Consider the following 144179-nt stretch of genomic DNA (forward strand, 5'->3'; position numbering starts at 1 on the left):
GAGGGTAGTAGTTTTAGTGTACATTATGTCTTTTCTCTTCCCTGCACTGACATTTATGTCATTTATTTTGAGTTTATGTGACATGTCTCAGAGTAATTGCAGTAGAACTATATATGTGATCTGATTTAGTGTCTGTGAAACCTCTTTTAGATTCAGTGCACAAGCACCTAAATAACTCGATTTACAGATCCTCTGACTTAATTGAGAGTACATGCACTAGAAATTTGATGCTTATTTGTGCGTTTTCACTAGAAATAGCACCTTGAATGTTTAACTTTTCTATGCTACTGCAGTATGAAAATACATAAAATTGTAAAGGAATGTTTTAAACCACATTTTATTGAAAAAAGTGCCAAAACGTTGTGTACTTTACAATCATCACATGAGATATTTTTCTGAATTTGTGTCTGTATTGTTTTACATTGCGCAATACAAACTTAACCCAAGCGTAAATGTTTTAGTAAATATGTTTAATATTTCATTTGATGGAATTCCCCGCTGTACAATAGTCTTCTATATTTTGCCTGTAGCCCTTGTTTTTCCCTTTTCTTGTATACATTAATCATAATCAATCCTCCTAAATGTCTCTTTCTCTACATGTTCATATCTTCTATTTTTACCATTCCTTTAAAGATTTTCATTTCATCTTCCTATCTGTCCAGTTGCCCCTTTGCTGGATTAATCATTTCTCTTGGTATCCTGTATAGAACTTTCCTTGTTTTCTTGTGCATTTAAAATAATGATTATTTCCACTATACATACTGTACCTGTACTGTGTAGTAGGATACCCCTTCCTGTACCACTGACCAGAAGTGCAGCAGCCACCTGGTTTATGCACTGTAGCAGTGCCTCTGCACAGCAGATCAAGGGAGAAGGGAGAAACTCCTTTGCAAATTGAATTAAAGGGGAACTTTACAGGGCGACCAGATTGTGCAAGCCTGGAGTGGAGTTTAGACCAGGACCTCAGTTAAACATCTCATCCAACAGATAGGACCTACCAACAGATACTGTAGGACCAAAATCAGCAGGTTTGCCAAAAGGCATTGATTTGGATTTGTTTTATCTAAAGGGCAGTGCATCACTTACAGTACAAACTGTATCAACATTCAATGACAGCAGAGCCTGCTTTCCTTAGAGGTCACTAATACCAGTACTGACCAGGCCAGGCCATGCTTGGCTGCTGAGATGCTGAGACAAGACAAGAGGGCTGCATCTGTCTGATGGTGATAAAGCTACTGATCCATTCTTTTTACCCTGTATTCATTACCTTTTTCACTTCTTTATTTTTCTTGTGATGTCCCACGTTTCTCTTTTATCTTTGAATTCTTCATTGCTGTACGATCATAAAACTGTACAGTATGCAGTATATAAATAAAGCACAAATTACATTCAATTTAGAAAAAAGACAGAGTTTGCAACTTTGCCTGAAGTGCTTTCTAATTTTAAGCATTGTTCCATCATCAGTGTTTCTTTAACTCAAGGTATGAAAGGACATATCATGTCAATCCTAATATTCCTTTAACTTGTCTCTTTGTTGATACTGTACGTACAGTAGACTCAGTAAAAATCCAATAGACAGTACGTTTGCCAAGTATCACCCTCTCCTTTATATAATGGAATTACGTCACAGATAAATATCATTATCAGTATAGACGCATGTCTGGGCTGAATTAGGAGCTGTCAGTATCCTGTGTTAAAAATAACCACAGGAAGAATCCCCTCTAACTACATTCAGTGTTCTTGTCCAGTGTGCTGCTCAAACGAAATGGTCTTTGAATGGATGTAATCTACAGCAATGCAACTTGGAAAGTAAATAAGAAATGAAAACTTTGGTGCAGTGAATGCAATTTTAATTTTGTTATAAAATCACACATTATGGCTTTAGCTGGCTTCTTGCACATATTTACATTCATTTCATTTGTAAAGGAGGCTCTGAGGAATAGCAAATCATGTCAGTTACAAACAATCCTTTAAATGAATTACACTGCAATAATTCGGCATGTCCTGCAGCTCCCAAGGCAGATGAGGGGATTAAAGAATTAATATAAATTAGAGGGTGCATGACTTGGTTTTCCTGAATGGCTCAATGTATTCATTTGATGATTAGACTTCATGCAGCCTGAAAATGAAGAATAAATCTGTTTAATTATATGGTATTGAAAAGTTATCATCACTTAAAGACAAAGAGTTTCAACAGTTATGGAAAGCACCCAGTACATTCCCAGTAAACATCTATATTGCTTGCTTTGCGCCAACTGATAACTGCTGTGAGTAAATATTAGTTACTTACTTTTGTGGTATTATTAATATTGATAACAGTACAATTATTATACAGTTGCAATTCAAAAAGAAGGGCATCACTGGAAATAGCCTAATGAATAATGAATGTTGTTTCATGTAAAAATCTATTTAAAAGCGTCATCCACAGACTTACTTCACACCTTCAGGACATTTGACTACAATATCAGTATCGAATTTTTTCCTTGATGAGGGCCATACCATGAAGAAAATTAAATTTTATACTTGTTCATTTTTCCCACTGTTGCTCTGCACTGTTTGTTAACAGATAGAAATAAAATCCTATGTATTTTGAAGAAGGTAAACTTTTGGAGAGTTGAAAAGTTAATTTTTAGTTCTGTTCTGTTTCAGCTCCTTTTACAGTTTTGACAATGATTTTTTAAGTTTCGAACTTCTTTGTTATTAGACTTTTCTTCTGCAGACCTGTGTAACTTCACTTGGATGAGTACTGTGGAGCTATTTTTAGAAAAAATAAAACCAGACACTGTGATCAAGCTCAAGAAACTCTTAAATGGTATCACTGGCATTCCTAAGGTATGAAGCTTTGTCATTTACTTCAATTATGTACAGTGTCTGCTAAATATAGCCCACTAATGCAGAGTAAATCACTTTAACTTAGACAGTTTAATGGAACAGAATTTACAGTATGCAAGGTGGTCTGTTTTAAAGTTTAATGTTTTAATAACAGTAATCACAGCTACTGGGTGGCACAGTCACATAGTGGTTGGTATTGACTTGCAGCTTCTTGGTTCCTACAGTAGGTTAGATTCCAGACTTCGTGCACCTTCTGTGCAGAGCTGGCACATTTTCCTGATATTCATGTGAGAGCTTCCTCCGGGTGCACTACTTTCTTCCGGGCTTCCAGTCACATACTGGCTAGGTTAATCAACATCTTTAAATTATCCGTGTATGTGTGTGACCTGCAATAAAATTGGTGTCCTGTCAGGGGTGATCTTCTGCCTTGTGCTGTATGTTTCCCGGATTGGCTCAGTATTACCATGATCCCTGCCAGGAATAAGTGCCATTTTCTCATAAAGGATGAATGGATCATGCAGTAGGTACAGTACCATTTCTTCTGTTGCAAACATTTTTACATTACAGATTACCTTCCCTTCTAACCAAGTATAACATATTTCAAGGATGTTGTTATACTGCATGTGAATGCGTATTTTATCCAGATACTAAATTAATCAAGATATGTTACATTAAAATTGAACCGTACACCACTAAGACCTCACCTACAGTAAAATATGGTGCATACGTTGGGTCACCACGCTACAAAAATATATTGCTGCTTTGAAATTCATTTCCAAACATACTGTGGGAAGAGCAGCTACATTCTTCTTGTTTGTAACCTTTCGTATTGTCTCATGTATTTGAGATTGAATTTTGTGTCAGTGCCAAGGCGATGGGATGTGCAATATTATTCTTTAAAAGTAGTGTGAAAATTATATTTGTAATTATTCATCAATAAAAAAGAAATCAGTACAGCAGTGCTGGTTTCACTAAAAGCTGTGCCTCAGGTGTTGTCAGTTGACCATATTTGAATGCATTCTTTGTGATGTATTCCCAGTCAGTTTACCTGAAAGGGGCACATAAACAAATCCTTCTTATACTTAAATGGTTCTGTATCTGCATAATAAAATTTGGATTTAAAGTACACATAACAACCTACAGGTTTCCCTCAAGACCAATAACATACACATGTACAGTAAATGGTCAAAAGTAGAAAGAAAGTGGAAATTAAATGAAAATGCCCTTAAAATATATTTAGAAAATAGAGAAATGCATGATTACTGTGCAGTTCATATAAAGTTCCATTTTTAGATTCATATTCAGTAGATTTGAATATCTATACAGTGACTGATCTGAGAGGAGTTAAAGACCTGTACCAGCACATGAGCAAATGATAACTATCATTTCAGCAAAGAACTGACCAGATATACTGTAAATCCTCTGGATAACAGTTTTAACAACATTGTAACCTGATCCCTTGCTGGATCTCAGATGTTAGTGTAAATAGTATGTTTGACCAGTACTGTAGGTGGTTTCCAAACCAACATCACAGAGACACTGTGCTATAGCTGGTGCCACACCTTGAATGAGACATCAAAGATTAAATATAATTTAAGACATAGATATTTAAAGGCACTGCAATGTTTATAAGAGTAGGGGTGTCAACAGTGCCCTGCATAATTTTCACTTCTGGCTTGCTCAGTCTGGCCTTCCATAACCTCACCCTTCATTCCTTTGTTCAACTCACTTCTCATTTCCTCACCTGGAAAGCATAAAGTGCTTTAGGGATCCTCTGGGCTGAAATGAGCTATACAGATGCAAGGAATTAAGTGTTATTGTTTGTAAAGATTAAGCTGGTTTAACAAAGATCTAGTTTCAGGTCATGTGGTCATCTACCTTGTTCCCAAAAGTCTGTTACTCCAGGGTTTCAAAACCCTGGTCCTGGGAATCCACACACCTGCTGGCTGTAGTTATTTCTGAGCTCTCAAATAATCAAACCCTTATCAGACTGACAGTAATAGTAGCTCCTGTTTGGACTCCTTAACTATGTTCACTTACTAAACCTGCTGGAGGTTGTTTTTTTTAATAACCTCAGTTATTTAAATCAATCTCCAACATTTAAGTACAAAAAAATAATCTAACCAAGCAACTTGTTGTTTCAATAAAGAATGTTAAGAGAAGAGCTTAGGTGCAAGGAAAATCAGCAGGTACATGGGTCCTCAGGGCCAGAGTTGAGAATCCTTGCATCACACCCAGACAAAGGTGTACATACAGTATACACGCAGGTGTAAAGCATTCACTAGACTCAAGGACAAATCAGGTGCTGTCAATCAATTATCTAACTCATGTAAGAAGAACTAACTTGCAGAAACATTAGAAAATGAAGCAGTGAAAAGTAAAGTTAAAATCAATACATAAGAAAAATTGCAAGGCAAAATAAAGAAGTGAATGAATTTCAGACTTAATTTTAATCTTTATATATTTAAATTCAGAGTAAGTATATAAATATGAAAATATTAAACAAACAGTAGTCAAATTCAGCAATATAGCAAAGAAAAATTCCCCTCTCTTTAAATCAGAGCTATTCTGTCACTCCACTGCAGGATTTCAGAACAACAAGAGCTTTTAGTGTTATAATGAACCTGCTAATTATATGTTTTTAGACAAAATATTTATTTCAAATTGGAGTTTACACGCAGGATTCCAAAAGATTTACATATATGACTGACACTGAAAGTGGTTTCAAATGAGAAGTGGCTGTGATTGAATGGGAGCTGCTGTAACTTATTCTGTATGCAGGAAAGTGTACAATACAGAAAAAAGAATGGTTCATCTTACCTAAAATAAACACCCTGGTCTAATTACTTTTTGGAGATTTAAGACAAAAAAATCAAACATGCCTGATGTTTCAAAAATCACAGAGAGAACTATACTGTACAGTATGTACCACTGACAATATATTGGAAAACAGCAATATACTGTAACTGTGTATTCATTATATTTAAGTAAAGAAAATAGCAGCAACAGTAACAATAAGCTGGTGTACCAGTATCCACATAATTCGCTTTCCACATGGCTGACTTGCCTGCTGTGATACCTTCATTAAACTAAAATAGAACAATAGTTCAAAAGGAGGGCATGAACTTGGCAGGTGACCATTCTGACTCTCTAGTCACAGTGCAGCTTCTCCAAAGTACTGTATGGAAAGACTCAAACATATACGGCATTAGTGTTAACCCTAGTGTATCTATCAAGTTGAAAGACTTCTTCAGGAGTCATATCTGCCACTATAATTTGAAATGCCTTTACTTGTTTGTCAGGATTCTCAAATAATTTAATATGATCCCAAAATTTTGAAAACATTTTGAAAAAACATTCTGAGGGACAATTATGAATGACTAATAAGCATTCCCTTGTTATTTCAAAGTTGAAACACACCGTATTTGCTCAAATAACCAAAAAGCTTCAGGATGTGACCTTGACATGATTGTTGTTTCAGCAATTTGAGCAAACATTGAAGAATTCAGAAATCACTTTATTACAGAACCACTACTTACAATATGTACACAGATCAATACTCTATTGTTGGTGTTTATTTATTGAAAACATTCATTTTACTTAATGACTGTATCATTAGAATGGCTAAATTTGTGCCAGGAGTCACAAGGTCACATAACATGATTTAGTTTGATCCTTTTAAAAATGTATTTTCAGAAATGACATTTTAATTGGTTGAAATTGTCCTTCAGAGTGTACATTTTTGGGGAAGTATCTAATCATGAGATCCTAACAAGTAAAAAATATTGTAACACATACGACCAACATTATAGGTTGTGCGAGCCAGCTTGCCGGCGCGGTGATGTCACTGCCCTTCCATGTGAATAGCAGGGACCTCAGCCGCCGGGCTGGGGGAAAATCTCCCTTTAGCTCAGCTGGCTGGTTCCCTGTTGAGTGATGCTGGAGACCACGGTTTGAGTCCCCAGTGGTTGGGGGCCAACCTGAGGCAGCAGAGGCGAGGGCGCATACCCACGTGAACCCGAAAGCTCTACAATATATAGCAAACAGAACAACAAACAAAATATCTATATGTTTTACTAATTCAGTGCCTATTTACTGTATGATCTGACACATACAGTACATTTATCAACAACCCAAACAATATTGAATTAGCCTCTTGAAACATTTATTGTGCAAATATGATTTTTAATGCAATACTGAATGAGATACTAATGAAAAAGAAGAAATCATAAAATATTGAGCAAATTAATCTGAAATATTTTGAAATAAGTTGGAGAATTTTGTTAAAACAAAATTAAACTGCAATCTAGTTTCTAAATATTTAACATGACTTTTGTTAAAACAAAATTAAACTGCAATGAAGTTTCAAAATATTTAAGATGACTTCTTAATTTTAAGAAATGCCAGTACTTGACAATGCTTTCTTTACTTTGAGATATCTCTAGTTTACTTCCATTTTTATTTGATGGGGCATCAAAATTACTAATGCATATTATTCTAAATGAATTGGATGCTGTTTAGAGATCTCTTAGAGAGTCTTACACATGTTTTACAAGGAGTGATGACAGCCAAGACTTAGTTGCATTTGTGGAGGTACAGTATATTGAGGATTCAAGTACAGTGAGATTGGCTTAACTCTGAAGCTAGGGGTTGGGACCCTCATGCAGAGTGAGAAGTTAACCAATAGGGAGCTGCAAAGGTAGACATGAGATGAAGGAGGGTTGCATGAGATGAAAAGAGAGGAATTTGCATATGATACTATATAACCTTTGTAATATGAGATTGGGAATTTTTATTATTTAGAACAAATGGGGCAAAAGTAACCTACAGTAGTTGTCATCACTCCCAAACTTCAGTTAAGAACTCCATTAAAGTAGCTGCTTTGAGAAGCATTTAGGGCTCTTGAATGGAGGATCATAGGTTTAAGCCCAATGTACAGTATGCTGTTGTTGTACACTTGAGCAAGGTACTTAATTCAGATTGTTCCAGCAAATGTCCTGTTATATAAATGGGTCTCCAGGTCATCATTGTACATGAGAATTTCTTCTGAATTGCCCTACCTGATAAAGTAATATAAATGAATAAAGAGTTCTGGAAATGAACAGAACGTCCGTCACAACAACATTTACTTTAAGGACAGTAAGGTACTTTAAATTTCAAAGTTAAAAGTACCAATTTAGTACATTAATTATCTTTCGGAATTCATACTCCACTTCAAAACATGTACGGACCAGCAACAGCAAATTCAGCAACAGATTGAAGGGTGTTACTCAAAGTCCAACATAATTGTTCAATTGCTGTTACTTACAAACTTGCTCTTCCAGTCCTCTATTATGTTGTCTTTTGTCAAAAGGTTTGTGGTGCAAGATACTGTGGAATCATGATCTTGTATAGCAGATTACTACACTTTTACATTCATGATGACATTATTATCACCTTATGGTGTCATATTTAATAACACTAGTTGTGCTTCCATAATTTCAAACAACTTCCCATCTCTTTTAAAATTCATGAAAGAAAGTTGCTCCTACATTCATTTATCTTTAAAAAAAACACCTTTCGGTAGTAGTTGACAATATTTCTTTTATTTTTTTCTAGATTTTTAAAGATTTATTATTTAGAAACCAAAAAAAAAGAAAAAAAAGAGACAAACACTGTCAGCATGTAGTTTAAGAAAGAATACATTAATCTTTCCTTCTGTTGTACCAGGTTTCCAACTACCAATTCATTAACCAAACCTTGTTTTACAAGAACGATTGTAAGTATAATATGACAGTGGAATTAATAAGCATATGTAGCTTTAAAATGACTGTGTCCTTTCCAATACATACATATTACTAAACATTAATTATTTTTAGTTTCTGGTAATTTGTACCTGTATTGTAAAAGTCTTAAACCAAAGTTTTGCTTTGTTGTGTAAGCGTTGCCTTTGTTCTTTCTATATACATTTGAAAATTAAAAAAATATATAAATACAATGTGCTGGTTTATTGAATGTTTTCATACTATTCCTTTCCCTCAATTATATTCACTTAATGCCCATATCAGAATGCTTGTTATGTGGTCATAATAGTGAGAAAAACAAAGCAGTGGGAAACTTTCTTCTGAAAAGGCAAATATCAAAAAGAGCATATGGATGTCACTGCCATATGGATATACAGTAGGTTGCACAGTACAGTATACTGTTTCTAATACACTACAACATAAAACCAGAAAGAGCTTTCTGTTGCACATTTGATCTACGGAGGGTCAGAAACATTTTATACTATAAGATACAGCGTTCTTAATAGCATACTGTAACAACCTTGAAAATCCAGATAATAGATCTGCTTCATATCAGAAAGTGCATTTTTAAATAAATAAAATTATTCTGAATAGTTTGCTTTGGCCAGTTTCATTCCACACAACAATATATTCAATCAAACATAAGTGGCTAATTTTATTTAGAAAAGGTGCTCTAAATTACTAAGATGTCTCATCTTCCTGATAATATCACCATTCTAAGGAAATCTTCTTACACTGCCTAATAATTTCCTATGCAATATCAGAAGTAAGAAAGTCTTTTACAGATAGAGCCACACTCTGCATCCAAAGATTCAACCATAGAAATCCGTTTTAACATCATAGTTCATTTGGCTTTCTTCAACACAGTCATGATCTTCTCTTCCAAACATTGAACAAAACTTACATCCGTATTATATATGCATATATATATATATGCATACATACATATACATATAGCAACAAAGAATGAAACATGGCTATAGTTTAGGCACAAATACTTAAGAATGTCCTTTATGAAAATTAGATGCTGCAGACACACATATGTAAAGTCTAGGCAGACAATGAACAAAATGTAATCTCACAATACACTTAATATTAATAGTATTTTAAATAGTATTTTCATTTAAGTATTTAAAACAAATAACATTTACGGGCTGCTTGTGACAATGCATGCTTTAGGTAGGACTGTCTGACATAATATGTAGATGAAATCTGAAGTTTCAATAATAGATAACCAGAAAAAAGAGACAGAAACCTTAATGCAAACCAGCTTAATTTGTTCCTGAGACTATGATTTGAGTAGCAGTTTCAGTTAGTGTGCATAATGCATTTTTAAAAAAAGAGCGACAGTATTGCCAGGCATCTGAAATATACAGATAGATCTATAATTCCCAATTGGTCCCTTTCTTACATTCTCTATATGTCAAAATTTAGCATCTCAACTTTTGTACTGTACATCCAAACCGTGGAATACAAATTTGGTGCATCATGTTTTGACATCCCAGTTTAGAAGGCTTTTGTAAATCCTTTCAAACAACAAAAATATAGCATACAAGATAAACTTTTACATGCATTATTGAAAACATAACTACTATTGCTATTGTTTTTACAACTGCTAACAGCAATATTATTAACAGTAAATGCTGAATTGATATAGTGAACTGAATTAATGCCCTTTTAATGCCTGAATATTCAGGATGACAAGTATTGAGCAGAACACACTGTGCTATACCTGATAAACCAAAAACCAACCTAAAGAAAAAAATAACTTGTATCTTATTATCTCGCATAATGTAGGATTTCTTGACAGTGGTAGAGACACAATTACTTTCTCTTACTGTTTTTGTTATTGTTGTTCTTCCATTGAATTGTCTTAGTCTTTCAGATAACATTATCATACTACCTTTCTGAAGCTGAGTGAAAACAAATATGAACTTGAAATATAACCTCTTTGTCTTCCAAGAAAAGTATCCATTACAAAGCATTTTACATTAAAAGCTGTTATACATAATTTTATTTCAAATGAAATAATATATTTTAACAGTGTATTAAATACCATACCTGTATAACAAGAAAACAGCTTAAAAAATTTAATACTGGTTCAAAATGTCTAGGCTGCACTACATCAAAGAAAACCATGCCAGGACATCCATGTGTTTGTATATCTCTGAATACTGCAAGACACATGATCAATATGCATGGCTTTTTGGCAGCCTGAGGGCACAGAAGGCAACATATTTACTGGCTCAATAAGTGGCTAATTCCACTTCACATTCCTTTTTATTGTAGAGCTCCTATTTATTGCAGACTTTTCTTTGCAGTATATGCATTTATTGTAGTTGCAATGCATTTTTTTTTGTTTTATTTTAAACTAAGGGACAGATGCCCAGTTCTATGGAAGCAACAGAACTTTAAAGACAGTAATTCTGATGGAAGTACTGTATGAATGAATGTTTCTGGTGTTTTAGCTTCCCTTAATGTTGCCTAGTAATATTATCTGTTTCCGTTTGTATGCAGCCTCTTTTTCCAATGGGACAATAGTAACCTACTGCTCTCACAACAATTTAAACAAGATAAAAACACATAAAGTGCTCTATACTTTAAACTAATGCTCTTGAGCCTTTACTTGCTGGGAAATTGATTTTTTCCTTTGAACTATTATGTATCACCCATTGCCAAATACAAAAAATAGAAGTAGCCAGATTTTCTCAGTATAATTATTTTTTTCTTGACCTGTGTCGTCTCTTTAAGGATGCCAACAATTGCATTAAGGTTTACTAATCCCTGATTATGTCTGAGTGTTTTGCTGTTAATCCTCTACCCATATTTTTAATATCCTATTTATTTAAAACTTTACATATATACATATATGTGTCTTTTATAGATGATACCATGTTCTTGATTAAAATAAGACATTGCCATGACTGAGAATGCACCACACAGTATCAGGAAGTACTACACCTACAAAATTATTTACAACACACATATAGTTCATTTTTATATCACAGTCTATTGCATAATGGTGATATTTTTCAGTTTATAAATATTATAAATGTACACATATTTATTAAGCAACATTAATGTCCATCTTTTTCTGAAATTCATATTAGAAAAAGAGTATCATCCATCTTACTCTCAGACGAACGTCATCCTTTTCTAAAAAAAAGCAGCAAATATATCCTTTATTCCCTTTGGACCCATAACACTGCCATGGTCTTAATTAACCAGTATTCAAGGACTGTACTTCTATAGAAGTATTGCAGAAAGTCATTGAACATCTAACAATTTAATCTACTTTAATAGTTTCAACAAAATTTTTCAGATTTGAAAAGTAAGCTACTTTAGTAGGTATACACAGTTTTCATTTTCATTTTTTTTTATTTTCCACAGTGATGGCATTGATGCTGCACTTGAGGAATTGTCTTTTTTTGTTTTCTGATCCATGAAAAAGAAAGATAATTTCCAGTCAAGGGCTAGGGTTCATGTTGCATTCCGGTTATAAAACAAAAAGACAACCAAAACAGAAAATATTCTTCATATACTTCAGAAAACATAATAAAGGAAGACTAGTGTTTACAATGAAGTTTAATAGTAGTCAGCTCCAAGTATTCTAGCTGGATGTACCCATATGTACTGTAGTTGTATCATATACATTCTTGAGTTGAACGTGACTAAAATATAATACAAGGGCAGTCTGTACAGGCGATCTATCAGTTGTTTTTTTTTTCAAATAACTTTGAGAAAACAAAAATACTCTCCATTTTTTTCTTTTACTTAAAGTGTCCTGTTTCAATAAAAATAAATTAAAGTTTAAAAAAAAAGTCAGAGGGAATCATAAATTTGATGCAAAACGTAACTTGTCTTGGTCTGTCTCTGTACTACTTAAGACTGTTGATTCTCTTCTGGAGCCCAGAGAATCCCTGTGCTGGGATGCAGGGGGGGCACGGACAGGAGGCAAAGCCCCCGAAGACATCTGTCGAAAGAGAGTCACTCTCTGTGGGACAGTGGTTCGGATGCCACTCTGCAGGCCTGTCCCTTGCACTGCTGACACTGGCGGGGGGATGGAGGCCAAGGACTCTCCTGAAGTCGGGTGCGGTCTGGAGAGCAAGGAGGTCTCATGGGGCAGTGAAGGCTGGGAGGCAGAGAGAGGCCTCACTTCTCGGCTCAGACTGCCGGAGTGCAGCGCCTGGGTGCTCTTGTGTATGTCGCTTCTCTGCGGTGAAGGTACTTGTTGCTGTTGCTGCTGCTGCTGCGTTGGAGGCGGAGGCAGCGACTGCTGGATGAGAGACAGCTGCGACGCTGTTGGGGAACCATATTGGAAAGTTCGGCCTGCCAGAGGACTTTGAACTGGTGGGCTGCATACGGCAGTAGTGAAGGAGCAAGGTGACATGACGGCACATTGCTGCTGCTGCAGGGGTGTTTGGGGGCTGGGGGAGGACGAATTCAGGTTGCCATGTGACATACTTGGCACAGCATAGGCAGGTTGTGGAGGACCCGACAGGACCCTTGGTACCATTGTGGAAGGTGTACTGTAGGTTAATGGTGCAGACTGCTGGAATTGGGAGTTGCTGAGGGCAGCGGTATATGGCAGCTGACCGGGAGAGTTAATGATGGAGTTTCCAGAGATCGGGGTGGAATTCATCCCTGTGACTGATGGCTTGCGATCCACCATCATCACCATCTCCCTGTCCTGCCTGATAATCTGCTTCAGGATCTCGTTCTCCTGTGTGTTGAAGACGCCAGCATTCAGGTCTTTCTGGAACTTCTGAAGCAGAAGGGAGTTCTTCTTCCCTGTTGAAAATTGAAACAGGAAAAGACTGTTTTAGGTGAAAGCTACCGGAAAGAAAATCAGTCAAGTGATTTGAAATGTGGGAAAAGGGAATGCAAAGGGGAAAGGATGGGAATACCCATGTAAAAACTAGAAACGGTAATTATCAAAGCCTTAGATACTGTATATACATATGTACAGTATACGTATATACAGTATTTGGAAATATACCTACCATTGGAAGCATCTAAAATGTATTAAATAGTATCCTGAAAACTAATAAGCAACAATCAAATGTATTTTCAATTGCAGAAATAAAATCTCTGTTTCTATAATGAGACATATGCACATAGAAATATACATAGACTTAAGATGCCTTAACATTTTAAAATGGAGAAGGCTTTAAGTGGTCCCCTAATAACTCTGAGACAGGATAGAGTTTTAAACAATGCCTTAGAATTGAATGAACTGAATGAATACAATGTGAAACTACTTTAAATCCTTGCTAATTTGTCTAAACAGGATGATAACGCAATGCACTAATCTTCTATGACATGCAAAACTTTAAATGCATCTTGAGTATCTTTTAATTAATATAATTAGTGCCACTATAATTTGCACTTATACGAGCTAAACCAGGGGTGGGCAGACGTTTTTCTACTTATACTTTCCAAGTCCCAACTCAGTGATACCTACAAAATAACAGCGGTCAAACTCCTTATAAATGAAACTAGAGGACTTGCAGCCCACAAAAAAGAGATGGCAATATACAGGAACTATACTGTGTTAATCCTCCAAAAATCAGAAAAGACACATCAAGTCATCCATAGGACAAAAAAGCCTTACAGTATATAGCTACAGTTAATTATTTTTTCTCTATTGTGTAACCAGCAGAAGTTGAAAGGATAAACATCTGCTGTCTTAGCCAATGTAAAAACAATTGATCTGCTGGTGTTACTGTATGTCACAGTAGATAGAAGATGAAAGTAACATGAAGTCACTCAGCCTATAAAGAGGGCTTTAATCCTAACCTCCTAATAGTCTTTTTAGGATTAGGTTTAAGGAGTATCACCATTACCCAGGATGTGCACAGCAGGTCCTAATAAAAAAGTGAGTCAGCATAAACTATAGTCCTTTTTTATAGAAAGACAGTAATGTTTGTTATGCAGCAGTTTGAAGTAGTGGTTAGAAAAAGCAGTGTAAAAGTTCTCTCTACAGTAGGCACATTAATCATTTCTATAAATCAAACTTCAAATATGGATGTGATGGTTAATTTAAGAGTCAAAAACTCTAAACAGCATACACAAAGGGTGTTGAAGTAACATTAAATATTCGGACCCTCCTACTTTCATGTTGAATACATGGGTGTTTAATATGGATCCCACATCATTTAACTGCAAACAAGAAAATATCTTTATGTTACTACTCTGATCTGTTAGGCAAAGTTGGGTAATTTAATTGTTAGCTTAGCACCTTTCTAAGAAGGAATTAGATGTTCTGAGAACACAACAGCTGTCATTGTGCCAGGGATAATCTATTGAAATTCGATCCACAAACAGGAAACTAGTATATACAGTACAAAAATTCAAGTTAGGAAAATGCTGGAGTAAAAACCAATTACTATGGCACAATGGCAACAGTCAAGTGGGCAAAATGTACTGAATGACATCTTATGTCCTCCTAAGAAGACTAGTTAATCTGTGTTATTGCCAACACTGTCCTGAAGTATGCTTACATTAAACATGTACAGTAAATCTGATATAGCTTGGTTTAGCCCTTTTTCTAATGAGTTTGAGTCTGGATTTATGTACAATAAAGGAAAACAAGTTAGCCCAAATTGCGTCTTATCTAACTACGCCATGTTATGTCACATTTTTAGAGGACTGACCTATTTTACTAACTTGACCTTTTTAACTAACATTACATTGCAGGGTTATGGCTGTACTGTATATGTTACTTAAGTGACTGATTTTGTACATGGGAAATATTTCTAGCAGACCTCTTAATACAATTAGACAAACATACTACATAAAGGAAAATCCTTGGGATAAGGACTGTTAAAAATGCTTTTGCCTTTGCCTGTTTCAATGAGGAATCTTGCAGTTTTCTAGGTCTTCTCCTGCAGTGTCCTGCAATACTACATGCAGACATGACAGATGGCTAATTCAAACTCTTGCAACTGTTATGCTCCATGTCACAGGGATTGAAGAACAGCAATGTAATAAAAATAAATAAAAATGAGGTCTTAATAATATGCAGCATGATAACACCTTAACAGAGGCAATGTTTAGTGGTATAATGGTACTGTACAGCAACATTTTCATGACTGTTGTTCCAAAAGAAAGAACAGATACATACTGTACAGTACATTTTCATAATGATACATATAATTTGTAACAGACAAATTCATAGCATGTCTTTGTGTAATATTTGGGCTAGGGCCATCATAAATACTTTATGTACCTTCTGGTAAAGTGGTAATAAAGGATAACAAATGCTATTAAGACTATTATGTACAGTTGTTTTTATAAATTGGTTATATGATTACTTAAGACTGCTTATAAATTAAGTGGTATACATGTATACACATTGGTGATTTGATTGGTTCTAGTTATGTGGCAAACTTAATTATAGTTTTAATTGTTATTATTGTGAAACTTTAAAATTTTGGTTCAATAATGTTTGAATGTCATTCCATAGTAACAACACAGAGCATTACAAGGGACCAAAAATGTTCTTTACTCACAAACTGAGTGAGACTTGGGGTTTAGCTGGATAGTACTAAACAGCTGCTGTGACTTGCAACATTCATTTAAATTATTCAGCTTTCATCTTACAAGTAATGCTTGTTAAGAACATTACAAAAGAAAATAATTTTACCCTTAACCGCTTTGTTGTCACCTATGTAATGGAAATTCAGTTTAAGGCCTACAGTACATATACAGTAGCATTTGGTTAATCAGAAAATCACTTGTTCATACAATGCAAATCATGGTGTAATTATGTGCTTATTCATAATTATTTTATTTATTAATATAATTCGGATCCTTTTATGATCCTTTTGCATTAAATGCAGTTTAAACTTGCATAGGGATTAGAATTATCAAGAAAAAGTATCAAGCAAATTAGAAAATAAAATAAAATTGCCATTGATGTGGGCACTTTCATGTTTAAGCATACTTTTTATATAATGTGCATTGCAGAATTTGGAGTTCTTTGAACTTTTTCATACATCTGTTACACATTACAGTGGTCTGGAGGTAGATGACACTTTCTTATTTAAGGAGACTTGTTAGCTGATTGAGTGTGCAAATGCAACAACCTACTGTATGGAGTGAAGTCCTATAGTACTTGCAGTATAGTTTACTGGAGGTTATGACACATAGCAGAAAAAAATTGAAAAAAAACTTTGAAAACACAGGAGCTATGAAGCACATTACTTTTACCTTGATCTTATTGTTAATGTGATTTGTCACAGCAAAGTACTGCAATCCAACACATTTCAGCATGAAGGCAATTTCTCACAGAGCATCTTTATTCCCCCCTGAGCTGAATCTCATGTTGCATGACTCTTATGGTGCCATATAATGGTACCAGGTAGGACGAATAATTGACTCTAGGGTCTTTGAAGTTTTAATCCTATAATCTCAAAAACAATTTAGTTTACTAACCTTTAGTTTCTAACTTAATCAGAGTAAAATAAAATCTAATTTCGCCCAAACACAGTTTCATAAAACAAATACTCTTCCTGTAATACTGTTAGTGGACTTTATTTCATGACATATGTATGTGACATACAGTATTAAACACTGATGTGAAGGGGCAACAGGTGATATGATTTGATATTCAAGGTGCTGCTGTCCCACAAAATCAAGAAAAGTCTGGGGATTTCGTATTGTTCTTATTGTTCAGTTCCAGCCAATGATCTTGAGCTACAGTGCCCTCTATACTGTATGTATTGGGGCAGTGAAGTCAAAATAAAAATTGTTGCTGAATACTCAAGCAATTTGGATTTGAGATGACAAGATGAGTGAGGCAAAAGTACAGAACGTCACCTTTTATTTCTGGGTATTTCTGTGCATATACTGTATGCTTTAATGTTTTAGAAAAATACTATTTTTGTATTCCAGACCCCCATTTTAGGAGAGAGCAAAGGCAAATTAAAGTAAATTAAAGTAGTTTAAAACTTACTAATTGGTTGCAAATGCTTTGTACCCAATAACTGCATTAAGTCTGTAACCCATTCACTTCATCAAACACTTGATTTGTTCTTTAGAAATACTTTGCCAAGCCTTTACTGTAGCCATTTTCAGTTGTTTGTTTTGGAAGGGTTTCTGACTGAATTCTCCTTTTCAGCAAATGCAATGCATACTCAATTGGATATAAGTCCAAGCCTTGTCTTGCTGCATGATAAAGTGACAGAACATGAGTCTGCAGACATTTTCTTGTACATAGGCAGACAAGATGTTTCAGAACACTTCAGAAATCATTCTGCTGCTGCAATAATTAGTTACATCATTAATAAAGATGAGTGAGGCAGTTTCAGTGCACAAGCCATGACACTACAGTACCTCCACCACGTTTCACAGATATGGTATGCCTAGGATCACCTGCGGTTCACTCCCTCCCACACACTTTCACCTTGCCATCACTTTGGTAGAGGTTTATATTTTATCTCATCTGTCCATAACACTTTGTTCTAGAACCCTACTGGCTCATCTCTCTACTTTTTAGAAAAGTGTAATCTGGCCTTTCTATTTTTGGTGCCAATTAGAGGTTTACATCTCACAGTGTCACCTTTATATTTCTACTGTCAAAAGCTTTGGAGAACAGTAGATTGTGATACCTTCACCCCTGCACAGAGGAGGTTGTTGGTAACTTAAGCAACAGTTGTTTTACAGTTTTTCTTCACAGCTCTGATCATTTTTCTGTCATCAACTACAGATGTTGTCCTCAACCTAACCGGTTGTTGCTGTTGCTCATTTCTGTGTTATGGTTCTGTTTTAATTATTTTCTTTCAGAATCCAAATTGCTTGCTTCTCTATCATAGATGGTTCTCTAGTCATCAGGTTGGTTTAAGCCTACTGACTCCAAAGGTAGACACCAAAGGGAAGAGCAAAGGCTAAATCCACACTACACATTCACAACTCTTTTATGTCTGCATAATCAATGCAACAGGAAACTCCTGACTAATAAGAAACATCTGGCAGCCAATTGTCCTATTACTTATGCTCACCTGAAATGAGGAGATTGAACATAAAAGTGCTATTATTCTACAATGGTACAACATGTAAGCACAGAGATACCCAAAAATAAAAGGTAACACCCTGTAGTTTTGTCTCTTATTCATCTTTTCATCTCAAATCTAATTTGCTTGTATACACAACCAAAATAGTATTTTTGACTTCACTGCCCGAATACTTACTATATGGAGAACACTACATGCTATTGTAGTGTGGCATTGAGTAATGTGCATTTTGAAGTGTACTGGGCAGCCCCTAGTATTTTGTCTTGTGTTAAAAAGAATTGCAATTAAAAGATCAGTCTGTAAGGAGTCACGAGTGAAAGAACATTGACACCCAGACCACAAAAATCAAGCCATTAAAATTACACAGCGCTTTTACAGCAATTTTAACGATATCTCCATAAAGTTCAACTTTTAATCTTGCTTTTAAAACAACTCAGTGCCCACTAGAATAGCTGTTAAAAAACTGAAGGGCACCTTGCAATGCAAATTTAATTCCCCACTGCTCACTCAGCCTTTGTCCCATTCTCTTGATCATATATCCTTGCTTGTCTTTGTACTTTGAAAAAAGCTTGTTGTGCTATATGTCAGGTTATGACTTATTAATTAATATTTGTCTTAGCTGCCTCTTGTTGCTCTCTCAGCAAGGAGAACACTGACTTATTTCACAACATCTCCGCCTTGAAAGCAACAAGTGAACAGTATCCTACAGCAGTGCTTACTGTACTTGTTCTGTCACAGGCTATATTTATTATTTTGTATATAATCATATTTGAACTGAGCCACAATCCCTGCTTTGTGTTGACCAGCAGTTCTTTTTTCTTAAATTTCAAACTGTATTTCCTTACTTACATAAAAACATTTTCTGTTCAGTTTAAGTAACACATTGCTAATCTGTTAAAAGGCTTATTACCTAACAGTTTATTTCTAATCACTACCAACATAAAAAAGGTGAAAACATGAAAAATAATGAAGTATTCTGTCAGAGACAGTGAAATACAAAAACGTATAATCTATTTCTATGTCAATATGCTGTACCACACTGTACCACTGTACCACACTGAAATTTTCAATATATATTTAACTATTGAGTTAAATGCAGACATACAGTATTTCTCATAAAGGTAGAAAAGAAAAAAATGTAGAAAGACTTTTAATGTACTTATTCTCCTTACTTCCTATAAATCTGAAGAGTATGAAGCTCAAGAAATTTGTGGATGCATTTACTTGCATTTTCTGGGATCTCAGGCACCTACATGGTCTACAAGTGAACCATTTGGATTGGTTCTAAAGTAACTAAATGAATAAAAAAGTGTTAATTCGTGGAAAACCTCCTATTCCATATTCCACAAACCTTCTATTAAATACAGTATGTCCCAAATAATTCATAAAAAACTATTTTAATTAATGTGATGTTTGTATTAGACACTTACAATTACATTTTTACCCTTTCAATGGTAATACAAATATTGGTGAATACAGTTGTAATGCTGTGTTTTTTTCTACATGGAATACAAATTAGCAAATGCAAACATAGCTGTTTTTTTAGTTTCAGTTGTAATATACTATAATGTAATAACACCTGCAAGCTCTAATTTAAATTCCAAAATTCTAATTCAATTTCATTCGCTTACTGTTTGAGCACCTATCCAAGGTTTCGCTAAAAAGTCAACATTTTCTGCCAAGTGTACAGTATGTCCAACCCTTGCAGCAATGACCAAGTTACACACACCTCCAGTTTAAGCTTAAGCTCTTCTAGGTTTTGAGTTGTTGTGTAGAGCAAGACCCCAATGATGAATAACAGCAGTGTTACTAATTTTTAGTTTGACCTTGTCAGATTTCAGAAACTACTGTACTGCCCATAAAGGCTGGGTGGCACTGGCCAGTAGTGGGATGGGACACCAAGTTGCTGCTGTACAGTAAGTAATGGTTCTGCACCTGTAGTGGCACTCTTCCCTCTGTGCTAATAATTTTACACTAATGTCCCAGTAAGGTGAAAGACGACACAGTGCTGTAGGAGATACAGTACTGTCCTTTGAATGCAAGGTTCTGACTACTTTGCCATTAAAGTTCCTATGGCACCATTTGTAATAGTGGGAATAGAACCCCAATGGCCTGCTTACGTTCTGCTCTAGTCTTGTACATTTCAGCCTATATTAATTTGCCATTAGTTCAATTAACAAAGCAGTTTCTCATTTCTTCACCTAACCTGCTGTGTAGTGGTGTTGTTGACGAATAATGGCCACTACATATCAAATGTCATCTGGGTGGGAGCTGTACCTCAGTAGTGGATGAAGTCTGTCCCATCCCATCCATACCTAGGATTGCACTCCTTAAGGAAGACATTTTCTATATATATATACAATTATTATTTTTCTAAAGGTGCATTTTGTGATTAACAGTATATCAGTGGAGACAACAGTTTTCTGAGATATTGATGTTTTAATTACTGTATAAAGTTCATAATTTAATGGTTCTTTAAACTTGATTAAATATTACAGTATGATTCAGAGCGCCATGATGCTAAACTAAAGATATCACAATTTGTTGCTCATTTGTCCTCAGTGCTGGCACTAATCCTAAAAAAAGGGATTGTTCTTGTAATTCACTGAAATCTTCAAAACATAATGCAAAGAGGTGTCATCCTGATTAAATCACACACTTTGTGGAGGTCATACATGATTGAGGTTGCTTGCCGGCTTCTTGTAAGATTCTGAAATATCTTGCAAAAGTCCGTCTACCAAAGTCTAGGACTTGATCCCAAATCAATCCTTGATTTCAGTTTCTGGTAATTGTAGCATAGGAAGGATAGCTTTTCACATTTAAAACCTTATACATCTCTAATCACAGTGCAAAGTTTAGTTCAACAATAGTGTGTTCAAAACTTTATTTTAGCTGTGTGGTGTCTTTTACTAAAAGGTAAGAGAAGAGAAACAGAGGCAGACTACATTTGAGTAACAAAAGAGTAAAAGGCCTTAACCTCTTGCCTCCATTGAAGTAAAATAAGTCTAAATCTGATAGTTTCTTTTTAAATTGTACAGTAGATACTTATTCATCAAAAGTGGAGGACGTACACAGTAGACTGAGTGTGTTTTTCTGAAACATATTATATATTTTTTTCATTTTATCCATAAATATGAATAAAATACAACTGAGAGATTAAAACCTGCAATTGACTTTCTAGGCTTCACTTTTCCATCTGTTTAAACAAGTATGATGTACACCTGAGGTTAAGGTGAGTTTTGAACCAATGAGAAAGCAAGATTTTGTTTAGACAGTTCTACTTTGCATAAATGTGTGAACACTTCATCTTAAATGCTTGTGATGATTTTTTAAATATTAAACTAATTTAAAAACCTCATTGCTTAACACGGCAAAAAACAAACAAAATGGAAGTGACATTTGCCTGTTCTTACAAATAGATGTAAGTGTTAAATCTCCCATCCTGGAGTAAGAAATTTGGAATTTAAATTTAGATGTCTAAGAAGTAAAAGATTAGCAGTGGATTATGTAAAAAATAATTTTATTTTCTTCCTAATCTAGGTTTAGTCAGAAATTAAGATAAAACTACAAAAAGCAGTAAATATAAAAACTTCCTTTCTAAAGTAAATGCAAATAAGATAAAATGTAGAATAAAATCATCAATAACTCATTGTATTCAGAAAAGACGTTACTGGGGGAAGCCAATGTTAAAGTTGTATCCACTCATCAACCTACATTGCCATTTACTAAGATTTGCCTTCCAGATGTTCCCCGTTAAAGGGCATTGCTATTGGTGATTATCCTGATGGTTGGTATCCCTCCCACTAATAGGTATAAACTGTGACTATGATCAATAAAAAGGAGGGCAGGAGAACGTTAAAAGCTTTTAATAATATATGAGTCTGTGCCTTTGATTTCTTATTCATCACTTCCTTCTAAAGGTGACACTTCATTGCCATCATATCATATGGTCACATCAGATCACTTAAAACAAGACTCCTCCAATCAATGATTTTGTGACTTTCTGAATGAGCAAAACTGTATGGTCATGCACCATTTTATTAGCACAATTGCTATCAAATCTTGCATTTCAGAATCCCCTGTCAGAGAAAACACATACTTGGAATAATATCATGGAGCATTTCTGATGGCATAAGCTACTTTCAGGATCATTTTGAATATCTTTTTCAATATTATTATTTTATATCACATGGTTATTTTGTTTTTGCTTAACTGTTTCAAGAAAATTGGTAAATTCAGAGAAGGTCAAAAATGATGGAGGCATTTAAAGCGTTTATCTTCATTGACATGCTTCTTTCATGTGGCAATCATTCATAAATACAGTATAAGCAAATGCATAAGAGATGGGGTGACTCTACTTCAGAGAGCTGGTCAACATTCAACAAATGATGTGTTGATAGTTTTAGAAATTGCTTCAGTTAAAGCAGTTGTTTTTTGGGGGAAGAATCACTTCTCAAAATGTTTTAGACATTATGCTCCTCTGTGAATATTGTAATTTGAATAAGATGTTTACCTGCTGCCTACTGTCCTCCCAGGACACCCTTGAAAACGAGATGTGCTCATCTCAAGAGGCATTCCTGGTCAAATAATTTTTAAATAGAGATAAATAAATTGTGCAACATATTATTTGTATCAATACATGGTACGTTCTTCACATTTTTAACCAGACAAGCACTAAACCAAATGCAGTCAATATACAGTACAACTGGCACTGACCATGGCATATATTTATTTCTCCCTTGTATGAGACAAACCAAACCCCTTTATTTATTTTTTTCCATTGATGAAGAAAATGAATTAATTTATCCATAACACTTTTTTGAAAAGTGTTATTTCCAAGTTATTTTCTGTTAAAATGATTGTATGTGGAATATCGTAATAGCAACAGGTATGTGTAAATGAGTATGTTAATTTCTAAAAAGGGCAAATGTAAACCATGAACTTGCTTGTCAAAGGGCATAGGTGATGGAACCTTATTCTATTACGCCATAGTTTTATCTTCCTGGAGATTTACAAGGCATGTGAAAAAAAATGATGTCCTACTCACAGATCTGACTTTTTAAATAATTTAATAGAGCGTATTAGATAGCTCGTACATGTCCATGAACACATTTGACTGTGCTGTTTTATTTTCTTATAATTGTACTTTTAAACTGCATCATATTCTTGCCTGTCCATGCAAACATGAGGTTGTTGGCTAAATATAGTTGCAATAGAGAAAAATCGATTAGATACCACCATTTTCCTAAAATAAAAACAAAGACTATCACGAAGAAAAAACAAACCTCATATTTACAAAATTGCAGCAACAAATAAAAATACTTTTCAAGTTTAGAGTTGCACTGTTCACTGCAGGAAGAACGTCGTTCATAATGTTCCAATGCCACATCCTTCTCAGGTTCTTACCTAGTTTAAGGTAAAAAAGGCTTACCTAACGACTGCTGAATCATTTGAAGTATCATGTGCTTTCCAAGGCAGCAGGTGACAGAAAGTGTGGTGATCACTCTTCAGATCAAACAGGGAAAGCTAAGGGATTCTACTGTATGGGTTCATAGGCTGAAGCAAAGATTGAGAAACAAGAGCCTTCTCTTCAGTGTAAAGAAATAAGCCTTTGTTTCTAAAAGTAGGAAAATATAACTGCTGATGTCAGAGTGCTGTAATGAATACTACTGCTCATGTTACTACATATACTTCCTCAAAAAAAGGACTCAATCCAGAAACATCACACAATTTTATGACTACAAAATTAAGGAGCCCATATATGGTGTGATTCCAATTTTCCATCCATTTACTGTAATCTAAAAAAAAACAATATTAGAACGATGACTATATTGTTATTTTAGTCCTTTGTTTGGAGTGAAGTGAGGCTAATAATATAGATACTGTCATGCTGTATTAAAGAATTATGCCTTTCTATATCTAGGAAACTACAAGCATAAAGAATATTAAAAGCATTTTACACTAGGTTTTTACACCTGTGGCCTTGCTATTCCAGGGTGGATTGAAAAAGGACAGCTTTTAAAAGTTGCTCCTAATGTAACTGAAAAGTAAATCAAGTATTTAATCTTAGTTAAACTGATATTGTTGCAATTAATTTAGAATGCATAATGTACCATCACAAAGTCTTTACTTAAAATTCAATAACAACGTTATACTGTATATAATGTCTATAAATCTGTACTGCACTTTTTTCCTTAACCCTCACTTTTACTATTCATCTTATTTTATTAAAAATGTTAATAGTTAAAAACTCCCATTAATTAAGCATTAAAAATCACTAATCCAAATCAGAAAGAGTGACCAAATCAAATAATTAGTATTAAAGTTATGTCTAATTATGATAACTGATAAAAGTTATGTCTAAATATGAGGTGGGTTCCAAATGTCTGAACAAGAGACTTTTTGTGCCAAATCTTCATGCTTTTGAGTCCTTTGCCTATCAACTGTGAAGGTGGTGTCATTGAGTGAATTGTTTTTTTTTGTAGCTGATGCCAAACTTTCTGAGTGTTATTTTTCACGGTGGCAGAAACAATTAACTTTTACTTGTGAAAAGCAAGGAACTCTCAAAGAACTTGAGGGAATTGTAATATAGATTTTGACAGAAAATAGTACTGAAACCTTGGTTCATCTTCAATATTCAGTAGGCCTAGCCTGTTCAACAGTCTCAGAAATTCACTTTTTTCACCTCAAGAGTGAAAGTAAATATCAAATTTAGAAGTGCAATTTACAGTACCACTGGCTTAAATGTACTGTACATGTAAAAATTAGTTTGCTCAATGTTATAATGACAAGATAAAACATTTACTTCTATGTCTCGAATAGGATAACATTTTTGTTGAAAAGTAAAACACAGGGCAATGCTGTCCTACATACAATGCTTATCCATTCATTCTAAAACAGTCTAGACTTTGGGGGCAAAATATGCATATGCATTAAAATATGATTTTTAAGTGCAACAGGAAATGTAAAATCGGGGTTAGTAAAGAAAAGTAAATTAAATCAACATTTAAAATGCTAAAGTATTTGCCTGTGTCTAATATACTGTCATGACTGTTAGTGATGGTGTAGAAACATTTCAGCCAGGGTTTAAAAATCAATTCACACATCCATGACTTCCAGTTTAGGAGAAACTTTGAAAACAGTTTCTTGGAATTACAGTATATGGCCAGGTGGAAACCCTATAGCACATCTTAGAGCTACTGTATATGCCATTACAGCGAAAGTTTACAGCAGGTAATCAGTCTTCTTGTCAAACTGGTGTTGTGTTTATTCAGACATACTAAGATCAGCTTCAGTTCTATGCAGCTGGTGGACAAAACAGAATTAACATTTAAAACTGAAAAGAACTGTGTAGTTAAATCTCGACAGCTACACCTTGCCACTCCTTTGCTTTGAAAACACATTAAGGGATGTGATTAACAGCAAGGCCTGAATATTTAATCTTGATGTTCTCTGTTTAATATATGAAAGTCCATTTAAAAAAACACTGTGGTATGAACTGTAATAGCTGAAATATCCTTAGTAGGTTTCCTTTAGGACCAAATGCCCTGGTTGTTTATATACATGTGCCCCTTTTGTCTCCAAAATCCTAATAATGGTTTTTCATGCTCTTAGGTTATCATTTACAGATGGGAGACTACAGATTTCTAAAGAGACATCAAACAAAATCCTGAAAAGCACTTGGTGTCAGGGAGAACCACAAATTACAATGGGAGAGATCCTCACTGCAAGAATTAAGTGAAATGAGGCATTGTTCCCTTTATCTCATTACTTTGTCATGAGATCCAAGATATTGTCTCAAATGGGGTTGCTGCTCATACCCAGGTGTGCAGGTGAATGAAGCTGAGGCACATGCAAATGAGTTACACTTTGATGAACTCCATGAAGTCAGTCAGGATGAACATGAAACCAAAGTCAACCTGATTTCCTCTTTGGAGAGCAGCATGCACTGTATTTTTTATTTTATCTTTTTTTATTGCTCCAGATGAAGCAGAATGCATAGAGCATGCAGCACAGTTCAGGACAGGTGCCATAAAACAAAGCAATAATAAATACCTTTAAAGGCAAATAAATAACACAAGATTACTTACCAATACGGTCAAGCCTATCAATGGCCACAGTTTCAAAAGCCCTTCTCATCATTGGGTATTCCTCAAGAACCTCATTAAAGTGGTCCACAGATAAAGAATATAAGCGGCAGTAGGTGTCTGCTTTCACACTGGCTGTACGGCGCCCCTTGGTAAGCAGGCAGATCTCTGTTCAGGAAAACATAAAAAAGGAGGATGGTGAGGAGAAGGAAGAACTGAAAGCCTTATGAATATAGAGGGCACAGCCCCAAACCTATTTGGGATACTGGTGTTTCTCTAGATGCCCACCGATTAAAGTATACCTAATACAGTTTTTTATGAAAACCTTACCGCTGTAAACAAGGGTGGATTGGTAACGTCTCAATTTATTTTGCTTCATACAGTATGTCATACTTCATACTGAACCTTCCAAGAACTGGAACTTACAGGGCTACAGGAGCCTGGGATAGGGCTACAGGAGCCTGGGATAGTGAATTAAATCCTAAAATGTTGAAAGACCCTTGAATACAATTTCATTTCAATTATACATAGACATAGGCTGTTTCTTGCTCTAGTGATTTTCCTTTTAAACTGTAAATTACTAAAACTATTAAGAGTAAAAACAACCGAAAGGACTGACTTTACCCTTTGTTTATACAGTACAGTATGTATACTGTATGTATTAGATATACAGTAGGGAGATATGGCCAACCTAAATCTGATGCATTATTGAATCAGAAGCTCAATATACTGGAAACTGAGCTTAAATGAAATGGCTAAACATCAGTTTAAGGAATAATATCTGGATTTAAAAAAAAAATGAGCCAGAGCTGATTACATTCTCTAGACAAGATATAGAGGACAGAGCATGTCATTCAACTGCACTTAGAGGTTGCAGATACACTTAAATGATGGATCCCTTTACAAAAATAACCTGCATATGACCTGTACATTATGTTCATAAGGGCTGTGACTGCTTCTAGATAGAACCATGTCAAGACCTAAGGCAACCTGCTGCTAATGGAAAATGAGTTTCTGAGTTTCCTTTATGACCAGAACGTGATCTATCCATTTCATTTTTTCTAATAAACATAGAAAATGTTTTAGGAAAACATTTTGTTTTCTTGACTGCTGTCTAATCAAATATTCTGAGGTTTCGGTTAACTTGTATAGCTAATATAACAAAAGAGCTCTTCACAGCTCATGCATTATGAGAACAAGGAAAAAAACTGTTCACTGTATAGTATTTTACAGTGTAAATGTCTGTACAGTAAAACGTAACAATTTTATTGTCATCACTGTTATTACTGCAGCACAAATGCTTTTCAAAGTTCTTAGTACCAACATGTTAAACAAAAAAACAATTCGATCATTGTAGCTTTTTATGGTGCACTTGTTTTTATGATATTTTTACCATAGTTTTCCACCTCATTTTACATGCCCTAACTTTCATTTGCTGTCCTATGCTTTTACCATGGACTTACTAAGCATTACTAGACTATACTATGATATACAATGACTTACTTAAACACTCAGCTTGTTCCAAAATGTTTATGATCTCAAATAGATACAGTAAGTTGATTTTGTTCTGATTGGCATATTGCAATTCCAAAATGGTTGCGCATTTAAATTGCATACTGATGCTGCTGTGTCCCTCAACTCTTTGCCACATTCAATTCAAATTAGAAACTACAAAGTACAATAAATTCTGTAGTACCCAATGATAACCAAGTCAATCCAGTTTCATGCAAAGCTTTGAAGTTCTAGCACATATTAACAGATCATAATAGCACAAAGAGGTGTCTGAGGGAACACTGTGTTAATTAAATATTGAGTAATGGGAGAAACTGAAAGAGTGAAGTATGCAGCAAAATGTCTTTAAAATGTCAGTATAATGCCTTTAAGAAACTAATGTACTGTAATATAATAATGACATCTCGAACAATACGCAAATGTCAAATTAGTGAAGCTCTTCTCCCACTAGATGTAAACATCTACTGTAGGCTATTATGATCAGTGTTTTTGTGCTACAATTTAAAAGCTGTGACTGTACCTGGAGCAAGATGAAACACACCTGCTTATCATTGCAAAATATAAAATAATTTAACTTTGAATCAAACGTAGCTGGCAGATGATAGACACACCAGTGCCTAATTATGCAGTTATAAAGTGTTATTCCCTTTGAAATCAAATATGCCAGTCTATAAAACATTTAAAAGGACACAATCTTAAATGCTGTACATACTGTAATTGGCATAGCCCTAATACATCCATGAACCAAGAATGTTTTCAGCAAACACTAGTATTATACTGTACCAATGAGAACATTTGAAAAACATGGAAAGGCATAATAAAATCAAGGCATATTACTGTGATATTTTGGAAAAATACACCTACTGTATAAATAAACAAGCCTTAAAAACATGTGAAAAGTTTTCTTATGTGTCATGCTTGCTGCACTGTTTGTACTTGCTCATCTTCCTGTGGGTCCTTGCCGTGTTTCTGTGTGTGAGAGAAAGGGCACTGGCGGGCGTAGCCGCTGTGGCGTGATGGCAGCATGTGAAGCGGTTGGTACACAGCTGCTCACTCAGCACCCATGGGGGAGAGAGGTGGGGTGAGTGCAGGCTCCCCTAGGTGAGCTCATAGATCTTTAGCGAATGGGTCTCTCCTTTGCAAGGGAAGCTCTTTCACCCCAGATTCATGCCTCCGGTACAGTACGTGACATACTGTAAATAGGAGACTCCTCCCACTCTTGGGAAGTCCAGCTGCTGCAGGGTTGGAGTTTGTGCAGGTGTGACTCTGTAAGCTGTGGTATCCCCAAAGAGGTGGCCTTCTCTGACCTGGTTTTATCTCAGGTTTGTGTCTTAAGTGCTTTTGTCCTAAGAGCTTCCTGAAAATATAGGTTTTATTACAGTGTAATAAATGTTCATAAGGGTATGGCGGAGTTATTGCTACTCTTGTCTCTTGTTATTCTGAACCTGAACAGAGTAGACTGCCCTTGGAATTCACTGAATGTGGGTGGGTGAAAAGTCTCATTAAACTCAAGGGCATATAATATAACGTAACACCAGAGGATATAGAATACCACTGTAAAACTCAAAGATGATTAAGAACAAAAACAGTCATAGGCTTTTGAAGGACATCTGCAATAAACGATGGAAGTGTCATGCAAAATGAAAAATATGCTGTACAATATTGACAAGGAAGAGCTATTATGTCATTAACTTAATAGAATTCATGATTTCTTGTTTCATGGCTACTCATTACATTTCTGCTTATAAATGCACATCATAATGTGACTGTCTTACGTTAAAATATGAAATAATCAATGAATAAGACTTCTGAGAATATATTTTTACATACATGAAATCTTTAATCAACCCCTCTCTTGAATACAGCCATTATCATGCATCTATGTTTTAATCAAAATCAAAGATATAAAAAATTAATCATCTGAACATTTAATTGTCATTTGGCAAATTCTGTTCCCATTTCTGTTCTGGTTTTTTCTCTGTTAAGTACTCTGGGATAGGATCTACTTACAGACTGAGACAGCAGCTTGCAGATTTGTGTCTGGGAGTGACTTGGTGTAAAAGGAGAGTGCAGCTTTATTCACTACCAGCTGCTACCAAGTCAAAGCTGATCTCCTAATGCCTTACTCATGCGAAGGGTAAAAATATCACAGACCATATGGGGAGCTGATTGCAGCAGGTTGGTTGGCATCATTATATAGCAGTGCAGCTACCCTGTTCATGCCTCAAATAGGCTTTGTTTAATTTCAATTCAATTTCCTTTTGGTGTCACTGAGGACAGAGACATAAAATGAGAAACAAAAATGCTAAACACATTGCAGAACAAAATAGTGATTGTGTTTCATGGGGAAAGATTTCCTTTTTGAAAGCATCAGATTGGGGATTTCATAATACGACAGGCTACTTGCTTTTGAAGGTCTGTTCACCATCTTTTTACATGACTAATTTCAAAAGGTCATGTATGCTTCAGAGTGCAATTATTTTCAGGTGGTCTTGGCCTAGCCGTTGGTCTACATACAGTATAATCACTAGTGTATCCACCAGTATCTAATTTGACTGCTTCAGTTAGTGAGCTTTAAGAGTGCCGCTGAAGGCATTGAAACCAAGATTCTCTACGAAACCTAATTAAGTTCTGAATAGGTTTTCCAATGTAACTCTGCAGGAAATATTCAGTAGAAGTCAAAAGGCAGGCTTTCATGATTTAAAACTAGGTTTGTAGTCATTTATGTTAACCCACATCAATAAGTGAATACTTTTTAATTATTGTCACTAATACACTACAGTATGTAAGTACAGTATAATGAACTAAAATGTATGAATGAATGGCAAGTAACTGTAGAATGTAGAAGCCCTTTTTTACAATGGTGGCTGTTGATTTGTTCCTAGCTTTCTAAAGGGAGGTCAACACACGAAGGCTTACATTTCTGAGAGACATTATTAGGGTTAAAAAAGAATCTCCAGCAAAGGTTGTGCTGTGTTTTATTTGGTATCTACAAAGGAGGAGCAAATTTAACACTGAAGGAAAAATACTCTCAACATACTCCTTAAAGATAACATGGTGTTATCCTGTTCTACTTTATGTCCTCAATCAGTAGCTCATATGAAGTGTAGGAGGTGTCGCAACAGAGCAAATGCAATGCATTTTTTAGAAAACAGAATTGTGACAACCACAGGTATACAAAGTCTACATCAAATTATTTTCTTAATGTTGATGCTATCCCCCTGATATTTCTTCAGAAGGGTATAGAAGTGGATTATGTATGCAACTCAAAACAAGAATATTCCATATTGTTTCAAGCTAAAAGGCTTGTTTCTTCCAATATATTTTTTTCTAACTATTCAGCTTAATCTACATTCTGACTTCAAGACTTGACCTTTATCATGTTACTGACAACAGAGTGCAACATTTTCAATTATGTGTATAAAATAATTAAAATAAAGTGAAAGCTTCAAACAAATATGACTTTCTAATCATGACCAAAAGGGTGACCAAAATAATTGAAACACCATTTTCAAATTATTTTTTTCATGACCTGATTCATTTACATTTTTTGATGAAGCACAAATATTTCACAAACCTCCAAAATAAGAGCCATCTGTGAGCTTCATCTCTTTGTTCAATTTTGTGATCACACTGGCCACTCCATGTTGAATGAAATACATCTTTTTTCCAACAGTGCCTTCTCGTATGATGTAATCATTGGGCTGGAACACCTCGAACTTCAGCTTACTGAGCATGCCCGTCACAAAGTTGGGATCTGCATTCGCAAACAAGGGCATAGTTGCCACTAGTTTCCGGCAGTTAAAGTTAACTATTTCCTGGAATGATAAAAGAAAACAGGTTAGAGTATTCCACTTTCATATGAATGTCTGCTTTAATCCTTCTTGTTGCACAAGCCTTAATAAACAGATTAAGAGATGGCCTTTACAATCCCTAGTATAATCTTGAATGTGGATTTTAAATTAATGTGAACCAGGTCTAAAACCAATTCTCTAAAAAAGATATTTACCAATGCCAGCTTCCTTAAATATTCAACTGTACACAAACATTGCAGTGGTTGACTATTAATGCAGTGTGAAGAGTATAAAGAAATATGGTTTTGGACCTACCAGAAAATACCCTGCCATCCTAAAGTAAGTACTGGATTGAATTAATAAAGTATGTTGAAAAGGTTGATGTGTTTTGTAATTCACAGATTTGAAATGACACATGGGAGTGCTAATCCATTTATTTGTGAAATATGACACATATTATCTGGAGCTCTTGCCATTAGAATTGAAATAAGTATATTTGTTATATTAGTAAGCAAAGGAAAAGAAAAAAATAGAATCAAAATGCAAAGAAAATTTAGGTTCTTTCCTAACATGTCTATAGATTTTTTATGAGGAAGAGACAATAAGGCAAAACATGGTACAGTAAGTGTCAATTAAAATCAGAAACTGATGTCACTCATTACCTTACTTTCTATTCCTCATTCCTCAAACAAAATTCATTCTAATTTCAAGTTGTTTTTTTAATTTGTATGTTAGATAATTCTCCTGAGAACAGATACAATCAAGGCAAAGATTTTTTGCTTGATCTACAATACAAATAATCGGACTTGATGAAACACCTCAGATCTCAAGAAGTGGTAATTTTTTAATACTGTGAGAACCACCAACAGCCACATAGGGTATCACAAGCAGGAGAAAATTATTCATTTGTTAGTAATGCTTTTGACATATTGACTTAGTGAGAAACGATAAATAAACTCCTTACAGTTACTTTAATAATATTTCATTTTGAATATTTTCTTCCAAAATCACAGGGAAAAATCAGCACAAAATAACCAGGAGACATTTTGAACAAGGTAAGTAAGTCCAATGCTTTGATGCAGACCATGCACTTCAAGAATAACTGTGATAAAGTACCATTTATGATTTCATCATTAATTTAATTTTACTAAAGCATTCAGAATTTAAGTGCAGTGCACTTTTAGAATACATTTTTTTGTTCAAAACCACTTCTATCAAGATTTGCTTGCATTATGCAACTAGTCTGGTGTAAAGTATCTTGTGAATAAAGTGGGGGGAATGAGAAGAGACAAGCAATGCAAGACTTATTTCTTTTGATTAAAAAGAAAGAGAAGTTCATTCATTGGTGTGCACCTGTTTATGGCTAAATATTGCACTGGAATGACAGCTGGTTCTTCTGCTTTTTAGTGATGGTAATTTATTTTCAATTTTTACAGAGCTGCATTCAGAAATCACAGAATACTGACATAATTTGCACTGTAGTATTGTGGTTAGCACAGCTGCCTTTCAGGGCTGGAGACCTGGGTTCCTGCTGCCTTCCTTGAGTAAAGTTTGCATGTTCTCCGCCTGTGCAGTTTATGTCTGACTACTCTAATTTGGCTCCTTTCCAAGAAGGTGGCACTTGTTCCCATTAATAAGACCATTACTGCTTCTGTGATTAAACCAGAACAAAATAAATAAAGGAAATAAATAACCTTCTTACATTTGTAGCCATTCTGGTGTTCTTAAATACTATCACGACCTTGATAAGAAATGTATATTGTAAACTAGAGTAAGGGGATTATTCATAAACCTGCCATCTGTTTTCCATTGTGGAAAATTGTGTTGTTTTAGTCTTTTTGTGTTTTGTAACACAAAGTCTCACCTGTATATGCAAAAAACAAAATGTTAAAGTTGTAAATTCTGTGGTACATACGTATAATCATGCAGCCTTGAAATAAATTTTACTTATCTTTTTTATCAAATGTGACAGATGTGACAAGTGATCTTATCAACTGTTATTTTTTTACATTATACTGTATATAATAACCACTTCAAATAATTTGCCTTTTCTTTAATTTCAATTCTTTAGAATAATATGTTTTTGAATAGAAACATTTTTCCTTTCTCACATCTTAATGAGAATCATCACCAAATTCCACAAGCCAATAAGTATAGCACAAACTTTGCATAACAAATTTTAGTCATTAGTTTTATATTTTGGGTTTGCTCAAAATTCTAGAGATGTAGTTTCTTCTAATTACATGAGTGTAGTGTAAAGTTTACTAAATGGTGGGAAATTTCTTCATTAAAGGAATAAGAGTGCTTCCAGGATTCCAGGTTGTTAGCATGGGCAAAGGCAACTGTAGCAACAGTAGCAGGGGTTTTGACCCCAATCATATGCTACGAATAATAAATTAGATACCAGCATTCAGCTCAGAACTCCTCAGGGGAACAATCTTTGGGCTTTATCTATTTAAAGCCTTCCGTTTATCACATGACCATTTTAAAAATAGACTGTGTGCTGCAAAATTTCAGGGGTGATAAGATGAAATACTGTATTAACTGTTTTCTCACCTTGCCAGCATCATCAATGCATCAGTAACCACACAGAATGCTTACTGTTCTCACATGGTAATGATGATCTGAATTGACTTAATGGGGCTACAGGCAAAGCGATGGCAATTAATGTCATTTTTTTCAGCAAAGACTTTCTTTTGTACTGTATATGATGATATATTGAGAGCACTGTGTTTTTTGAGAAAGTTAGTAAACCAAAATACAAATGTTTATAATATTAATGAAATCAAAGGATATTATACATTTTTGCTATTCTATGCTCATGATAGAATAAGGTCCCAATGGAAATAAGCACATTTTACCTTGCTTGTTCTACAGAGTAACTTTCAAATGGCTTTAATTAAACACATGAAACAAATGAATATCTTTTTGTGGTTTCACATAAGAAATGAAATCTGACTTCATTTATTTTTATTTAATCCCCTCAAAAAACAAATTTTCATGCAAATTTCATTTAGTGTTGGTGCTTGAGAACAATGTGGTACAGCATGTTTTTTATAAATAAGCAATGACATTGAACATTATCTAAGGCTAATGAATTACAGTCTGCATTCTTTGCTTTATTACAAATGTTGCTGAGCTTTAGACTTTTTAGATTATTTTGTGGAATCACAAACTGGCAGTCATGCATCGATGGCAACTTTCTTATTATCTAAGTCCAAGCACCTTGTCAGTTATTAAGGTACTAACCTTTGATTTGCTTTTCATAAGTTTAAGCAGAAATTGTGAAAATATCTTCTAGGTTTGTGGAATATATATACTCTACTACACTAAATAATAAGACATCTGGGTCTCTTCCCTGCCAGTAGAGTGTAGTCCTGTTCCCGGAGGCTGCCATCTGAAGGGAGCCTAGTCTCCTCTAGGGCATTAATATCAGTATTCAGCCTCTTGAGTTCTAGGTTGATGATGGCTGTCTTCCAAGAGTCATCGATTTGACCTGGGTCATTGGAGAGGCCTGGACACATGGTCCTGATGTTCTAGCTTGCTAAGCGCAGGACTGGTGATCTTTTAGTTCTTCTGTGTTTGCTTGGTGCAGTGTTTTCAGTCTGCTTGTCAAGTTGATTCTCTAAGCTCCATGCACCCAATGAAGCAGGCAGACTGTGGCAGGTAAGCACCTTACTAGCTTGGGGCTGCCCAGCTTGAGGTGGGCAGTAGCTGACTAGTGGGATACATTGATCCCTCCCACTGTCAAAGGCAACCTGTAGTGCACTGAACTACAGGTATGCCAATCGCTGTGGGCTTATTACTTGTAACTGCTGACTCCTGTGTTGTTCTGTCGCTGTACTCAGTGGGACTGGAGTGACCTCACCAGGGTGCAAGCCTTGTCAAAGTGTATGGAGACCCTGGGCTGCCCAATTGTCAGAGTCCCCCTCTCGGCCACGTCAGTGGAGTCCAAAGGAGTGCAAAGCGTGACGTTTGGCACTAACGTGGCTGCAGGAGCTGCCAGAAAGATGAGTAGTAGTTGAACTGACCGCCTTCGGGGCTCCACTCCGGATTCTCTGTCAGGGTTCACTCCCTTAGGCTTTACCTTTCCCAAGACCCTCACAAGGCTGTGAGGCTATTTACCCATAGCTGGGGGTTTGGATAATGGACAACAGGGCATAACCACAGGCCGGTGGGCCATGCACGCCACACGTCTGGGGGCAAAACCACCGCCAAGTCCCTGCAGAATAGCCCTGGGCCTTGCGGTACCCAGTTACCATCTGTCGCCATGAGGAGGCACTGCACAGGGCTTGATGTGGAGAGGCTATGTACTGCCAGGAGAGACTTATGCACTCGGCTCTCTTTTCGCGATTCTGTGAGCAGCATTGTTAGCCAGTGGTGTGGCTGAAAGCGAGAGGTGACAAGCACACAGACACTTCGCCAACACACTAGACGCATCACACAACCATTGACAAACTAAGACATACAGTACTGATGTGTTTTATCAGAGATTTTTTGTCAGAGATTTGAATATATCTATGAGAAGACATATAGTAATTGCTTATACAACATATTGATTTTTTTACACTTTAACAGTTTTACACTTTAATTCATTAACTAACAAGGATCTCAAGTGTTCTTAAATGGAAGTCTGAAATGCCTTCTCACCTCTTTGAGTGGATCGTTCAACTCACTGAGAATATTTTCCTCATCAAAGATCTTGCCCTGATAGCGGTGCTCATAGTAATCATGGATCTTCTGTCGCATGTCCGCAGGCAGCTTATGAAAGGACATGTATTGCTCCACTTGCTTATACTTCAAGGATACAAAATAAGAAGAAATTAATAAGATTGAAATGTACATTCTGTAGCTTAGTTGCAGACAGCAGAATCAGCAGCAACAATGTTATTAATCAGATATAAACTGCCATTTTGCCACATGTATCTTTAAAAAGGAATCCTTCATTAAACAGACATACATTTCATTTTTTGATTTTTTCTAACACAACTGCAATCATCAAACAATACAAAAGTGTAGTATTACAATACAGTTAGCTACAAAAAGGACACAACGTGTCTTGCAGTTTAACAAAACAGAGTTACAGTACAACAGCGAGTCGAACCTGACTAATGATATTTCAACAGAAATTTCTGTCATCACTCCTGAAAATGGCATATGTGAAAACATAAACAACAACAGTTTGTAGCAAAAACTACCGGCAATTTTAGCAAAATGAATAAAGCAAGCAAATAACATGTATGCTAACATTGATGGGAAGTGTGTTAACTCATTCAATTCTTCCACTACTAAGTATGCCGTGTTCTGGTTTCAAATGCACTCCCAGATAGTTTCCACTGGTGTCCCCAGTTTGTGTTTTGCTGTTCAATCTGAAGACATCTGCAGCAATATATTTTCTATATAATTTCTATGCATTATAAAGAGTAGAGTTCCTAGGACTGATCCATGTGGTACCCTATTAATTATATAACCTCCATTTGAATATTCTCCCCTTATCAAGACCCTCTATTTTCATTTCAGTTGAACTTTAGTTTAAAACTATAGCCAGGGTAATTGGTTATAACTGGGTAATAAGTTATGATTGTATCTATTGTTTTCATTAAACATCTGTCATGCAGATATGATGGCCTGCACAATATGGAAACCTTATATAAAACTACATTCATATACTGTATAAATACTTAATGAAAATTCCAAGAAAAGTGTACCAAGAAATTGTAGAAGACTTTGGCATAGTATAAACAGTTCTCAAAAGAATGGATGCATTTATTTATAAGACTCTATAGGATTTATTTTCAGCATTCAAATATTATTTGAAAAACAGCCAGTTGAAATTAGAGGATGATTTATAATGGCATATAATTTTGCATTCACTCATCCATTTCGAATGATTGCTTAGTCCGAAACAGGGGCACAGTGACCTGGATCCTAGCCCAGCAGACAATAGGTGTAAGGCAGGAGACACCCTGGAAAGCACACCAGTCGGGTACGGTATATGAGTGAAACAATGTTAAATATCTGTATTGTGTAAGATTCATATGAATGCAGCAATTAATTAACAGGAATGTAGAATTTACTTATTTGTTGGAAAGTGATTGCTCACACAGTACAGTATGTTCTTTCAGGGAATCAGTTGGTCTTGCACAGGAAGCAGTATGACAGCATGCTGCTGTGAGGAATGAGCAGGTGGCAGGTGAGGATGTAGGTAAATCTAGATGTCCCATGGGAAGCATTGCTCTGCCTTCATAATGTTACAAAGTGCAGATTCAGCAGACTTTTCAGTGGAGTTCGTTCCTGTATAATTAAGGACTTACTAACACTAACAATGGCATGGAAATGAAATAATACATCACTAGAATGAGAAATCCAGCCTTAAGTCAGCCATTTGAAATTATGTAAGTTAAATGTGATGGAGCTATAATTTAGTTCAAGGTGCTGGGTAATTAATGTAATGTTCCAGAAAATAGGGTGTCTCAGAGTATTAGTCAATTTGGCATGGATTAAATAACTGCCTTTTAAAGCCATAGTATAAGATGAGCTGCTCCGGAAGAAAACCTGCTGATGGAGAACAGAACATTATATCATTTAGGGGTGTTAGGAAGCCATCTATTTATTTAGCAAAAATATGTAATCAAAATAAAACTAAATAATTAAGTATGAGACCAGCAAAATGAAGTACTCAAACATGTCCCTCAAACTAACTGCTAGCAGAAGTTAATTCCATCATAAAAGCAAAAAGAAAAGATAAAAAAACACAACATTTTGCTCTCTGCAACTAAAGAAGGCTCTGCAGCCAAAGACTTATGCTTTTTTTTATTCATTGCATTGCAACTTGTATGTTTACACAGTTCACCGCTCCAACATCATCAAATTAAGATACGTAACTATTTTGTATATTACATTGAATATAAAGAATGTATTTCATTATTAAGAAAATAAAGAAAGGGGAACTATCCCTCAAACTACCTGTTGGGCTTTTGTGTTTATTTATTTATGAGTCTCATTTCAGACTGTAGAGCATTGAACCACACATTTTATGAAAGTGAGCTACTAGAACAAAAGGCATTTCCAAAGCATTCAAGAAAGGAAGTGGTCCAAAAAGCAACTCATCTATCAAAGCCAGAGAGTGAGACTACGTTTACAAATTGGCACAGTTATATAACACTTGTATGAATGGCAGTTGGCAGAACTTTACCCAAGTAAATAAATACCACCTCTTCAGACTACAGCCTGTAATCAGAAACTCAAAGATAGACCACTATCTTAAGTAACCTACAGATGACACAGAAAGCAACATGAAAATCAAATTGATCAAACAAGAGCCGTAGCAAATATTGTTTCTCGTGGATTTCTAGTTGCTGCTGCAAAGTGATAAGACAAGGGTTTTTTGAGAAAAATCGAATAAACATCGGGCGCAAAATGGTGTTTAAATAATTTTTTTACAACGTTTCAACTTTCAAATGGAGATCAGTCACAGTAGTGGCATTTTGCCCTGATCCCCCAGATGGGTTTGGCATCAGATTTATAAACACGTTGATCAAATATTAAAACAGCCTTGCTAATCCTTTTTCATCTACTGTGGCAGTTTTATAAAACATGCATGTGCTGTACTCCAGATGCCTTCTGTCATAGCATGTTTCACAAAGTGATAAGTCTGTACGGCATATATATGTCTGCACTTACTCTATGTTGAACACACCCAAGTATCAGACTAAATACATACCATACAGTACATACCGTGTGTATGATACTGATGCTATACTGTATATATAAAATTACGGAGTACAGTTGTATTTTAGTTCCAGGAATTATAGAATATATTGTTCAATGTCTTTAAGGTAAAAACATTTCTATAAAGGTTATGTGCCTCCCACAAAAGTGTAAAACTACTTTAAATAAATTAGACAGCTTGTGAAATTCTCAACATACAGTACGACACCTTTCAAAGATTTTGCATGTTCTTAACTTGTTCTGCATCCATAAAACATATCTTCAGCAGGCTACAATGTTTGTTCCACACCCCAACCCTTATAGAACACTGCTGCTTTGGTTTCTTTCTATGATGCCTTTCTATTTACAATGGCCACAGTCTTCTTCTTAAAATGCAGTTGTTTATGTATACATTAAATCCTTTGAAAATGAGCAGTCATCTTCACATACTGTACTTATCTGACTGAAAAGAATGAAATAACTATGCTGCCCACACAACTGTCATTGCTAGCCACAGTGCACTACAAAAAAGTACAATACCTTTAAATGATTAAACATACAGTAAATAAGAACCTCTATGGGCTGCCATTCAAACCAAGGTGTTGTCTTCCCTTGAAATCTATGCTTCCAGGATAGAATTCAACTTGGTGTAGCTCTAACAAGAAATATGCAGTCGTCTGTTACTGGATGGATATACTGTATACTGTATATCTACCTATATATAATGTTTACAAAATGCTTTATTACTTTGGTTTTACGCATTGCTAGGAGATATGCAATCATTTAAAAGGAAAAAAAAATCAAGCACAGGAGCATATCTCCTTTAAACTGGTCATCACATGAGGTTTCTGTTGCAGAATATGTAGACTAACAGTATAATTGGTTATGTACTGTACATGTACTTAGTGTATTCTAGTTCTTACGTTTCCAAGTACAACATACTGATGATCTCGTCACTTTGTAATGCTTACACTGACTACACAGTATAAACAATCTTTACTTTAATGTGGTTTTACTTTTTATTAACTCAATAAGATCATGTAAAAGGCTGCTTATTTGAGGCTGCAGTGACTCATTTTACTGCAGGGGTTCTAAATTTTGCTGACTTTTGCTAGTTCAGCAGAACGTTTGGAGAAACATTTTGATCTTGATATGATGTACAGTACAGTACCAGATTTCTGCCTTTGCCCCCTTCAGCTTTCTCACTCTCTAGAGAAGTCACTTATGAAAGGTTGTTAGGATGTTTATAACAATTTTATCAGCAAATCTTATATATTCATATTCTTAATATTGTCAATATTTTATTAATGTGTATTGATAATACTGTTAGGATTCATTGATTCATTGATATTTATATTGATATTTTAATTAACCAGTTATTTTTTAAATGTTTACGTTTATAAACAATCATCTTTAATAATATTTTATTATTACCTAATCACAAATATACCTCTTATAAGGGTTTCCTTATTAACAGCATGTCGCTGTTTTTGGCTTAGTTTTCTCTTTTTTCAGTATTTCAGTATTGCCCTCTATTCACACTGATAGAAACTTTATTCATTGTTTTTGTTCTCTTATATTTTCTATTTATAGCAGTATTATACAAATGTGCACATTATATTCTTCAGGGATTTATGCAGGTTTTCCATTAATGTACAGTATGCTGTTTTGCACTGCAAGGTGCTGTACAAGAAGACAAATATCATCACCCTTTGAATCTGGAAACCTGCAATATGTCTATATTTAAAATGTCTGTTTTAAAGCATACATTTGACACGGACATTATTCTTGAAATAGCAAAAAGTTTCCATACATTCAAATATAAAAAAAAATTCTAATATATCACTAATATATTAATACTACAGTTTATTGTACCTTGCAAGCCTTCAAGGTGAAAAGCTTCTGCCTGAAACACATTTGTCTACCACCTAGTAAACTTCTGATTATTTTTCCATACTGAAAGTTTGAACATGAAGCCTAGTGCCAGTGAATATTCACTAATTAGTGCACACATGCACACATAAAGCATACTGTACATATTAGCTAGTTACTCAGTTTTATTTATTTATCAATGTTTAGACAAAACACACCATTTTATCCATCCATTTTATAGCTGCTTCTTTCAAAACAGGAGCTACAGCCTACCCCAGCAAGGAATAGGGCGCAATTCAAGATACACCCTGGATTGGATACCATAGACTCTAAAAATATTTAAAGTGTATTATACAGAAATCTAATAATCAAATGAATATCTTTTGCACACATTATGAGGTTTGCATTATACTGTATACAGTATATACTGTAGATGTTTATTTTTTGTTATACGAGCTTCAGTAATTAATGCATGTTACTTGAATAAAAACAAATCTAAATTCCCGATATACAGTACTTAGGGCATTCCTCCCATATAAAACAGGATACAAAATTCTGCCTATAGACCAATTTAGTTTTCCCCTCACTTTTAGACACTTCTTTTTTTACCTTTCCTATCTTCCTACAAAAAGTTGACAATACAGTATATTCAAGTTATAGCGGTACCTGTAGCCATGTTCAATGATTGTTTTTTTAATCAAATTTAAATCTTAGGGCTGCATTAATCAGTTTTATACTTAAGAGAAAATATTAATAGCAACAATTAAGAATATTAAAGTCAGTAAATGTCTATTTTAGCTCCAGGTTTTAATATTGTTATTAATGCATATACAGTATTTATAAAAATGGCTTCTGATGGTAAGAGGTAAATGTGACACAGTTAAAGAACAGTTTAGTTAGCCAAATTCATTCACATTTTTTTATTTGCCAGATTACCATAGGGACCTTTCCATAAACTTACTGCATCTCCGTAGACACAAAGATGTTTTAGTATGAATTATTACTAATGTATGAGGTCGACACTTTAATCCAAAGCAATTTACACTTGAACCCATTTATAGATGTACAGTATCTATAAATGAGCTGTGTATTTACTGAAGCAATTTGGGTGAATTCTTGTTCAAATGTACAATAGCAATTTCTCACCTGTGTTGTGAACCCTTAACCTTCCAATTACAAAACCAGAATCCCTAACCACTGCTCACAATGGAACAACTACACGCAATGGAACAGAGGTGCTACCTGATTGATTAACAAATTCTACCGTTCCATGACAACCAAAAGAGAGAGACAGATGAAAAAGGGGACTGCTTTAATGTAACCTATCTTTATTTGTTCCATGCAAACTATTAAATATTGTATACGCATTTGTTTTTATAGCCTCTAAAACAGCAGCGACTTCATTTAATTGCATCATTCACATTTTCTCTCACAGTCCAAAGTCATGCAGTAGGGATTAACAGGAAGTGCTAACTTGTATTCCGTATGCATGTGTACAGTATGAGTGCATCACACAGTTTCTGACAAGTGTATCCTGACATTAAATTGCTTGCATGTTTACCGTTTGGTAAGGTGAGTGAGCAGAGGTCAGGATTTAAAAAAATGATTGATAAATTATCTTGGTTGGGAGTTGGAGTTGAGAAAACTAGTCATTTTCTTGGTTATAGCATAAGTGTTTTGTTGAAGGAGGATCATATTCAGCTAGTTGTTTTTGTGTTATGAGGTAGGTGTGCGCTATTTCTTGTTGACTTGCTTTCCCCTTACCACACCATTTCAACGTTTATCTAATGACTTTTAGTTTTGTTTGTAAATATTAGGCATTTTTTTTCACTGTAAATAAAGCCCCATATTATACAGTATCTTTACTGCTGAACTGGAGTTCAACCTGTTTGTATTTTCCCACCCCTACCACCACACTACCAAAATAGTTGTCATGGACATGTAGCAATTGTCAGGTTAGATACAGGGTGTATCCTATCTTGGCTAATTATTGAAGTGGATGGATGGATTTTTTTATATTTTCTTTATGCCAGTTCAAGAGATTGAAATATTTAATAGTAACAGATGGCAACCTAAGACATGAAATTAAAAACCTCTGATGATTTGTTTAAATCTGTGATAAATTGGATCATAGTTTGTCAAAAAATTAATGCTTATTTTCTAGCTTAGGAAATGAAAACATTCTAATGCATTTGCAATATAACACCGAACAGCTGCACAAAATTTGAACAAAATGGGAATTAAATGGGGAAAACACAGTCAAATAAAACAAATAAAAAACTTTAATAAATCCTGATAAAATCCTGATGTCTACCATTTTGAAGAGAAATTGAAAGATACAAAATGTAAAAAAATACTTCCACATTATGAACTTTTGTGTTTGTTAAGCAATGCCTAGTCTAGTGCAAACATTAGATCTAGTGTGTGTGGGGGGATTGGTTTTCCATTTTATTATTCAGAACATAAACTGATTAGCTACAGCTCAGCAAAAGTTATCAGCCTCAGGGTTTGGATCAGGGATGTGGAGCCCACGACACACAAGTTGGCTAGCTAGATTAGAGCCAGTCAAACTGATCATGGCTGTTCAATGTCTTTCTTCCTGAGTGATCAAATGACATTTAGAGCTGGCAGCAGCATCCTATTCAGCAGACTACAGGGACATTTATTACAAAAACTACTGCAAACCCTTCTTTTGCACATTACTCTAAGCAAAATTCTTCAGAAAGCCCTGCACTTTGGCTGCCTCATCACTATTTTTATTATTTCAGTTAATAAGATAGCAGTTTTCCAATAGAACTTTCATCCATTAAGGAACAATAGCAGAATATATGTGCTCTATACTCAGTATGATAAATACATATTATTTTATATTGTTGATAAGAAGACCACAAAGAATTCTGTCTGCGTAAATTATAGCACAATTATAGCACTAGCTATTCTTTTGAGTTTGTTCTTCCTTTATTAAGACATTAGCAAAGCTTAGTAAATTACATTCTTCCATCTTTTAGAAATGAAAGAATTGAGGATTTACAGTATATAATATTTAGTACATTACAAAGTACATCATTAGCAATTTGTTATCATTACACAGAAAATACCTTCTTACAATATGGGTTTCAACAATAACATAAATCAATACAAAATGGTACAACTGATAGAGTTTAGACCCAAAACCAAAATAGAATGCTCCCAAATGGCCCAACTGACTTAATAAAAACAGAGCTAAGGATTCACACCCAAGGATATCATTGTTATTATCAAAATCTTCATTAAACTTTAGTATAGCTGTCTGTTGAGCTACTGTATAGTGAACGCAGTTGGCAAAGATTTACAAATAATGCTTCAAGACATAGGTAGGAGAATACATTGTCAAATGTGTTAAGAGTCCACATCAGAAAAAGACTTCATTGAAAAGCCAAAAGCCAGGTTGATTAAGGAAGTGGCACATGATTTACAGTATGTTTATGCCTGTATAAGTATAAGTTCTTTGCACTGATGATGACGCTTACATATACAGTGCCTTGCGAAAGTATTCGGCCCCCTTGAACTTTTCAACCTTTTGCCACATTTCAGGCTTCAAACATAAAGATATAAATTTTTTATTTTATGTGAAGAATCACCAACAAGTGGGACACAATTGTGAAGTGGAACGAAATCTATTGGATTTTTGAAACTTTTTTAACTAATAAAAAAATGAAAAGTGGGGCGTGCAAAATTATTCGGCCCCTTTACTTTCAGTGCAGCAAACTCACTCCAGAAGTTCAGCGAGGATCTCTGAATGATCCAATGTTGTCCTAAATGACTGATGGTGATAAATAGAATCCACCTGTGTGTAATCAAGTCTCTGTATAAATGCACCTGCTCTGTGATAGTCTCAAGGTTCTGTTGAAAGCGCAGAGAGCATCATGAAGACCAAGGAACACACCAGGCAGGTCCGTAATACTGTTGTGGAGAAGTTTAAAGCAAAAGATACAAAAAGATTTCCCAAGCTTCAAACATCCCAAGAAGCACTGTGCAAGCGATCATCTTGAAATGGAAGGAGTATCAGACCACTGCAAATCTACCAAGACCTGGCCGTCCCTCTAAACTTTCAGCTCAGACAAGGAGAAGACTGATCAGAGATGCAGCCAAGAGGCCCATGATCACTCTGGATGAACTGCAGAGAACTACAGCTGAGGTGGGAGAGTCTGTCCATAGGACAACAATCAGTCTTACACTGCACAAATCTGGCCTTTATGGAAGAGTGGCAAGAAGAAAGCCATTTCTCAAAGATATCCATAAAAAGTCTCGTCTAAAGTTTGCCACAAGCCACCTGGGAGACACCCCAAACATGTGGAAGAAGGTGCTCTGGTCAGATGAAACCAAAATTGAACTTTTTGGCCACAATGCAAAACGATATGTTTGGCGTAAAAGCAACACAGCTCATCACCCTCAACACACCATCCCCACTGTCAAACATGGTGGTGGCAGCATCATGGTTTGGGCCTGCTTTTCTTCAGTAGGGACAGGGAAGATGGTTAAAATTGAGGGGAAGATGGATGCAGCCAAATACAGGACCATTCTGGATGAAAACCTGTTGGAGTCTGCAAAAGACCTGAAACTGGGACGGAGATTTATCTTCCAACAAGACAATGATCCCAAACATACAGCAAAATCTACAAAGGAATGGTTCACAAATAAACGTATCCAGGTGTTTGAATGGCCAAGTCAAAGTCCAGACCTGAATCCAATCGAGAATCTGTGGAAAGAGCTGAAAACTGTTCACAAACACTCTCCATCCAACCTCACTGAGCTCGAGCTGTTTTGCAAGGAAGAATGGGCAAGAATTTCAGTCTCTCGATATGCAAAACTGATAGAGACATACCCCAAGCGACTTGCAGCTGTAATCGCAGCAAAAGGTGGCTCTACAAAGTATTAACGCAAGGGGGCCGAATAATTTTGCACGCCCCACTTTTCATTTTTTTATTAGTTAAAAAAGTTTCAAAAATCCAATAGATTTCGTTCCACTTCACAATTGTGTCCCACTTGTTGGTGATTCTTCACATAAAATAAAAAATTTATATCTTTATGTTTGAAGCCTGAAATGTGGAAAAAGGTTGAAAAGTTCAAGGGGGCCGAATACTTTCGCAAGGCACTGTAGCTACAGTACAATGAATTTGCCTTTTCCAACATTTGCCTATCGTGATAATGGGAATTTAAATAAAACATATTTTGCTATAGTACTGGTTTTACTATGAAAGTGTGTAGACTTGAATATAGACTACATTTTAAACATATAGTTTGTTAATACTTTAATCTGTAATGCAAATGAAAACTATTCAAAATAATCAGTTTGTGCTGGATAGAAATGTACTTGAAACATCCTGAAAGAAAATCTAGCCATAAATATTGTCACAGCAGTATCATTTTCAGAAACAAACATAAGTAAATACTCAGTGGGGTTAGAAGTAATTTAGACACTAAATATAAATCCCTAATGAATTCACAATGCACACAACATAATAGACTTGGCCTTAAAAACTATAATTTGATTTTATTGCTTTTTATTACCAACCCATTATTATATTCCATAAAAAGTAAAATTGAAAGGCTTAATCCTGGGGGATAGCTATCTATCTTTAATTTCTCACTCGACCTTTGTGAGGAAACACACACGTGCAGGACTGAAATCATATGACCATTCTTGCCATGAACAGTGTGCCAGTCCATCTCAGATCAATGAAAGAAAGACAAAACATAGGGCAGCCAATCAAATCTACTGTGGCTAGCTTGTCTTTGGAGATGAAAGGAAACCAGGGCACCAGGAGAAAACCCATATGCACATATGCAAACTCCACAAAGTACAGTAAGTGCCCCAAGTTTATGTGGAAACAAACTAAAAGTCAGTGAAGTAGTGGGATAACATAGCGTGTCATGTTAGAAATTCTTTTTTTTTTTGCTCATTAGAAAAATCTACTTTAGGTAATTAAACAAGAACAGAAAAAACAGTCGTGCATTTGCAGGTTCTATCATGGACAGACAAGAGCTGCGTGGGGCTCACAACATATTGTTAGAACAGATCCCAGATGGAAAAAAGAGTGTGTTTACCTTTTCTTGGTACTGCCGGCGTGAAGAGTCCAGTGACTGGATAAGGGCGGTGGCATGACCCACAAACATGGCATAGCAGGTGGCACCCACAATCATGCTCAGCATGGTAATCCAGAGGTCAGACATGCTGACAGGTGCACGGGCACCATACCCGATGCACAGCATGTGGCTCATGGCTTTGAAGAGGGCATATGAATACTGCTTACCCCAGGAGTCATTCTGAAAGCGAGAAAGGGGGAGAATGATATTGTGCAAGGTTTAAGGCAATTTCTTTGATGGATCACTGGATTTTAAGAGAACATCCTGCTCACATCCCCTTCATGCATGAGAGGAAAGATACACCAGTTTATAATCAGAAAGTTTTGAGCAATTGTTTTTTAGTACAGAAACTTGATGGCTGTAAGCATGCTAATCAACATCTATTACTTCCATTTCTTTTAAACTGCAGAATTTTATTTTCTGTTCAGCCTTGGGACATTTCAGAATAGAAGAGAAAAGAAAAGCCTTGCCTAGATTTGGCATGCACAATGAAGATACATCACCAAATGTTACATGAAATTACTTGGAAATGCAGAAAAGTATAAACATGTTGATTACCTATTCTGTATATGCTATTCTTTCCTCCCAACAATCTGTTGCAGTCACTTTTCCCAAGTAAGCCTTACTGCCAGCTGATGGATTGTTTGTATTTACAGCTGTGAATGTGACAGCCAAATATACAGAGTGTCTTTAAATTCACTTAACACTTACTGTTGGGAAGACCTTACAAATGATAAAATGTATTTTAGTAAAGTTATGTCTGGTTGAGCACATGATAATGAAGCACATATTTCTTAGAATTTAATTTTATCCCCAGAGGATGCCATTAAAACTGTGTGAATGCTCCCATGTACAGGTACAATATATCATTTTTTTAAGTAAGCTAACACAGTTGGCAAATAGTTCAGCCAACCTGTGAAGATGAAAGAAAACAGAGATGAACTCCAATATCCCACAACAAGAAGGACTTTTTTATACAATAGCTACTGTATGCTTGCGTCAGAAGTGTTTATCTTAGCCAGGGGTTTCCAGTCCTGAATAAATAAGTCCTGGAGATTTTTTATTCAAACATGGCTCTTAATGTTCTATTTCAGTTTAATGTTGGTTTAATTAAAAAATAATAATACCCCCCTGATTTTTGGTTGGTGATGATTTTAAAGAGACTATTTAACTATTAGGCACTGGGAGTTTGCAATGTGTCAAAATGGCTCTGCACATGGGTGCATTGGAGAAGTGTTTCAATTCGTAATTCCACATTGGAAGTGGTTTTACACTTTAACACTTTCTGTAAAATCTGGCACTTCATATCCAAAACAGAAACATAAATGACTGTATACCAAGGCAGTCCTTGACGATATTAGTAAACAGATCAGTAGTGACAACAGGCAAAGTCATCATCACTCAGGCTTATGTCATTGTCTCTTCCTGACAAAAAGACACACACCATGACTAATTAAGCATCTTGGGCAGTAACACCTTATGTGGTAAGTAGCCTTCTGCTGTACGTCTAGCTGATTATCATTCCATTAACCATTTGTTCTTGAGATAAACAGTTTCACAGATCTGAAACTAAAGTTCCACATGCTTGACCTGTGCAATAATGAGGTTCATTTCATGAATTAAGGCAGATTACAGAGGCCACTAACAGAGAACATAAATAATTCAGTGTGTGGGAACATGTAGAGGTTCCTTTGAAACTTCACACTTTAAACTAATGCTGTATGTGAGCACAACATGCAAGGATGACAAATTTTCCATTTTGTTCCTACACTGCTCCTTTTCCAAATGATGACTTTGGAAGTTTAATTTGGTGAAAGACATCACTACATGAGACATCAAATCTTCAAAAACTTGTCACTGCAGTGCCTAAAAAAGCTGGTCAAGGAGACAGGATCCTTACCCTGTTGCTCTGGCACCATGATTTTCTTGATAGTTTCCTGATATTGTCCACACTAACCACACTCCACACTTCTCTCACAACAATGCAAATTGTTTGTCGTCTTTATAAAGGGGTATTTGACTTCACAAGGAGGTATGTACAGGCAATTTAAATTAACATTAAAATGCAAAATTACTTCACCCATTTTATTCCTTGAACTGTATACATGTATACTACACTTAACACATGATAATACAGTATATGATCTTAAAGGGAAACTATTCCCAGGCACAATGATGTATCTAACAGTTTCATAAACTTTATAAGAAAGAAAGTAAAGTTCTAGAGAAGGTATCATAAAGTGGTGTCATTTTGTGGAAAATAGGCAAATACTATAAATGTATTGAGTATGACGCAGTAAGAATGCAAGCTTCATTCTGCTATTGTGATGCTATTTTCTAACAATGTTTGAAATGGCAATCACATTACAATTCACCACTTAGAATATACATCAGCTGGGGGCATATCCCCATTTTCAATTAATCTGCAATGTAATTCTCCGTGTTAAATAAGTTATTAAAAAATAAATATTATATACAAATTTATTGGTACACTTTGATTTTCTAATTTCCTTGAATTGCTTACAGTGCTGCAGAACATGGTTATTCAGTGGGCTCAATCACAGTACAGTAGGTACTGTAGCTCCATTGCATTAAAAAAAATGTAATCAATTACAAAATAGAACTTTGCAGTATGCTGTTTATTATCTCTTTTTTGAAGTATTTAAAAAAACCTTAAGCTGTTTTTCATTTTGTACATACTTACTAAAGCAATAAAAACCTCATCTGACCATCCATTTTTTGCCAGTATGGTGAAGTAAGATTACTTCCTCCAAGGGCAATACAGACCTTTGACTTGACTGATGCTCAGGCCCCTGGGAAGGAACATTAAAAATCTAGAATTCACTTTTGAACATTCATCCTAGAAAATAATTTGTGGAGCTCTCGCCCATAAAAATGTAAATGAGATTGGCTGTAGGAATCAGTGCTCATTAATATTTCAGGCATCAATAAGTTTCTTTTTTTGTAAATGAAGAGCTTTTATATTATTTCTAAAAAAAACCTCTCAAGTCACCAAGCAAAACGGTTTACAAGCATCTGCTATACTGTGAGGCACCACAACACATTGTTCAAAGGTTAGAAAGAAAGAGCTAACCATGCTTGAATTAATGTCTTATATTTACTCAAGTGGACAAAAAACAATTTGTTATGGAATTTCTACCTTTCATTTTTCCACACGGAGGGAATTCATTGTTATTCAATGAGTCAAAGGACATTACGCAGGATGAAGTCATTTCACAGGATATGCTTTTTGAAGGTGGCTGGAATGCTGTTTTGTGTCTCGAGGCAACCATGATACTAATGGTAGCAACGTTATCTTATCAAATGATTAAGTAGATGAGGTTCACCAGAGGTTAAAGCTAGTTTCATGCTATTAATCATGTAGATAATATATCCTACATTATACTATTCAGCAGTATGCACAGTACATTGCAAATGCTTTGAAAAAAAGCTAAAATGTTTAATATTTTTTCTGCACTGCATTTATATACATGTAGTATATATTACTCTTTAGGTGTGAATACAAATAAATGGATAATGGATTCTAAGCATCAGCAGGAACTATTTCTTCTCAGTAATATAAGGGACCAAACAGGTTTATAAAAATTGGCTATAAAAATTGACATGATCCGTTTGCATGTTTGTCTGAAGTATATGTTTTGTTTAGTGTATAGCTGGCTATTGTTGGAATTTTGTTTTTTACACATTGGCTTGTATGCATACTTCCTTGGTTTACATGAATTTGCCTAATGTTTTTATCAAAACAACTTACAGTACATATAAAGACATTGTGACATTGTTGTTATTACAACAGTACTTCAGACTGGGTTTAGGCCAAAACACCTGCTCCTAGTATATTGGGCAAAATATATTGTGTTTTTTGTGAATATTATATTAAGGTGTTCGTTCATACTATATTGGTATACATGAATACAGACCTACTGTAGTTTTCTAACATGTAATTGGTTTCTAAACATAGAGCATTTCTACAGTATGTATACTGTATCACATTTGTTTATGTGTACCACAGAGCAACAAACTGATAACTCAACATTTAGTGAAAATCATCATTTTCTCACCACTAACTGTACAGTATGTATTAACCAATCCATTCAACAACCAAACCAAACAAACCTATATACTGTACATAAAACATTAGCTTTCGAAACAAATAGCATGTGCTAAAGATGTAAATTATGACTAGTTTGGCCCTTCAGACTGTATCACTGCAATTTGAAAACAGTCTTTTAAAACTGGATTTTTCTTTTGTTGGGAGTGTGGCGCAGTATGTTAAAGTTTTGAGCCTGATAGAAAGAGAAAAAAGAGAAAAAACAAGACACAAGTGCTACTCATTCCAGAGTCATGTTCTGAAATGGTTTTCCTTGACACATTGAGTAGTAGTACATGTAGATGCCTTTTGGAAAACAATGGCTGGGGAGACACTTTCATTTTCATTTGGAGCCTGTTGCTTGCTCATCAAATATGTTACTATGGCAGTCTAGAAAAAAAAAACTTTGGAATGATGTTTGATTTGCCTCAAGTCACAGAGTTAAACATGTCATTTCTTAAGTCAGTACGTTATTATTGAGAGATACAGAATTGTGAAAAAATACAAAAGGCTGCTTATGTGGTTGGTTTTTGGAATTCCCTGACAATATAAAATAAATTCACAAAAAAAATGTTTTTTATAAAAACAATATTTTCCAAATAGTTTTTGGGAAGTAGGCAAAGAGCAAAACTGGCATATAACATATAACATGTAAAACTTTGGTGTGACATCAGAAACATAAAAACATAACTAGCACAACAACTGGCAAACATTAATAAATGCTTGTCTCAGTATTAGATTTTTTACTTCTTAACTCAACAAAGGTAGATATATGTGACACTTACAGAATTCTTTAGGAGAAAAACATTGAGGATTTCTTTTGAAAATCTGCTGAGGGAGGCTTCCTTTTTTGATGGTGTTAACTCCAATCCTCTTAACTCAGAAAAGAGAACCTCCCTCAAAAGAGTAGATAAGTTGAAAGCAAATTATTTCCCTGAGGATACTGTTTATATAAATTACAAAAAAGCATCAGAATAGACATTCACAGAAAGTAATTTGTTTATTTTGGAAAGTAAAGAAAATAAAATCTTATTATTAAGATATTATTATATTATTATAGTTCAATAAAGTCCATATACACTGAATATTTCATTTTTGTTGAAAATCTGCTGTCCCCTCAGGTGTATTATGTGTCTTATAGGAGACAATATTTTCATCAGGTATCCCTGGGACACTGGTTTTCTAATAAAAGCCTCAAGTTTAGTTCACATCTATAATATAATATCTCTCAGCACTCCTTAAAAATACAATCCTGGTTTTTTATATTTTTTAAATATTCTGTAGAATATATTTTGTAGTTTGCCTATAAATGGATGTACTGTAATATCTAATGATACTGTATGTAGTACTGTATGAACAATAAAACAAAAAAAAACAAAACATTTTCTTGTAAAAATATGCTAATACTGAATTTTCCATAATATTTTTTTTTATCATTGGATTATACATGTATATTTTAAGCATGGTGTGTAAATTCTAAACATTAAATTATTAGAGAAAAATAACAATGTGCCTTTTTACATTTTGGTAATCAACACTAACCCAGTCAGAGAGAAGGTGAACTAGCCAACCTGCTGAGTCGTGGGTTTTCAGTCTAAATCTGTTGTATTGCTGTCAGCATATTAATGTCTAGCCTCAGGTCTGTATGAATAGATTTTACCACAACAAGCACAATTCTTATCAAAGACACACAGAATGGGGTAATATTGTGTACACTGTGTCTTATGTAAGTTCTTCAATCAGTGTTAAAGGTGCAGCACGGCTAATAAAGTCCTCATTAAGACATGAGTTTAAGAAAACCATATAAAATATAGAAAGGATGTGTGAGTAATTTCTAAAACTATTCGTCAACAGAATTCCAAGCAGCCTTACAAAACAGTAGTTTCTATGGTTTAATGCTATATCAATAAAAAAACAGTTTTTGACTTTGATTAGGAGGACACGATGTATACAGTAGGTTGCTCTGCCTTTGTGCTTGGTGATACAGAACACAAATATCAAGATGTAAAGATTTAGTCTATAAGCCTAAATAAGTTCTGTTTGTCTGTTTATAAAACAGTTCTCTGGTTCACCTTTCAGAGTTAAATTAAATCTATGTAGTAACTAATGGTATGGCAAGTGCTTTATTGAACCTAAATGTAAAAGAACAAAAATGCATATAAAAGAATTAAATAGGTACTGTATAAAACAATCTTATATTCACAAATACGGCAAATTCAGATAACTTGCATTCAAGTATGAACTTTCATAAAACCCCAAGTGTTATGATGGGATTTGACATTAAATGATACAGTATATGTAATTTGCCGTCATAATTATACATTTATTATTAAATTAAATTTACTAATTAAAAAAATAGCTTCATTCTTTCTAACAGGTGTCAGAACTAAATACGATTTTTTTTGAAGAGTCAGTTGCTCACAACAATAATTATTTGAATTAATATTAATCTTCAATAGATTCCTAAGGATACTTATTTAATTATGTATGTATTATTATGTATTAATTGTAAAACATTGCATTCACAAACTAAATGTGAACATGCTGAAGAACTGTCTGCATTTTCATCTAAAGTATACTGTCTTTTACAACTAGACAAACTGCAGCTCTATTTTTGTAACTAAATAAATTATTTCTACTGTTTTCCTTATGAAAGACCTTTTTTCTGATATCATAGGAATTGCTATTTATTCAGGGTTAAATGGTTTATAATTGTTTAATTAATAATTATTAATTGATAACAAATATTTATTATTTGAGTACTTATATTCCATATTTTTAGAAATTATTTCAAAGGTACAGTAATACAGTAGGTCAGACAATTTTTTTTTTTTTACCCTTTTGAAATGTATACACTGGGGTTCTTTGCCTTGTTGGTATCTGGAACTTAGGGGAGATTTGGTTTGTCAGCTTTTCTGAGAATATCAGTCCTTCTGTCACAACCAGCTTTGCCTTCACTGCAGTCTAGCTCTCTCCTGGAAACTGTCCGGAAGCACCCCATTGCTCAGCAACACATCAACAAGTCTGCTGCGTTCTGATTAGAGCTCCTGATGGCACGCAAGAATAGGAATGTTTCTCTACATGCTGCAGGAATGATTTTGTTGAAATTTAAAATCAAATGTAGGCACAGCCTACACTCATTTGGAGCCCTTCTTATGTTCTGTGTCCTTATGTTCATAGGAGACCAGCAAAGTTAGACCAGTGCCAGTCAAAGGTCTCAATTAAAAACTGTGTTGCAATTTTAGTCTGTGATCTGCAAGGAGGAGAAAAGGGGAGGTACTGTAGGTAGTTATGGGATACAGTTATCCCATAGAAGAGCTTTCAGAAGTTTTATAGTTTTATCTCATTTAATTGCACATGCATTACTGTATTTAAATAAAATAATTACAGAGCATCCAATAACACTTTTCATATAAATGCTACAAATACAGATATGATCAGGAAATGACAATTTGTTGTGGGAATAATTTTGTTATTTTTCATTGAACATAGTATAAATTAGCAATTGAAAATCACAGGTTAGTAGAGAGTTTAGCCACCATTACTAGTAATAGAAGCTGTACAGTACATCTGTGGCACATGCTTTGCATCTGGATGGAGAAGCTGTCTTTTGGGATCTGTCCCATTCCTCTGCTAGAGCCTGAACAAGCATGTGCCTGTTCGCTGGTCTTTGACCCCTAGATGAAACACGTCATCTATAAATGCCACCGATGTTTTGTGGAACTGATGCCTGGAGATTAATAAACCACAACATTACTATCACATTCTCATCTCTAAAGAACTTACTGTTACATGAGCAGTAGGAAGACATGCAGGGTCCTACTGAATACTGTAGCTGTCAAATTAGGATGAGCATTCAGGAAGGGCAGCAAGTTAGGTTCAAGGAGTTCTGCAGACAAACACACCTGGCTCTCCCGGTAGATTTTGGCAAGATACCTTGACTCCCAGATCATGGCTTATTGTCGACGGACTGTGTGTCTGGCTGTATGGTCTTGTCTTTTTTAAAATTTTCACCAGCCTTCACATTCAGCAGGTTAATTTACTTTGACTCTCTCAATAATCAGATGATCTAGTGCTCGTAAAACAGGCAAAATAATACTCAAGTTAATCTTGGTCAGTCGTGAATGATCAATTATTCAAAATGACTTTGAAATATTTTATCAATATCTAAAATCCATATACTGTAGTAAGTCCATATCGTTGCTTTGTTTTTTATAATCAGCAAAGAAATGTACGTTTATGTGAATCTAATATAAAACATTATTTTGTCTTTTGATGTATAATGTTTTAAAAAATCAAAGGTGCCAATGAGGTGGGACTCCACAGAAAATAATACATAAGTGGAACAAATATTACTACAGTATATAACATGAGGTATGAAGTTATTCAAGACAATAATCCAGAGCAAGTACAATTTAATAAAAATACATTGTAGACCATCTTCTTTGACACAACAAATTAAACAAAGAAAAATTTATGTCCGTAATAATGTAATGTAATAGTCTGTCCATAGCAAAGGATAAGAGCTTAATGTCTGCATGACATATTTGTTAATAACTGTTTCATACTGTATTTATGCTTGTAATCTAAAGGATAATTAAAGCAACCATTTTAAAATTATCACACACATATACAAGCATAAAACTGAAAAGATACCATCAATCAGATAGGGGATGCCCATATTTCTCTATACCAATGCCCATATGAGGGCAGAAAACCTTCCACTGCAGATGATGTTCAGTCTTCTTCTGAAGATTCACTTCATTATCATTAATACAATTTAAAATGAAAAACACAATGTTTCAAAGATTCAAACACTTTAGCACTCCATTTATGTTCGAACCCGATTCTTAATTCACATTTACTGTCTATTGAGTAAACTTGTAGACTTTTACCTACAGTACATGGTGAAGCAGTATTTAATATGTTAATGTATTTAATGGCATTTTAATTCAGTTTTTACTGCTACAGTATGTCTAAATATGTTAACCCACAAACTCTTAAGGGTGTGTACTACTCAATGCTGAATCATTCACCATTGCCATTGTTAATGAAAACAAGTACTGTATGTAGTGATCCCAAGTATCATGAAATTAATAATGTATAAATTTTATAATGAATTTAATAATAATAAAATTGAACACTTTGGTTACAGTATTTTTCACATATTTATATACAAGCGAGACAGGACTCACTTATTTAGAGTGACAAAATCTTATTGCACTTTCTAATCATTCAGTGTTTAGAAACTGTCTGAGTTATTGGACTTACATCCACAGGAAGTGTATTTCCATTATTTAGAGTAATGACTCAACACGGAAGATGCTTAAGTGAAACTAAGCATCCTTGTAGAAAGAATAACATAAATTCACACTGCTTTCAAAGACATTCACAAAAAATCCTGTAATTGTTAATTGTACTTTCTGAGATTGCTTAAAAAACCTGATGGAGACATACTGCACATGCATGGCTTAAATAGCTTTGTTACTGTAGTTTAGTCATTAATACCCATTAATGGGTTGGGTATTAACTCCTCTGTTATATGTTGAAATCTTTTAAAATTTATTTTTAATTTAACTGTGCCTTTTGAAGTCCATGTACTGTAAATAATATCTGATGTAGATCATGCTTTCATTTCATCATAAAGTGTCTACTACAGTCCTTCCTAAGCTATAATACTGAACTGTATGTACTGTACAGTCTTCTGCAGCTGGGTTTCATACAGGTCTAGTTTTTGTGAGCGCACAGCTAATTTGAAGATTCTGTACAAATATTTAAGGCTTTAAAGGAAATAGTGCCTGCCTGTCTAAAGGGTTTATTCCATCACTAAATTCCTGTAAAGTACCTGAGTTCTGTTGGCCTTCATTGTGCAACTAAAATTGAGACTTTTTGTGCTGTCATAGTACACATCTGAAATTCACTTTCTATATTACTTCCAAATAAACAATGTGTATTTAATGTGTTTTAAAAACAATGTGTTTTTAATGTATGTTATTAAGACTATTGTATAACTTATTGAGGCATATGTTTGCAAAAATACAGTTGCTAAAAGTTATGAAAAATATTTTACTTTTTGTTTTACCAGCAGCATGGTGCTATGGCAGTAAGTGCTTCTGCCTCACTGGTTCTGTTCAAGGATGGGATATCTTCTGTGTGGAGTCTGCATGCTCTCTCTCTCTTGGATTTTCTGTGAGATTTGAAAAATCTTAATATCTAAATTGACCCTGTTTCTGTGCACTCTGTCCACTCTGTGGGTACTGGTGTCCTGTCAAGGGTTCATCACCTGGACTGCTACTGTACATACAGTACGTGTCTATGTTTCTGTGACACTTATGTTAATTTATCATAGAACAGTTTTTTGTACATTAAAGCCACTTTTACTATTTTGTATTAATACAGATCAATTGCAAATGATGTTTGTTAGTACTGCACCTATTTTAGTTCATGTCACTAAGTGTGTGTTGACTGAAAAACAAGGTTCTTAATGAAATGTTCATGTACAGTATAATAATAAGAACAGTGTTTTTTCTATATTTAGTAGATAAACAATTGAGAATAAAATTGAAAGGACGACGATTATTTTTACTTAATTTTGTGTAATTATGTACTGTATACAGTACAGCATTTTCTTTATAATGTATTACAAAACCTAACTTTATAACAAAAAAGCTCCATTTATTGAGCTGCAGTGACCTCCTATTTTGTGTGCTTATTGAACATCCCGAAGGCAAATACATATCTAGCCCTGCCAAATTAAGACAGATCTCAGACATTTATAGCATTATGGGTAAATAATGGACTCTAAGAACAAAGTGTGACTGATGCTGCATTTCACTCTTAATGAGAATAAAACTGACATACAATTGAGTTCTCGGGCAATAGAGACCACCCAAGACGATGAGTTTTCTGATATCAACGTTTTACTGCTGTGATTCACCCATTTCTAATTTTACCTTCAAAGCAGGTACAAAACACAGATAGATGAAATTACTGTCAGGGTTGATGGAAAGGTAAAAGTATTTATAATCTGTGGAACCAAATCATTGTGAGAATGTTGAAAAACTGAATGGTCAATTACTCCAAGGGCCCTAAAAGAAGCCCAGGAATCTGAAAAGTAATTTAGAACAGATACTAAAGATGTGTTTCACAGAATTATATACAAAGCATGTAACGTATGTAATACACTCAGTCATCATTATCTACAGTATAGGTCTATCTATCCACCTTTCTGGTATAACAAATTCTTCAGAAGAAAGAATAATATAATGAAATAGAACAGGAGCTGTAAACTAGCAAGAATATGGAAACCTTGTGTTCTACCTAAAATGAAACCACTGATCCCTCAAAACTGAAAGCATGTTGTTGTTGTGTAAACATTGTTTTATAAATCTAGAAGAGCTATAAACAAAAATAACTGTTTTGCTATTTGTGCTTATACAAATTTCAAAAAACAGAAAGCAGAGTAACATTAAACCCAGCCTTGCTCCTTTTGGGCAAACACTAGTAATGGTCTTTACTATTTCTTTTTTCTGTACTATAGGTGCTTTGGAAGGTTTTTGCAAGTGCAATTACATAAGACAAACAAGTGATCCAATGTGTATATGGTATTGTTCTGGCAAGAGGAAAGTAATATACAGTACTGTAATGATTCCACCTGCCAGGAACATGGAATCACAAGCAGCTGTTACCTCAGGGTCACTCCTTTATTTGTTAGCAGGCTTGACTCCGTGACATGGTAACAACAGTCATTACAGTATATAACTCCCTCATTAAATTAATATTTTCTTATGTTACTAAAAGCCATACTAAGATCAAGAGTTCTCGGATGATAAACAATAATCTGTTTTAGATGCTTGAACCAGAAAAAAAAAATGAATGTACCTTTGGAATACTCTAATATGTGCTTCCTTATAAAGGTCATCCAACCTTTAAATCAATCAACCAACATGAAGTTTAAAATTCTAATCTCATAAAATACAAGAAAGCCAAGAAAGAAATTGCTACAGAGATTACATTAAATTGGGCATCAACCTTTTACTGTCACAAAAATACGGGCATCTTGCTTTCTTTGTAAAACAAATCTCTTTCATTAGAAAAGCTTTCAGATTTTTTAAGTATAATCCTCAGCTGAACCTAAAGCTTGCAATATTAAACTATTACTTAATACTGAAGATTCAGTATTTCAGAAGAAAAATGTCAGATTACTAGTAACCAACAGCTCAAAGCCTTAGAGTGTTATAAAATGTTGAGTTATAGAATCAATTAATACTAAAACCACTATACTGCATTGTGTTTTTTTTTTGTCTATGCCATCGTACCATATTTATCTTGAGGGAACAAAAGCTGATTTTTTTAAAAACTGCATTTTTTTTTTGTTTTACGTTTATCCTGTGCAAGTTTGGTTGCAATGCCACTCAAGAGGAAATGCCATTTAAAGGCTTTGCTGATAACAAAACCTAGAAGAACCTGAAGAAGGTTCCACAGCCGAAACGTTGTGTTCTCTTTCTTCTTTTTTTCAGCATGGAATAAACCTATTACTTGTTCCTTTGCAGCCTGTGCATGCTGACGCAGCTACCCACCTGATTTAACTATGATGACAGATGACAAACTTTAATAAAAAATGGACAATACTGTGTATTACATATTGATCAATAGTACAGTATATCAAATACAGTCAATTCATAAGTGAACTGGTTTACTACAATTTGGTGTTATTCGTGACTAATTCACTGGTATTTTGCTTATAGAATGCATACTGTATCTTATTCTGTTTTCTAGTTTTTTGAATGAACAGTTCCAACTTTTGTATAACCTTCCAAGTTCCAGGCTTAACAGTTAACAAGATAATAAAATACACAGTGAGCATAAACATAAAAAAAATCCAATTTACTAAGATTCCTATCACTACATGTTGGAGAATGGGTCTTTTTTTTTCTTGGAAAACAGATGAGGTCTGAGGAGGATTAAAAGATGGAATGTAGTAATAAAAATATCCTAGTCAGCATAACTTTGGCCTACCTTCTTTGTGAAACCTAGTCCAACACTTACAGTATAGTAACACTATAATGTATAATGTGGTTGAGCCTAATAATGTAGTTCTAGATGTAGCCATCAGTACCTATGCAACTTTTTATGCAGTACTACAGTATGTACTGTGTACAGTATGTTTCTATAACTATGGCTCAGAAGTTTCACTGCCTGATAGTAATGGAGACAAAAAATATTGATTTGTATTGGGGACTTCCTCATGACATTAACACTACCTTCCCTGGTACCAAGGGATCTTTTTAGATGTTGTTCATATAGAGATGTCTACTGGTGTGCATGTGACCAGCCTAGCTGCTGGTTCTATCAAAGCACTATTAATTTCACCATCATATTCCACTAGTGGGTTTGATTCTCAGGTGTCCTCTATGAGCTAGAAACATACAGTACATGGTTGTGGTTGTTGGGTGAGATGCTAGTGTACTTCATGGAGGAGGAATTGGAATATATCAGACACTTTGTTGTTATGTATCACCATTGAAATTGTATTTCATTACACCTATATGGCAGAGGCACCCAACTCTGGTCCACAAAATCCTCTCCATAAGAAAAAATGATTAAACCTATACTGTAAACAACAACTGTCTACAAATTCCAAATAAGTTATTGGGGAAGCTCTCCCACACCTTTGGACTTATTTAGCTTAGAAAGAAGGTTAAAGCATTCATAACTAATTATTGTGTTTACTACATAAGAGCTTTTGGTACTAAACTTGATCCCACATCCGTGTACCCTACTTACTGTCTATTATGAAGAATGTTTATTTTGGACCAAAGGACCAGCCAAAATGAAGTCAATCATGGCAGACATACAGTACTAACTGAGTAGCAAATCACAATGCCGCTATCATTCTTGATTATAGTCTGACTTGTAAGACCAAATATTGTATTGCTTGTGAAATTCACTTTTCTTAGTTTGTGAGAAAATTGAATGTGATCTACAGCTATGTTTTGAAGTTAAAATGAAACTTTAACAAGAGTTCAACTGCTGTATACGTGTCCTGATTTTATGGAAATACTTGTGTGTGGCAAATGAGGTCCCAGTTTGACATATTAAACTACTGCATCTGTTCTCTGTCTATCTACATTTGTGATATGAAACAGCAGAATCATGGCACTGGAAATTGAAAACTACATATATATAAACAGTACAAAGGATGCACAACACTTGGATACAACCATAGAATGTAAAGGAAAAAAATAAACAAACACCATGAAAAATTTACAATACTTACAACCATACCGTTTAGCGACACCCAGCAATCTGGAGGGAAATCCTGGAGAAGTGGCACCAGAAACTGGAGACAACCGTCCCAGTGGCAAAGAAGAAGCATCATTCCAATGAGATTAAATATTCTTACCACTGCACTTGCGAGATCATATGTCATGTGGAAGATCTGGAAAGAAAAGCGACAAACTGATTTATTCCAGGGCCTGGTTATGGCTACTTTCAAAGTCCCCTGTAAAATCGCCCCAAAAGAAAGAAACAAGAGAAAACAATGTTCCAATTACAGTAAGATGTTTATTAGAGAAAAGATAAGTAATTTGTCAGTATGATTAAGATTAAAAACATCTTTAGGTTGTATTTAAAGTTGACAATCTAATTAAGCTGTAATAAATAATATTGTTTGTCAAATCCAAAACTGGGCATGGGTTCCAAATCACTAGAAAACAATGTCTAAATTTCCAAGACAGGTGCACTGAACACTAATACCACAAGGGCTTTGGATTTGTCAAAACTAAGGTCTCATAAGCTTTAATTTCACACTAGGTTTATTTTTAGTATTTTTTGGATGCACAAGCTGTTGCAAAATTAGTGAAAACAAGAGAAATTACACAAAAAGAGGATTTTTTAATAGTCCTTGTTTCCTAAAATTTCCTAAATCTTTCTTTAAAATAAATTTTAAATGTAACTGTACAGCACAAAAACGATGGCAAGATTGATGATCCAAATATTAAAGCTTTAAGATCACCTGAATAGAGAAATCACTAAAACAATTATTAACTCAAATATGAGCTTTTCAAAGCAGAATTTTATTTTATAGTAAATAGGTTTTTAAAAATACTTGCTGGTTTTCTAACTGTATGAATCGACTAGAGGTTAATCTAGGGTTTGAACATCAGAAAAGAGTTCTGTAGTCACTTGACCATACAGTACGTACAGTATACTGCATTTATAGTGTCATATCATATTGTATAATAAAGTATCACATCATAGCCTGCTGTAATATCTATGAATGGTCATAACCTTAAATTATTATGTATTTTTCAGTTTTCTTTTAAATATAATCAGCATACTGTATGTGAAATCTGTTAGGCATACAGTATATTTCTCAAAATTAAGTCTCAAGCATAAAATGCTCAGTATGTAATGCTGACCTAAGTACAAAGCCCAGTGGTTTATTAACTCCAAACTCGTATGCAGTTAGACTTTCCATTCCAGAAAAAAAAAAACTGTTTTCTCTTGTAATTTAAGGGAATGAGGCAAGAGAAAGTACTGCACAGTTTTTGTTAACTTAGTTTTCTTGCTGACACTGAGTTCCTTGAGGTTCTCAAGATGTGTATATATATCTTACAGCTGTGATGGTGCCCTAGGCTAGCAGTCATACAGTACAATTCCCTTCCCCATCACTTAGTGGAGCTGTAATCAAGGTTTTTATTGCTCTGTGGAAAATATATTTTCCCCCAAGTTACTCATTTTCCTGTGAGTCATACAGTACATACTGTATAGTAGAAGAGCTGCAGATACTGAGACATGAAAAGCAGACAGATTCTCGAATAATGCACAACACTACCATTTAATTTTTACTTAGAATAAAACATTAAAAAACAAGTATTTTGACACAATATGTTTTTACAAGTAAACCTTTATTGCTTGGTTCAAGCATATACTGTATGGTGTTAGGAGATAAATAGCAATGCAGCAGTATTTACATATTTTTAGACTTGATTTGTTTGATATATTTAGGATTACTTTGGGCACAACAGATGCCTGTTCTTCCTGGATCTTTTTGGTTGTTGTTAGTTTTATAACATGCTCTTTCATCACGATAATTGCTGTGCTTAAAATTGTCAGCCATTAAGGTACAGTTTACAGTATCTCAATAGCTGTATGATAAACTCTATCTTATTTAAAATATGAAAACCCTTAATATTGTATAAGAATATTTATATTATGTGAAAAAACAAATTTTCACATGCTAAGAAAACAGATATTTTAAAGTATCTAAATATGCATTACTTGAAAAGATACAGCCTATACTGTATATTATGATTAAGAACATAATAACATTTTCAAACAATATGACTCCTTTCAGTTAACAAATATGAGGTTCTTATCTAAGTATTTTATCTAATTGTTTTTAGAAAAATCCCAGTGTGTCCCAAAAGCAAAATGATGTATTGTACCATGTAACACCACACATTCTTTGTACTTCACATAATGTTTTCCAGGAAATGTTTTCATTGATTTTCTATTTATAAAGTATTTAAGGTTGAACACTAAAAAAAGGGCTTGACCTAAGTACTGTAGGAAATGTGAAAAGGAAAAATCACTGTACCATTTTTTATTTTCCAGCAAACGTTCTTGTTTGTGCTGTGATTTTATTACATACTGTATGTGAATGGCAACTGGCACATCAATAAGTATTACTTGAGTGTATAATAAACCAAATATATCACAGAAACAACAATAGGCAATTGTATGGCAGATGTTTGAAAACAGTACCTGGTTTCTTTCTAAAATCTTATTCCCATGAATAATTAAATATGTAAATACACCCGTAATTGGTTTAATTGATCGTAGAAATGTGGACATTGTTTTGCAAAGGTCAAGGACCTAACAAGATAGTTATACAATGATGAAACATTTTTATTGCATTCTATTTATAAATCTTACCTTTATAAATCTCAAAGTATTCACAACCTTTCTGGAAGTCTTTAGAATGCGCAGGGTAATGTTAAAAAACATGTAAAACCACAACTACAGGAGCTATGAATCAGTCACAATATTGAAACAGCACATTCTTACTTTGAAGCAACAATTAGATGCCACAATAAAAAAGCACATCTTCTCAAAAACTTTCTATTGGACACTAATTACTTACCAATGTCTTTCCGGCAAAAATAGAAGGCAAAGAAAATAATTGTGCAATTTAAACACTTTGTTGAAACAGTAATAACGAAGCAACATAATTTGAAATATCAAAGAGAAGCATATGATGTACAGACTTAAAGATCATTTTATGTGAACTTATATTTTCATTTTTTGATTTTTTTTTTGATCATGTACTTGGAAAATATTATACCCTTCAGTTGCAGTATTAAAATCTGCAATTATTCTGTTGTTTCATTCACCATGATTTAGAATTGCCAATTGTCAATCATCTCTGTTGACCACTGATTTAAACCTGTGTGGGAGGAATGCAAATTCTTCAGAACTTGCACTGTCATGCCATCTGCATTGGTTTATATCACAAACTCTGCAGTGTCAATATCCAAGATAAGGTGTCAGTGGGAGGATAGATGTAGCTTTGAGCAATAACACTGTACACTTATAGCTGCCAAACAAGGCTCTGTGGTCATTGATAGGTAGCATTATGAGCACACCCTGGCCAACTCAAAGACATTCCACCCCAGCACTGATCAGTCAACTGTGAGCCACCTGGGGAATTCTGAGGAATCCCAGTTACAGAGGGCTTATTACATAGTCCGCACTGGAACCAGGTATGCCTGTACTCTGAATGGTACCTTAGCTAGTTTAGATACTTGAGAGCCCCCAGAGATGTTTAAGAAAATGAATGTTTGAATTACAACAAAATATACCAGTAAAGCAAATTTTAGCTATAGCAAAAGCAATAGTTACTGTATAACCTATATAAAAATGCCATTAAATAGTGATTTTTAAATTAATTACTGTGTGGAAATAAAACAAAATGGTGAGAATCAGTTGTGTTTTTTGAGCCACATCTGTAAAATACGCTGTTAGTTTAAAAATAAATACTCCATGAGCAATACACATGACAATCATGACATTTTGTAATTTTAGTGCTGTACAATACAAATCTTAAAGGTGAAGACATGCTAATTCAGATACTACTGCACATAAACTGTATGTGCAAATATATGTGCAAATATATGATTAAATTAGATTAGATATATTTACTTTAAAATATAAATAGAGATATGGCTCTATTTTTAAACTTCATCACATGTACAATAACAATGCACACAAAACAGTGCTTTTGGAAAACTGAAATTAGAAAAGTGCATTCATCCACAATGAAAAATATATTGATTATTAATAAGAAACAACATAAATAGATAATTTTGTTTAATTATTAATATTGGCGCCCCTCCACAATGAGAGGAATTAGCTAAGGAGCTTTTTCAGGTCAGGGACAGAGAGGAGATAAGGAATGCAACGAGTGCTTGGATAGAAATGAAATAGTTTTTAAAAATATCTAATTTAATTTATTAATTTATTAAAATGAGTACTAGCCATGGCAGTAGTTGTAGTAGTGGTTCCACTTTGTACTAATATCTTTAAGTACAGATAAATCAACATTTTAATTTATATTTAATACGTTAAGAGATTGTTTAAAAATAAGAAAATGGCATAGTACACATACTTACATTTTTTTTGTTTTTTTTTGTTTTGACTTGTCAATTATGCGCAATTACAGTTTATCCAGAGCTTGAGGTATTTCTTCTCTATTTTTAAGGCAATAGGATTGCTCTCTCCATAAACTGCTTAATATTCCAAGGCTGTACTCCTATACACTTGTATTATTGTCCAATGGTTTTGTGTTGTGTGAAGCAACAAGAGAAATTAATTTTATTCTGAACAAATTTACAAAATGGCATTTGTTTCTAAAAAAAACAAAATAATTATGACAATCCTAACCTGCTAAAAGTAAATTAAAAGGTTTTCAGGTGAGGATTACAATGATCAAAACACTTAAATTTAAGGTTTTGTCCTTTGTGGTTACATACTGTAAATGTGTAGTTGTATACAGTAGTAAATTTACTGTATTACAATCTATTGTGTTAATTCTAGTAAGTATAATAGTGACTTTCAATGCCCTCCAGTGAAATATTCTTCCATTTCAGTGATTAGTCTTCTTTGTCCACCAAAGCAAAGCATCTCTATCATATCATACATGGTTCAGAGGAACAACAGCCAAGTATATACAGTAGTTATCCTATTTACTTCTATAATGTTATGGACACGAATGATTAGTAGCTCATGCAATATCACTACGCTTGGGAGAGTTTTTCTATAGCACTAAAGGCTGAACTAGAAGTCATAAGACAGTTCCACCTCCTAAATACTGTGATATACTGTAACAAGAGATAATTAATATTGGTGATCATAATTTACAGTGACTGCATGTTCTTGAAAAGTTACTATAAGCCTAGAGCTTATACACACAAGTACACTATACCCTCACCATGAACAAGCAGTTTTGTGATGATGGATGGAATGATTTTTAAAGCAAGAGGAACAAAATAACATTGAAATTACTAAGATATCTCCTTCTCCTAATTTGTGTCCTTTTTCAATTTCACTAGCTACTGTATACCAATTATCTAGTTTCTGGTACACAAAGTAAATTAGTCAGGTGTACACATGATACCAAAGTAGGAGGATTGTCAAACACCGTGCAGGAGGCAAACGCATGGCAGATGATACTTAATGTAGACAAGTGTACAGTTTTGCATGCAGGTAGCAAAAATGTAAACGATAGATACAAAGTGAATCACTGAAACAGAGCAGACTACTTATGAACTTACTGTACGGTAAAAGTTAATGTACTGTAAAAACTGTATGTCTTCCAGATAATGTGGGGAAGCAATTTAAAAGACAAACAACATGCTAGAACACACATTTCTAAGAACTTAAATCCATAGATCTTATGTTTAAAAAACACAGAGATAAAACATTTTTTGAACAGATGTTTGGTTGGACGTCAAGTTCTAATCTACAGTAGCTCTTCCGCATCCCCATGCATAAAATGTCCCTGGCTGAACATGACTCTGTGACCATCTACTCTAGTACCCCTCTCTCCACCCCATCATCACCACAGCAGCAGCCTCCCTGGCTCCTGCCTCATACAGTAAGGATGGATGTGACATCATTGACCTCCAACCATCATTGTCTCTCAGCCAAGCAAGTAACAGCCAAATACTGTATATAACCTGAAGCCTACTGTACGTGGCAATCAGAACTTTGTTATAAAACTGGTAATCTACTGTCATTTTAATTTAAAATCTGACTGTTTATTAAGTTTTGCAAAAAGTATTGCAAGAAAAATTCCTGAAAAAATAGCCTTCTTGAGAATGTCACAATGCAAAACAGAGGAAATGAAGTCAAAAGACAACAAACCTTTTACAAATGGTTCTAAACAATAAAACACATGAAAGAGAATGAGAAAATAAAGAGGTATAGACTCACAAAAAAATGTTGTAACGCATTTCAAGAGTATCCTTTACAACTGCATTCAGATTTCAGTATCTTTTAACATTCCTTATTAAAGGTAGAATGTCTACAAATTTATTGTGAGCAGTCCATTTGCAAAGCACATTTCAGTTGCTAATTTCCAAATTTTTTCTCTTAGGAGCATACATTAAGTCTAAACAGCTCTCGAGTACAGGCTTCCTGATTGACATACAGTACCATCTCCTTGTCCTGATCATGTTTGATCTGAGTGCAGTGACTTCATATGTAAGTCTTTTTGTAAGTCTCTTGCTGTGTTTTTGGAATCCAAATACTCTGCCACTTCTATTTTGCATGCTTCTCTTACCAGATCGTAATCTCCAGCATGCCTATAGAGTTTACCTGGCAAATATCCTGGCTGTTAAAAATTGATTAACCTTGCATAATCTGCCTTATGTAAATCATTGTGATATTTTATAGGTACCTGTATATGAAAGGTGGTACCAGGATAAAGGTTTTAGGTAACATGAAAAAAAGGTTTAACATACAATCAGAGAAAAGAGCTTGATACAGATGTACAGGTATACAGAGTTTTATTAAACTCTGTAGGCACAGAAATAGTGAAGTAGTGAAGATCACCATTACTGATTATGTAAATCAGTGGTAACATAAGTATGGACTGCACATGAAATAAGACAGAGACATTGACGGGAATCTGTCCTTGGAACCAGATACAGAACCTGACTGCCTACTTAGCAAAACATCACTGACTTCCAGTTGTACACTTATAGATAGAGCATCTATATGCTCTAGAAGATTACAGCCTGTAGTGCTGTTCCTATGAAACCTGTCAAATTTTAAAATAAGCTAAATACATTTTAATTGTATAATTAAATACAATTTAATTAATTTGATTAAATTAATGTCAAATCCCAAAATGTCCTATAAGTTCATCTTATTGTTATAGATGGTTCAATGGTTTTTGAGAGTAGAACAAATGAAGAAACCAGTAATGAGAAAAACAAAAACTAAGTACACCATCCATACCAACTTTTTACTGCTCATACTGTATATACTGTATATCAAGGTAGCTTACAGTAAATACAATTTTTGTTCTGGTTCTTAATTTCCCTGACAGCAATTTAATAAGGTCTCAATAAATCAGAATCAAACCAGATTTCTGCAGAACCTTATACAAGAGGCAAGGAGGAGGAAGAACCACTCTGAGGACTGATAGATTAAAGTCAGTTCCTTTCCTTACTCCCACAGCAAACAAAAGAGACATACTGTACTGTATGCTCTTGCTTTTATGTGTTACTCAATGCACACTGGAAAACTCCTAAGGGATGACCATTGAATCACTGAGTTTGCCAATCTTTGTAATTACGAGGCAGAGCTAGGAGTACGGTAAATACATTAGTTGCTGGGCTGGACACCCAAAAGCTGTGCTTCAGTCCAATGTTTTATTCACTTTGAGAACTGCATGTCATTGCAGTCTTAGACTTCATTGCTTATAGAATGTAGGAAATAGAGTCCATCGCTAGACAAAGACTTTTAGATTATTTTTTTTATTTAGAAATTAAAAAATGTGATTCTAATAATAGAGTAGTCAGAGTAGTAATTATGCATTATACTAATCATACTTTTTGGGTTTCCTTTAAGTATTATGAGAAAGGTTGTAAACTCTGGGTGACTTGTCACTGACCTACAGTTAAGGTTATTTGGGATTAATACTGGATGTAATTACAAGGATTAAACCAACCACATTCTTTCCTTGCACTGTGATGCAGACATGAAACTGATATTAGGAAAGCCACGGCTGCTTTTAGTTTCTTGTTTCTTGTAGGTATTTTTTCAAAATGTCCTTATTGAAATTACTGTAGCTGTAAATAAACAACATTTCAACTTTACTTCTGAAATCAACAGTCTTTGATGCCTGTTTGGAGAGTCTAAAATGACAAAGCATTGTTTCATTTTTTGTGAGTGTCACCAACTGTTTCTGAAATATATATTTAAAAAAATATCTAGTAGTGCGGTGTTGCATTACCTTTGATGATTTGGTTGCCTTTACTGACAGATGGTCACCATTGATCAAACTGAAGAGGTGTGACATAAAAGAGCAATCATTTGATGAGGATAGCTACTGGATTACTGTTGTGTTTAAATCACTCACACTTATTTTTTCTCATACTGTAGCTTGTCAAACAGTGTGCAGTAGGAACCCAACAGTTTCCACCATATGTGGTGCAAGGTGCAAGGCTTATTTTTGTACTGAGACCAAAATGTTTTTTTCACTGATATAGCTCACTACAGAAACACAGACGTGGCCTAACCAAGATCTGTGTTTGTGTTTTCCTTCTTGGATTACGATAACTGTATAATTGTAACTTGTTTGTAATCAGTTTTTCAGTATTGTGAAATGTACAGTATAATATCAAAGTCTTAGTTGCACCTTTTTCTAAAGATTGCATTTATTAAACACTTTTTTATAGCGGACTAAGATTTGTGTCACGTCTTTTAAACTTGCTCTGATACAGTACATGTTTTATTTATTATTTTCCCCAACTTTCCAGAAAGCTGTGTAGATGAGTTGGTATGAGGTGATTTGGTTTGTGTGTTTATTGGTGGGTCTGATTTCAGTTAAGTGGTCATACTTTATGGATTAAATTAGTTTTATTTTGATTAGCTTGGGAGTAGAAAGTGTGTTAGGATGGAAGCGAAAGACCACTGTAATGGTACAGGCAGATGTTATTGGGACTGTTTTTGGCTTGGGCGAGGGCCGTGTCAGTGCAGTCTTTGTAGTCCATGAACATGAACCATGCCAGACAAGCCCCTATCATAAAATGCAAAACAATACAGTACATATTTAGCAGTGTACAAATACATGGCCCCTCTGTTCATTTGAAGACCATCCAGATAACATCATGATTGTCCAACAACCTCATTTATTAATATATTGCAGGACGTGCAACAGATGTTTCACTTACATTGGTGAAACAGGAGGAAGACTAATTTCAAGGAATGCATCAGAGGAGCAAACAACAAAGATAATTTCAAGCCAGTAGTTCTGCATTACCTGTCTTGACCATGTTTCTACTGATCTTTTTGTCTGTATCCTTTCACAAGGATTCCAGATTTCAGGATTCTTAATCCAAATATACCTCAGAATCCAGAATTGTACTTTAAACCAGAATCACACCTTCTACCATCTCTCAATGATTGACTTGTTTCTCCTCATCCTGCAGTTACAAATTTCAGCTTTTTCACACTTACACTGCAATCTATCTCCCAGAATTCCATATTTTTGGATGCTCTTTCTCATTTCCTGCTCCCTCTTTCTCTCAGTAACCTACAGTAAGAATGAAAGACTTTAAGAAACCCAACGTTATGCAACAAACCACGTTATGCCTGAGTACATTAAGAAAAACAAAAATAATATACTTTCTTATTGTAATAATGCATAATTAATAACCAAGCCAATCCTGAATAAAAATTTGAAGTCTGGTGTATTGCAGTTCCATGAAGAATATGGTCACATGCAATTCAATAAGTACAAGTACAGTGTATAACAAATAACTGAAAAGCTTTAAGTACATTCATTCTTCCAAAATATTTTACACTTAACCAAAAACACAACACTATGATCCCCTTAAAGTCTATTGCATAATGTTCATTTTTGGTTTCCTTAAACCATTCCAACAACCAAGCCTCACTTTTAAGAAAGGTACTATACAGTACATGCTCATAAGGCTTTTTTGTATTACTGTATCATGAAATAATCAACACCCTTACCTTAACAGAACCACGATGATATTAAGACTTTTTATATCTAGTCTCCATATATGTACAGAAGCTGTTGCCATGATACAATCCAGTAATCAGTAGGTTTAGGGATGACTGAATCTCCTACAGTAAATCCATTAATATTAATGGCTTCAAACTTCATGATTGACTCATGAAGAGCAAGAGACAAAATTAACACATTAAGCACCAACTAAAAATAACATCTCTCATTGACAACAAGGAAGGACAATTACAGTATGTGCATTTTACTGTGTAATCAATGATTTTGAAGTTAAAGTTCCTCAACTTTTGGTATCCCAAAGACACAAAAATATTTGACGAACTTAGATGTTTCTTAATTTTAAATTTTAACTATAATAATTACAAAATACTTGCATGCCTGCATATCAAAACATTTTACTGTCTTTATAAAAAACTAAAGTACAGCAAACAAAAATGAGCATTAAAGACAGGGAAAAATACTCATAATGAAGTCACCGTTTGATTCAGCATTATTAATTGTTTTGAAATGGAGAGACAAAAGGTATTTTTTTGGTCAGAACTGTTATTTTTTTTTTGTTTTACAATCAAGCAATGCATTTGTGGTCATGAATTTTTTATGAGTAAATGCTGTTTAATATTGTATATTGTTGGGATATTTCATGAATGCTGTACATTTGATCATATTAGAACTAAAACATATTTTATGTTCAACTCAGTAATTTCAGGAGACAATAGATATTGAGACACATTCATGTTAAATAATTTTTTTAAGTCACATTACAGTTTTTTTCATTCAATAATTTTAATTGCTAAGCTACACTGGTAGTGTGGACCAAACTACCCAGCCGTGTTGTTGTCCTTGTAACCTATTGGTAGCAAATTGGCCAAAATGTTTTGAATAGCCCTTTCTCATGACCACTCACTGAAACTAGGCCTTGTGATATGATGTGAACATATTCAGGTTAAGAGATCAGTGCTACTTGATTACAAGGCATGATAAGAATGGTTTTAAACCAGTGATTTAAGTGTTCATCACAATTTATACAGCGACTGAATAAGTAAATACATTCAGAACACTGGGATAAAACACATGAGCACATGCTTAATGGAAAGGTACTGACTAACTATGTTTTGAAAAGACTCGCTACACATCTCATTCTTGCAGTTCAAGCTGCAGTTAACACCTTGTTTCTCCAAACAAACCTATAATTGTTCCTACAGTAATGTAGTTAAGATATCCAAATAAGTTTGCAGTTTGAATAAATTTAGGCTCCTAATTGATGAAATTCCGTGATTCAAAACCCTCTGCATTATCAGGCATGTACTGTATGGTTGTGTCAAGTCTAAAAGCCTCCTAAAGTGTTCTGTTAATGAATTTGCGGATACAGAATGCAGTTTGTAGTAAATAGAAAGAGTAACTCACTTGATAAGGATAATAAAGTAATGATTGCTTAATGATAGCTAATAGCTTTTCTTATTGTGTAGGCTGAACCATCTTGATGCTGGATGCCTTAAATACAGGCAAAGAGACAAGTAAAAAACTACCATAAGCAGGCATTCTACGTAGAGTGCAATCTACATTCCAAATTATTTTGTAATGGTATACAGTACATACAATTACATTTTCATTTAGAATTAAAGTCATTGAAGGAATAAAACTTCATTTGGATATATTATATAAAATCCCTAAGGTTAAATTCAATTCATTTACAAAATAAACTATTAAATGGAATGGTTTGGAACCTGTTATGAAACCATCATTCAGTAAATGTCCAAACTTCATTTCAAGTTCTCTGCATAATTCTGCTAAGCATGCCTGTACACTAATTTCAAAGCCATTCATTTTTTCACATTATAGAATGGATGACATTAAACGATTTGAGAAAGCAAGTGTTAATTCACGAGGAATAAAAGCACTCAGGAGCTTAGTGTATAGCATACTTGGCTTATTTGACTATAGGTATAGTGTGATTTTAATCTGCTTGGCTGAGGGCCAATATACTGTACATGTACAGTATTAGCTTTCGTGAAATCACTTTGAAAGTGATTATCATTTAAAACAATTGAGATGAAAAGGACCCGGTTGTTGTCATTCCTCCTGAACTTTAGTTAAGAACTTCCAGAGTCTTGTCTCATAGACATACACCAGAAATGCGTGCTTTGTAAGTTAGAGCTGATTGTGAACTTGCATCTTGAATACAGTTTCTCAATGTCCCAAAATAGAAAATAGTCATATGACTGCACTTGTATGACAAGAGAAAAAAATCCTTTGTTTTCTTGAAAGGGCTCAAACAAATACTGTATGTAGGAGTCCTCCTACAGCTAGTCCATTTCAACATTTTAATATAATGTTGGCAATGAAAATTTGAACAGTGGATTTTTCTTCCGTCTCATTGTCATTCCCCTGTGTAATTCTAAAGTCTTGTAGTCTATTGAATTTACATGCTTAAGATCACACCTGACTTTATTTTTTGTATTTTTTGATAATATTACATCTATCTTACAACAGCAGCAACTAAACAAGGCAATGGCCTTTCAGATTACAGGTAAAAGGCTCTTTGTGGATATTTGGATAGATGATTATGAAGAAAGAATTCCAGTAACAAATAATAGCGAATCTAATATGTCCCAAAAACAGGTACAGTATACTGTAGCTTTTTTGGTTTCACATTGTTCTGTACTTTTACTGTTACTCACAAAATCACCTACTTTCATATGGCGAGTCATTTGTTTATGTTTTAAAACCATTACAGATGGTAACCTATTGAAAAAATGTGGACTTTAGGGAAAAAATCCAAATCTTCATGACTCACAAAACGAACAATTGATGATGTTTCATTGTAACTGGATTGTTTAGTGAATAACACCACCTTGTGTCTGGTTAATATTACTTCCTTAATTAAGGAGACCCCCTGTTCTTAAATTGTTCCACACTTACCCTTAAAAAATCCTTTTAACATTCTATTACATCAGTTCATTAGCATTATAGTTCTTTCATTTCATGTGCTACAGTTTGAGAATGTTTACCATTTTTTTTTCTTTTACACAATTGCTCATGTCATCATACTGTACTGTATGTATTCTGCTTTTGTGTTTTTTAATATATTTTAGGAGATAAAAATAAAATTAAATAAACACAAAGGATTTAGAAATAATTCCAAAAATCTTTTTGCATTGGAGAGGAACAAAATAGATATTAAGAAATATTTATCTGTTTTTTCTTCCTGTGCATGTGGCTCAAAGGCATATTCCTGCTCCTGATTTGTGTTCCTAGCCTTACTGCCTGAAAACTGAGTTTCCGAGGAAAGTGATAGGGGCCTTAATCTCCAAGGAACTTAAATAAGCTGCATGGCTGAATGGCTACATCACTGACTGTGAACCTGAAGCGAACGTGAAGGCACGCATTTAAGAAACACCAACAAACTGGAAAGCATCTATTTATCTAGTCTATAGCTTGAGAGGCCCTTCATCTTTCTTATTGATGCTTGACTGAAATGCTAGACACTGGAAGAGCCTCTGCATTGACGTGTGTATTTGTACACAAAAGAATCAATCTTCTCTTCCTAATAGACAGCACAAGGAATGCGAGTTTCTGAAAGCCAAGCAGTTGGCTAAGAATGAATTACCACTGGTGGACAGGCTTGTCATCTATGCAACCCATAAAACATATAAATGGCATGGGTTTTCTTGGAAACTTTATAAAAACACAACTATTTGCAATATGCAGTTTAACTGGAAAATTATTTAAGGGATGAAATTCAGGTCATAGTATCTGCAGCATGTTCCCTGTATCTCCATTTTCTATATTTCCATAAATGTTTTTAAAACGTTTATCATGAAATTTAAAATATGTACCTTAAAGGCAATCAATGTCTTAACTACAGCAGGAGAGTAAAACCAAAACACATACAGTAGCTCCATAAATGTTGTGTTTTAAAGAAGATAATTGAATTGTGGCTTGCATTCCAAAACGTTTACTGCAATTTCATTGTGAATCATAGAAATTAGCATGGGTTTTTAATCTCCACTAGCACTGTCACCCTGCTTCCCTCTACTATTCATTCTTCAGTCGAACCCAATCAATCTCTTCTCATTCATTCGGGTATGATGAATCACGTCAAGTAATTGAACTAATAGTAATAAAACACATAATTAAAAATAATCAAGTAATGCCACTTTCTTATAAAAATAATTATTTTACTAAAATAGACCTATAGCATTTAATTTTAATTTGTTATTAGAAAGTAAATTGTAATGCACTTGATGTAATTTTGTTTGATTGAACCATTTGTCAGAATTCTCAAAAATCATTTCTCTTTGCGCTGCTGTACTTCTTCATCTGCTGATTTAATGGAGTACCAATACATTCATTATATTAAGCACATACTGTATCAGGTCAAATGTACAGTACAAGAACATGTTAAGACAAAATTATCAGAGGTTCTTGTGACATGTTTGTGTTTCCCTTAGCACAAATTCAAAACGTCATGCAAATAGTAGATAATGCAAACTCTAACATTTGCTTTGAGCTCTGTGCTTCTCTGCTGCTACCTCACTTTGTTCATTTGAATGGTGATTCACTCACTGTGGTTGAATGCTTACGCATGGTAGGAGGTTATATTGACCTTGTCATCCTGAGAGCTTTAGAAGCCTTATTTAGATGGCTTACACACAGACTTAAAACGTTTACCTGACGTTACAAGGCTTGTGCATTTCATCCAGCTTAAGTGTGCATTGCATAGCTCCTGTCCACTGCCACCTTCTCTGTAGGCCACCTTGCACAGCCCATTAATAAACCAAAAATATTTTTCAAGGATTATTTGTTATTAAAAGCCTACAGTACATACTGCATGTGTTTACTTCTCATGTAAAGTGAATTACATAAATCTTAACTCAATTAAAGCTGAGAAATTATTTTATTTACTTTATGCAGTACCATTGCTACTATTTTCACTTTGAAAATGGTCTAAAAACATTATTGTATATTTTATTTTATATCTTAAACTGCATAAATCTCACACTATGTTTTCTTACAGTTGTTGGTGTTTGGTTCACATTTTGAAGAAATAGTCGGACACACTGCGCATGACCTCAGAGGGTGAATCCTCGCTTTGAGGGCTTTTCAACTTACTGCAGCCTTCACTAGAAAATCCAAACTGTAAATCTAAATTATCACATAACCAACAGCTGCAGTGGTGAATTGCAAACTTGAAAAGGGTGATTAAGCAGGAAGTCACTAATTCATTGCAAGAAGAGACTTGATTTTCTTTTCAGAAAAAAAAAGACCTGCTGCAAATTAGACTTCAGTGCAAAATCCTTGATAAATCCGGCCCTGTGGGTTTACATGGGTTTATTCCAAAAAGCAAATAGCTTAGTGGAAGAGAAGAAAAAAGAACCTGGGAAGAGGAGAAGATTGCATCAACTGAAAAGGCAGTCAGCTTAGGTGAAAGATTAAATGCCATGTGAGCAAAGCGAGCTTGGTGGGTTATGGTGAAAACCCTTATCTGACCTTCTGTGGTGGTTGAAACATGTGAGTGACTCAAAACCAGAAACTTGGCCAAAACAAGTGAGATTAAACCACAGCCATGTTTAGAAACTGATCATTACCCCACAAATACTTTCCTACAAAGGCAGCCAAATAATAATAATAATAATAATAATAATAATAATAATAATAATAATAATAATAGCTTTAACATATGATGTTCAAGCAAAACTAAACATAACATTTTTTTTACATTCATTTTTAACATTAACTACTAATATACAGTAACTTACAGAAGTGTTGCTCATGAGGAAAATCAGTGTTCTGAGTAATATTTTAAAATACACATTTTAATTATAGTGCACATTTTAAATTGTGGATATTTTACGTTACCACCTGTAGATATTTCTTAACTCCATTTTGTTTAATGTGGTTAATTCTACATAAGAAGAGATAATAAATTGAAACTGGTAGGATCTATTTAATAATTAAAAGACCTCAATAAAAAACTACAGTCCAATAACTCACTCTAAAAGGTGAGTGATTTTTTACCGTAATATGTTCTCTCCTCAACAAAAAAAAGATGGAATATACAGTAGTAAGGCGGTTTATACTTATGGGCTTTAATTACAGTGAATAAATTTATTGAAAAAGCTAAGTGTATTTTAAAATTACAGTACGTATCTCTTTGCAGTTCAGAAATATCAGGTGAAAGTAAATATAATGCAAAATTATACAATTCAATAACGTTACTTACACGCAGCAGCATATCTATTTTACATAACAAGATCTATACTATCCATGGATCTTTCAGCTACCTTTTATTCTAAAAATTATTAATATACAGTAACTTATTTAAGAAAATATCATGCTTCTTAAATCTAATACATTTCTTTTTAATATACTGTAATATTAATATATTTCATTCTCAAGTACAATTTACTTAAAATTTCCATCGTGAACAATGAGTGAGCTAAGTGGTCTTAAAAATAAGACTTTTTGTGTGTGACCACATAATAACTCTAGATTATAAATGGTTAAGTGGGGCAAGTAAATATTTAAGTAAGGGTAAAACATTTTTATGTGTTACCCTTCATGATTAGATAATGGAATCGAAGAGTTCTATTTTAGCTAGAATATCGAAGAAACAATTAAGAACCATGTATTGATTCACTTTCTTTTGTACATCTCATCATGAGAATCATCTGATCTCAAATACATATTCTCAACTCTCTTTTTACAAAAAGAACTGAACTGTATTTTAAATGACAAATATAAACTCTGATAGCTAGAACATAATTTTGAGCAAGATTGTGTTGCTTCTTTGTCTGTGGTGTGATTCTTTTATGACCTTTGCATCAGTCAGTTTCATTAATAAATCAGCATTATTGAGTAGCATTAAAAATGAAGACGGGAATGAAAATAAAGTCATTCTGCATTCAGTGTACTGTATATGCATTATGAATGTACAGTTTTGCATTCCAAGTCTTAAAGATAACCTTCCATTTAAATCTAAACAGAGCCAGCAAGGTTATCAACAAAGGGAAGACATGATAAGAAGATCTTTCTAAATTTAACCTTGATGCAACATTAGTTTTGAATTTCAAGGTAAATCATTACAGCTGTTTTTCATGCAGTAGAAATAAGTGAAAAAATAAGATCAGCAGAATATGAATCCAAGGAGGAGTTGTTAGTCACAGTACACAACAGGTGACTCGTAATTAGTGTATTCTGCATAGTACAATATGTTCATATGATTCTTTGAGATATATGAGAAAATCACAAAAGCCTGTCATCTTGTGAAATTGATCAGAAATTGAGGCACAGAGACCACCCTAATGCTACAGTTTGTATTCCATTGTTTTAAAAAAGTTTGTGAAATTAACTAATTAACTTTTTCTCACCAGTGTGAGAAATCTTCAGGCTGATGCAAAGTTAAATCCTTAGGGGGGATAATGACATGCTGCTCTATAAACTTCTTCAGAAGCCATACCATCACAAGGCCAAGTCATTTTAAAAATAAGGCCAGATTAGTCTAATCTCTTCTTATCTCACCAGAATAGCTCATTCCTTGTTTAAATTTTGTAATTATATTCTGACAATTAAACAGTTACCATTATGTATGGCGTTAATGCACACACAACAGTAATTTAATACAGGAGTAATGTAAGCACAAATAAGTTCAAATAAGTTCACTAAAATTCAAATTGTATTATGACTCAGTTAAATTTGTGATCCATGACTTCAACAAAAGTTGTAATAAAGACACTTTTTATGTCTTTCAGTTTCAGCTGTAACAATGTGTTGCTAAAGTATGTGGTTGATTCAATACGCATATGCATCTACAGTACATCTAGTGTCTGCACTAAAAATACCCTACAAATGCTTGAACGTTCATGAGAAATGTTGAGCACATCAACAGTGTAAGTTTAAACTCATTTGAATAAAGCCGAAAAGTAGAAGTAGGCTTAAAGGGGTATTGAAGTGGCTGAAAAAAAGTATGCGGTAAAGAATGTTCTAAATATTCCTCAAGAATAAGAGAGTGCCAACTGTGTAAGCTTTGGGCATTGCTCAAATACATAGAGATTCAAATACAAAGCATCAGGTACTAGTGCTTTCTCTTCACAAAAAGTGCTACATTCCCAGAATGAGATACAAATTATATCCATTTTTTTAAATGAGCTTGTACTGTATATCAAGCATTATGCCAGATCTTTGAATTATCTCTGGAAATATCGAGCTAAACCCTCACAAATGAGAGCTAAGCATAGTACCATTAACTTTTGCTTAAAAGTTAAAATTGACTTCATACTGTATTTGACCATATTTTATCTTCTTTCTTCCTTTCTCCTTACACATACTTCTCTTTTCACCTGAAAATAGTCCAGTATTTAGAAATATACAGTAGTTAATGCACATTGCAAAACACATTTTCACACAGGCTGTTACTGCAGTCATTATAATATCAGGCACTTATAGCATCGAGTATGTTGAAAAAATCTAAGAAAAAATAGTAATTACAGATTAGTTAATACTTATATTTGCATAATTAAAATCATAATAGCTGTGGCTCAGGGTGAGATTTTACATGTTCATGCATGCCTTATAATGTAAGTACCCTTCAAGCTGGTCTTCACAAAGTTTTAATGTTTCAGAACATAAAGCAATCACAATATTTGAGCAGTTTACTGTCTTTTTCAAATATAGTTCTATGCACATACAGGAAAGCATATCTAGTATACTACTGCTACAGTATGTTTCTGCAGTATGTTAAGCAGCCTTGATTAGAAAACACTCTAGAACACAGAGACATATTAAGTATAGAATATACAGTTTTCCTTTACTGAAGTGCTCTTATATTTCTACATCAATCCATTTTCTACCTTCGTTATCTAGTACAAGGTCATAGAGGTGCTGGAGTCTATCCCAGCAAGCAAGGTGTGCAAGGCAGGATACACCCTGGATGGGACACCAGTCCATAGCAGGGCACACACAGACACAAACACACACACTTACACCTAGAGACAATTAACCTACCCTGTACCAGTATGTCTTTGGACTGTGGGAAGAAACCAGAACGCCTGAAGGAAACTTGTGAAAATGGGGAGAACATACAAACCCCACAAAGACAGCAGCCTGGGAATTGAACCCAGGGCCTCAGGGCTATGAGGAAGCAACACTAACCTCTGCGCTCAATGTGCTCCCCTATTTTTTACATTTTAAAACTACAAGGGATTCATCTCCATTCATCCCATCATGTGTGACTACAATAGACGGACACTGTATCTTTTAAATTGATGCTGATAGCAGAATTCTTTTGCAGGTTGATAGAAGGTTTATGACTTTGGAAACAAAATGCTAAAACATACGTGACTGTGCACCTGGTCCATTGAAAACTCGTTTGTCATCACTAAGTTGGCAATGATTAACACAAGAGGCTACTTAAAAAAATTCCCCACCTGCGTGTAGCAGAAATACCTACGCAAGCAGTATAACATTTGTCCTTTAGTTACGTTCCATTTCTTTTTTGAAGTCTGTGACAAATGACCATGAAAACAAAAAAATGCATACAGTAGGCAATCTGCATCTACCTACCTATTTAACATTTTTTGTTAACAAAATTTGATGATAAATGTAAAATTAACTATAACAATATGTGGTACAAACTTCAGAACAATTTTCTTATTGCCATCTCACCTTTAACTTAAAACTGTACGAATATACAGTGGCTTAGCTAACAGGGTTACAAGCCAACAGAGCTACAGGCAGTGTTACCAATACTAGTAGCCCTCCAAAAGTGACACCCAGCCTGCAGCTCTCTCATTATAATCTGAGAACACGTATTGCAATTACGTGCTGGAAGGATACATCAATGTCCTGAGCATTGAAAGCTATTACAGGGAATTGAATAAAAATCCTCTGGTCCCAAGGTGGATGTTCAATCAGTACAGTTAAAAAATACAAGCATTAACAAGCCAAATGGCAGACACACTGATATACCCAGCTGACTGAGAACTCACTGCAGAAGCTTTGCAGACATTAGACAAATGAAAGCAATACCCTCATTCTGGGCCTCATGAATAAAGGTTTGTAGCATATTTTTGTTTTACAGACTAAATGGTATCCTGTCGGCTACAAACAATACGAATAGGTATTTTTTAAATTTTATATAGCAAAAATGCCTTTCAATATATCATCTTAATGTTCATGAATTTCTTTTTTAAATGTATTAATGTTACCAGGAAATTAAATCAGCTGACTTTACAAATTATTAATTCATTTGCAAGTCATCATTAGAATGTTAGCTGCAAAAGCACTTTTTAGAAACAACAGGACTTAGATTAGATTACAAAGGAACAAGTAATAGGTTTATTCCATGCTGAAAAAAAGAAGAAAGAGAACACAACGTTTCGGCCATGGAGCCTTCGATTAGTCCAATGTGAGCTTCTAAAAGAGGTATTAAAGGGCAATAGTCTCCATTTAGAAAAATATGGTTTTATATCTCTCTACTTGCTGCCAAAAGTACAGTACCTCTTTTGTATGTTTCATTTTTGATCAAATAGTCCAATTCTGATCATTAAGGTCTATTCTCTATCATAATATGATCAAAATATTATCAGAAACAGTTTTAAAAATGCGGAAACTGATTTTTCTACATACTGTACAGGAAAGCAATACAGAGGAAAAAAATACATTACAATTATACAATATACAATACAATTAGCTGAGGAGAATGACAACTCCAAAACCCCACCTTAAATGAAAGAGAGTGGCTGCAATGGCGAAGATGGGGCAATGGCATCGTGAAAAAGAAATGCGCACCAGCGCGTCAGAAAGCAGCGGGTTGTTTATATGTACAGCAGGTGGAAGCAGAGACCAGATTAGAATGTTACCTCCTCCTGAACTTGTTTAAAACTCTATTAAAACTGGCTTCTGTGGAACATCATGTGATCATGCTACTGTGTCTACTGCTGTGGAAAAGTCCAGACATGTGTAAATGTTATTTTTCTTCTTTCCAGTAACAGAGGAATTTGAACAGAAGTACAGTATAAGCTTTTTATAAAAAATAACCCAACATTATTAAACAGAAAAATGACAGCAATCTGCAGAAACCATTTGATCTGAATGAAATGAACCGTGTTACTTGGCAATTCTGGTTTACATAATTTGGCTGCTGAACAGCCTCATACTGTATACATATGGAAAGGTTAGAGTGAAGATTTATATATAATATATAACATTATTTTATTTACCTTTTACAATTTCTTGCATTAGGAATTATCTTTTCACATACCCCAGCTTGCTCTCCATGAGAGACACAGACACACAGATAGGGAGAGAGCCCTCTATACTGAGGGCTTTTGAAGGTACAGTAATAATGATTCAGTTGTGCATCTGTGATTAATTAATTTCATTTTCCTTTTTGTAAAGCTGGTTTGCAATGTTTGGAGAGAAAATTAATTGTGAAGAGAAAGCTTGACAAATGCAGAAATATCAATACAATGACTATTAATGGGTAAGATGGTGTTAGAGGCCCATTAACCCAGTACACATAATGACTTGCCTGTTAAGTTGTTCAACCAGTAATGCTACTTGCCTGGCACGAGTTGAACCCTGCCATCACAGGTTCAAGCCTGAGTCACTAGCTGACTGTGACTGGGATTCACACAGTATGCAACAGCACACAATTGTCGCCAAAGTTAGGGTGGGATTATTTGGCCAGGGCTCCGCCAGTTCTCAGTGACACAGTGCACAGTGGACTTGCACGTACTGTATACAATGCTATTGGGATGGACACACCACTCATCCACCTGATGTAGTACAATAATAATTTGCTTAGCCTTTATTGTGTCAAAAAACAAATGGCTCAAAGGTGTGCTAGTAAGATGATTCTGTTACCTTCCTCATTCTCTCCTTTGGTCTGTATCTTCCTATACATGAAAAACACAGTTTGGCTATTCCTAATTGTACAGTATAAATAAGAAATAATGACTTTGAGATTAAGCTTCCGTTTCTATTGAATTTATGTTATATTTATATTGAAATTATAATTATGATATTATGTATAATATGGAAGATTTATTGCTCTATGTTACCTTCCTGAAAGTAAAGAAATGACATTACTTGATGTCTGATTTAGCACTTCCTTTGCATGTAATTTATGATTTTTTGTTTTGGTAGAGGATAAACATTTTAAACCTTCAAGTGTTCAAAATATGATAGACATTAAAATAAAAATGAAGGTACTTTACTTTTATGCTCTTTTCAGTTCCATATTCATTTTTATTTTTCTTGAGGCAGCACATAATCAGAATGCATTGTCGATCATGGTACAAATAGCATTTTTACAGAACACTATTTTCAACATTTTCAATTTTGAAAGCAGATTGCAATACACATAGAATTTAGGACATTAAGTGTTCTTGGCTAAGAAATTCCTTGGCTAAAAGTGTAATGGCACATGAACAAATTAGACATCTGTTAACTAGAACATTGGGCTGCTTGAAAATGAGGAAATCTACATCAACCGGCTTAAGTCAGGATGACACTTAACCATATCACTATTGTCCAATGACTGGGAAACAACTCCTTACTGACAAGTTTCTGTATTGAATGTTCTGACAAGTGAGTTATGGAGAAATGGAGTTATGGTACTGAATTTCTCAGGTATTATCTTTATGCAGAATGCAATCTACACAGATGATGATCTGTTTCTGGATTGTAATGAGCATACAGCAAGGACATTCAACAGTGCACCTTAGTTGTACAGTGCTAGCATAACCAGTCCAATTGTTATTTTAAGATAATATAAAACTAAAAAATGATCCTTAAATTTACCATTGAAGAAGACGGATCGGACAAAGATATTTTCTGACCTACAGTAAAACCAGTGTCTCAGATACATTACCAGAGAAACTCTATACTCTGCCAGTGTTCAAGTGTGCCCTCATCAAGAACAACAACAACAATGACAAGATCCATGATTGTATATACAAATAATATAATTATCTTTTTACTCCAGTAAAAAATAAAATGCCTAGGAAAAGTTTGTGAACCTCTAATTTTGGGAATTACAGTTTCTTAACATGGTACCCTTCTAATTAAAAAATGATCTTCTATTAAATAACCAAAATAGTTTATATTGACCAGTTCAATGTGTTTTGAGATGCAATAATACAGTATGCAGCATTTGGAAAATAATTTTAATAGAATAATCTAGAATTGGTGTATGTAAAATTAGGGAAACTCTAGTTTCACAATTTACCACACAATTTAGAGGGTAATTAGGATCAGGTGGTTAAATGATTGGCAACAAGTAGACAGTGACTGAGGTTTGGCAATCCTCTCCAACAGTATGTAATGGTCAGACATTTTGTGAGTTTGGTCTTTTCACCACACAGGTTAGTGATAACATGTCACGATCAAAAGAAATTTCAGGGAACATAAGATAAAGAATTGTTGTATACAGTAGCTATATATACAAGTAATAGGTTTATCCCATGCTGAAAAAAAGAAGAAAGAGAACACAACGTTTCGGCCGTGGAGCCTTCTTCGGGTGTGAGAGAGACAGGGCAGTAGGCAAAGGTAAAGTAGCGGGAGAACAAAGGTTGGGAGGGAGGAGGAGTGAGAGGCGGGAGCAGGGGACAGAAAGAGAGGCCAATCAAGAGGTGTGAAGTCAGAATGGGTGCAGAGAGGTGTGAAATGAAACTTTCAATGAATGGAGAAAATTTAAAAGAACAGTAATCTGTCATTAAGGGAAGGGAGAATGTGTGATCCTAACTGCAGAATAATTTTAGTTTCGGTGGTCTTTCTGATGTATGAGTTCGGAAAACCGTCTTTGAGAACACAGACGGAGAGATTAGAGTGGTTGTGGCCGTCAGAGGTGAAATGAGAAACAATGGGCTTGGACCTTTAATCTTCACAGCCCTGACGTGTTCTCTGAAGCGGTCTCCGAGTCTCCTTCCTGTTTCTCCAATGTAGATGGCTGGGCATCTATATATAGTAGCTATATATAGTCGTATATGTACTGGGTGACAAAACAGCTGATAAATATTTGAATCTCCATCGCACTATTGTTAGACAGTCTATAAATGGAAAATATTCAAGACCATGGTGAAACAGCTTGTTGTCCTGCAAGAGCTCTCCAAGACAAGGCTGGAAATGGTCCAGAAAGTCACAGATTTTCCCAGATTAACATCTAAGGATCTGCAGACCTCTATCACTGAAAATAATTTCAGTGCTCATGACTCAAACTTTAGAGTTAACGGGAATGATTTTTATGGAAGGATAGTGAGAAAATGTTGTGCTCTAAAAGGAACATTAACACCCATCTTCAGTTCGCCAAAGAGCAAAAGTTGAATTTGCTGGCTACAAAGTGAAATGTTTTGTGTGGTAAAAACCAAGAACTGCCTTACAATAGAAGAATCCACTCCTGAATATCAAGCATGGTGATACAGTAGGTTGACCATAGTTTGGGTTTGATTTATAGCCTCAAGGTTTAGATAACTTGCTATTATTGAGAGAATTTCATGAATTCAGTATTCTTTCAGAAAATTCAGGAGAACACCAGGCTATATAGTACATCCATCAGCTGAGCCAAAAGTATCATGTAGTAAGACAATGGCACTATAAATACAAGTAGACCCACAATAGAGTGTGTAAAGAAACTTAGCATTTTGGTTTAGCCAATTTTGGACCTAAACCCCATTAAATATTATGGTAGGACCTGAAGCAAGTTATTCATGTAAGGGAACACTGTCACTGACTGGAAGAAGTAAAAAACATCAATGTATGGAAGTACGGAAGTAAGGGTCTAAAATTCCTGATAAACAGCTACAGGACATATCTACTTGAATTAATTGCTTCACAAGGAGGTGCCACCAATTACTGAATAAAAGCTTTTACATACTTATACATTCTACAGTACTTATACAGTTTTTAATATTGTATTATAATGTATGTATTTATGTACAGTATATGTATTTAAGAAGGTTATGTTAATCTTTTAATAATACTTTCATGAAAATGCAGTTATGTTGTAGGTCTAAAATATACAGTACATGAATATGGACCCATCTAGGGGTTTGATTTATTGGTAGTGTATGCTCATGTTCCAATCAATAGCAGTAATTGGTATTTAAATAAATATTAATAAAAAGAAAAAGGCATGCAAGCTTCCTGTCATGGATCAACTTAGCGACTATTTCTCTCTTCTCCCTGAGAAGCCTACTGAATCACTGGTGTGTGTAGAGAACACATTTTGGACACATTTCATTCTTTAGAAAACTAGTTTATTGCCCTAGGGTGCACAGAGGAGAACAGAAAGTTAATTTTTTTGTGCAAAAACATTATCACTGGGTAATTTGTTATGCAAAAAAGTGCAGCGAACATCGTTAGGGAGATGGATTATTAATTGGAAGGGCACTGAGTGAAATTACATTTGAATCTCAGGGAGAGGGAGATGTTTATGAATTCAGGATGATCCTATGTATTACTTTCAGTAAATTCACAAAAAGTAGACTTTTCCAGACTTCTCCATTTGGTTAGTTCTCATCTAATGAACCAATTGGAGTTACTGTGCCATGTCACTTTTAGGACAAAAATAAATATCACCTTCATAATGTGATTAATATGTATATTTTACATTGAAAACCAGGCAATTTGACTCCCTAAATTATATGAAATATGATATAAATATACAATAACTTGATAGAAGTAACTTGATAAGAGTTCAAAATGCAGAAGCATGCAATATTCAAATTTTATGTCTTATTTATGTCTCAAAATAAGCATATCTTTGGATGTCTAATCAAAATGTAGCTGCATTTGAAAGCTTCTGAGAATAGTATTGATCTATATTCTTTGTCTATGAAATATACATCTAGTCACCATGTGTATGTGAAACATCACACAAAACGTGGTTAGATGTGTTTGCAATCAAAAACGTATGTTGGATTTTATTGTATTTTTTATATTTTACTTACAATAGCTCCAAATACTTAAAGCAGATTTTCTTGGATCAAAACTATCCTGTTCTCTAACTGATTTGTTTTCTCACCATGAGAAATGTCAGCACTGTTCTGCTGAACCAGCAGCTAGCTTAGTCTGAGTCTTCCGAAAGACAAGACAGATGCCATGTTATCATTTACAATTCAGTAAAGAACCAAAACTAACACCAAAGGAAAAGGTCATTCATACAGTCTCAAAATACACTGATCTGTCGAAGGAATGTCATATTAGTTAAATTATCAGTGGAAGAAAAACACTTGGAAGGCTCATGCTTTTTGTATTGATTTTGTACATTTTAATTTACCTTCTAATTCTGTAAGGTACTGTAGAAGTTAATTTTAAAACATAAATCCCTTAGTATTATATATCCAATGAGGCCCATAATACACTTACAGCTGTTGGGATATTTCTTCATGTACAGTATTTGCTTTATTGTATTTTAGTAAGTCAGGCATTTGTATTTTAGTTCATTTTCCAGCCATGTTAAATGGTGTCGAATGTGTCAGCATGCAGAGAACATTTTTTAAATGGGAAATTCTCAGCACTTACATCACTAAAGAATGCTTAACATTAAACAACTTAAACAAAAAAACAGTGAAATCTCCTTTCCTTTTTTGCTTGCAATGGAATCATATAACATTTTAGTCTACAAGATGCAGAAAGGAATATTTTAGATATTTTTTAGACACCTCCACACAATTTCAAATGTCATTAACATTGTAGCCTGGGCTAGATTAGCAATACTGTAGGTAAACTAGGCACGTTCCTGGGACCCAAATGTCTAAGGACAGCCCTATCAGATTTACTAAGTGTTTTTTTATTTTCTAATATATTTTTATATTTTTCTGAAACTGTACACTTATTTTTAGATTCAAACAAGATATGATTTTCCAGGTCAGTAGAACAGAGCAGTAATTTCTTCACAAATACACACAAATAGGATATTCACCTGTCTACTGCTGATGAAGTACATGCAAAGGTGGTTGCAGAAAGTCCAGTTCATTAGTTGATTTTGCTAGTTACAAAGGAATACACAGTATAGTGGCTAAAATACTAAAATGGAGAGTAGGCTACAACTAATCTCTAATGTCAGCAACTGTCTCTATTGAAGGTCAGCAAAGTGGAAAAACAAAACAAAAGAAAAATCAAGAAGTCTTTGTAACTCACAGATTAAATTCATTTAGAAGAAATCATTATTCAAATACATTATGACATCTTTGACTTCCTAATAACTGAACTACAATGCAGCAAATGAAGAATTAAAGTACAAAAATTGATTTTGTACATCATTAGATTACTTGAATATTCAGTGTTAAAAAATGCTAAGACATCAGTAATGATGACCATGTATACTCTAGTCCTGAGCGATACGTGTGGTCACATGCTTTTTAATGTACACTTAATATCTTTAGCTCTGTCCCTCTCTCTAGCTGTATCACTTTGTAGTTGTTCTGGAGAACTGCCATTTTCTGTGTAAAAAATTGATCAACAATCAACAATCAACAGCAAAGTATAAGTAAATACTTCAGCTTTATTTGAGATTAAAAAAATACTTTATAGTTTCGTTGGATTTTGGTGTAAGTCATAAGGCTTCTCAAACCGCTTAAAAGAAGAAAAGTATATTAATCAATTGCAAATAATATTTTTAATTCAATTGCTTTGCATTTATTATATATCCAATGTGCACTGGGCTTATTTAATCATTAATACCTCCTCAAATTAAGATGTGCTAATTGTAAAATTGTGATGCTCTGACTGCTTAAACTGTGAAAAATGTTTTAAGAGAATTGTACTACATAATAATTAAAACTGAGAACTAAGCTATTTGTGAATGAGGTATTTAGCTACAGTGACAAACATACGGGTATTTACACATTACTACAGCTGGGAGGGGGCAATGCATTTGTCCGCCTCAGCCCACTACTGAGTTAATCAGGCCCTCGGTGTGGAAGAATAATAAAGAAGAAATTAACAGTGGTAATGCATTGTATATTTGTATATGCATTGCATATTTACTATATCCATCTCTTTCAGCTTTTGTGTGTTTTAGTCATGTACTCCAAGAATAAACAGAAACACAAGCTTTTATGCATAAGAAACATCAAACTTTATCATTTTAAATTAATGATAATCCCACTTCTTGAGGTAAATAGGAATGGCAACTTAAGTTCAGTTTACAATTCCCTCTCCTGCTTACTACAGTATATGTACTGTAATTATCAAATTAATATGTTTTCTTTGTTTTGCATTATTTATATGTCTCTTCATTATGCCTTACAATGCCACTCTGCATTTTCCATTACATGATGTAAAATTAGTTTCTTTATAAAATTTGAAAATAGCACCTACAGTAAACGAAGACGAAAGCACAAAATTTTCTTTGCCATCACAAAAGGGGGTTATAATTTATATTTAAAAAATCTGTATTTCATGGAGCACTGCTTGTGATTTACTGTATTTCTAACCTTAAATGTAAAGAAGTCTCAGGGGTCATTACAATCTAGAGAGTGGCAAGTAAGCAAAGAATTCCTCTTGGACACAATCTTCCACAGTGTGTTAACCTCGTAAACTGCTTCACAGTGATATGTGATATGGAACATGGGATGACATCTGTTTTGACAAAGACAAGTAGGAACACTGAACCGTACAAAACCATCTTTGCGTTGAGTGCTAGGCTTTCCAAACTCTGAAAAACTAGTATAGTGAAATATTCAAATTCTGCTCATCAAGAACAAATACTGTAACTATTTCATTAGTGCTACAGTACAATATTGAAAAAATGTAAGTCAACAGAGACAAAGTGATCTTCACCCATCATGCTCGTAAATCATTGTAAAAGACAAAGAATTATAATACGTCTAATGTTAACAGGACTGCATATTGTATCTTAGTGAGAGCAAACCAAGACATTTACTTGCATTTACTTTAGAATGTTAGCAATTTATCTTTAAATACTTTGGGGAAAAATGTCTCAAAATAAAATAGACAACATCAAATTACTACTATTGTTGCAAGAACTTCATTATCATGTTTAAATTATTTGAGTTTTTAGATCCATTAATTAATTTAATATACAGTACACCATGATCTCAGCTAAGCAAGGTTGTAATGTCTCCCAAGATACCCAAGATAACAAAGCCACTCTTTTAGAGGTCAAGAGTGGTAAAAATTGGTTATTGTAAGTATATTGAAGGGGCAAATTGTGCTGCAATCAAGTTGGGTCAGATAACGAGATCAGTCTCCTATAATTTAGAGTAATTATATTGAAAAAATAGGAGTTTCAAGTATTTAGTTCTTGAAATATTACAAGATGTTATTTCATCCACTGTCTGATGCTATGCAACAAAAAGTGAGGTGGAACATCTTATTGTAGATTTTATGTTTATAAACATGCATATACTGTACAGTACAGTATAAAGATAAGGTTCTTACCTCTTCCCATTGGTGTATGTATCTAATGAGTCGTGAAAGTCTTAAGAGGCGCAACAGGCTGAGGATTTTTGTAAACCTCACAATGCGAAGTGCTCTGGCGGTCTTATAAACCTCTGAATCGAATCCCTTCTCCACGATTAGAAAGATATAATCCACTGGTATGGATGAAAGGAAGTCCACAACAAACCAGCTTTTCAAGTAGTTCATCTTTATCACTTTGGGGTCCAGGATGATTTCCGAACTCTCCTCATTGACTATCCCAGTTCTGAAGTTCATAACAAGGTCCACTAGGAAGATGGTATCTGAGGCTACATTGAAAACCAGCCATGGAGTTGTTGTCTGCTCGGTAAAGAATGTTATTCCAACAGGAATGATAATTAGATTCCCCACCATCATGATGAGCATAATCAAGTCCCAGTAGAACCTATAACACAAAAACAGACAAACATATTAATAATAATGGATAAACAAAGACTCTTTTTACATGCCACACAGAGTCACAAAGACATACATGGTAGCTCAAAAAACATGAGAATTACTATAAAATTAAATTAGAAGTTCCCATATTCTCTGAAACATAATTAGATAACTTATTTTGCCGTTTTTTTTAATATTTCATGTGCATTGTGTTTTTTTTTCTTTTAAGCATAACACTCAACTTTTACAGTATGTCTATCACTGCTTAATTCAACTATTTTCTTTCAACAATAGGAGATACTTATATGATGTAAACAGGCCAGACGGATTTTGCCATTTTGCTCTAGTAAGTAATGGTTTCATTTCAGTATCATGACACATTTTCATAGATACCAGGCTATTTCTTTTATTTATTTGTTTTCTTTTTATTATGTTATGTAAATATATTATGTGGATTGCTAATCAATGTGCTAAACATTTTGACACATGATTCCTCAAAGTGCGTGATTAACTGAGTTTGGAATCGACCTAAGCCTATCACATCTTTGATCCATTTGCCAGTTAACCAAGTACATGGTGATGGCTTATTGTTTAGAGGAGGCCTCTTCCTTCTGCCAGAAGGAACCTGGTATCAATGAATAGGTTTGAAGTTTGAAAATGGTAACGATTTAAAGGTATAATTTGATCCTTGTTTGTTTCCTTTAATATTTTACTATGTTCTTTCAAATTCTCTTTTCAACGTCATGAACTAACACTGGAGATCCAAGGCTTCTTGGTTGCTCTTGCCTGGAAATCCTTTTAGGGAACTACATTTTTTTCACCATATACTGTAGAAAACAGAACCATACAGTATTCCAGTTACACTCAGTTTAAGATCAAAGTGTATCGTAGTTTTCTATAGTAGTACAGTATGTGGTATGTAGTATAGTAGTAGTACTGTCACTGCTTGCAAATTGTAGTTCATACAGAAATTCAATATACACAATATACATAAGATATGAAGGGGCATATACTGTACTTTAGAAAACATCCTTTATTTAGATTTTTTTATTATTTTATTTATTTTTTATTTTCATTTTGACATCACTCAATATAGATATTGTATACTAATTTCTTTTTCAAAACAGGACATCAAAATGTCAAATACAAAAAGGTACAATGAACAGAAACTCATACAATTTCTTATCTATTTTTAGATAAAATAAATTAAAAAGAAAACATTTCATATTTTCCTTTGCATCAAAACTGAATTTTAGCTGAAAAACAAATGTTAAAATGGTTTATATTGTCAAATATTTTTCAAGTTAAATCAATCTTACACTTTAATTATTTATTTTTCCTCATGAGCAACAGCGTTTCAAATCATTACACTCTCACAAAGATTGAAATTCCAATTAACTAACAACAGACATTTCCAGTAAATGTAAGGTAAGGCAGGATGCTTGGTATGTTAGATAAACTTTCCATCTTTCTTATCTGGAGAAGAGCACAACAAAATAAAGGATGCCAAGCAATTTACTCCTTCTTGCATGTCATAATTACAGTATTTTCAATTTATCAGGTATACATCCTAACAGATTGGGAAATACAGTTTCATATACAGTAACACACAAGTCAAAGGTGTCTAAAAGTACTGTACAGTATCTAATAGTACTTTTAGTAACACACTGTTTTATTAACAATGAGTTAGTGCCCCCTGTACTATTTAGGAGAAGCTACATTGTTGAAAGCTTATGACTTCTATACTACTGAAGCTCATAGCAGAATGAAGAGTGTGAAAACAAGTGCCAAAAACAGTAAGTTAGAAGAGGAAGACTGAGCAAAAGAATCAGAAAGTGAGAGAAACAGGAAAAACTGGCAAAATATGTACATGTAGTTTGTTATTTGATTAAAAGAGTATATTTGGAAGTATGTTTTGTTTGTCACTTGGAAATAGGTTAGCGGTTCTCAATTCTTGAGAAGGGACAAGATGAAAAAAAAAAAAGATAGGGCCAAAAAAAGCTATAGTAGTGTTTTGATGTATTTTCCTTTCACTGATATCTCTCTGCTGCTTTTGTTTAGCTTACTCCTGTATGTGGTTTGTTTTCTGCACCAGAGCCTCCAAAGGCCACAGCCCTATCCCCTTATCCCAACAGAAAAAGAGTAGGCATGACTACTGCCTCCATAACCAGAGCTAGATGGGGAGATCATCAGGCTAGGGCCAGAACCAGGGTGGGTGGAGTTTCCTGAGATCTGCAAGCTGCAGAGTCAGAAGAAGGAAATATGAGAACTCTCAGGAGGAGACAGGAGGGAGTTATCCTGCCCACAGCCAAAAAAAAGGCTAAGACCCAGATGCTTACACAGAAGAGAATAGATTATAGGAGATGTTAAAGATGATACAAGCTGATACTGTACACCTGTCAAGGCTGAGGAGGAAGGCATTGAAGGCACCTCAGAGAAGCCAAGACAGAGATAGAAAGAATCTACAGACCCCACCTTCCTCCCTTGTCAATAGACTGGATATGTGTGATACAAAATGGCAGCTCAAGAGTTTAAATGGGAAGGTAAATGTAACCCTTTGATGGTGCTGCAGTAAGACTGGGTCAGTCTAAGCCTAGAAAAGAGTGTGGTGGAAAACACTGAGAATAGTACTGGACTGTCAATGTGACACAGGCTAAAGATAGATGAAACAGAAACACAAAGAAAAGACAAACAATTTGGCTTGAGTGAGAGGAATCGTGAGCCAGTAGCAGGAAGCTGTAAGACTGAGAAAAAAAATAGGAAAACAGTAAACAGACTGATGTGAATTTTAATATCCAAATATCAAGGTCCAGATTGTATGACTGTAGTCAGAAAAGGTTGAGAATATTTGTTATAACTACTGTATATAATCCTCATACAGCATGTACTGTCAAACATGAACACAGTGGCATTCTAAAAATGAATTTCATATACACTCAAAAGTGGCACTGTCCTATGGTCAAGTACAGTAAGTTGACAAATTGGATGGGTACATAATGCATCTAACTTAACTATGCTCATCAGAAACCTTTGAGTACAGAAGCCTTAGATGAATAAATTTACAGTATAGTAGCTTTTAATTTGCTTAATTGCTTTTCTTTTCCCTTTTTGATGCTATAAAATTGGGAAAAGCCTTCCCAGCCACACACCCCAAAACTAGTTTTATATTTGATTTTTATATACATTACTTTCAATGTGCTATGTCTTAATGCATCTGGATTTTCATGTACACATTTGCAAAAGCCATCATAACACAAAGACCTATTCAAAAATGCCTATTCAAAAATTTAGTCATTCATTTAAATTATTTAAATTAATGTTACTTACATTGTTTCTATTACATAAATTATCTATGGTTTTCGTGGGACCATGTACTGTATAGAATCATTTTTTTTAAATAAGTGGTTTAGGATAGATTATCTATTAATTAAAATATTTTCTTGATTAATTAAAGGGGAACTGCAGTCCCAATTTCTCAGACCATTTATTTTCTCGGTTATTAAATCTTGGTAACAAAATAAATTCATTGATGGTTTAGAAAAATTTTAGAAATCTTGAATTAAGCTCAACATTCTGAATTTTGTGAACGTTCTGTACAGTAAGTTAACATGTTGTCGCAAACCCCTGCTATCATCTCAGACGAGGGCTAGAGTTCCCTTGAATTGTGACGTGATGCACCCCTTCCTGCTCACTAGTCACCGTAATGACTAATGTAATCCAATGTACAAGTAAATACAAGCTGTAACATTTATTCAACTGAGTAAGTACAGGTTGTGCAGCAGACATTTCACTGCAGAAATGTTCCAATGTGATCTGTATCGGCAGAACTGTCTCAAAATTGGAACAATATTTCTATTGGAGAGATGCATTCATAAACCTGCTCGTTTACAATGTCATGGGGCCGCTTCACATCACTGGATGTTTTGTTGTCAAGTTCTGAATTGCAGAATATGGCACTGCATACCTGGAAATTTAGTCTATTTTGTGATGTAAACTGGAGGTTTACAGGTCACTGTGTACATTACTTTCATTGTGGTTTGAAATGCACTCATCAATGCTGATTCTTTTTAACCATGAAATATATATATAAAAAAGTGTTGCTGTGCCCCTTTAAGGCACAGGAGAAAAAAAGGAGAGAGCAGGTAAGAAGGGGTGAGGAGCAGTGGAGAAAGGACATATTCAAGGAGAACAGGAGGAGAGGTGTGAAAAGCCACAATCTGTGAATGAATAGCAAGGATGTTGAAGGAGGTGAGTCGTTAAGAGAAGGGGAAAGGTGTTATCCAAGTTTCAGGATGATTCTGATTTTGGATTTCCTTTATTATTCATGTTTTGCACTGTTTTCCTCTTTCACTGGTACTGTGCATGATCAAGTCCCAGCAGGGGCAGAGAGACCTTCACTCCCCACACAACCTCCAAGCCAACAAGATAAAAAGGTTGATTTTCCTTTTACATCTGATTGAAAATTGCTAGAAACATTTTGCTATGAAATGTCATGTACAGTAGTGCATTTCCACTTCAAAGAACTCTATCACATATTAGCCAAGATTGTAGCTTTGTGTTACATTTGTGGTTGATTATGGTTTTGTCATAGCAGAAGCAGTGTTTCCATGTCCTTCCTGCAAAAACAGGTTTAATTCAATCATTTCCATTTACAAATATGTCAAAGGATTGTGAAGAGAAAGCCTAGTGTTTCTTTAATAAATCCCTGTACCAAATATAACAAACAATACAGTATACTGTCGATATAAAAGTCCACATATTATGCAAAAAGGCTATTTATAATTTTTGCAAAGGAACAAGTAATAGGTTTATTCCATGCTGAAAAAAAGAAGAAAGAGAACACAATGTTTTGGCCGTTCTGAACTATTTATAATTTTTGTTTTATACTAGAAGTTTGTCAACTATAGTAAACGTTTATTCAACTGAGTAACACAAAAGATTTGCGATCATTCAGCATACATATTAAAACCTATAATGTAAAAACCTAACAACCTTCTGGGAAGTGTCTACTAATGATTACAGCCATGTGCTTTCAGGGTTGGCCAGAGTGGGTTTGTCTTGAGTTACAAAAGTGACCCTTGGTATATGGCCTGTGATGCCTGTAAGACCTCCAATCATCATAAACACTGCTATGTGCACTGTGGGACACACGGTGTCTAAGGTGAATCACATTGCTGACTCAAGATGGACTAAGAACATAAGAATGGTTACAAAAGAGAAGAGGCTCACTCTAGGGCTAGAGGGCTGTAGTGATGAACAGAGTTGATTACCAGCTGACAATTCTAAATTAGAGAGCAATAAAAAGAAAATAACAGTGATTCCCCATTGAAAGCAACACTTTAATTTCTAAGATTTGGTACTTAATATTGTTCAAATGGAAATGCCTTTCCTCTTTAACAGATAAATGACTGGAACAATCTAGAAAATGTGCTCATATGATTAATGCTGTATATGCAACTACTATATATATTAGAGATGTCAAAATTACCAATGACTTATAAAAAAATGACAAAAATTATAAGGCAGTAATCTGATTTGTACTGTACATATATACCGTATTAATAATTATTTAAAATAGTTTAGTATTCTGTCTGTCCAGTGTCAAAAGTCAAGAAAGGTATTGTGCATACATAATCATATTTCAAATACAATATAGTATATATATTTTTTTCAGTTTCATTCCTATAATGCATTAACTGTTTGAGTAAAACTAAGGAATTTATCTTACTTAAGAAATAGAATGTAATAAAGAATATGAAAAATACAGTTATTTTTATTTTATTTATATCTTTAAGTGCTTATACAGTACAGTATGTATGCAATTCTGTACTTATTATGTAGATATGTACAAATAGTGTAGATGCATATATAGTACTGTACTATATATAGGATACAGTATATGAAGTAAGTAATAGTTATTGTAAAATTACTATACATTTAGTAAAACTAAGACTACTGCAATTCTTAGTTATTACATGACACTTTCAAAATTCTAAAAACAATAGATAAGAATCCCAAATTTTGCACTACACAAATCAATGTTAGTTTGAACTCTAAACAGCATTTCATAGTGAGCACTCTGACAGCACTGAAATATTTCCTTCAGCATCAGCCCTGTTAGTTACAGGTTAAGGGTGAAAGGAAAAAAGTGTTTGTATGGGAGCTGTAGCTAGAGTGAACTTTTCTAAATGCCCAAAGCACTGATAACATTTTTACAGCCATGCACTAAAATAGATGCTTACAAGAATCCTATCACAAGCTACACTGTTCACTGCCTCACATGCATAAAAAGAGTTACTCTTCTTATATATTCTGTATGATAATATATTGACACACACAATGAGAACTGCATATAAACACACACAAACGTACAGATAAGAACTAGTGTACAGAATGACTATAATTGCTCTTGCAAGGCCCTGACTTGTTAAATATCTAGAGATTGTGTTACAGATAATTGTCTCCCTTTCAATTATGAGCAAGACCATATTACTAGCTACCTCACAAGTTAAAGATAATACCCACATACAGTATGTTCCTTTCTCTCAGGAAAGTAGTTGAACTGCTGAAGATTGTGTTACAAGGGGAAACCTGTTTAGGATTGTTTTCTAACCAAATACTTGTGTTTCTGTTAATCTATCCTGGTCTATTAAAACCCATGACAAACATAGAAAAGAACAACAGAATTCCCAGCAATATTTCAGTTAAAATGACTGGTTTGAGCTTTTTCAAAAGTGTACATTTTTATTGTTGATGTACTTACTGTACATGATTGTTTCGTGTGCTTAGACAAATTAGATAATTATATTTAAAATAATCTACTTATCTTTCAACAGATGCAGCCAGTATACTAGGAATTCCAAACATGAACATCCACAAAGAAATAAATGGTAGCAAAGAAAAGCTTTCTGATTCAAAGAAATACTGTAATTCCTCAAAATACAATTTAACATAAGATGCAAGCACATTCTGTAACATATACTGTACAGTTCATCATGGAATGAGTTACTGGAATATCTATAAACAAAAGTTACACCCACTTCACAAACAACAATTTTCTACAATTACTGAATGAAACATAAGAAACTTATGTATGTATGAAACATTTCTGACAAAATGTCAATAATAAATATTACTAATTGGACACAATTTCCTTTTATGTTAAGAGATTGCTGGGGATCAAATTTTAAAGGCTTTAGCCTTCACAATCATGATGTATCATGAAGTTTTGAATGTGTACATTAATTATTTATGCTGCATATGGCTGAAAATTTAAATTTGTGCAGGAAACATAAAAATGTAAAACGTTCCAAACTCAGCAAGTCTCTGAAAAACAGCACAAGTGAAAAAAAGAGAGAACACACTACACTGCACTGATCTGAGCAAACAATGGGTAACCTTACATTGTGCCTTGCAAAAGATGAAACAGAATTTGAATGTAACACTGTAACCGAACAGTATCATACAGTAAGTAGTAAAAGTAGAATCTTTTGTGTTTGCATCTAATATAATCAGCAAGATTGTGATGTGAAAATAAATATATCACCAGTATACATAAATACCTGTGTTGCCTTTAGCTAAAAGTTTCAGAAAAGTTCCAAAACATTTTTTGTTCTGAGAATTGCAGGCATAGTATACAGTACACTCATTTACAGGCACATTCTAAATGTGTATGCATATCTGTATGTCCCTTCAATGTATTGATTGATAAAGTGCAACAAAGTAAATTCTGCAAAATAAATAAAAATGAGCATGTTGTTTATTTGGTTAACAAAAAGTCTGATCAATATCATACAGCATATAAAAACAGTGTTTGTCTGCCAAAAATATGTTTAGAAGTACTATTTATAAATAGGCAATGTTCACATTTAATCAAACATTCACAATTAGTATGCTACAGTCCTGTTTTGTATTATGTAGCCTTAAGAAGGCACTTTCTTTAGTCTTCTAATATCTTCAAGTGCTTCAGATCATTTCTCATCATTCCTGTCTGCAGAACCATACCAACTCAATGAGGATGTGTTGCTTACAATGGTGTACTTCTACAGTATCTGCAGTTCATACACCACATATTCTGTTGGACATATGTAGAGAGATTGTGATGATTAAGGAAGACATATGATTTAGTCATCTGTTTCTGTGAGTGCTCTGAATCCTATTCCAGCAGGAATGTCCAGTTGAGACCAAGCTTGAGCTACTTAGCTGAAGACACCAGTGTTTTGGACAAGCTTTACTGGTATGCTTTAGAATTTTGCTGCCCTTCAATTCAACCAAGTGCCAGTGGGTGCAAAATACCATCAATCTATAACAGTATAACAGATTTATCTAAAGGATATATGACCTTTTGAGAATCAGTTTCACCTTTTTCTCTTCAAACATGCCATGGGTGTGTGTGTGCTCAAAAAGTTCAATCTGACAATTCCAATCTGTCTCATTCTGGAACATTGAAACCCAATGTTACTAATGTTGAACTGTAGTCTTGGAGAAATTGTGTCACATTTATATAATGTCCTGTAGAATTATATACTATTCCATAATATATTATGTATAAAATACAATTATACAATGTGTCCCATAGGTTTTTGAAGATAAGCAATTTTTTACCTTTAAAAAATTTTATTTAGCTTCCCATATCAATTTTATTATCAGTATTGGAACCTTCTCAGGACTTCAGAGTAATGGCTTGTCAGCTTGTTCTGGTTTCATGTTAAGCAATGCCAAAAATGTGTACTCTTCTGATAAAATAAAATACAGAAATGGAAGAATATTTTTCCTAACAAGAATGTACCATACCATTCAAAAACTAAATATGAAGTTAAATTAAAAGGGATATCTGTCACACAAAAAGTGCTATCACCTTTCTGTTGCCTACAATGATACTCTTTATTTTAATTAGTGTACACAAAACAGTGTATAAGAGAAAGAACATATTTAAAACCTAATCATTTAATTATATATTTTTTCAATACAAACCAGAACATTTAAACTTGTGACTTAAAGCAAGTACATAAGTACTTTATAAATTAATAAGAAACATTATTGATATCATGTTAGTTATCCATATACTGTATAAAAACATCTCTCATAGAGACATTATAGTATAAAGTTCCTTGCGATATGCAGTATACTACATTTATACCTCTTGTTAATATCAGATATGTAAAGGTCATGCTAATTGTTATGTAATTTAGATTTAAAAAAAAATGCTAAGGCGTGGTGTAATCTCATTCAGGCTCATGTTGTCTAATCCCAGCTCACCTTCAAATTTAATCTTAGTGCTAGAGAGTTCATGGGGACACTTTTAATAAGAAAGCACATTTGGAGGAGACACTCACATACTATTATCACTCAAAAATCAGAGAAAAGATCTTGAACATACAAGTTACAAAACAAGGAAAACCTCCAAATACATATCAATGTTTCAATCCAACATAATAAAACCATCATAGTTAAAACTAATGAGAATGATACCACATGTATCTTTGACTTTAAATCTCCCTTAACCTCAATTACACATAAATTCCATGTGTTAGTCTCTGAAAACTCTTAATCTGAAGGTAAATTCGGAGGCTAAAGTGCTCAGGAAGTGTGACCGTTCTACAGTAGTTTACTGTCAGCACCAAGGACAGCACCAATAATAATTATGGGAAACTACCGCAGATCCGTTTATACTAGGAATCTGACTTTTTAGTAGTGTCAAGCGATTGCAAAATCTTCAGGAACGTTATCACTCTGGCTTAAAAAGTATTAAACGTAGGAAAGTAGGAAAACCTGTAGAAAAGCGTGAAACATGAAAAACTGGCACACAGCTACTGTAGGTTTACTTATTGAAACTGATCAGAACATTAAATATTGTGATGGATGGAAATATATTCAAGAAAATAATTAGACGTTTACTCCACAGTTTAGTATTGTTTTGCTTTCTCTTGTTTTGTCGTTCCAAGTACAGCAGTCTTTTATCACTGTTCTTGGTGTCAATAGTGGTATAACACCTTGATAAAACACACCAAATAAAGAGCAGGAAACAAATAACACATACAGTATCTTTAAACATATCAGTGTATTATGTATATGCCAATGTCTTGCAGTTAATTGTGAAACAATAATGGTGATCTTTAGGCAATACATAACTTCGGGTTTCCCAAGCGGATAAAAGAGGTCACAGCTGCAAATCCAGAACTTCTCTACATGAACTTGTTTAAACACTATTTTGCAACGTTGTTTTATTTCGTTGTAAAAACACAAGTAATTGTTATACGCATTTAGAGCCGACCAGATACATGTAATCATCTTCCATCAAAAAGCAACAAATACTGTACATACAGTATGCTGACATCTACTACAGTATATGTAACATGTCAATGAACCACAGGCGTCGCAACCTACAGCCGCAATGCAATGTCAGATCTTAATGGTGCTGAACTCAGTAACGACTTTCCTGTAGAAACTTCAGTGCGGTACCACTTATTTAATAATAATATTAAAATGATACATTTTAGGGTAAAATTATAACTCCAAGTCAAAATAAGAGATTGATATTGTCATATCAAAAACTGTAACATTCAATGTCATCACATAAATCAAATGTTCACAATGCATAGAAAGAAGTATAATACAGTATATTTAACAGATTTAATCAATAACAGAGATGTATTTTCTTTTTCCTTCTGTTACTATTCTAAAGGCATAATCTTCGTAATTAACGTTGTTTCGTTATAATATATTTTGCTGCAGTAGATAGACATTTTCCCGCATGCATTTAAAAAAACGGAACAACAGATGAACGTGAAAGAATACATCTCGAGATGTTTAATCCTTTATAAACAGGTGTCCTGGCTGTTTTGTAATGTAAATATGAAATAAATAATAGTGATTTTTATAAAGATAAAAGGTGCAGTCTCCGATGTTAAATACAAATGTGTGATAAAGAAAGATACCAAATCAGCTACAGAAAGATATATAATATAAATCTCGACGAATTCCCCCAAAAAGGTTGTTTTAGAGATCATTCTTCATTTACTGTACCTTTACTTACACATGTCGATTTTTAGATATGAAACATGCGATGATGATAGTAATGATTGATTTGAATATTAATAGTAATTGTTAGTGTTCACATCCATCCGAAATGGTGCTCAGTTATTTATTTGTTTATTTAATTTATCAAGATGACATTCACCATTTTGGTCCACAAGGGCACTGGAATTTTAAACTTCAGTTCTGAATTAGCATGATGCAGCCTCGGCTAAAAGAAACTGGTATGTTTTTTTCTTTCTTTCGGCACAGAAACAATTCAGCATAATAGACACTGGCAATCGGAATTGTGAAAACACTGAGCACATGAGAATAATGACAATGTGGTCTGCTGCAGACTAGAGTACGAGAGGAGGCGTGAGAAGGTGACTTTCGACTGCTTACCTAAAATCGCTGTAGGGATGAATTATCCAGTATCCTGCAGTTTGGACCCGTTCTTGTTCTTTTTCCACTGCTTTCTGACTGCCGAACATTCGAAGGGAGAACTTATTAACCCCGGGCTGAAGCATGGCCCCGATTTGCCGCTGCATAAAGCCAGATTGTCTAGATGACCCATCCAAATCTTCGAACCCGACCACGGCTTCTTCACGATCCATCTTAAAGCCCACTGAGTTGCCATGGTCTTTCATGTTCTGGCTTCCCATATTGTTCTTCTGTATCGAGTCTTGCCTCTGAAACACATTATTTCCGTCCGATTTCTCTTCCTTGTTGCTTGAAAAAGAATTGGATTTATCTGCCATGTTTTCAAAACGGACTGTCTCCTGGCTTTGAAGACAGGCTCCACGCAAAACTCAAGAGGACCCGCTGCAAGCTCTCCTCTTGTTTCATTTGATGCCCTTCAACTGATCAGCTTCACTGCCTCCTGCGCAAATGCTGCAAACTGAGGCTGAGTTCTGGTGAACTCGCCAGATCAGGTTTCTTGGGCTACCGCCATCTACTGTTAGGAATTACAACTCAACCAGCTTCGTTAAATTGTCGCTTGAATAGCAGTGAGGCGCTAACTGGCAAATATTTTATTTCCATGAAGTATCCCATAATCGTTCTCACATAATTACTCGTCGCCTCATATTAATATAATTAATGAGCCCGAGCTGTTGTTTTTTAACACAGTGTACGTCACTGGTTTAAATTTTAGAACAGCTGCATTTTCTTCCTTCTCTGCACTTTGCACACTGCAAAGTTTCCATTAAATACTGAAAAATTCTATAGCATTTGACGGTTTACCCAGATTAACCAATATAACTATTTTCAAATATCATGAAACGTGAGTAACGTGAAATTATAACACCAATTAACAAAAACTCAATTATTGTTGTGTTTGCCTAACCTCATCAGTATTTGAGGTCGCCGTAGTGGCCATGATTGTTTAAACCTTTTAAAATAGTTCATTTTCTTTTTCTGAAGCCCCAGGCAACGACTCGAGTGTATCATGATAGAGACATGCCTCAAAGATACAGAATCAAACGAACAATGCAATCCCGCATGGTTTACAACTTGGAGAACATGAACAGTTCAATACCCATTTATTTGCCTATTTGTACGATTCTTATGTTTTTTTTTCTTTCAACTTGTGAAATGCGCAAGTTTAAACGTTTCTTACTTGCATTTTTAATTTAGGTTTCATAGGTGAAGGAAATATGTTCAAAAAAGGGGAGTTCAATTTATAAAGAGGTTCATGTTTGAGAACTAACCTCCGTTCAGCAAGCAATTGTATTACTTGTGTGAACAGTATAGTTTATGCAGTACATAGCGCTGCAAATGGGGATTCAGTTCTATTAAAGTGAATAAAAAAATCATAAGTAAATGCAATGAAAGACTGGAACGTGATAAATTTCAAAACATTAAGTGCGGATCTTCCTGGGTCAATGTGTTATGTAATTGTTTTTTTTATCCATTAATACAGTATGGATCACGCAGATAATGTCACAAATTCTTCTGTAGGGTCTTTGATGATATCATTCACAAAAATGTAAGTCACTTCATTGATTAATGGCTTGGATTTCACAACGAACGTTTTTAAATGTGAAATGACAAAGGACAGGGCAGTGCATTACAGATCCCCATGACTAGTTAAATAATAATAATAATAATAATAATAATAATAATAATAATAATAATAATAATAATAATCTCTTTATTATCATTATTGTCTTACAATTTCACAAAAAATGAAAGCATTACAAATGTTATACCACATCTAACTAAACGGAGTGCACAAAACATTGTTTTACAGTATATTAATTTCCAGAAAAAAATAATGGTTGTTTCTGTAATAGTAATATTATTAAATTACATTTGTTTCATATTTAACAAATTCTTTGCAGCAGTTTTTTATAACAGCATCCAGACATGAATCTAAAAATACCAGTTTCAGTATAATACTGCACTATACAGTACCGTACAGTATGTGTTCTGATGCTGAAAACACAGAAGAGAGAAGGCTTTGAATCTTCTGTTTGCTATCAGCACTCTGGTCAGGACAAAAAGAAAACAACTGCTGATGGAGAGAAGAGGGGTGAAGAGCATCCACAAAGAACAAGCTAAATATTAATGTAAAGTGGAGGATCCTGATTGTTAATAACTCCCATGAGAACTGAGTGTAAAATAATAAGTGAAACTCAACTTTCTACTTTTTCTTGTTAATTTTTAAAACGTGCGATCCATATGCCACACAGAATACCTCAGTAGTCCAGTATTTTAAGCATTAAACACAGTTGCTGGTTTTCTAGAATGAGAGTCACATATACTGTACTGTATATGACATTATATAGTTTATTGTTTCAATCAGTCATGAATTTCTGTTTTGTGGTAAAAGAAAATCATTTGAATAGTTATGTGTTTGCTTCTGTCTGTGTTGCTTCTAATTTGATTGGGGACTGACGTTAGAATCGTGTCTCTGTAGAACTGGAAATAAAAGCTTTTATTTATTCTGGATCTCATGATAGTTTTCATTTCTATGGTCACTTCTGAAAGTATTTAGGTAACTTTGGTATTTGGTATTTTGTAACTGATTTTACACTGTATATACTGTACATGTTTACCTTTGTTTTCCTTAGTCATACCCATTCATGTCTTGTTCTTAATTCCTTGACTTTCTCCTTCATTCATCTCTGGCCACCTCATTATCTCTGACACAAGCACTCTCACACCCTTGCTGTTTTGTATCTGCTGTCTCCCAGGAACTGTGCATGTCAAAACCTTCAGCTACAGTACATAGGATGTTTAGCTTTACAAAAACAGTATTTACATCTAACAGAGGCACGGTGCAATATACATTTTCTGTATGTGACACATCACACTAAAGGTGTGATTATATTAGCAACCTACAGTATAACCAGCTACAGGTACTGTAGCTGCATTATGGATAAATTAAGAATTGTATTGTATCGTTATATTAATCATTGATAACTTCATTTTAAACCAGATAGTAGCATTAGCATTTTTCCTTTTACTCTATAGACGTTTGTCCCATTGTAGTCCTAAATTTACCTTTATTTCAGTAAATATGAAATAATATTTATTCTACGGTTCCAAATTGGATAGACAGGATAAACCTTGCTTTATAAATGCTGAAAGTGTTTGTTTTCTTCAACCCACTATTATTTGGCATAATGTTACAGTTCAAGTAGAATGCAGCTGTTTTCACCTATTTAATAACTTACTGTATGTTCCCCGGCTAAGATTGTAAATTCCTAAAATAATTTTTGCATACTGTACCTTAAAGTTATCTGCATAGCAATATTTGCAATTTGTTATTTTAGAAAAAAAAGCAATGCTTTGATATGTTTCTGTTTGTAAGTGTTTTTTACTTTAAGCTTTATCTGATGTGCCCAGCGTTTCTTTCAAGGAGATGTGAGTGAATACATTGAAAACTAGCTTTTTTAAGAACATACAACATAATGAATCATCTATTCTTCCAAAAAATAAATACATTATACAGTATTTTTATCATACTATCCGTATATGAGGATGATGGCACGTGCATCAAAAAAGCCTGAATAACACTGTGATATCCTTACCTCATTTTGGAATAATGCCAATAATCAAATTAATTACTAATAGTGCACTACGTTTTATGAGTTACATAAATATCTGATATGACTTCATCACAAATAAATATATAACATAATCAGTTAAACCTGAAGGCATGGAATTACAATAGATGTTGTGATGGAAAATGTCCTTACTATTCACACTTTGATGAAATTATGGAGGACCACTATTGCATATCTAAGAACTTTTGAGTTAACTGAATATCTGCTTAATCCTCACAATTGACACTTCCTCATTTCTCCATAAGATCCCCCCCCCCCAGATAAAATACATGAACTTACAACTTCCATTCACACACACAGATGGGACCTAATGTACTGTTTTCCTTGTTTCATATTCCACCATAATCTATTGGTAGAGCTTGACTGCACATAGTGCATTGTTATATCTAAAAAAGATAAGATAATAGCATTATCTTCTGAACTGGAATCTGTGCACTTTCCAAATTTGTTCTTCAGTCTTGCTATTGCTTAGTTTCAACATTTAAGTGATTCTACTAGCAGATCTCTTTTCTCATGTGATCTGGTTTCTAACTCAAAGTATAGCTTATTTTAATCTTCAGTATTGCTACGCTGAAACATACAATTGGTATTCAGTAACTCATTCTTCATTCATCATTTAATATAATTGAATTTCAACCCACCTTTTTGTGGGCCATTCTTTCAGCTGGACCCCATTTCACTGATAAAAGCATTCTTTTTCAGTATGCTTAGGTGTGCTGTCTCTCCTTACACTTTCTCAAGGATAACAGCTAATGGCATTATGTTGTGTCAGATAGTTTTGAGAAGGAAGGATTAGCTGATCAGCATATTATATACCTGCCAGTGTATGAATTTTTAGACTATAGTAACATTAACTCATTAGAAACCATACAGTAAGTAGCCATTAAACACAATGGCGTGTTAACAAAGGAAAGAAAATAGAATCTCGCAAAGGAACTTTAATATTTCAGAGAAACCACTTTAAGACTATAAGGAATAGCTAGGATAATAATATCTATTTTTCTAAATGATAGGCTTTTAGGATAGTAAATTTGTTATATTCTTGTCCTGATCATTGAGACCCAGACTCAGGACATCTCCAAAAAGCTGCTAAAAGTTTAGTTACCTTAGCTAATAAACTGCTAAAAAAACATACAAATCAAATACAGTAGTCTTTTTATACTGTACAGTATGTGCTAACAGTCTTGTGTTCTGATAAGTGATAGATTTGTCCAAAACGTACAGTAATCTATAATATTTTTGGGGATGTTCATAAAAAAATTCCATTACAAATGTAAACATTCTTCCAATTAGTTCAGTTTCAAGCTATAATCTTGAACTATTTTAAAAAGGGAAAGAAAAGTTTAACTAGTCCAATGCACTGAAGGTTATTTGCAAACTGCAATCATTATTTTTTATTTTCTTATGTCAGTGGTTCAAACTGTAAATTTAAATTGAATTACCACTTCTCAGCTGATATATATGAGTTGCTCCCTTATCTTAAATAGAATTTTAAATGCTCTTCTCCGGTGTTACAGAAAGCTGGTCTAACAAGGATGTAATACAGTGTTTATCTTATATTCTTAAGGTTGAAAATAAAATAAAAATGAATTAAAGTATAGACTTAAATGAGTTAAATCAATTTAGGTTCGCACACTCTTCACAACTCTCAGAGAGGATTGACTCGTTTGATTTCCTGTATGTTTCCATTTTAATTCTAACTTAATGAAAATATTTTTTAGTAATTTTCTGAAAATACAGTTGTTATCCTTGGGTTTTGGTTGATATTTAGGCATTGTAAGAGCAAAGTTTCTTTATCGCAGACTTCAAATTTGCATAAAATTATTAAGGCATCCTGAAAATACTGGGATAGTTCCAAACTTTTCTTCTGAAGAGTTTTAAATTTTATTTCCGGAGATTTCAGATGAGTTCAAGAGTAATTCATATGGCATGGCATAGCTTGCAAGCAATATAATAAATAAAAACATTGTACTGTAGTTTTTGCAAAGGCTGTGGGTGAAGAAAGCTCTTTCCTTGCCTTTAACTTTAGCCTCCATCACAATAGTAATTTTAAGGAAAGCAGCATCACCCTTACCCAGTATTACATTTTTTTTTGCATTGAACAATACTTGAAGGCTATAAGCTAGCTCGGGTTCCCAGTACAAAGTCCCAGCAATGAAACAATTCTAAAGTACATCATGCTGGTGTAGCGGAGCTAGTGTGGTAACATCAGTGCCCTCACTGTGCGGTGCAGGTTCCTCAGCTGGCAGGGCTGAGGGAGGTCTCCTTTAGCTCACGCGGTTGGTGCCCTGTTGTGTTACGCCGGAGACCTGGCTTTGTGCCCCAGGTGTGGGGAACAGGCGGCGGGGGGCACGACCCCGCGTGGAACCGTGACTGTCACACTGGACACAAGAACAGCTTTTCATTTCTATTGTAGCTTTTAATATTCTTTGAGGATATAAAAGAATAAGCCAAACTAATTGTACAACAACAGTAGCCTCAATGACATAAAAAGTTTTAAAGTTCTCTGATTAGATTAGCATAAGCTTCAACTGTACGTCTACAGCATGACTAAAAACTAATGATGAATAACTAGTGAAAAGCAGCATGGTTGAGCACAGTAGCGAGGCCATCTGGTACTCCCACTCCAGTACAGCAAAATTTTAAAAGGTATTCTAAACCACCTGTGGCTGTGAAATCTGAATCAGGTGATGAGATAAGATGAGCAAGGTTCTCACTGTTGACAACTGATTACTGGGACCTTCTTATACTGCCACACAGAGCTTAGCATTTTCTGTAGCTTATCCTTGTTAGGAGCTACATTAACCTTTGTCATTCACATTTTATGTGTAATAAGCCTACAGTTTTGGCCCTTTTTTTCATACATGGATATGTGTTACAAACAAATTTCAGATTAAATAATTTCTATGTTTGTTTTTTTGTCATTAGAATGACTTTCTTGGTTAAAAATGCAAATTCAAAGGAATTTATAGGCATGACCAATTAATTACACTGTTTCCAAAGCAATAAAAAATTAGCAGAAATATTTACAGACATTTATAATAAAGACATACATTATTATGAGACATTTACAAAAAATAGAGACAGGAGATCACATACTGTACAGTAGTGTGTTGGCATTTATTGTTTTTACATATACTGATCAAGAAAAGATACATTTTATGCTCATGTCATTCTATTTGTTGATTTTTGTACAGTATATACTGTATGCATTTTTTAGAAAAATAACATATAAGGATATTGGATATTAATTAAAAGTTTTTGGCATAATTTAAATTAATTGATCCATCAAGTCTGATTGTAATACACTTAACTGACTTGTTACATAAACACTAAATAATTTTATTAAACAAATAAATTGGTCACAGACCTGTGATAGACTAGTGTCACATCTAGGGTGTATTCTACCTTGTACCCAATTGACACATTTAACTAAGTTTAAAATATGAAATATAATATACAAATATGAGTTCTCTAGGTAAGAATCATAATGAATGTTCTCTAACTCAAAATGCACTGTATTAGTTTGGCATCAAATCCATAAATGAGAATAACCATTAATTTAGGTTTACAGTGAATTAATCCAACCAATCAAATCTATGATGCAAAGATGACTACAAATGAGGATTTATGATTTTGAATTTAATTTTGTTGTGTTCTATAATTAAGAGCATGACTGAAATAAGAGCATGGCCTTGTATTTAAAGACACAAAGAGGAAGAAAGTACTGATGAAGACCAAGCTACAGTAATTTCAGTAACTTTAAAATATAGCTCACAATTCCCCATAACATGTGACAAAAATATCTATTTCATTTTTCATACGTAAATGTTTCGAATTTGCTCTCTATTAAATTTTCAACCCCCCTTAAAATATCCTCTATTTTTATTTGAAAAATGAAGCGTTTATATGAAACATTTGCAGATATCTTTTAGAAATCTACAGTAGATACTACATATTGCACATTCTATACTGTGTCGTTGGTATTGGTACTTGTTCAAAGACACCTGACAATTTAACTAATTAGGATCTTTTTTTAACAGTTATTTTAGTTTGTATAGTCTCACATGATAGGAACATTCTAATTACTTTTGCAAAGCCCCGTATGGATTACCACCTGGAGGTTCCCATTATTGGGTTACAGGTATCCTAATCACAAGTAAAATTAACAGTAAAACCAATATTGTTCCAAAATTTACTTCAAGAGTTTTTGGGTCAGGCACCCAAGGGTCCTTTAAATCAGATGTCAATGTTACAGTACTGTATGTTAACTATTAGTCCAAATTGAATAATATCCATTTGAAACAACGGTAAGACATTACTCTGAAAATTGATTTACCCTTTAAGTGTTCATTCAGTACAAATCTGTATTTGTTTTCCAATGTATTGTCTAGTAAGACATATTATTTCATTACTTAATTAACAATTAAGTATTTACTGTACAGTAATTCTTTTTCTTCTATATGGTAAAACCTACCTCAATGCAGTGTTTTTTTTTCTAAAGAAGTGAATTTGGCATAGAATGAATCATTGTTGTTTCTTATCATGAAAAGCTCTGTCATGTGTTTAGCTGCCCTAAAATCTATTTGTACCAAAAACACATTCAAACTTTGGGGAAAAAAAGCATTGTGCATTTCTACTTTTTGCTGATAGGCTGCAATCTTTACTGACACTGTTACTAGGTAACCAGCCCTTACAAAGAAACAAACTGTTTCAATGAGTGAAGGCAAGACTCACTCTGATTAAAGGAGACAGAATAAGGACTGGTGTAAAACAACTTGATCACTTTAAGATTCATCCCTGTCTATTCTTAAACCTACAGTAAAACACAATCAACATTCAGAAGAGCCTAAGACATTTGCTTTTTTCAGTAATACAAATAATTCACAGTAAAAATTCCAATTCTGGTATCACCAGAAAAGGTTTCAATTTAACAACTTTAATGGCAACTGAAATTCTTTGTGGCTTATGTAGCTATCATATTGTATATAGTGTGAGCAATGACTGCATAGGAGTGACATTGATCTTCATTGCCTCTAGGCTAGTAAAGAACCAGCCAACTAGGGCTAATTTACCTCTCTCCCCAAGAGTGACTCCTCACGACTTGACTGCCTAACATGAAATCTGAAAATGAATACCACATCAGGAATATGACATAATGTCAAAGAGTGTCAAAAATAAATGTATGGTTATTCACGTTACAAATCAAAATCAAATTTTGATTTGTAACATGTGAATAACCATACATTTTATTCAAAAACACATTTTCTCATTATTTGATTTGTACTAAATGTTTTGATTGATGTCAGCCATGTGCAAGTAAATGTTAAACAATTTCAAGACCCTGTCAAACAGGGCAGCTACCCTGAAGAGGAAATGCAGATCAAGTGTGAGCAAGGAGATGAGGCTGGAGGGTGAAGAAACAGCTGAGGATGACAAAATTGGTGAGGTTCTGTTGGTGCAGAGCAGTTCACAGCTTTACTGGTATCTTTATTGCCTTTAATTGTAATAGTGTCTCTAATCTAATGCCATGCAGATAGTGTTAGTGCCCTAGTTTTCCTTCAGCTGCATCTGATTTTTTTAGTTTTTTACATCTTTGTGAGTCTATGTGAATTGTATTTGTGCTTGAGTGTTGATTGTAATTGGATGGAATGTCTATATAGTGCTGAAAAGTGTCATATACTATAGGTTTATGTTCCACATAAAGCATCAATTTAAACTACAAATAAAACATTAAAGGTCATATTATTTTTCTTGCACATTTTTCTTCTTACTCATTTTTGTGCTTGCTATTGAGCTAATTTAACAAAATACATAATTTCAGTATGTTTACACTATAAAAAAGTAAATACGTTAAATAAAGATTTCACCCTCTAAACACTCAGTACCATACCTCCAATGCTAAAGCTTGGAGTTATGAAACTTCAAAACCAAAATCATGATCTCACCATTTAAATAAAGTGTAAATAGCCCTAATACAATTTACACAGTTACAGTCGCAAGAACTCCACCTGCACAAACAGAAAGATACCAGGTTTCCAGCACAATGGCAATCCTTTAAAAAGGAAACCACAGCTTTATAGGCAATGTTTTAATGTCACAGAACACTATACTGAAGACCTAATAACAAAAGGGGGAACACATTTATCAGTGATAACTGGAGACATGCAATTAATTACGTCAGACACAAGTAAAATTAAACATGCTATAAAAAATTAAATTATGAAATTATTGACCTTTATAAGTAGTACAAACTATGTATTGCTGTCAAGGAAACCTATGCTCTCATTGTTTCTGTAGGTCAGAGCAATGACTTTTTTCTAAACTGTTCACAATGGACAAAAGATAATCAAATGCAAAGAGGGTGCAATACCATTATATCTGGGTCAATATATCAGTCAACTGTGAGTTGCTACAAACGTTTTTTTTCCGTGCAGACTCAGTTGTTTTTTATCAGAATTTAAGTTATATCGATAAGCATATTGTTTGTTTATACAGTTACTGTATATCCAAACTTATATCTCACATCATAGCGGCAACGTGTTTGAACATGAAGGACTAAAGATTGACGAACTCCCCATGAGAATCTCACTGCCTAATTAAATCCTCTTAGCTCCTGACAAATCTAAATCATACTGTATGTGCTGTCGAGCTTATTCACCCAAGAGTATAGGGCTCATGTTGCTCTGTGTTACTCAGCAGGCGGATCGTCACTAGACGATAACACAATGACAAGTCCTTTGTGAATCTCGGTATCCCTCTTGAGTTTGGGATTCTGTAGAATTGGGAATTATACCAGCAACCTACTGATTACATGACTCACCTCTCATTGTCACTTTGATACTCAGGACTGGGGATAACATGCACGGCCGAGTGAGATCATGACCTGCTGTATGTTCAAAGACTTTTTCCAAATAATTATTAGCCATTCGGCAAAAATACATAAAAAGAACTGCTTGTGTAAAGTGCAAAGATTTTGAGGCAAGTTACTGTACATGTAACATTTTAGAAAATGTCAGTTATGAAAATGATAGATGAACCAAATAGCTAAATAACCATGAGATCTAGTGATAAATCATTTGCTAAACTGTACTTCACACAATGCAGTTTTGAAAAGGTCAAAAGCGAAGAGAAAATTCAAAACAAAAATATGCTATGAAATATAAAAGCTATGAGGCTGGCATGGTGTTGCAGTGCATAACACTGCTGTCTCACGGTGCTTGGGCCCTGGGTTCAATTCCTGGGATTGCTCTGTGCATGAAACTCTGCGTTCACAGCGAGAGTTCACTTACTGGGAGAGATTCCAGCTCCAACGTATAGGATCAAATGGTTTGAAAATGGATGTATGGATACTGTATTTGCTATGCCAGCCTTCCTAACACAAACTGCTGCACATGCACTTTTTGAATAGTTTAATGATTCAGAATAAAGTATTTTTTTGTGTAACTGATTTTAGTAATAGTTTAAATGAAATGCTTTGAGATTTAAGGAAAAAGAATAATGTAAATGTGGGTATATTTGTTTCTAGCCCAGTCTTCCTGCATAAAATTAAACCTCATGATAGTTCCTGGTAATGCAATGGAGGTATCTTGCAATACATAATTCAGTGGAAAAATCAACTGTGAAAAAAAACACAGCACCACAAAAGATTAATTCACTCTAACTATTGGGTTTACACATTGTTTATACTGTACACATACTTTTTTGAGTCTAACAAAATTACACAGAGGGGTTAGCAAAAATTTCATATAGAGGTTTCATAAAACTATTACAGAGACAAAAAAATAAAAATACATAATATGTTTTTTTCTTATTTAAAATAAATCAATTTATTCAATTTTTACAGTATTCTTCATCTGAAGTCAGTCGCTTATTGCAAAAGGCCATATTAATGTCATATTAAGCATAGATAAAATTCTAAAATGACCAGCAAGCAGTCCTGGTGCAGTCCACACAAATTCTATATGATTAGGCAGCAAAGAAATATAGGTGTTAAACTACTGTATATACTTACTACATATACTGTACTAAGACTGATATTTTGGGCTTCAATCACACATACTGTATAATACAATGAAAGTATAGCATAATTGACAAAAAATGTCTTCCTTTTTTCTTACAGTTCGAAGTTCTTAAAATATGTAATTATAGATTATCTGTAATTACAATTATAGGCTGGGCCTGGATATTCAGGATATAGACCATCCATCCATTATCCAGCCACTTCTTTCAATTCAGGGTCATGGAGGAGCAGGAGCCTATCCTGACAAGCAATGGACTCAAGTCAGGGTACACCCTGGATGGGAAGCTAGTCCATCGCAGGGTAGACACACTGACACAAAAACACACTAACACCAATGACCAATTTTCCCAGAAGCCAATTAACCTACCAGCATGTCTTGGGAATGTGGGTGGAAACCAGAGCACCCAGAGTGGACACAGGTACAAGGAATACATCTAAACTCAATGCAGACAGTACCCCAGATTTAGATTTGAACCCAGGAGTGCTAACCACTGCACCACCCAAGGATACAGACACCAAAGCAAAATGAAATAAAAAAGAGATTATAGGTACGGTACTTGATTCTTTGACAATATCTCAATTGCTGAGATATTAAACTCCTTAAAAGCAATGCAGTATTATCAAAAGTGCATGATAAAAATCAACTCACTTGTATGTGGAATGACTCAGCAACTATACAGCATAAGTATGCTGTAGAAGCAGAGAAATTATTTGCCTTGACAAAAGGTTTTGCTAGAATGTGTTGTCAAATGTGTTGAGCTCTGTCTTGCAAATCACACCATCTGACTGAAACTCATTTATTTAAACAAACTCTTCAGAAGAACACAAGGTCACATTTCAACAAGTCCTGCTTCCTCTCATCAAATCATTTGGCAAAATAATTACTGATTTTGACATTTCTAGGTTACTTACAAATGTCTCCTCACAAAAGTAAAACAATATTTTAGGCATACTTTAGAAGTTACAATAGACTTCAAATTCTGGGTACATCTCAATGTTGATCCCCATTAAAATACAAACTACATATTTTAAGTATCTAGATGCTATTAAATACATAATATCAATTATGTTGTTTAGGTTTATAACACATACTGTATTTATAACCAAGAGAAACCAAATAATGTTAATATACAGTATATACAGTATAACCAAAAAATGTTAATACACAAAAATAATTAAATGAAACCTAATGCGTGTTACTGTATACATTTTTGGAACTTTCTAACAGCTATAGTAAACTTGAACCCTTTAAAATAATACAGTAGGTTCTATAAACTCCAAAAGTAAAAATAATAAAATAAAAACATATATTGACTCAAACACATAGATTAATGAAGTGGAAAACAATTCATTTCCACAGGACAGTAATCTAGGACATAATGAATATTAGATCTTTTTGAATGTAATTTAATTCCCATTCTTATCACATGGTTTAAATTCCAAACATATAATGAGAATGACATTTACTGTATACAAAATGGATCTATGTTTGAATATTTGTAATGTTTAATTGCTTTTATTTCATTTTTCACTTCCATTACCTTTCTCAGAAACAGTGAGTGCATAACACATTAGTTCTAATACTTGCAGTATAGTTACTGTAAGAGACATTTTTCCAATACATTTATGTATAACAATGCTTCCTTTATCTGAAAATGAGAGAGATATTGCTGCACTGAACTGTAATTCTGTAAATCTGCTATTTGCTTTATTCTAGACCACATTCAGTTTTGGCCATTAATAAGCTTAATGATTTAAGAAAGATAGCTCTATTAAAAATAATATCTTATTTCTGTGATTATAATAATGTAATGCTAAGCTAATGGTACTTAAAATATTTGTGAAGGGAATAAATATGTATTAAATTGATAGTTCACATTGAGTCTATGGGATCAAACAAAGAATCTTAAAAAGTTATACTAAAAGAATATTACAACTGCTTGTCAGGTGATCTTGGTTATGTACAATATATGCATTGTTTGTTAAGTGATTTAATGTGACTAATGTAATGTACATGTTACAGTATGTGGTTGTGTATTACCCATCAGCAACAGCTTCACGCCACTGAATTAAACACTAAATCCATAAGCTGTATGGATTTCAGAATGTTATGTGCTGTTCTGACACTGTTGAGTCTCAGCATTAGATGTTGTCCCTGCATGAACCTCAAATCCAGGTAATGCACGTCATACCTGTATAGAGATACTAGGAATATGAAGGTGAGTCTTTAAAACTTGCAGGTTGCTGTAATGTCTGTTTTATATTTTTGCATGATCATCAGTTTTGGCCTGATTTCAAAAGAAACATCTACCCAAGACAAAGGTATGTCGATTGTTACTTTAAGCCTGGTTTGACAACTATTAATTGAAATATCAGTATGGAATGGAATCAGAAAGGTTATCAGTTACATGTTAAATATTGCAAACAATGTTGTAAAGTACATACAGTACACCTCATACACTTTGCATTCTTCTACTCTTTTCACTCAACCTTTTTCCTTCTTATGCAGACCTTTTTAACCATTTTATTGGGTAATAATTAATCCTGTAGGTTTCTTGTTTTGCTGTACCAAAACAATTTATTTATCTTCTAAGATACTAAATGATAAGTTTGGTTTCTTTTCACCCAGACTGTCATAGGTTTAATAGTACAGCAAATAATAGTCACTAATTGAGACTTGTGTGTCTAAGACTTTTGCACAGCAGTGTACTTGAAATACTGGAAACTTAATTCATAACATAGCTCTTACGATCTCTCAAGAGAAAGATGAAAACATGTTTTTAAATTCTGACATACAGTACCCTCCAGATTCAGTCCAGTGAATCAGGGCAAAAACCTATTGTATAACAAATGACTTAAAGATGGGATAATGTGTTTTGCTTACTAAAATTTATATATACGGTATATATATCATTATGCTGTTATCAGTACAGCATTATAATATTTTCCAGAATCAAATCTATTTCTGAACATCCAAAAGCAGAAAAAAACGTCCAAATTAGGCTCATAACTTTGGTACTTCCCTTGTGTACATCAGTAAAACTAAGTAGTTTAAGTAGTTCAAAACTGTAAGTAGCTTTGGAAATTCCAAATACTAAATGCAATATGTGGTATAATTACTAATGAGACCAATATTCACTGCCATGGGAAAAATATCAAACTAGTTTCATTATCAAATAAATTTTAGAGTAAGTGTTTCCTGCTTTGATCTTTTTCATGATTGATTGTACAATTTTCGGAACAAATAAATGTTGTAAAGGAGGTATTACCCTGTGGCTAGTCAGTTCTTTGAGAGACCTTGGTTTGCTGTGATATTTGCACTGTGGTGAGTCCAATGCTATGTTAAAGCAAACACTTTGACATTTTACATATTTTCCTAATTTCACTGAGTGCTATAACTATTTTAAGCTACAATTCGGTATTACAGATCTGTATTTTGTAGGATAAAGTAAGCTACTACAACACTTAGTGCTGACTTGTTGTATACTGTACCTTGAGTTACTGTAATCAAGGTTTCTGGAGATTTAATTTGGAGATGATCAATATGAATTTCATATCATCAAGAAGATAAAAATGACATGTCTACATAAACTGTAAGACTTCTTTATAGACAGTTTCTTGAATCTCAGTGTTTCCTATTTTATATCTGTAGTTTTTTGTTTTTTTGCTATGTTTATGAAATTGTATGTAGTTCTCTCCAATTATTGGTAATCTTCCAGGCTTTATCCAGGTCATTGCAAACTTCGATGGCAAATTCCACAGTGTTTGCTAATTTTGATATCAGTTAACCTGACCAGTTAACTAACTATACTAGAATCTACAATACTAATATTAATCAGAAGAGCAAAGGTCCTAATCCAGATCCTTGAAGTACTCCCCACATTATTACATCACCTCAATTTGAACAGTTACTGTCCTACTGATACTGTTAACTATGGTAATTGTTTTTGTTGAAATTACCAACATTGAAAATAATAATGAATAATTAAATACAAATTGTATGTATGGGAAACAATTCCATTACAGAAAATAAGTTGAAGGGGCCCCCAGTGGTTAACAGTTTTCACTTTTGTTAGGGGATGGATATCTCTGTTTCAAAAAGCAAAAGGAACCACAGTCATAGTTATATAAGGTGTATGTGAGATTACTGTGTTTTACATAAGGCTAATTCCCTAAGACCAACACTCACTTAGACTTGCCAACAGTGTAGGAGAACATTATGCCTTAAAGGCATACATTTTCCTTTTGCATTGATGCACAGAGTGGTCCATCTCTCAGGTGTGCTCCATCTTGCTGGTGTTGATCCAGTGTATAGTCCTCAGAGTAACAGGGTCTGTTACTCTGATAACTCTGAATATCTTAGTCAAGATGACTACTAAAGTTGAGTGAAATCACAGGAATCAAGAATCAGAATCAAGTTTTATCAAGTATTTTCTATTGTTGCAACGCTTCATTGCAGGAAGTTATCTAAACAAATTTCTGAACTCCTTATACAGCAACATTGTAAAAATGTACCACATTTGAGGAAATGTGGGATGAAACCTCAAAATAAATTCTGATAAATATAATAAATTTGAATCCCCACAGAAGACAGTTCTTAGAGGTAATTCCAGTGTTCTTTATGTTGTTTAACATAGACAGCTTTTTTACTGTATATGATGTTGTCTAGCAATCGTCTTCATCATGTTTTGCTTCACCAATGTATTATTATTACTGCAGTACTTTTCAACATTAAATAAAGCTCAACTGTTAATAACTATTATAACTATTTGTTATTCAGAGTTAAAATATTCCAATCTTATTTTTTATTTTTTGTATTTCAACTTTAAAAAAATGGTTTCCATTAAATATCATAGGTAAAAACAGGATTCATTTAGTATGTAAAGTCCATAAAGGGAAGTACGTTTTTATGCATTTTTTCTGACATGAAAAGATATTGCCCTCTACTGGTTCATTTAAAAAATTCTCTCTGGCATCTTGTTTTAACGAAAGCTAAATGCATGATGCACTTCAGTGCAATTTACGAGAAAGGTACAAGCTTACAATCTACTATTTCACTATCAATATAAGTGAAAAAGTGACAGTATGTACTCGGCTTCTTCTTCATTTTGTAATGTAAAAACTACCATTTGGGAAAGAATGCTGCATCAGCATTTTGTTCACAATTCCACAGAGAAAAAACAGATTGCACAGAGTTACTTTGTTAGATAAATCTACCTAAAGGACTGATGGGCAAAAATACTACTAATAATTTAACTTTTAAGTATGAAACGTGTTCTGATCCTCATGAATGCTCAACCAGGCTTATTAATATTTCCTTCAATGGAACTGAGTGGCTTTCTCTTTTCTGTAACCATTCCTATCTTCTATAAATGTTGCTGCCAACCTCAATTCACTGTAATCATTTATCATTTTGTAAAAGTATAAAAATAAATCTGATGAAGACACATCAAAAGCCAATAACTGATGCATATAAAAGTTTTATTTATTTGTGTTGCTTTCTACCTTATATTAAATTCACAACTTGAAATGATAGATATTTTTATGTTCTTATAATTATTCTCATTATTTAGCTCTTAAGGCCATCTAATGGCTCTTGGACTTTCATTATGAGTTCACCTGATACAGATCATGAAGCCTTAGACTCAATTTGCAGGAGTAGACTGCTGTTACCGTATTAGTTTTCAAGAAATACCACTTCCTTTTGTTGTGTACAGGTACTTGAATAAGAAAATGTCTTCATCATTCTTGTTGATGGAGAATACAATAATAACAACTCTGTGGTACATGTTGAGGGTAGCAACATGGAAGGTTAAAATACAGTGGTGTGAAAAAGTGTTTGCCCCCTTCCTGATTTCTTATTTTTTGCATGTTTGTCACACTGAAATGTTTCAGATCATCAAACAAATTGAAATATTAGACAAAGATAACACAAGTAAACACAAAATGCAGTTTTAAATGAAGGTTTTTATTATTAGGGGGAAAAAAAATCCAAACCTACATGGCCCTGTGTGAAAAAGTGATTGCCCCCTAAACCTAATAACTGGTTGGGCCACTCTTAGCAGCAACAACTGCAATAAAGGGTTTGCGATAACTGGCAATGAATCTTTTACAGTGCTGTGGAGGAATTTTGGCCCACTCATCTTTGCAGAATTGTTGTAATTCAACCACATTGGAGGGTTTTTGAGCTTTAACCGCTTTTTTAAGGTCATGCCACAACATCTCAATCGGATTCAGGTCAGGACTTCTACTAGGCCACTCCAAAGTCTTCGTTTTGTTTTTCTTAAGCCATTCAGAGGTGGACTTGCTGGTGTGTTTTGGATCATTGTCCTGCTGCAGAACAGAAGTGCGCTTCAGCTTGAGGTCACGAACAGATAGCCGGACATTCTCCTTCAGGATTTTTTGGTAGACAGCAGAATTCATGGTTCCATTTACCACAGCAAGTCTTCCAGGTCCTGAAGCAGCAAAACAGCCCCAGACCATCACACTACCATCACCATATTTTACTGTTGGTATGATGTTTCTTTTCTGAAATGCTGTGTTACTTTTACGCCAGATGTAATGCGACACACACCTTCCAAAAAGTTCAACTTTTGTCTCATCAGTCCACAGAGTATTTTCCCAAAAGTCTTGGGGATCATCAAGATGTTTTCTGGCAAAACTGAGACAAGCCTTTATGTTCTTTTTGCTCAGCAGTGGTTTTCGTCTTGGAACATTTTTGCCCAGTCTCTTTCTTATGGTGGAGTCATGAACACTGACCTTAACTGAGGCAAGTGAAGCCTGCAGTTCTTTGGATGTTGTTGTTGGGTTTTTTGTGACCTCTTGAATGAGTCGTCGCTGCGCTCTTGGGGTAATTTTGGTCGGCCAGCCACTCCTGGGAAGGTTCACCACTGTTCTATGTTTTCACCATTTGTGGATAAAGGCTCTCACTGTGGTTTGCTGGAGTCCCAAAGCTTTAGAAATTGCTTTATAACCTTTTCCAGACTGATAAATCTCAATTACTCTGTCTAGCTTTTGAGGATCCTTTGGTCTACTTCACTTTGTTAGGAAGGTCCTATTTAAGTGATTTCTTGATTGAGAACAGGTGTGGCAGTAATCAGGCCTGGGTGTGGCTAGAGAAATTGAACTCAGCTTTCCAAAGATGTGATAAACCACAGTTGATTTATGTTTTAACGGGGGGGGGGGGGGGCAATCACGTTTTCACACAGGGCCACGTAGGTTTGGATTTTTTTTTCCATTAATAATAAAAACCTTCATTTAAAAACTGCATTTTGTGTTTACTTGTGTTATCTTTGTCTAATATTTCAACTTGTTTGATGATCTGAAACATTTCAGTGTGACAAACATGCAAAAAAATAAGAAATCAGGAAGGGGGCACACACTTTTTCACACCACTGTATTTATTCTTATCAAAAAAAAAAAAAAAAAGTGACAAACTGTCCATGTGCATACTTTATATACAAACTGTCTAAAACTGCACATTATTCAGAAAGTTCCTGATTTGTTTGTAAAACTGTGTTGCACTACAGTAACTGTTCCAAAGCTTTTTATCCTACCTAGGACAAGATACAAAAACTTGAACATGGATCATTGTTAACAATAGAATTAGATTTTCAGAGTTTGCTGAGCTAGCTGTTGCAGAACTGATTATACCTGTATGTATTTCTTTGTTTTAGAAACTGTACACATTTTCTTTTACATGAACAGGACAAGTGAGTAAAACAAAATATAATTTATCCCTGGTTTAGATCATTTTAACTTTGACCCAAGGCTCACTCAATTAAGTATAAAATTCTTGGCCAGTGGAGCCAAGACAAGGCAAAACTTTGGATAATTGTGTTATCAAGAAGAAGGCAAAAGTTATAAAGTTGAATGTCATACAAAGCTACCTAGTGATGATTCAAAATATTTTTAAAATTTTATTCAGAAATGTATCAAGCATAGACTGGTTTGCCAAAGATGGGTTCATCAGACAAAACAATCAATCCAGCTTTTTATGAGCAAATGTATTGAAACTCCAACTCTGACCACCATGATTTGTTGAAAATATGACATTTCATTTTCCTTTTATGTAGTGAGATTTGATGTAGAACTGAAATTGAGATGAAAGCAGGTTGAAAATCAATTAGCTCTGCATTCTCAATTTGCCATTTCTCTCAGCTGTTTTTATTTGAGTACTTTATACAGTAATACAGTTTTCTACACCTTTCTTCCTGCAATATAGAATGATTTTCCCTACAATATCTCATCCAGAATTCTATTTGTTGCAAAGCAAAGATATGGATGCACAGTCATAATTTATCTCTTTCCATAGAACAACTAACTCATTTATCACACACTTCTACTCTGCTCTCCTTCAAATTCCAAGTTCAAAAAAACAAAACTGTTTTACACATGACTTCAACCTTCTGACAGAAAGCAAAACATATTATTAATTACCAAAGACAAACATTTTGTGAAATAGGCAATAGAACAGTACAAAACACCCACTGTTACATTCTTATTTCTTGAATAAGCATTTTAAACAGTTTTCTTCAGAGTAGGATTTTAGTAGGAAAGGAGTTCAAGAAGGATGTGAAGGCTCGTACTAATGCAAAAAACAACTTTAGTAACAAAGGCGAAATAAAAAAGGTGCTGATCCTAACAAAAGACACAATATAGTGTCCACAAATCCCAAGCACAAATTCAAACAGCACTGAATCAAAGTATATTGCATCAGCCTTATACAAATGGAAGTATTTTCTCATACAGTTGATTGACTGATTTCCTGTGCAGAAAGAAAAAGGTATTTAACTGACCATTGTCACAATAAGCTAATCTGAGGAGACAACACTCCAGCCAATGAACTAATTAAGGCAGTGCTAATGGGCGCCTTGCCAGACCATACTTTTATTTAATGAAACAATACATGCAACAATCCTGAATAAATAACAGTAAACCTACACATAATAGCCTGTTTCACTACCTATTTCAGATGTGAAACCTTAAGTTACTAAATACAAATAGGCCTAGATGGCCTCTTATCTTTTGTAACTTTTATTATGTCCTTAAGATACAAGCATACAAGGTTGCAAGGTCACTGTCATTGTAATCAGCAATAAAGGATATTTTGCTATTCCTTTGATTTCACTAGCCACATGAACAGTTCATCTAAATCAATCCAGTAATTTAATATACATTTCCAGTGTATTGATTTACTGACCCGTCAGACATTACATTAATTAAGTGTCACAGCTGGTGATGAATCACGGTTCACCTGTTTTGCTACATGTGGCTTTGACTGTCAGTTTAGACCTTTTAAGCATCTTATTTCTTCAAGAAACCTGGTTTGTGTCCCCTGATCTACTGTATGTGCAACTGAAGCAAAAAAGTGTGAAATTCTTCCGTCTTAAAAAGGTTACTTAATGAATCCGACAAGCACATTACATTAACAAACAGACTGTTATGTGATATCAAAACTATGGGTTAGAATGTCATAATAACTTTAACTGCTTTTATAGAAGAAAATGTGGACAGATTTAATACATATTGTGGGGGGGGGGGGGGTCTAATAATTCAGCACTTTGGAATTCCAGTTCAACCTGAACCATATATTTGACATGGACAATCTGTGGACAAAATGTTTAGCATGAATCTGATTTATTTTGCCATTTAAGTGAAATGTAAGCTAGTATACACCATGCATGGAAGTATAAACAGTTTAGTTTGATGTTTAAAATATAAACCCTTGTCTTTTTCCATTTCATTCAAAGATTTAACCACTCAATTTACTGGGCTGCTGGCATATCAAATATATTTTTATAAATGAATAAATCCTTTTTTCTGTTTTTCTTTTACCGAATGCGAGTTTGGCAATCTTGTTATATGCCTTTGCTGTATTGCTGTATCTTTCTGTGCAGAATGAATCCACCGTGGAAAGATTGTTTTTCTAATTTATATTTCATACTGTCTCCCGAATATTCTGCCTCATTTCCTGTAAGTTTAAAAATATTTAATACAGCTGGGAAATGAAATGTTTTAGACATACTGTATTAGTGTCATAATCCTGAAGAAACGACCACAGCAGACATACTAATATCAGTGCCAAAAAGAAATAAATACAGCTAAAAGTCTATGTGGTAACAAGGGATCTGACACAATTTTCTCATTTATCAAGCCAAACACGTACAGTACAAGCACATTCTATAAGCACTGAACAAGCTCTAATTTATTACCAGCAACACCCGTGGAAAGGCACTGCCTTGATTCAGTATCAATAGCTATACCAGTTTCCTACAGCTTAGCATTATCCCACAGTCCCACACATAGTCAGTGTTTGGATAAGAAGTGATACATTGCTCTGGGGTGAAAACTCACCTTTTGATATTAGCAAAGGGCTTTGAGGTTAGGAGATAAACACCACTTATTAAATTCAAATTCAAATTTTTACTAACAAGGTGCTGGAATTTGCTGAAGGGAATCCCCAGAAAGACATAAACACACCTGGGAGAAGCATGTCCAGAAGCAAAGAAGAGACATTATGATTCTAGAAACTGTTTTAAGAAAAAGAGTCACCAAATTAAGTGAATTGACCTATTAATATAAATGGAAATGTAAAATAATTAGAGCATCATCATAACAATGTTTGTTCTAGTTCAAACTGCATTTCTTTCAGGCATTCTAGACTGAATTATGCCAAGTTTTTTACAGTAACTTTAAAAGTTCATAAATACAAATCTAGCCAGTCTTAGATCTTTCAGTTCTATAACGGTTTTTATTTATTTCAGTCTGTCTGATTACTTTGGGAAATTGCAGCGTACACTATGCTATTTCAGCTTAGGAGCATACTAAAAAATCACACAGTATGATTTTGTAACAATGCTTAATGTTTCTTGAAACTAATATCATTTTAATTCCTAAACAATATTTATACTTCGCTGCTCCAAGAGGTACTGGTGTGACAAGGGTCAAGAGAATAAAAGAGGTGGTTCAGACAACAAACCAAAGATCCATTATTTAATGTCATTCAAATGCCATCAAGAAAATTTGTGGATGAAGAGATGTACAGTATTTTATATTTTTGAAATATTTTATATTTATATGCCAGCAGCCATATCACTCTGCAACTCACAACTGGCAACCCACTGAAGCTAAGAAGGTGTGACCCTGGTCAGTACCTGGATAGGAGACCTCCTGGGAAAAACTAAGGTTGCTGCTTGAAGAGGTGTTAGTGGGGCCAGCAGGAGGCACTCACCCTGCTGTCCATGTGGGTCCTAATGCCCCAGTGTCCAGTCAGTAGTGATGGGGACACTATACTGTAAACAGGCGCCGTCCTTCGGATGAGACGTAAAACCGAGGTCCTGACTCTCTGTGGTCATTAAAAATCCCACAGCGTTTCTCGAAAAGAGTAGGGGTGTAACCCTGGCATCCTGGCCAAATTTCCGATTGGCCCTTACCAATCATGGCCTCCTAATAATCTCCATCTATGAATTGGCTTCATTACTCTGCTCTCCTCCCCACTGATAGCTGATGTGTGGTTAGCATTCTGGTGCACTATGGTTGCCGTCACATCATCCAGGTGGATGCTGCACATTGGTGGTGGTGGAGGGGATCCCCATTACCTGTAAAGTGCTTTGAGTGGGGTGTCCAGAAAAAGCACTATATAAGTGTAAGCAATTATTATTATTAATTATTTTAACATTATAATAACACTATATTGACAGATAGACTCAGAAATGACACAGTGCTGTAAAACTCAACAAGATTTTTATATTAGCTACAGTATATAACATGAAAGAATAGGCCATCTTTGCCAAAGTTTCGGGAATCAAAGAATACACTATGTTATTTTAGGTTAGGTACTGTACATACATATTTTAGGTTACACAACAATTTGGCCATGCAGCCTTCTTCAGACCTGTTGTGTTTTCTTTCTTCTCTTTTCAGCATGGAATAAACCTATTACTTGTTCCTTTGCAGCCTACGCATGCTGACGCAGCTACCCACCTGAACTACATATTTTAGGTTAGGTACATTTGCCACTTCAGTGGCATCTTTCCCAAAGTTTGGGTTTATATATTTTATGCACAATTCATTCATGGTAATCTACAAATTATAGTAAGTACAGTATATAAGCATTACTTGTCATAAATACTAATCATTAGTACTGTATTTATGAGCTTTCAGACTAAGTTTCATAACCTAACAATAAATTAGCAGTTATTCACCTTACTTATCTTAAGAACATGTGGTAGTTAGTAGTTTATTAATCTCATTGATCTCATCCTGCTGTTTCCTGAAGAAAGCCAGGTTGTCTTCTTCAACAACATGAGTGTGTCCCAAACTCTAACTCTTCTTCCTCTTTCAGACAGTTGGAGCTTCCTCTGCTAGTAGTATCAGTGCTGGCTTGCTCTGTATTGCTGGAAAGCAGGAGTATTGAATTTGTCTTTAAAAAGATCTTTGGTGTTGAAGTCCTTTGAATATTTTATTCAGTCATTGTACCAATAACCATGCACACAACCTCTGGTGTATAATCATTTGACTGATTTTTGCCATATGAAAGAATGTATTTTTAACACTTTTTAACACTTTTACTTTGCTGGTATATTTCCTATGGCAAGGATCAAATCCATGCTTTGCAGAAGCTAGTCCACATTCTCACTACAATAGCAAGTGCAAAAACTACATTAAAACCTGTTCATTGATGTCCTGGATTTATGAATTCTTTGATCTAACCAAATTAACATATTGTATGCTGAAAGGCGTTAAAAATGCAATGAATGAGTACTTTTTCTGGTAGCATTTCTATTTTAATGCTATGGTATTATAATATAATATATTATGGAGTAAGACCATGTACAGGTGTGATGGATAAGAATAAAGCTTTTAGATATACAGTACTGTATATAGTGCATACAAGTAACCTACTGTATATATTGAACATTTATATTCAAGAAACTTTTTTATAATATAGAAAATACATATTAGGTTTATCACTTCATGCATACGATGGTACTAAAATTAATTTCATGGATGCACATAATTCAAACGTCTGCTTATTCCAATTGCAACAGGAAATTCATATTGTAACTACACAACTACCGGTGATGTTTTCGGGAAAATTCGGTTGTGCCTTGGAGTCTTTTTATATGATCATGCTGCAGAATAAAAGGGCAAGAGATTACGTCAGTGCAGCCCTGGTAAGGACAGGCACTCTACACCCTCTCCCCAGAGCATCCCTGTGCTGTCTCAGCAACCCTGCAAGGTTGAGAGCACAAATCTGTGATGTTTGTCATTGCTTTGTTCACTGGAGAACACAACCATCTATAAAAAAAGACTAGCTCCTAAGTCCTTGAGTGTCACTCATATTTAGTTTCCAAAATTTTGATCATCTTTTATTTTTGACTTGCAGAGATATATAATGTATCTCTTGGTAATAAAGGGCTTACCTGACAGCTAATATAAATTATTGCCCCTTGAAACTGCTACAGTACATGTTTGATCACTAGAATACCCACCTCCATAAAATAATTCCCTTTCTGATTACTGGATATTTGAAGAAACATATTTTGAAAGCCAATGTCATAAAACACAAACGAATGAGTGAGCGTTCACCAATTGCAGGCAAACTAGTTAGGTTGGGATCATTGGATCATTTAGATATCAAGATTTATGCTAATGGAAAAGATGGTAAAATGGCTGTTTACTGTCCTTCTCAAGATTGAAAAAAAAAACAACACACCCAGAGTGGAAGATAGTAAAAATCAATTTTCTCCTGCACAGAGGAGTCAAATATTTGTGATTTTTCAAAAAGCACTCTGGGTTTTAATGCTTAGGCTTAGTAGTTGAGAATGCCAGTTAAGAAGACATGATCAAATACAATTCTCTTCAATTTTCCTAAAGGGTTAATAAGCATCAGCCATGTACTTAATAAATTCCTCACTGAAAATAGTTCTGCAATCCAAGACATACAATAAGATTTATTATACTGTAGAAACATCCTTGAAGAGGAACTCTTAGGACCTAAAAAAAGCATTATTACAGTATATCCCAATGAACATAAGAATATAAAATCACAAGGACATCCAGACACAATGTTTAGACTTATACTGTTGCAGACTTGAGAATAGGCACTCTCTATTTAAAGGGACACTCATAAAGTAATAGTTTTGTGTCGAACTGTACTTACAATATTTTCTAATGATACTTCTGAATTTACTTCTGAATTTAATTCTTACTCATGTTAGAAAATTAAATTACAAATAACCCATCAAAATGAATAATTTTAATTTTCAAATAACCCATCACAATTAATAAATAATTTGAAATCTGCAAGTGTTAATGACCTGGAAAAATAAATCAGTAATAACTATGCAAAATGTAAAGATTTTGCATAGTAATGGAGAGCTTGTGAGTGAGACTGGAGTCTAAGATACCAAACTATATTATATATATATAAAGGCATTATTATAAATTGCCATTATACTTTATTTAATATCACTAATAGTGATTATATAGCAAATCAAAACACAATTTTCTTTGTTGTGGATTATTTTAAAAACAAGGACTGTATCATAAATAATTATTCAAAAAGCTGTAAAAACTGCAACTATTGTAACTGTAGCCTGGCGATGTGAATAAATAGTGTTGGACCTGAGTCAGATTTTCCTAAACATTAGCATTAATGGGGCCTCATATTACCTGACACCAGATGCTGTGCTGAACAGATAGAGATTTAAGCTCAGATAACTAGACCCTATCCTCCACTGACAGCCTAAAAGATCACAGTATTTGATGACAGTTATTGCCTTATCTGTGATTTTTTAAAGGTTTTTTTTGTTTGTTTCAAAGAAAAATAGCTTTCTGAAATAGTTTGCAATTTCATGTAATATTTAAGAGTATTTTGTTTCAACACCTGTCAAGGGGAATCTCTCTCCTACACATTTTAACAAGAATTTCAAATAGGATTTTATAATTCTATCTCCAATACTCTGCACATGTTTTTTCATCCAGTTCATGGACTTTATTGCTTAATCGGTTCAATTCCAAAGGTGCTTCTTTTCCTGATATTTGGCATTATATGGTTTGTGATCAAAATCTACTTGACTTGAGATTCACTGTCCTTAAAACAAGTAGAAAGAATTTTAAAGACTCAGACAATGCAAACATAATTAGATACTGTCTAGCAGAAACATGACTTGATTAATATAGAATTAATTGACCGTGAACACTTTACATGGTGAGCTACAGTGCATTGACTTAATGTAGCCTTCAACATTATGATTGTACAAAGGCATCGTTCTCTTCATAAGCAGGTCCATTGCTTCCTTCTTGTTTTTTCCTTCCTTGATTTTGACCCGGGCAGGTTAAATCACATTATCACCTGTGACTAATCAGCTTTCTCGTTAACTACAGTAGGTGGCTTTACTGCTACTGTACAGTAACAGTCACTCAAATGTATTATTGTGAGTCATTACTGATAAATTAATCAAAATTATGTCAAATCCTTTTAATAAAAGTCTGTTCACCTTTAACAACATACAAGTATGAATAGTGTGATATGTTTTTTTTTATGTTCCATATGAACAGTATATACTGTATGTGGTGCAGCCATTGCAATTCTTCTGTCTCAGTTGCAGCATATAGTGGATTTTGTTACCTTACCAATGGTCCTTGCAAATTATTAGAAAATTGAATGGCATTTGTTTTAGAGTTTTCATTGACAGCTAACAAGGTTTATACATTATATATGTTTTTCTTTTTTAATATAATTAAAAAAGTATTTTGTTTTTCCTAACTTTTGTGTTTCTATAGAATTTTTCTTACAGCTTGAAAATTCCCTGCTTTTCATTAATAGAAAGTTTGAGCTGATGTGCATAGCTCTTCTAGGAGTGCCTACCTAACCAGAAAGTGACCAAAAAGAGAAATCTGCCAGACAATTGTTCCAATCATTTCCATATTCAGAAATGTTTTTCAATGTCATTCATTTTTTTTTAATTTAACATTTATTTAATGCAAAAAGGTAACTTAAGGAGAGTAACAAATTAATTAGTGTCTCTTAAAATATAAGTCAGTCATATAATTTTCACCACAAATGATTGTAATTCATTTATTTATTCATTTAGTAATTGTTTTGAAAATCCCAATATAGATTTTACTGTCCAAATATATCTGGAGAATACTATAAATTAACTAATGTACTATGTCCAACAGGCTGTTTAAAGGATTATTTTCAGGATCAGGACTTGATAAACATTCTTTTATTTCTCATAAATTAGAAAATAAATAAAATCAAAGGTAAAATAGAATGTATTATTTTTTTGTGGCCAAAGAATATAGTAATCATTAATTTTAAATAATTTACTGTAAATACACAAAACAAATGTTGTCTGGAAGAAGCAGCAGTTTTCCTTCAGTTATCTGGTATCTGTATGTTACGTTTTGAATTATTAAACAGGTTTTCCTGTCTTTCCTATCTTTTCTGAAACATCTGTTCAAAAGATACAATATCAGTATTTAATAGATCATTTGTATTAATACTGATGGACACAGGACAAAGGCTTCTGCAAAAAATATGATAATATGAATCTTCTTTTCAATTCAAAACAAAACTCCACTAAGTGAAATGATTGTTAACTATATACAGTCTATATACAGTAGCATGATTTTATTGAAATAGCGCAACTGGAATCTCAACATCATGAAAAGGTTATAGATGGCTTTGAGAAAATCAAGAGAACAGCAACCAGATTTATCAGTTGCCTTGAGCATGAAGTATTAAAATCCTAGTAAACAACAGACATGGGGAGACTATAAAATATTAAAGAGATAAATCTGATTTAATCTACTAATTCAGTATACAGTACATTCATAAAGCAAAATGTAAATACCCGAGATGAACCCTCAGGGTGCGGCATATTTTGCAATGTTAATAGAATGAATTGTCATGTGTTTGTGGAGATCTGGCAGGGATATATTTTGCAAGCATGTGAAAGATTAAAAGTTACAAGGCATTTAGAAGGCTTTATCACACTTCAGGTTTTGAAGGCAGTTACTGGTTAGTAAAGCTGACAACATAAAAATGAAAAAAGCCTACAGGAATGGTGAGTGCCATGGGTCAGATTGGGGGGAAATGGCACTGCCAGCTCAAATCTATTCCAAAACTATTTGAAGGGTAGATACCATCCCAGACCCTTGACATGTTGCTTAAATGGGAATAAGATTGCATAAGGTAGTGAACTTTATTCTGAATATACAATATACTTTCTGCTGCTTTTATAGAAAGTGGCAGTGAGCAGCCTTGTATGACCAATATTTTGTGCAGAACTGCAGAAAAATACTTCAGACACCTTCATTTCTGCACACAAAGATGATTATATCAGTACTCGAGTGGTTAGTGTATTTGCAGCACATGGAGTGTCCTAAGAGTTTCCTTAGCCAAGCCTCACCCTCAGGATCACCCTCACTGCCACAGACTGAACATAAAGAATGCCAGCAAACAGCCAAGTCTTTAACAGCCACAGGCTCCTCACATCCAAGTGTAAAACAAGATACCTCAGGCATTAATTGAGAAACTTGATAAATCAAAGTGGCAGCCTCTCTTTGCCAGTGGCAGGTGTCATATTCAGTGCTGATTTTGTAAAGCTAATGATTTAGATGAGATGATTTCCCTGTCGAACAAGTCATTGTCAAGATTTGTTTCTCGTCAGTTTAAACATCGTGTGAGGTTAATGACCAGTTTTTACAATAACACCTGACACATTAGTACAGGGCTTTTCAACCTTTTTCTTGTAGTGATTCAGTTGAGGCATTGTCAGTTCTTTCGTGATCTCAAAATATAGGATAAGGATAAGATCAACATTGGCCTACTGTATCTGGATTATCAGCAAAATATCAGCCAATATGAATTATAGTATTTGTATTTCTGTATTGTTTGAACTATGGATTATGGTACTATACAGTCACACATTTTTAGGGCTAATATTTCAGATCCCTAAGAGTGAGCTCTGTGAGCATTCATATTGTTAAGATATTTAAGGCTTGGTCTCAAAGGCATTTTTGTTACTGCCAGCATATGATTGACTGCTGTTTCAACCGTGTCGGGGTTTTCACAAGAGTGACTCATTCACAGTGGACAAGGCAGTGACATGCAGTCAAAATAAAAGGACCTAACTGCAAGATTGCTTGCATTGCACAGAAATAATTAAAGACGGCAATAAACTTTAAAATCAGTATTGTGTAAAGACACAAAGAAATGAATAATATTGCCATATAAAACAGGTAGTCTTGTGTTTTTTCCTTCATTAACAATGATGCAACATACTATATATGTTTACATAATCAAAATAAAATTGTTTACATTATTGTGGTAGGCATGAGAATCAGATAATAGTGCTACAGACAAAATATGAACTTATTTAACAGTGCAGTGAGATACACAAAACAATAGTGGATTCAGCAAATGCTTAAATAAAATAATTTCCACAATGGAACACTCTCTTAGTCATGCAAAGTGGTAGGTGTATTACTGTATATAAAGAGTTTGCTTGATGCCTTACCTGTATCTAAAGTGCTGCGTACTGCACAGTACAATTATGATATGATATTTTCACTTTCTGGCAAATTAAAATTTCCACTTTCTTGCAAATGTGAAGTTTGTTTCTCTGTGCTGGGGCAATGATGAGGATGTAAATTTATAGATCATTCTTTGGAGTTCTTGGGAAATGAATATGTTGATTAAAAGACATTAACATCAATAGTCAATAAATAGTCGATAGGAAGAATAGTTCTAAGACCATGCAGGGTATCACACTCTTTGTACTGTTAATCTGCTACTCACAGCTTTCAAACATTAATTAGACATTGCATGTCTATTGGCTTTTAACAGATAGTATAGAACTGAATAGCTAGGCCATATAAACTCAGAATTAATTGATTCCATCTCAGAAGACAAGATTAATCTCTACAATGAATTTTTAATTTTGCCACCATTCCTAGAATAATTTGCAAAGAATGAAAACGACGAAAATGGTGCTCATTATAATATTACCCCCAATACAGATTGAGGCTTCTGTGCTGGCTTTGACTGTTCAGAGGCGGTCTTGTTCACTTTTCATTGGTGTTGATGCTTACTCCCCTCATTTAAATTTTCATCCTTTTCAGTACACACTGTCACTCTTGCAGGCTATCTGTCTGATAATTCCTCCACCCATGCCTGTCGTTAATGAAGGTGCTGTATTATCTCATCGGTGAGAGAGCCCTGCTTATTATACTACCGTGTATTCATTTATTTGCTGAATAAGGACTGATTCTCCTGTCATCTCCTTCTAGCACGGACTAGAAGCCATGTTCAGAAAGACTGATGGGATGATGCACCCTTTTTGCTTTGGCAATATGTTCCCATCATTTTATAAATCATCAGCACTAACCATTTCCTAACAAGTTGTTAACATTCTGCTAATCTATTGCAGGTTACAAATGATGATGGAGTGGGATATGTTGTGCCTGTAAGCAGGCCTACAGTAAGTTTTTTTGCTTTGATTTCATTGCTTTTGTGTCAACGTATAGGTATGCTTTAGACACGTAAAATGTTTAAAAAAATGCCAATTGACAGGTGTAAAAAAGTTTTTTCTTTTCTGCTACAATATTATATACTTAGGTCTGGTGGTCTTTCCAGTTAGTTTTCTTGAACAGTCTGTATTACTTGTTATTGATTATTAGCACAAACGTATGATTGTATGATTCTTCTTTTTTCAGATATCTAAACACTTAGTGTAAAATGGGGTAAAATAAAAGGGTTTTTGAAGAATCATATGTCTTTGTCAGTCATTAATTGTTGGTAGAATTGTTTCACATAGGACTGAATCATCCTCCTGTAATTTACAGTACCAACCTTAAATTTGCATCAGGTGCTTGTAATTAAACTTTTTACTGCACATTCCAGGTGTCAGTAATGTGAAAAGGTGCCATGATTTAAAAAGATGTATATTTATCATAGATTGTTACTATGTCAAAATCGTAATATAAACTATAGAAAAAAGGCAATACTGTAGATTGTCACTGAGAAATCAGTAAAATGTTAAGTAATAAATAACATCATCAATACAAATAATCATACTACTTTCTGTATTTTTCTGAAAACAGGTCTTATAACTTTATTTTTATCTGTCCATACATCCATTTCCTGACCACTTCATCCAATTCAAAGATGTTACCATTTTTCGCTGCTCCTTGTGCAAAGCCAATTGTATTATTCATTGTAGTGTATGACTTACAACAGCTGAAGGAATGGATATATATTTCTTAAGGTCAACACCACAGCCACCTAGTTTGAATATTTTATTGTCAAGAAGGAATCAGGTTTTCAAGATGTAGTGTATCTTTTGACCGTTAACCCCATACCAAATGTATAAGGTGACTTACCTAAACTGCCCCCAATTCAATAAAGATCAATTTCTTTTTTTTAAGCATTAGTGACAATTGTGGTAATTTACAATGTTCAACTGCATAATAATTTACTACAATCTAGTCAGAACATTGTAAAGGCTTTTATTTGAACCTATCTCTAGATAAGCACTTCTCTGTTTAATGTATAAATGGGAACAGGGGAGTAAGTTCAAAGCAAAAGCGTGTATCATAATTAAGTCAAACTGTTGTACAAAAAGAAATGGAAAGTTTTAATAACATGTAAACTATTCAAGCCAGTTTTGACTACACTGATCTCTTCTGACAGATCATATACAGTTATGTGGTTATTTGTACGGTATCTTTTATGGTTATAGATATACAGTACCGTAATTGTGCTTAAATTGTGTAAGTGGCCAATGCAGTCTGTCACTTGATCCAAAAAGTCATCACAGCCATTTCATCCAGTATCTTGTTTCAATAGTCCTTACATTATCTCATGTTACTGTACTGTATATAACTTCAAATAGCTGTACATAATTCTATGTAACAGAAAGATCAAATTGTTTTATTACCATTGAGAATGTATTTAATGTGATCTTCAGCTTTGACCTCATAAATTTTATTCAATAATTTCCCAACTATACAATGATCAATCAGCCTGAGGATTTAGCAAAAAATACAACCTTGATGTGGTAAACATGTTTTGGAATGTTTTATTGTATGCACATTTACAGTAGTTTACAAGTACAATTATGATGTGCTGGTGTAAAGAATATTTCTGTTGTAATGCATTCTTGTCCAGTTTTGTTACTACATTTTAAAAGTTCTGCTTAATGTATTGTCTGCTATACATTCTTGATCTCCAGGATCTTCATGATAGAGTTGTAATAACAGTTAGCAAAGATGCACAGAAGTTTGGGTAACAGCAGCAACACCAACAATAAAAAATAGCATCCCACTAATAATATATCTACAGTATACCTACAGTACATCACTGTCTGATCATGCACATTTACAGTGCACAGCATTAACACAGCACTGCATTAATTTCACTGCTTTTTCTCGTTTTTTCTCAGTTCGGCAATTAAATTTAAGTACAAAAATTGAGTCACATTAGCAAGTGTGTGTGTAATTTTATCTCTGATGACTTGGTTCCTCACTGAGACAGACAGCAAAGTTTGTGAAATTAGTCTGCTGGTAGATTAATTATGAATGGAGATACAACTGCTTTAACTGTCTTTATTTAGTTACACACTTCAGCTAACTGTAGCTGTTGGCAACAACAAATATAACTGGACAAAACTCTGTATCTTGCAAAGTAAATTACATTTTCCAAGTGCCATTTCTTAACAGATACTCAGTGACAAGTATAAATAATTCTAGCCTTATTATTCATTAATAGTCTCTGCCTCTATAAAGTTACAATGTGTGACCACAAGGCACGATTGAGTAAGACTGCCTGATGAAATATCTGGCTCACAAGTACTTGAAACAGAGGGTTAATAATCTTCGCTTACCCACTTCACACCATCTTGCATTACTGAAAAGAATCTGAGACAGTTAAAGGTACTGTTTAATTATGCGTTTAATGATTTTAAACACACTAGTTTATAAAAGTGAACTTGACGCCATCTAATGATGACATGATTATGGATTACGCTTAGAAACATCTGCTATAACTCATTACATTTTGGACAACAAGGGTGATTTTATGGTACTTTATGTTCTGCCAGCTTTGAAATGGAGTTGTGTCAAAGGCAGAACTAAACCAATTTACACAAAACAGTATCTGACTGTGAAACAGGGATTTGTTATAGTGTCATAGCAAGATTCTTGGTCCAAAAATGATTTGTTAAAATCACACCCATCTGATGCTTTGCTACAAAAATCTGAAAGGGATGTGTGTAGTTGTATGTTTGGAGGGATGGCTGTTCTGAATACAGACTTACAGTACATACATTTAGAATCAAAGCCTATTTAGTAAATACGGTATACCAGTGCTTTTCAATAGTTTTATTCCAATCTTTTCTTTTTAATAATTGATATGTAAACTGACAATTTAATGATTGCAATGGTCTTCCAACATTTATTTATTTTATTATTTGCTTTTTCTAAAAAATGTAAAAAGGAGTTGAAGATCAATGTTTTGAAAAGTGTGTTCAGTGCTGATAAATTTTAAATTGTATGAAATCCAATTTAGAATTCCAGAGGACAATGTCTGTTCTTCCAGCTTCATAAGATTAAATATTCAATTCACATTAGCTATATACAGTACAATGGTATGTAATAATTTTCTTAATTTATAAAATGCGCTTGCCAAGCACGGTCTATAGTAGTTTTTTTATTTCTTTTTTATTATTCTGGTGCTCTGAATTAAGATGATTAAATTTCAAATTGTACTCCTTTGCTCTGAAATTCATACATTTTTATCTGCCTACTGTAGGTCTTTCCCTGTCACTATAGAAACTATATGTTGGCTTTATCAGCCAGCATACCACTGGAATTTATGTGTCTATAAGATAGATTCTTCTATCCTATACTTTTATGCTTAGATTCTGTCTCTATTGTAAAAACTGTGCACCAGTGAACACAATGAATGTCTCTATTTTAAGACACACGCTGCCTAAAACTGCAGAAGTTTGCCAGTGTTGCTGGTATTGATAGGGACTTTCTTTTGATAAACAATAACAGTGTTTTATTCTGAACACAGAACAAAACTGGCAATCATTTTTTTAATTGTATAGTAGTGTTGTCCAAACCTTTTGTTTCTCCAGTGTTTTTTTGCACTGCCATCTAGGCCAGTAGAAGGAATCATAAGTACCCATCCACTTGTTTTCAAGAAACTCTAGTTTACTTTTGTTTATTAAGAAAGTGGATCTAAAATTCAGATCAATATTCTCAGAACTGGCATTGAATAATTAGAATGGCTCAAAGACTTTCCTGAAGAATTTTACCTTTTACTTACGGAAGGTTATTTACTAACTAAAGAAGACAAATAAATCAATGTCATTCCTCTCACCTCCCCAAAATATGCTTGCTTTAAATTGTTCCTGTACGTGTGGCCTAAAATGGATTAGTGTTTCGTCCAGTCCAGCTCTACCTTCTACCCTCTGCTGCTGGGATAAGCTTTGAGTTGCTATGACCCCACTAGGAATAAGTAGCTTTCTGATAATGGATGGAAAGATCTTTAAAGGACTTTTCGAATCTCTAAAGACTACAATAGGCTCACAAGAAAGGTTAAGTTTAAGAGCTATAAAGTACAAAGAATAATTGCATTACGGATTATTTTTGCATTTGGTTATTTTTGCTGTCACAAATTACTATGTATGTGTAACAGACCATTTACTGTAATTGTTTAATAAAATTAGTGGAGTTAATTTTTGAATAATTGTAGCATACAGTACAGTATATATAGTATGGAATGTACAGTATTGTTCATTAATATTCTAATATATATTAATATAACATTAATTAATGATTGAGTAGGAACAGGAGCAGAATACCTAAAAAGGAGCTGTTTTATTGTTATCATTATTTTCTAGCCAGGGACTAGCCTACAGACTAAAATGAAAACACAATCCATTTTACGTCATACAGTATAAATGGTATTTACTGTATACTATATTTGTATGTGTTCCTGTTGAGTGAAACAAATGAGATACATATTGCATTTTATTAACTCATGTACTCATTTCTATGTTTTAAAAGCTTACCACTAGTAAATAGTGTTTTATAACCTACAATGTGAAATATTCAGAAGTTGCTCTGTAGTTACTTCTAACTTTTTGTTCTCTGATCAAACCAAGATGAAAGACAAAAACTAAAAAAAAACAAACATGCATTCTATTGCAGTACCAATTTAACCCAATTCTATATAGATTTAATCATATCTATTTTTGATTCACCATCTGTATAAATGTTTCATATATGCACCACAAATTTTATTTCTCAGACATTCTGAAAAATCACCGTTTTTACTATTTCAGAGATAAAATATACATTTCATTTAATTGCATTTGTTCTGGATAAAGTAAATTTTCCTAGAATTGGCAGATTGGTCCCTTAATAACAGCTTTTACACCCTTCGTAATACAAATTGCCAAAGATATAACCTGTCAGACATGTTTTTTTTTCTGAGGCTTGTGTTTTTGGCCCATCCTTTTTATGTTACACCTTCTCAATCTGGAATCACCAAATGTTCAAATCATCTCTTCACTGTCTCTTGCACCAGTCTAGGGGAAGTGAAGGCCATACACACCTTCTTTTGAATCAAGCACAGTTCAGCCAATATCTCTTTCACATCATGTACTCTTCAATGATCTAAGAAGAAGCATGGAGTAGAGCTGCAGATTGGAGGGTTGAGGGTTCAATTACCAGGTGGGTTGCTCCCCAGTACAAAGTACAATACTTCACACAGGTTGTTTCAGTAAGTGCCCTGCTGTACTTTTCTGGTTGTCATTTTAAATGATAATTTGTTCTCAGTTGACTCATCTGGGTAACTAAAAATTAAAAAAGGAGGCTGTTTACTGTGAAAAAAGTACTGTAGATCACATTCCATTCGACTATTGCTTTCTTCAAATTGAGAGTACCATCACACAGTAGTCAGCCACTTTTGTGTCAATTAGACACTGAGAATATACAGTTAGCTAATGATATAAGCCATGCTAAATTCTTAACTCTTAACTCTTGTCAAATGAAGAAATGGCAGGAGTACTTGTGTTATTTAGCGATTGTCTGGCTTTCCTAAGGGTTAGTGGCTAGAATTTAAGATTAATTAATCATGTGGCAGATATCACCTTTTGTCCTTTTGATTCTTTTACACACAAAAAAGACTTAAGCTTCAGAACTTAACATCACTTTTAAGGAGCTCATTCCTCAAGCAGCAAGCAGTTTTTGTAAGGTTAGTAGCACAGAAAAAAAGTACTAATATTTTTTGATACTGTATCTTCCTATCAGGCTTCACGGGTAATGATTGCAAGTGTATTAAGTTGATAATAAATCTGTTATTACCTATTATCAATTATTCAGTGGTCATTTTAAAGTGATAAAAGCATATTCTTTGGAAGTCTTATTTAAATAGTTTTCAAAATTGCCATGTCATAAAAATCTAAAGAAATTTTATAAATTGCGCTCTGAGTATATAGTTTGGTTGATAGTAGCTAACTGACCTGAAGATCTCACCCAGACTTTTCTTAACAGAATTCAACAACATTGCTAGTTCACTGCTCCTGTCACCTTCAACACAATTTATGAAAAATAACTTCAAGTCCAACTTAATGTTAGCAAAGTACAGAGGATTTTGTGGATGTCTTTTCAAATACTGTAACTAATTATCCATCCACTAAACGTTATCACTAAACTTAAAAGAATACCTACAGTATTTACTGCATCTGCATCTTAATACACAGCTTTATTAAGGATTGTGATTGTCCAGTCATTGGATACAAGCAAAAAGAATATCAACAGCTAGAATATGTGCATTATAGAAATTAAACATCCCCATGCTTTACAAATGACTTTACGTGACAACAGTTATTTCTGAAACTACATCTGTTCATTCTCATCACTGCTGCTAACTTTCATAACTCTATACAGCTGCTACATTTCTGAAAAATAACTACATTTCCATTGATATTTATTAAAAATAGAATTGAATGTCAAGCATCTAATTAGAGATTGTTTCTGAGCTGTTGACTCCTGGAGGACTGAGCTCCTGCTGAACTACAGTATCTATACCTGGTCTAACTGTTTGAAGTCTCTTGCCTTTGTGTAGTAAAGTTAATGTGTCAATTGTTCATCATTACAGCAAAACCACTGTGTCAGACGGGATCAAGAAATGAGTCTAACCAAGACTTAACTGAGCAAGATCAAGTTCTTTTCTTTGTAGAAAGATATACTTGAGCCTTCATTAGGTTCAACAGAAGCAGAATGCAATATACTGTACAGTTATTCCATAGACCTCTCTCTGGTGTAGTCTCAGTACTGTAGCTTCAGTAAAAAGCGATTTGGTCCCCATGAAAATAACAAGAATGGTGATAACAAGAAAAAAATGTTTTGACAGTACATCAAGGTCCAAGCCATTTTTATTATACTCTAAAGAATAATGATAACATTAAGATACATGTATATATTTCCATTTGGTTGAATGTTGATTTGATGCGGATTGAAAGAAGGTTATTCTTATCCTCTCAAAGAGGAATCACTGACTTCATCACTAGAATGACCCCACTTGTCTTTTCTTATAGAGCTATTAAAAATTACTCTCTTGAGGCCAGACTTTTTTTGGAATAATTCATTGAATGCAATAAAATACAGCAAACCTGAAGAGTGGATTCCAGGATTTAATTTAAGGTCAACGCAGTAGTGACATGACACAGAATATGTAAAATGAGAGATTTTTTTGATTAAGATCAAAAGAGGTTTGTATTGTGCTACTTGCAGACTTAAATAAAGAAACTAGAAAAAGTGCCCTTCTTGTCAAATTCCAAAAACACAGAGAAAGGAGGTACAGGGATGGAGTCATCCCAGTTTAATTCAATAACCAACAGCAATTATCTTCCGTAAAGTGCTGCTTCTTATGGAGGTTGAAGGAGAACATTAAAAAAAATTTCCCAGCTTTCATCATGACATACACTACATTATTCATGAGTAGTGAAGGTAAAATACATACAGTATATTTATTCACCATCTGTTGCTGTAATTGTATTCAATTAACCTTAGCCCACATGGAAAAGTAATGACAGCAAATGTCGATTGGCAAGGGCCTGGATTTACAGCAGATAACCTCAGAAATCAATAGAGAATTGTTAAAAATCAGGACTGAGTCTGAAACCTATGAACTACATTACACTCTTCAGAGCACCACTTCATTGATAGAATGTGTGTCTGAATGAATGCCAGGAGTATTCTTTTCCACTTTGGGGTCTGGATGGAAGACCTGAGACATCCTTATGGTGGAACCACATACAGTATACGTTATCATCTTAGAGGGTCTGCAGAATCTGATGGATTCCAGGAGGTGTCTTCTCAACAAAACATAGAACAAAGGATACTGGACCTGTATAGTAAGTCTATGGACACAATCAGATGATGACAACAGAATGTGCAATGATACACCTTTACACGTCCTTCACCAAATCTCTGTCAGATCAGCAACTTACAGTAGCTATCACATAGTTCTCATTCTAAATACTGAGAACAAAATGGGCTTCATGAAAATGTGCCCCTTATTATGATATAGACTATGGAGGTAAATAGCATGCTGTTAGTATATGTACAAATGCACCACTTCTGATCAGTGTTATCTCTGATTAGAGACTGTTATTTCCTCATCAGCAAAGGAAGTTAATGCAAAGCATTAAGAACACTATTTCTTTATATTAGTCAGCTTGTTTTGTCATTATTAGAATTTGACCTAACTACAGTAAATTAATATAAATAGCGGAGATAAATCCAGTATGGAGATTGGCATTCCTGCCTTGCAATGCCTGGGCTCTGGGTCCAGTCCCAGACCTGGGCTATTAGCTGTGTGGATTTTGCATCTTCTCCCCATGTTGGCTTGAGTTTTCTCCACGTGCCCTGGTTTCCTCCCACACTCAAAAACATACTAACAGGTTAATTGGATTCTGAGAAAATTGATCCTAGATGTGAGTGTGCATGTCTATATGTCTGGCCTGTGATGGACTGGTGTCCAGTTCAGGGTGTACACTGCCTTGTGCCCCGTTCCTCCATAGCCCTAAACAGTAAGAAATGGTTGGAAACTGGATGTACAGAAAACCAGTATGATTTATCAATAGTTCTTCAGGATGTAACTGGAACTATATTCAATCATTTTTTTAAAGAAAGCAATTTAACACATTTGTATTATTTGCATAATGTTAGTCAGATACATCTTCTAAATTGAATATACAGTACTACAACCACAAAGTACAAAGAAGCACCTCTGCAGTAAAGAGTATTAAAAAATATTACCATCTACATTTGTGATAATCTATGAGCCTCAGAAAATTATGGTGGGTCTATAAAAATGAATAACTTATTGGGTCAGGGCATCTGTCTTTGCCTCCTTATGCAGTACAGGAGTAATTACTATGAATCAAGAAATAAATAAAACAATTGGCAAGTCTTGTTTCTTATACTGAAGTGTTAAACTGTACACTGTGGCATAAGCATTTTAAAATCTGACTACAAATACGTTTGGCCATAAAGCAATTGCTAACGGATGGCTATTCTCTTATGGCATTATAAGATAGCTTCAAGTGTCTGTTTTCTTAGCTTTAGGTACAGATGCACTGTATGCACTGTATATCTCTACGGATGTAACAAGTGTTAGACAATGTTTTGTAAAATGATAGAGTCATGCTACCAAATAAATAATGAGTATTAATCTGTGTATTTACAATTTTGTCCGTTACCTACTGTACGTACAGTATGTTGGAGCTTTCCACCCACACCAGGGGGGGGAATGTGAGTATAATGCTTAGAAGGAAGTTAACATTATGCTCAAACTCCTAAATTCCTTGAGTTGTGTGTTACACAAATATAAATAAAGTCCCAGATGGCTATTTAATGATCACAGGGATTTTTTAATAAGAAAACTATATTTTATTTATAGAAAAATATACAAATGGCTTCCAAAAGTATGTATTTCTTTAACAAAATTACTGCAAAAGCAAACAATATCTTTGCCATTACCAGAACTTTTGTTTCCAAATTTAACTAATTGATTAGA

At 34.2% G+C, this 144179-nt stretch overlaps 1 protein-coding gene across 3 annotated transcripts; it reads right to left on the minus strand.

Annotated features, from left to right (window-relative positions):
- Positions 1 to 8395: 8395 nt before the first annotated feature.
- Positions 8396 to 103856, minus strand: LOC102687203 (potassium/sodium hyperpolarization-activated cyclic nucleotide-gated channel 1). 3 transcript variants are annotated; one of them, XM_069186992.1, is made up of 9 exons: positions 103370 to 103856; positions 91535 to 91958; positions 62120 to 62281; positions 47694 to 47912; positions 36675 to 36821; positions 31808 to 32048; positions 26722 to 26886; positions 23145 to 23208; positions 13131 to 13406 (listed from the first exon to the last, which is right to left on the minus strand). In XM_069186992.1, exons 1-9 carry the CDS (start codon positions 103723 to 103725, stop codon positions 13220 to 13222), a joined length of 1965 nt encoding a protein of 654 aa, XP_069043093.1. In that variant the 5' UTR covers positions 103726 to 103856; the 3' UTR covers positions 13131 to 13219. The 3 variants fall into 3 exon arrangements, with proteins under 3 accessions (XP_006627205.1, XP_069043093.1, XP_069043094.1); XM_069186993.1 differs by lacking the exon at positions 23145 to 23208 and adding an exon at positions 24063 to 24096; XM_006627142.3 differs by lacking the exon at positions 23145 to 23208 and having other exon boundaries at positions 8396 to 13406.
- Positions 103857 to 144179: the final 40323 nt, after the last annotated feature.

This window comes from Lepisosteus oculatus, chromosome 3, assembly GCF_040954835.1.
Source record: "Lepisosteus oculatus isolate fLepOcu1 chromosome 3, fLepOcu1.hap2, whole genome shotgun sequence".
Classification (NCBI taxonomy): Eukaryota; Metazoa; Chordata; class Actinopteri; order Semionotiformes; family Lepisosteidae; genus Lepisosteus; species Lepisosteus oculatus.

What these genes read in the sequence shown, in the direction of transcription:
- LOC102687203 (XM_006627142.3), bottom strand. Translation starts at nt 103,725, where the DNA reads ATGGCAGATAAATCCAATTCTTTTTCAAGCAACAAGGAAGAGAAATCG. An exon ending in GCCGGCAGTACCAAGAAAAG is followed by an intron (nt 36,822 to 47,693) that starts GTAAACACACTC and finishes GTATCCTTGAAG; the next exon opens with TATAAGCAAGTGGAGCAATA. An exon ending in TGAACGATCCACTCAAAGAG is followed by an intron (nt 32,049 to 36,674) that starts GTGAGAAGGCAT and finishes TTATCATTCCAG; the next exon opens with GAAATAGTTAACTTTAACTG.